Genomic DNA, 144,179 nt, shown 5'->3' on the forward strand with positions numbered 1-144,179 from the left:
ATCTTTCACAATCTTGCTTTGCCTTTTTGCCTTCACTCACATATCCATATTTTTCATATTCACCATGCTTCATTTTGTCCTCTCAAGTTGACCTTTCTTATATATGATAAGCTAAGAAATGTTGGCTTGAATACCCTTTCAAAGCATTACTAAATATCCAAATAGTCAGCATTAAATTTTTCTTTTTTTGACAATTTCATTCTATTGTCACTTGGTCAATACTAGGATTCATCACTTAGTTAACACTATGACTTTTCAAATTTTCTTGACCACTCAGTCAATACTATTCTATTTTGATCCCTGACCACTTGGTCAATACTGCAAGCAGTAATCCATTCATTAATCAAATGCTCAGTTAACACTGGAAAGCCTTCTTTACCTGACTGCTTGGTTAATACTGAGATATACAGGGTTAACACTACAAAATCTACATTTCTCAATTAATACTAATGTTGCTGTAAACATCAATGAAACTATACAATTGAATAATTGTTTCCAATAAAGGGAAACAAAAAAAGATAAGTGAAAATTATAAAGGTGGAGGATGAGCTTCTAGTTTAATATCACCAACTTCTTGCTCTTCTTTTCCCTACTCCTAACATCCATCGTGGTAGCCCCAAGATCATGTCGTAGGAAGAAAGGGATGGATGTTTCATCATAGTTCCTAAAATAATTTAGTAAATGGAAGTGGTAGTAATGAAAAACACCAAACTTACCCTCAAGTGCTAGGTACTTCTTAATCAAAAGACAGACTTCCATCCATGGTTCTTGTAGGTCCTCATAACTAAACCCACCTTTGTGCTTGACCAAAGATAATTTATCCTTCTTAAAAAGTGTGTTAAGGCAAGTGTCATCTAAATCCTTTGTAACTTTTTTCCTATTTTCTACCTTTCATGGGTAAGTCAATTGTCATCACAATGATTTCTTCATAAATTATGAATGTAATTCTATTAATTGTAGCTCTCATATAATTACAAAGATTAAAAAATGTGAGAAGAAATTTTTATCATGTCATTTGATCGCCTCCATGAATGAAATTGCACCACCTTCATTAATTACCCATATAGATTTTTTACATAGAGTCCTTAATCTTAGGCAATGTAGTCCTCACCATATCACCTCCTATTCTTGATCTATTTCTTAGGACCCTTTGACAACTCAAGATTGACATTATTAATAGGTCTAGTACTCTAAAAATATTGATTCAATAGATAGTTACTCATAGGAAAATCACAAAAGAAAACCTTATTTATAAATAGATATTTTGAGTTTCTATAATTGTTACTAGGAATGGTAATAAATTTTTCATATAGATTCCAACAAAGAGACACATGTGGTAGCTATTCTCACTACAAATTATCATTATAGTTTCTCTTAGAGAGATGTGATCACTAATTCATGCCAAGAGCTCAATAGGACATAAACATATTTTTAAGTTGGATCCTCATCCAACACAATCTCTAGAAATTCTTTCCATAATCCATACAAATTGGATCATTATAGTTGCATACATTTTAAAAAGTCACTTTGAAATGACACCTTCTTTTCATTATGGTTTTAAATTAAATTTGAATTCATAAAGGAATGCCAATTTGAAATTAGCACCACCCTTAAAAATAAATATTTTTGCACCAAACCCATAAGGTAAGTGTTAGAGTGGGGTTGATATTGTACCAAAAGAATGATATCTTAATGTCTGATATAGTCACTCAACCTATAGTACATAGGAGGTGATTAAGCCCTAGTCAAAAATCCTAGGGTAGTGTTGAATTCTTTTCCAACAATCTCCCCCTCAAGGTTACACAAGTGTCTAAGGATTTATACCTATGACCAAGCTTTGATACAACTTGTTAGAGTAAGGTTTATGTTGCACCAATAGATTGATCTCTTTCTCGGCAATTTTCTCTCTTAGAACATTAAACTTAATCAATATATGCATGGACTTAGAATATAACATAGGATTCTTAGACATACTCATTGTACTTGTGTTATCAAAATGTATGATAACAAGTTCTATAAACTCTATCGTATTATCCTTTAGCTTCAGTGTCATCCACATGATATAATTAAAATTATTTGCCGCTAGTACATACTCTTCTTCTGGTGTACTCAGTGAAATAGAATATTCTTTCTTTCTCATCCAAGAAACCAATCTTCCTCCAAGGAAAAATAATCCACCACTTGTACTCTTTCAATAATCCATACTACCTTCCCAATCTGTATTAGAATAAGTACATAGAGTAAAGTTTTTTGATATGTCATACAAAAAGCTAAAATCAGGTGGACCCTTAAAATATCTGAATTTTCTCTTTACTAGTTTGTAGTGTGATTTCCTAGGGCGTTCTTGAAATATTGCTACTATACCAACTACATTTTCTATATCTTGTCTAGTGTGAGTCAAATATTGCAAGCCTCCAGCAATGGATCTGTACTTCTTCTACTCAACTTTAGGAGTATCATCTTTGCTACCTATGACAAGATATGCTTAGTGTACAAGCAGGTTTACAACTTTCCAAGAAAAATATTTTCAATAAGCCTTTCAAATACTTAGTCTATGATAGGAAGATACCATCATTGTTTTTCATAATGTGTAAACATAAGAAATATTTCATCTCACCAATCATACTCATCTCAAATTCATTCTTCATTTCATTAGAAAATTTGCCACTTGCTTCATAATTACGTCCAAATATTATGTCATGTACAAATATCATGACAACCAGAAAGCCATCTTCAATATCTTTCAAATATAAATTAATAGCTACAATACCTTTAGCAAATCACTACATTGTCAAATATTTGTCCAACCTTGCATACCAGGTTCTAGGTGCTTTCTTTAGTCCATAGAATGCTTTCTTCAAGTTTTAGACCTCGACTCTTTCTATTGTCCAAGGAAAGGAAATATTTCACATTTCTCAATTTGAGGAATCAAACACAATTTTTCATGTACTCTATTTCTTTTCATAACTCCTTTCTCTTTGCTTCTAATAATCTATTTATCATGGTGATTCTTTGTGAAATTCTTGTTACGTATAGGTGCCACTAACTTAATTCTTAATTCTTCTCTAGGTTCAAATCTTGGTTCTTCTCTCTATTTCACAACTTGAATATCATTCTACAAATCAATGTTAGTCTCAAAGAAAGTTTAAATATTTTCTATGATAGGCTTAGGATTAGCTTCTTTATCATCATAATTATAATCCAACATTCTCTCTTTGACTCCAAACTATTCATCCACTTTCACATTTGCACACTCAACAATAGTCTTAGTTCTCTTATAAAAAGATCTATAAGATTTTATTTTCAATCAATAAAAAAGGAACATTTCTTCATCTCTTCTTGCATCAATCTTACCAAATCATCATCCCTCTTGATATAATATTTACTTCCAAAAATTCTAAAAATACATTACTAATGGTGCATGTCCAAACCATAGTTCATAAGGTTTCTTGTTTATTCCTTTTTTGATCTACACTCTGTTCATTGTATATACCACTATATTAAATACTTCACACCAAAATGTCTTTGATACATCATTCTCAAACATCATAGCTCTAGAGCTGCTTCTATATAGGCTAATTTCTTCTCTCTTCAACTCCATTCTGCTCAAGAGTCTTAGGTGTTGAAACATGTCTCTTAATGTCATCCACTTTACAAAAGGAGTTAAATTCATTCAAAGTAAACTCTCTACCTCTATTTGACCTTAAAAATTTAATATTTGATCTAGAGTCATTCTCAAGTATATTCTTAAATAACTCAAATTTCTCAAGTTCTCTAGACTTTTCTTTAAGGAACACTACCCACATCATTCTAATAAAGTCATCAAAAATAAGCATGAAGTACTTTTCATCATAGAATCCTCTTATCTTAGTGAGACCACTCAAATATGTATGAACAATCTCTAATTTTATTGATGTAGTAATTTTCCTACTAGGAAACGAGTGTTTCTTCTATTTAGCCATAAAATATTATTTACACACAACATTAGTAGGCTTCACAATTTTTAGTAAATCTTTAACACAAAATTTACTACTAGCCTTCACAATATTATCAAATTTTGTATGAAAAAACCTTCTATGCCACAACCAATTGTTATAAACTTTTACAACCAAATATGTCATCTCTGTCGGGTTCATGTAAAAAACATTACATTTGGATCTTGTACTACTGCCAATCAACTTAAAATCTTTATCCTTGATAATAGATGTCATTGCTATGAATTGTAACTAATATCCCTTATCAACCAAATGTCCAAAACTCAATAGTCTATTATTTAATCCATAAAAAATTAAGGATCATTTGTGTTAGATTTTCCATGAAGATTAATAGATCCTATCCCCTTGATATGACAAGCTATATTGTTACCAAATCTAATAATCCCTCCATCATGACCATGAACTTAAAAAATTTATTCATGTAAATAGTCATATAATGTGCACAACAACTATCTTGTTGGAAAAAATTATTCAATTGTCCGTTGTCTTTGATGTTACACAAAATGTCAAGCCTTTACAAAGTAGTTATTGCCAGTGGAGCTCACTCGAGCATCAAAGGAAATTTTCTATTCATGCTGAGTGTTTAGCTTTAACCAAGTTTAGATTCTATAATGAACAAGGGGTAAACGCACAGATCTGTGTCACCGTTTGTGATATCAAAATCTGTTTTGGTCAAATTTCATTTCTCTATCAAAACTCAATTTTTAAAAAAAACTAAAAATACCCTTTTTATAGATCTTAGATTCAATATCATCATTATATAATTTTTTGAGTGTTTTGATTAGTTATAATATGTTAGAATTTCAAAATATTATAAGTCGATATTTCAACATTTCAGAAGATGCTCACTTAAAAAAGGGGGAAAAATAGTAAATCATACCAAAAAAACAAAAAAATAATATTTATCTCTAGAGGAGAGAGTCCTCTTCATGAATATGTAATTTTTTCTCAAGAAGGTGTAGATTTGATTGGGAAGTTTAGACGGGAGGAAAAAATTGTTGGCTTTTGAGAAGGTCGAGCTTGAGTACTTATAACAAAGAAAATATAGATAAACAATAATTATTTCTTTTTTTGTGCACTAGATATACATGTCATCTATAAGATATTTTCAAATCAAAACAAAAAAAGATGATTTGCATTTTTTTTTTTATGGGAACTACACTGTATATTTTTTATAGTTAAAAAAGGGACTTCAAAATAAAAGAAATGAATAAATTCTTACTCAAATTTTTTTTTAAAAATGATAGGCATAAAGTTCATCCAATTCTACACATTTCATCAGTTTACATCATTTTCAAATTCTAAACACAAATACCATTTTTTTTGTCATTAATGTTGAACTGTTGCATTCTGATATCATGTTTCTTCATAAAAGGTGACATAGGTTTGTGCTTTTACCCCAAGTTCATTGGGTTACCAAAGAAAATTTGAGAAAAACATAGTATTGATCGAGTTGGGTTGGTTAACGAAGGTTTTCTCTGACCAGACCAAGTACTCAATTTATTATAAGCCAACTATCAACATATTGAATCTTATAATTTTATTATTTAATTCAAGCCGACTTAAGGGATGATAATTGTCAAGGTGAATCTAATTAAAAGTATTCAATCTTACCTGACAAGGTGAATCATATAAATGAAAAGTCAAGTTGGGAACCAAAGTAAGGACATGTGGAATTGAATAAGATGAATAGAGGAAGAGAATTTGAAGAATATTTGTAAGAAGGTAGAGAATCTGAGTTAATCGAGCTGCAAAGAACATTCTGATCAAGGAGGATCAAGTAATCAAGTCAGAATAGATATCTAAATAAAAAAAATTAGTTGCATTAGAAATTAGGTCAAGTAATTGCTACTCTCTAATAGTTGTAGCATTGAATTGGATCTCCTAACAAAGTTAGCCTAACAGCTATTCAACAAATCCCCTAACAAGGTGGCATTTCTAGATTGAAGTGTTTGAAGACCTTTAACAAGGCTACTCCTAATAGGCTGAATTAAATCTTGTAATAGGGACACACCTAATAGTATTTTTTGTAACCTATAATAGGGTTGGTTCCTAATAGGGCTCACATCAGAAGCATGAAAAATAGTAACTAGCTACATTTGATGGTTTTACCAAATTGGGTTTCCATGTTAAATCTTGGTGTCTCTTGTGTTCATGTTATTTCCTTTAAGTTTCTATAACTAAGTTAATAAATGCTAAACACATAGAATATCTTATGATCTAATTATTTTAGTGTTACCAAAGTTACAAAAGAATATTTAGCGTTGACCAAGTTTCGACAAGTTTTTCGTTTTATATTTTGTTATCTTAAAGGGACTTGGATTTTTTTTAACGATAAATAATTCATCCCTCCCCTCTAAGTTACTCCTTTCCCTTTCCAAAAATTGGTATCAGAGATAGTGGTGCTTTCAGATAAGGTTTCAAGGACCTAAGTTAAAGCTTAAGATGTCTTATACACGAGAGATTCTTAAGTTAACAAAGATAACTTCCAAGCACAATAGGAACTCATGAAGTTGCATTTGGAAGCCATTGGAGAAACATGCCTAAAATGCCTAGAGCATAAGTATATGGCACCTTCTAGACCTGTTTCTATGCACCAAACTATGGAAAAGAAGAATTAAAATACAATGATGATTAACATTGCTTCTACTCTCAATTATTTTGAATTTAATGAAGTCAAAGATTTTCCTACTACTCATGAAATGTGGATCAAGATGAAAGATATCTATGGTAGAGATGACAATGTGAGGAGAGCTAAGGTAAAACATCGAAGAGGTTATTTTGATCAAATGAAGATGGGAGAAGATGAAAACATTTCAAAATATATTGAAATAATCAAAGCAAGTGTGAGTACAATCAAAGCCTCAGGAGGCAAAATAAATGATGTGATAGTGATTAGCAAGGTACTCATAACCCTTCTTCCTATTTATATAACTAGAGTTTTAGCTATTCAAGTAATGAGATGTGATTCCAAAAATTATATAACTTTAGATGCACAAGTAGGAAGGTTGACAACCTTTGAGTTAGACAACTTTGATAACTATGTTCCTAACTATGGTAGCATTGAGTCTACATTTCAAGATAAATTATCACTTAGAAAAGGGAGGAAAATCTAAAGGAAAACTGTATGAAAATGAAGATGAAGATGATTCTGGTGATGACCTTGAAAACATTAAATCCCTACTTGCAGGAAGATTACTTAACTGCAAAGGAAAGGACAAAGGTCAAATGCCCCTAATCTATTTTTAATGTGAAGAAGTTGGTCACATTGTTGCAAGGTGGCCAAACAAAGAAGGCAAAGAAGGAAATAAGTATATCAACTAAAAAGGCAAGAAAGATTCAAAACCTACAAAGACTACAGGATAAAGGTAAGAAATCTTGTTACATGGCTAAAGACTTTGATAGTAGTGATGATGATGAAATGGTTTACAATGTTGTTATAGATGAATCGAATGATCAAAATGATAAGATGACCCTCATTTCTCATATTAGCAATAATGATACATGGATTGTAGATAGTTCTTGTTCTCACCACATGACTTGTGATAAAACAAAAATTGAGCACTTGAAATACTATGATGGTGGGACGGTCAAATTTTGAAATGATGAAACTTATTATTGTTATAAGATTGTTGGAAGCATGAATGTTGATGATATTCCTATGTAGGAGTATTATAGATATGTTACTATGATGATATGTTAGATTCATGATTGAGTTTTTCATTGATGCCAACATAGCAATTTTCTATGGTATCTGATAGTTGAACAATGGAATGGTCAAGTTGGTACAGATGACTAGTTGAGTATTCTAACTATCTGATGTCATGGGAGATATTTTTGAGTATCTAGTATATGAAATTAATGTTAGAGGAAGAAATGATAAGTTTGGAAGAAATTATGTGAGTTTTGGTGATGTATGTTTTGAGATAGAGTTTATAGAGGCATGTTCTGGTAAACTTGTTTTATCTCTTAACATACTTTAAATTTTGAGAATCAAGGTTGAGGATTTAAATAAGACATGTTGGTGATGATGTGGCTAAGATCGCTATCATAATATTGCATGTACAGAAAGATATTCAAGTTACAAGGTGGAACATTAATGTTATCACTAAGTGTGATGTGTTCTTAATGTGGTCCTATAATGATTAATTAAGAAGGTCTAATAGCTCACTCAAGGAATTGTTTTATGGACTTGTCATAAAGGAAGGACATTTTCCTTTATCATGGTATGGATATGTATGTATGAGGATGATATTTGTAAGCATTAAGATCAAAATGCAAAGTTGAGCAGAGAAGTACAAACGTGAAGGAAACTTCATTGCCAAGGTCTTTGCTAAGTGATCTGAGGTTTGATTTTTGGATTCAAGGTTTGTGAATTGGTCTACAAGGTCTGATAGTGATTGGTTTGGTTGACAAAAAAAAGAAAAAAAGAACATAACTGTAAACTGCATGTTTGAGCAGTGAGCTCTTCTTGCAGTTGAAATTGCATGTTTGGGCAATGGGCTCTTGTTGCATACATTACAAGTATTACAACTCCTAACAGGGTTGGAATCACCTAACAAGGATTCGAAGTCTCCTAATAGGGACTCTATGTACTAAATTTTGTAATAGACTCGTAATAGGGTCCATCCTGTAACAAGGAATATTTATATTAGTACATCATCTTGTGCGCATCATTCCCATCAAGGTTTTCCTAGTCAACATATTTGGTGTAAATTGTCTATATGAAACTTATTATGGTTGATGTTAACTTTCATTGAATGGTTAAGTTTGTTTAAAGAAGATAAATGCATTAATTGTTGGATAAGTGATTCACACCACCCTCCCCTCCCCTTATTAGTTATATTGGTGGACTATTGTTTCTAACAATTATATAAAGGGAAAAGGTTGCATTGCATTAGCTAATGAACTTAGATGTGACAATGCTTACTAGGTTGAAGGATTGAAACTCAATCTACATAGTGCGGCACAGTTGAACAACATTAGATTCAAGGTAGAATTTATGGATGGAAAAGCCAAGATGTTGGATGGTTCTTAAAGTAAATCTTGTTGGGCCTGGCAATCAAAAAAGAGGTAATCTATTTTATGTAGATCTAAATGAAAATTCATGTTTCATGGCACAAGTAGAGGAAATTTGGTTATGGCATAAAAGGTTGTGTCATGTAAATTTTGATAAGTTGGTCAATATAAGCAAGAATAAAAGAGTGAGAGGTATTTTGAGTCTAAGGAAACTTGATATTGGCATGTGCAAAAATTTTCAAATTGGAAAGATGGGAAAGACAATCTTTAAAAGTAAGAATTATCATTCTAAAGAAGTTATGGAGTTGGTTCATACATATCTTTGTGGACCAATTGGCATAGAAGCTACTACAAAGATACGTATTTCATTTTACTTTTTGATGCCTATTCTAGGATGATGACAGTAATGTACTTGAAAGATAAATCTGTAGTCTTTCAAAAATTCAAGTGGTATTTGGCTAGAGTTGAGAAAGAAACATGAGAGAAACATGATAGAGGAGGAGAATTTATCTTAAATGAATTCAATGAATTCTATAATGAAAAGGGAATCAAGAAACATGTATCTGCACCTGGAACACCTTAGTAGAAAGACATAGTAGAAAGAAGAAATAGATCTATAATGTATTTTGTAAGAGCACTGATGATACAGAAAAATGTTGCAATCAAATATATCAGGAGAATTTTGGGTTACAATCCCAAGCTCTCTTAGAATATCTTGGACTCGTGGGATGGAGGAAAGGTGATCGTGGGTTTGTTTCTTTTGTGGTGATGCCAGAGTTGATTTTGACCATTTCTTGGTGAAGTATTATAGGTGTGAAGATTTTGAATACTACAAAGATGTCTTTCAAGGAGGTTCTTAAGCATTTTTGATAGTTGACAAGATTGCTTAGCTCCACTCTAGGTTTAATAGGGAAGCACTTAAAGGGGTTTAGCATAACGAGGTGGATGTGCTCATCCAATTTATCATCTGTTAGGAAATTTACAAATAGTTCCATTTTCATTTCAAGACTTTTCCCTTTCTTTCTAGTTATATGGAAAAATAAAAGAGTGGGGGTTCTCTTGCTAACAACAAGGGCTCCTGTATATCTTAGCATATATGAGTATCATAGGGGTTTGATTCCTCATACATCCACTCACCTTGTGGTTGAGGTTAATAAACAAGTTTTCCTAGCCATCTCTTCCTCAATAAAGAAAGCTCGTACTTGTGGTACTCCTAAGATTGCACCTCTAAGAGTGATTTGGTGAATAAAACCTACATATGGGGTCAAATAGGTCCCCAAGATATTAAAAAAATTGGGCCCAAAATCCCAGGCTAATTGCCCATTAGTTTACATATATTTGGTCCCAAATCTCAGTCCAATCACTAGTTTAATCTACATTTATGACATAGTAATTTTTAAACATTCACCAGCCTTTACCTAATTTCCTCTTGTTAGACAATGTCATTTCACCCTTAGAATAAAATAATATTTTTCCTACGGCCAAGCTATTGGATATAGGCTAGCATACCTCACAGGGTTTGTGACATGGCTTGACTACCTCCTATGGTTCTATAATACTATTGGTTGTATCGGGCATCGACAGGTCAATCTTTTGATACAATGGCAACCCTGGCCTTTCTACTAATTAGTGTTAGAGCTTGCTCATAGGTTCGAATCCTACAAGGCATGACGAGTGATTGGAGGGGGATTGCTAATAGTGGGCCAACATCCCTTGCAAGGTTCGTGACATGGCTTAACCGCCTGCTTTGGTTCTATAAGACTATTGGTTGTATTGACCATTGACAGGTCGATCCTTTGGTGCAATGATAACCGTAGCCTTTCTAACAGAAGGATGGCCTACAATTTTACTGACGCATGTCTCCAACTACCCTGTTTAGCCAACTATTTTATATTTTGGACTTTGGGATACCTGTCTTGATTTTGAGAAGAATTATAATTCATGTTATAACGTTGTAAATTAGGTCTGAAGTAGAGTTAATGCCATTGATATATCTTACATGGACAGTCTACATCAATTCCTTATATGGTCCATGGCTCACTGGTGAATCTATAAATTAAATAAATAAATAAATAATCTCTCTGTAGCAACTCATAAATTAGGAAGCTATATTAATATTTTGTGCTATATAAAACAATTAAATTGCCCCTTACATTACAAAAATGTTTACGACCAACAAAGAAATCGCCTACATTTATTTGAATGCCAATTTTTTTTCTATTCGTTACAATTATTATTAAATTTTGATATGGAAAGGAAAATTTTGCCTATAGAAAAGAATTTTATCCCTTGTCCCAATCAAAAAACTCTCCCTCAATTAGAAAATTTTCCCTGAGATTAAATGTCGAAATTGCCATCATTTTACATATGTTTCTCGAAAGGGGTTTCTAAAAGTTAACCTTGACCTCTAGGTCAACTATTAGTATTCTTCCCCTTGAAAAGATCAAAATGAGAAAAGTGACCCCCTACCCCCGACATTCCAAAAGAAACTATGGAGGTCTCTGAGGATTCTGGAAGGGGCTCTTCCTTGGCCATGGAGACTGAATGCACCCTATAGAATTCAACCCAATTTTTGACTCTCCTCTCCCTGGGCTGTACTATTTACCCTCCCTCCCTAGTGATGATTTGAGTCACCCTGGTGACCCTCCGGTGTCTCAAGAACACTCTCTGAGCCCTATTGCTGAAAACGAATGGCTCCGTGGATATGGAAACCCTATACCACTGTACGTACCAGAAACTGCTTCGAGAGGTTCAAGGACATTAGTCTCTCAAAGCAAAGAAGAAAGATAAAATAAAAATAAGCTAAAACATAGAGTACAAGCCATTTATTAATACTAGTTATACCCTGCTAAGCAAGAGTAATAAGTACATACAGTATTTACAGTGGAATAAGATGAGAGAGGGAGAGAGAGAGAGAGAGAGCTGCAGCTCCTCCTCACACCAGAAAACTACATAAGCACGCATGTCCTGCTGCTCCCCACTTCTAGGCAGGACATTATTTAGTTAGTTATGTGGGGATTAAAGGAAGCAGCATGGCGTGGGTCTCAGTTGGCTGCGAACCACGCGAGGTGGTTTTGGGGAATGAAATGGCAGATGGAAGCACCGCCAGGCTTCAGATTGAACTTCTGCAGTGCCTCGTGTTGGGGACTCCAAGCGCTGGTGTCGGTGTGACAGAGGCTCACAGCCTCCACCGTGCTCCTGTCTTCTCCTTCCATCCAGACTCTCGCAACCTTGGTGCCTTCCAACACGTGGCAATAGTACACCGCGTACGCGTACCTCAAAAGGTGGCAGACAACCGCTGGCTTCTCCGCTTCGGTCTCAAATTTCACACCCAACACGGCGTATTCCTGCTCCACAGATTTTGACGTCTTGGGAACACTCGTCATCAGAACAGTTAAGCGGTTGCTCCCTAGATTTGACGTGGTGAAGTCGATCATGGACTCTAGTGACGTTGCGCAGCGCTTGGTTTCGCCTGCCGTAGCAGCCCTTTCGCATGTTCGTTGTGTCTGGTTCATGGCATTGGCCGCGGGGGAATGAGGGGCCACGTTGAGCTCCTTCAACGCCAGAGAGAGTTTGTCGGAGGAGAATGGGATCTCCTCTGCCGCGGAGCGTGGAAGGAAGTGAGCCTTGCGCTTCCTGGAAAAGTTCACTGAGTACACCTTGGTTCCCCTCGTCAAATTCTGCTCTAGCAGGTACAAGCTGGCGGATGAGGACTTTCCCTTCTGCTGTGATGGAGTGTAATGATCGTAAGAGGAGAACGTATCATCTTCCTCGACCTTTGAAGGTACACCACGGCCATCATCGTGAGCTGAGATGAGCTCCCACAGACTCTCTGGAATGGGCGTCGCAGGCAGCTTCTCCCGCCAGTACGCTATTATCCTTTCCCTGTCGCCTCCCAAACGGGCCCTTCCGCTAGCCACTACTGACTGTCAATTACAAAAACAATGTGTTCAACATATAGCTTCAAAGAGATACAAAATTACAGTAAAAATAAATCGCTTTACTGATTTAAAAGATTTAAAATATCTGTAAAACTTATTCTTTACATTTTTAAACAATTTATTCAAATATAATAAATTATTATAGATGTAATTTTTGTTATTCGATTGGATTGTGTCTATTTTCTTATCATTAACGTCTCAGATCACACTCTCTGATCTCTTACTTGTCTGTGATCCATCATCGTTTCTTACTTATTCATTCTTGCATTCTCTTATTCTGATGATGGATCACAGAGTGTGGTGGTTGATGCAAGAAAAACACACACAACCAAATCTAGAAACAAAAATTACAAGTTAATAAAATTAATTTTAGATTATTTATATGATCCTTTATGAAATAAACACGAACAAAGTTAGTTAATATTTATAGATTCACTTGCCATAGATAAATTTTAATTATGATTATTTAAAAATCTTATGTTATTATTACTTCAAATCTAATTTAAAATTATTTAAATGTAAAAATTAATAAATATTTTTATAAAATTTAGCTGATCATAAATGAATTAGTTTTCTATGAAATAAACATATACTCAGAGGAGCTAAACTAGTTGATCTTCTTAGAATAATTGATTAAGAATGAATTTTAGTTATTGACATCTTAAAAATTAGTATTAGTACTACTTTATATCTAATATAAGATTATTTAAATAAAAGAAATTATTGAATGGTTTATAAACTAATGAGCAACAATGAAACTAATTACAAACTTTACAAATTAGTTGATCATAAATGAATTGATCTTTTATAAAATACGTATATACTAAGAAGAACTAACCATGTTATTCTTCATAGATTAATTGATTATGAACTTATTCTAATGATGAACATCTTAAAAACCTTCAGTTTTACAACTAATTAAATGACATATATTATATTATTTAAATACAAGAAATTATTATATATGTCTATAAACTAATGAAAAAATGAAACTAATCAAGACTGATCATAAAAGAATTGATCTTTTATGAAATAAACATATATCAAGAAGAACGAAACTAGTTTATTACCTTCCTATATTAACTGATCCTGAATGGACTCTAATTATGAACATCTAAAATCTTTAGATTATTACTTCTACAAACCAGCATAGAACTAATTAAATGCATGAAATCACTAAGAATGTCTATAAACTAATGAACATCTAAAAACCTTAGATTATTACTTCTACAAACCAGCATAGAACTAATTAAATGCATGAAATCACTAAGAATTTCTATAAACTAATGAACAAGATCAATTATGAAATTTGGAAAAAAACATACAACGAGAAGAATGAAACTAATAAAAGCCCTCATCTTGTTCGAAGACACCAACCAAGCAAGCTGAATTGTTTGAAGAGATACCGAGTGAAGGAGGCTCTCCTCCATTTAAATAGGTGTTGAGCTTCCTCAACCTTCATGGTGAATGAAGCCGTGGCAGACAAGTAATCACAAATCACATGACCTAATTTGAAATGTCGATTTAAGAATCTTAATAATAATGTGCCTACTTTATGTACTATCTGTTTTACAAATTTTAAATTTATAATAAGACGAATCAACAGTAATGTGCATAATTTACGTACTATCTATTTTACACATTTTCAATTTATAATAAGACAGATAAGTATGTCGAAATGGACCAATTTTTAGCAACTTTATACTGTATTCAACATCTTTGACATGACTTAAAGTGGAAGACATTACATAAACAAGGCCTAATCAGATTCTCAAAGATTTTTCTACATTTAAATACGTCATTAAAATACATTTAATTTTTTTTCAATCAAATTAAGGATCGATCTTAGCGTACAAATTTTCGTGAGCCATTTATATATTGTTAGAGACAATTAAACATAATCTATGTAATGTACAATCTATTGGATGCATTCTAAATTTATCGCAGGACAAAATTATTCCTTGATAATTTATTACGCATGAGGTAAAGTTTCATCCAAGGACCATCAAAACGTTTCCACACAGCAATATTGTTATCTCTGTACACGACCATTTCACATGATAGAGGACGCTGGAATTGTAGCCTTAAAAACACTGTTGTAATGTGGGATCAATACCGCAATGACGGTCACCATTCAGAACATGAGTCAATTTAGTCAAATCGGTGAGGGAATTTTTATATGGTGGAAGTCATTGTCACAAATTTAGCATTTACCGCTGCCAGCCACAAAAACTTTGCATTGGAGTTTGGGTGATCTGACTTTGTATCATTAATTAAGATCATTTGGGAAGATTGGTATTTTATTGACTGTAGATTGCACAGTCATTTTAAAAATCATCGCAGACAATGATTCTGGCCTCATTCTTTATGATGTTGGAGTCTTGCACTCAACAAGACTTAATGGACCATTTTTTAATGTGGATTATTTATCATTTTATTCACTATAATTTCATAATTGAATTGTGAAAGCAATATAACCAAAAGAAAATGGTAATATTTTTCATTCCGCAAAATGTGTGAAGAGAGATGAAGTGCCTAGTCTCTCAAATGTTCAATTTTATTTATTTCTTTGATTTTCATATTAAATTAGTGGAAATAAGGGAGTTGTCTCTTAGGAATGAAATAATAGAAAATGTGTTAAGAGTAGACTATAAACAACATGATAACCAACAAATTTACTGGACAGCTTAAAGATCACATGGTAAGTCTTGATTCCTAGGCTAGAAGTGTTAAATAGTCAAAGTTGACTTATTTTTTCAAGCTTAATTCTTCCTTAGTGTGTGATGTTTAAGAGTGGCCCAAATTTATAACCCTAGCATATAATATCCAAAACGTATCTCTACAAAACCAAATGCCTTAAACATCATAGAATAAGCTTGATTCCTAGGTTTAAAGTGTTAAATAGTCAAAGTTGACCTTTTTCCAAGTTTAATTTCTTCCTTAGTGTGTGATGTTTAAGGGTGGCCCCACAAAATCTGCATAACTAGATCGAGTACTTACCTAACTGTATACCAATTATGTCCATAGGAGTTTCGATAAAAAAATAGCCATACAAAGACAAGTCCTAAAACTACTATCAATGTTTTTAAAACCAATTAAGGCCACACATGGTTGGGCTTCAGTTTTCACAGGTATGTCTTGCCAGAAGATCTACAACATAGGAAACAATACACATAAAATAGAAGGCCTAAGTTTTTGTCTTTTCCTTTATGGCCAGGAACTCACAAAGTTTCTTGGAGTCACCACCTCCGTATGTCTAATCCTCATTGTCCCATTGGAGCAATTCTAACATAGTTGATGTCGCATGCATAACCTTCACAACGAACCTTGGCAGGCTATCAAAGCTCTCGTTGAGGATAGTAAATTTGGTCTTAAGTGTCTCAATATCACCACTAGCCCTCTCCATGGTAACCTCTAAAACTTGACAACCTGCACTTTTTCCCTTAGGCATCATAGTATCATTGAATTGTAACAAATGGGGCTAGATTACACCTTTTCTTTATCTTTGTTGATAAGATATCATTTGTGGTTTGAGTAGTGGGGGAGGTGAGGGAGGTGAAATCATTCTTGTTGATAGTGAAATTAATCAATGAATGAGAGGAATCAAGGTTGGCTTCCTTCATCTTCTTAACTTTTCCCTTTTTTGAATCTAAAGTCTTGTATTTTTCTTTGTCTTCGTCTTCCTCCTTCTCCTACTTAATAAATTTTCATGTCAATTCCTTTTTTTCCTTCTTGATTTGTTCTCCTTTTCCCTCACCCCCAACCATCACTTCTCCTCTTCATGCCTCATCTTTTTATTTGCCATTTTATTTGACCATGTCATACCCAAAGCCAATCTATCAAAGCCGCCTTTAGCCACAATAACTATCTTATTTAGATACTACCAAATTAACCTCTATAAGGTATTCAATTTTGGATTTTTTAAACATTTATTGATCATGCAATGCTGAATAACTCAGTTAACACTAGAATGCTATTGATTCTTGGTTAACAAAGTAATTTTAAGATTATTAATCTATTTTAACCTTTAGTAACTTAGTTACAGAAGCATAAGAAAATAACATGAACACAAATGACACCACGATTTGATGTGGAAATGTAATTTGGAAAGAACCACCTTGCAACTAGTAACAACTATTTTCACTCTTCTGAAGTGAGTGGTATCAGGAGCTAGCCTTGTTAAAGTTCACAAAACATACTGTTAAGTATGACCTTGGTATAGGATTTAGATAACCTTGTTAGGAGTGACTTTGTTAGAGGTCTTCAAACACTTCAATCTTGAAAAGTCACCTTGTTATAGGATTTATATATGTTAGTTAAGTCAACTCTATTAAGATATTTCTTTACTGTTACAATGGTTAGAAAGCAACATCAGTTTGAATTGATTTGTGAAGAAACTACCTTTGCAAATCATGATCAATACTATGGCTTGAGCTTTGGATACTTCTTAATTAGATATTTCTTTGCAGCTTATTTTCACACTATCCTACTTAGCCTTTTTGCCTTCGCTCACATATCCATCTTTTTCATGTTCACCTTGTTACATGTTTTCGTCTCAAGTTGACATTTCTTATAGATCATAAGCTAGGAAAAGTTTTCTTGAATACCCTTTCAAAACATTAATAAATATCCAAATAGTCATCCTTAATTAATTAAATATTTGACAATTCCATTCTATTGTCACTTGTTCAATACTAGGACTAATCACTCGGTTGACATTGTGACTTCTGAAATTCGCCCGACCACTCAGTGAATATTGATCTCTTTTGATCCCTAACCACTCGGTCAATTACTACAAGAAATAATCCATTCATTAACCAACTGCCCAATTAATATTAGAAAGCCTTCTTTACCTAATTGCTTGGTTAATACTAAGCTATACATGGTTAACACTGCAAACTTTACATTTCTCAATTAATGTTGACGTTGGTGTAAACATCAATGAAAATTTACAATTGAATAATTGTTTCCAATAAACAGGAGGGAAAATAGGTAAGCAAAAATTATAAAGGTGGAGGATGAGAATCTAGCATAATATTAGCAACTTCTTATCCTTCTTTTGCCTATTCCTAACATCCATCACTGTCACCTCAAGATCATGTCATTGGAAGAAAAGGATGGATATTTCATCATATTTCCTAAGATAATTTATTAAATGCAAGTGGTAGTAATGAAAAACACTAAACTTACCCTCAATTCCTAAGTACTTCTTAATCAAAAGACATACGTCAATCAATGGGTTTGATACGTCCTCATGACTAAATCCACATTTGTGTTTGACCAAAGATTTATCCTTCTCAAACAGGTTGTTCAGGCTAGTTTCATTTGAAACCTTGGTAACCTTTTTCTATTTTCTAATTTCTATGGGTAATTCAATTGTCACTATAATGATTTCTTCATTAATTTGAAATGTAATGCTACTTATTTTAACTCTTGTATCATTCCAAGGATTAAAAAATGTGAGGAGAAATTTTTATCATGTCCTTTCATCACCCTCATGAAGGAAATTGTACCACCTTTGTTAATTACCCACATGCATTTTATACATATAGTCTTCAATGTTAGGAAATGTAGTCCTCACCATATCACCTTCTATTCTTGATCTCTTTCTTAGGATCCTTTGATAACTCAAGATTGACATTATTAATAGGTCCCTTAATCCAAAAGCCTTGATTCAATAGATAGCTACTCATAGGAAATAACAAAAGAAAACATTATTTGTAAACATATATTTTGAGTTGCTATAATTTTTGGTAGGAATGGTAATAAATTGCTCATATAAATGCCAACAAAGAGACACATATGGATACCTATTTCACTACCAATTATCATTATAGTTTATCTTAGAGAGATGCAATCACTAACTCGTGCTAAGAGCTTGATAGGGTAGAAATAGATTTTTATGTTGGATCCTCCACCAAGACACTTTCTAGAAATTATTTGCATAATCTTTATAGATTGGATCATTACAGCTACATATGTTTTAAAAAGTCACTTTGAAATGATGCATTCTTTTCATTATGGTGTTTAAATTAAATTTCAATTCATAAAGGAATCTCACTTAAAAATTGGCACCACTCTTAAAAATAAATATGTTTCCAAACCCATTAGCTAAGTGTTAGAGTGAGGTTGTTGTTGCACCTAAAGAATGATGTATTAGTGTCAGATGCAATCACACAACCTATAGTACATAGGAGGTGATTAAGCCCTTGTCACAAATCTTTGGTGGAGTGCTGAATATTTTTCCAACATTCTCCCCCTCAGTGTTACATGGGGGTCTAAGGATTTGAACCTATGACTAAGCTCTGATACTACTTGTTAGAGTGTGGTTTCCATTGCACCAATAGACTAATCTCTTTCTCTCCAACTTGCTCTATTATAACATGACACTTAGTCAATATATGCTTAGACTTAGAGTATGACATAGGATTCACAGACATACTTGTTGTATGTTATAACAATGTATAATAACAAGTTATACCAATTGCTAGAGTGGGGTTTCCATGCACCAATAGACTAATATCTTTCTCTACAACTTGCTCTCTTATAACATGAGACTTAATCGATATATTCTTAGACTTAGAATATGACATTGGATTCATAGACATACTTGTTGTATGTTGTAACAATGTATGATAACAAGTTCTATAATCCCTACCCCAATATGCTTCATCTTTTGTGTCACCCACATGATATAATTAAAATTGTGTGTTGCTAGTATATACTCTATGAAATAGAATCTTGCTTGTTGCTCATACAAGAAACCAATTTTCCTCCAAGGAAAAATACTCCACCACTTGTACTCTTTCTACTATTCATACTACTTTCCCAATCTATATCAAAATAAGCACATAGAGTAAAGTTATTTGATTTGTCATAGAATAAGCTAAAATTAGGTGCACTGTTCAAATATATGAATTCTCTCTTTACTACTACGTAGTGTGATTCCTTAGGGCCTTCTTGAAATCTTTCTTCCATAAGAACTACATTTTCAGTATCTTTTCTAGTGCGAGTCAAATATTGCAAGCCTCCAATCATGTATCTATACTTCTTCTACTCAATTGTAAGTGCCTCATCTTTGCTACTTGTGACAAGATATCATAAGTGGATGAGTAGGGTTACAACTTTCCAAGCCAATATTTTTTTAACAAGCCTTTCAAATACTTAATATATGATAGGAAGATACCATTACTATTCTTTACAATGTGTAAACATAAGAAATATTTTACCTCAGCAATCATACTCATCTCAAATTCATTCTTCAAATCATTAGTAAATTTTTCACTTGCTTCATCATTACCTCAAAATTTTATGTCATCTACAAATATCATGGTAACCAACAAGTCATCTTTAATATTTTTCAAATATAAATTACTATCTACAGTATCTTTAGCAAATCCCAACTTTGTCAAATATTTGTCCAACCTTGCATACCAAGTTCTAGGTGCTTTCTTTATTCTATAAAAGGAAAAGAAGAAAACAAGTGTCACAAATGAATGAAAGATTTTGAAAGCTACAAAGACTATAAGGATAAAGGTAAGGAATCTTGTTATATGTCTAAACACTCTAATAGTAGTGATGATGATGAAATGGTTTATATTGCTATTACAAATGAATCAGATGATGAAAATGGTAAGATGACCCTCATTTCTCATAGTAGCAAGAATGACACATGGATCATAGATGGTGGTTGTTCTCACCACATGACTGGTGATAAAAAAAAATTGAGCACTTGGACACTATGAAGGTGGGCATGTAAGATTTGGAAATGGTGAATCTTGTTATATAAAGGGAAAAGTTTGCATTGCATTAGCTGATGAATTCAAATGTGACAATTCTTAGTGGCTTGAAGGATTGAAACTCAATCTACTTAGTGTGGTATAGTTGAACAACATTAGATTCAAGGTAGAATTTATGAATGGAAGCTGTTGGATGGAAAAGTAAATCTAGTTGGGACTGACAAAGAAAAGAGGTAATCTATTCTATCTAGATCTAAATAAAAATTCATGTTTCATAGCACAAATAGAAGAAATTTGGTTATGGAATAAAAGATTGTGTCATGTAAATTTTGATAACTTGGTCAATATAAGAAAGAATAAAAGAGTGAGAGGTATTCCAAGTGTGAGGAAACTTGATATTGGCATGTGCAAAAATTGTCAAATTGGAAAGATGGGAAAGACAATCTTAAAATGAAAGAATTATCATTCTAAAGAAGTTTTGGAGTTGGTTCATACAGATCTTTGTGCACCTTTTGGCATAGAAGGTATTATTGAGATACATATTTTATTTTATTTTTGATGACTAATCTAGGATAATGATAGTTATGTACTTGGAAGATAAATCTGAAACCATTCGTAAATTCAAGTGGTATCTGGCTAGAGATGAGAAAGAAATAGGAAAGAAATTAAAATGTTTAAGGTCAAAAATATGGTTATGTGCAATATCTTGGTGTGCCAAAAAGTGGTGATGTGAAAAAAGTATTATTTGAAAATGTCTAAAAGCATTTCAAAATCCTTTCTAACTTTTTTCCACCCATCTTGATACCAAAGCTAAAAAGTTAGGACAAAGCCTTATCAGATATCTGAGTTCATATTAGATATCCAATATGAAATCATATATCCAATATAAAATTAGATACCTGATACCTGTGACTATGATTTAAAAAAAAAATCTTGAGCAGTATTTCACACTATATTTTTTTGGCTTGAAGCTCTAGTATCCAATCAGTGATCCAGTATACATTATTGGTAAGTTTTTTTTTGTTTTTCTTAATGTTTTCAATGAATTCTATTATAAGTTTGTTAAATTTTATTATAAATTTGTTAAAAATTAGGTTTTTTTTTAATACAAATTATTGAAATTTAGGTTGTTTTTAATATAAATTATGTTTTACGAATTAATAGGTATGGTTGACCAAATGATGATACTGAGGCAAGAAATACTATTCCTCGTAACCCCCCACAAAATTATCTAGTGCTTCATCAAAATTGTCCACCAAATGATGCCTTACCCCCTCAAAACCCTCCTCAAATAAAAGATTTGATATTGGAAAATCTCCCTAGATTAAGGGTTTTGCAAACCACATATAATACTATAACCGCATTGGCTCCTATGTTATCCATGTTAAACAACATAGTGGATAATATGGAAACACTTACCTATGAACAAAATGCTACTCTTCTTTGGTATTACAAAATGCATGCCATGTTTGATGATGGGTTGGACTATGATGAGGTTGCAACCCTCAATATATAAGTAAAGATGACTTGGTTGCCCTTTTTGGGAAACCAAAAACTAGTTTACAAGTTGACCACAAAAGCCCAAACTATCGATTAAATGGTGCACAAATGATGCTATACATGCAAACTTTTGAGATCATTCGTGGATGGTTTCTAACATCCCTCCACATAGAAATTTAGAGGTTCCATTTTATTTCCTTATAAAATTGTATGTAGAATTTGTGTTGGGCCTCAAGGTGAACTATTGGAGTATGAAGCCCAACATGGGTGTAGAAGGAGAAGCTCCTTAGGATAGACCCTTTTCCCAGTGGAAGAAACCTGACACTTTTTTCCTCCCTACTGATGTCTCCCCCCTCCTTGAATGTAGCATCCTAATATCATTGTGCAGGCTAGCTCTTAGACTATTAGAGCCTTCCATAGATTGAGTAGCCTATTGATATCTCAAGCTAGGTCAGTGTTGCCTCCTCATGTTGATGATGCTGGTGTGAGTTCATCATGAATGAGCTCATCATATGTTTGTGTGCCCCATACTTGCATAATGTGCAAGAATATTTTTCTGTGTCCCATAAGTGATCTTTCTGGGTATTACTTGTATTTGATGAGGATACAACAGACATGCATATAGAGGCTACAGACCCTAATGCAAGAGAGGAGGCGCATGTAGAGGCATGGACTCCTTCTATGTCAATATATGTATACATTTTTTTTGTTACAAGATATGTGATTTAAAGTTAATCTTTGTAATAGAGTATTTTTAATTTTTAAGCCATACTAACTTATACATGTATGTGATCTTCATTCATGTTTAGTTGATGACAAGGAGGAGCTCAAACAGGTTGATGATGCCATGCTCTTGGCTATTTCATTTGGCCTTGAGATGTCTACGATACATTATGTTGTGTTCTCATTATTTTTTTTAGTTGATGTTGTAGCATATATGGTTTCTAATCTTTCTTTGTTCTTACAGCTATCACCTGTCCCTAGGGGACAAAATGTAGGGGATGAGATAGGACCCATTGATAAGGGAAAGGTAATTAGCTACTTTCTATTTGATTAAATATTGATGCATTCTTGTAAAATGTGTGTGGTAATCAAATTTAATTACATTATTTATTGTATAAGGCATGGCTACTAGTGACGAGCCCATGCAAATTTCACATCGTAGGCACTCTGGCATGTCCATTCGCACTGAGAGCCCCATTGTATGCATAAGTATGACTTAGTTTTTATTTTACTTATTTTTATAAATAAATTCAAAACTGATTTCCATGATATTAACGAATTTAGTATTTTGTATCTCATAGGAAACACCTAATGCACATGAGGTTGGACAACAGAGTTTTGTATCTTTTCTTATATGGCCATTATATCCTAAGGAGGAGTCAACATAGGTAAATTTTAGTTTGAATTCTTGATTATATGTTATACATTTAGCATGCTATGAATTATAATGTTATATTTTAAGTTATAGATTCATCTGAAAAACATATTTAAACATACATAGGCCACAATCAACAAGGTACAAGCATTGTCAAGGACATATGAGAGGACTCCTAACCGACATAGGAGGTCGATGAGAGAGGTATTTATGATTAAATTTTAATACTATAAATATTCATTAAAAAATAGTCATTATGTATTTGAGTAACTCAATGTTAGATACAAAGAATCATATAAATTTAGTAGTCTAACTTTGGGTTTTCCTACTTTTGTTTATGTAGGAGGCATCTGATCCACCTAGTGCAATGAAGAGGTTGCATTTTGATCATTCATCAACAACGTAGGATAGTATATTTGTCATAGGATGCATCATGAGAAATTTTGAGATGGAATATACCACATTGTTTACAGAAGATTGATATTATACACATTTTGATGGCATGATCAACCACATTTAGTATATAGATCTATGTATTTTGATATATATTTGTGTAGTTTGTCTCTGGATACATGAACTTTGATATATATTTGTGTAATTTATCTATGGATACATGTATTTTGATATATATTTTTGTCATTTCTATGCACAATGATATACATATTAATTCAATATAATATTGTCAATTTATCGTGGATCATGTGTATTGTTCATGTTTATGGAATATCATTCATTTTGATCATGTTTGTTATATTCAAGTCAAAAGCAATAATTTGTGAATAACATTTTAACAACCTTTATTATCAAATTTTGATGTAATATTTAATTTGAAATTCTATCATATATGTTTAATTTGAAATAATCTCTGCAATCCACCTCCTTCACCTTGGTACATCAACTTTACAAAGAAAAATGAGAACAAGTGCTATTATGAGACTTTGCTACACATTTGGCTTACTAAGCCCACATGACATTTTAGCAATATTAGAAAGATTCAAGGCTTCCATCAACATCATGACATCGATATGTATGATTTTGCATCAACCACTTACTCTAAAATAACTAAAAATCAATATCTCAAACAGATTTCAACTAGATGTTGTTGTTAGCATATTAAAATCACAGTCATAGCAAGGTCATTTCACACCATATATAGGTGTTTCCAGCCTTATATGGTCATGCATAGACCCCTAACAAACTCTTTGCACTCATTTTCAATTTGCAAGAAAAAGTTTCAAAAGCTGCAAAAGTTGTGAAATTGCAATTTTGCAACTTTTGTAATTTTGCAACTTTTGCAATTTTGTAACTTTTGCAATTTTGAGAAATTTTTGCTATAACTTAAAATTATTTATTATATGACTTCATCAAACTTGCTAAGGGGTTATTTTATACCTTAGGATGACCATCTTGTAGCATTCAACATCTCATAGATAGGCCTCACTAGCTTTGAGTTATGACCCTCAGAAGATCGACCTCGATACGCACTTAGAGCACCTTGGAGACTCTTCAGTACAAGGTGGTCGTAGATGATGAAGGTTGTTTGTAGCTAGAACAAGGGTGTCACTAGGGTCCACTTTCCCATCTAGAGAAAATGACACTAATGATTTGATGCCAAGATCAATAGTGTCAAAGTTATGTTGTAGTGCACCTATGAACTGAGGCACATTGCAAGTTTTGGCATCGAGTGAAATCACTGTGCCAAATCCAAACATAATGTGATCTCTAAAAAACGAGATAGGTTATTTTAGGACTCAAAATTACTATCCTATAGCATGCAACATTTCATCAATAGCCCCCATGAGCTCTTAGTTACGACCCTCAAAAGATTGACCTCATTATGCACTTAGAGAACCTTGGAGACTCTTCGATATGGGCTAGCCACTAGTGATGGAGGCTCTCTATGGTTAAAATAAGGGTGTCACTATGGTTAAACCACCCATCTAGAGTTAATAGCACTGATGATTCAATGCCAAGATCAACAGTTTCAAAGTTACATTGTGGTGCACCTATGAGTTGAGGCACACTATGAGTTTTGGCATCCAGTGAGATCGATGTGCCAAATCCAAACAAAATGTGATCTCTCAAAAATGAGATAGGTTATTTTAGACCTCGGCATGACCATATTGTTGCATTAGATGTTTCATTGATAACCATCATGAGCTTTGAGTTATGACCCCCAAAAGATTGACCTAGACATGCACATAGAGCACCTTGGAGACTCTTCGGTACGGGCTGGCTATGGATGATAGAAGCTCTCTATAGCTAGAAAAAGGATGTTACTACGGTTCACCAGCCCATTCAAAGCTAATGGAACTAACGATTCAATGCCAAGATCAGCACTTTCAAAGTTACATTGTGATCACTAATACATTTGGCATCAATTTGCGACAGCTATGTGTCGCAATTACGATGGCAATGTGTCGCCACTATGAAAGTAATAGACGTCGTTGTTTTTTAGTCACAAATTATGACATTTATCCCATGCCATCACAATTATGACACCTATCCATGGCTATACAACCACTTTATTGTGACATCAACCCCATCACAATGCTTGCAATGGCCAATGTTGCAATTACAATGGAAGTTGGTGTCACTACCATAGCAACCCCATTGCAATGCTTGTGGTGGACATCACAATTGCAATGTGTGCCACTAGCATTGTAGTGATAATGGCATCTTCGGCACAACAATTCCATCGCTAAGCTAGTGACGATTGTCACAATTGTGATGGCTACATCGTAAAAAAAAAAATTTGCAGTAGAAGTTTGCGTTGCCGCCAAGTCAACCTTGTCGCAATGCTTGTGGCGGACGTCGCAATTGCGACATTTGCCACTAGCATTGTGATGGCCGTTGGCGTCACAGCCATAGCAATTTCATCGCTAAGCTAGTGGCGAACATCATAATTGCAATAGCTATGCCATAAAATGAAGAAAAAAATTTGCTTACATTTTTAGCATCCATGCTTTCTTAATTCTCTGCAACTATACCTAAGATGTTCTAGCCTCATGGAAATTTTTAGGATGTACCTTACGTTTTTAATTTGAGGGATGGCTTGATATGCTTCTATTTATAGGCAACATCTAAAGTATCCAATTGTTTCCAGATTGACAAAGAAAAATATTAATTCTCAAGCATAGAAATACTAGTGAAGGAATTAGTTCGTATTAAAGCCAAATTTGGTGAAGAAATCAAATCATTAATTGAGATTAATAGCTTCACACATAGGAACTTAGACATGGGTCTATAATGAAGCATTTGTAGGCATCTATAGCCTCTGTTCACAGATAATCTCTCAAAATTGTCACAAAACTTTACAGTTTGACAAATAATCTACAATATATTATTCTTTGAAAACATTAGCAAAAGGATTTTATTCAGATTGAGCTCAAATTTTGAGACGATATCAAAGAATATCAAACTTGCATACCTCTATAGAAACTTTGACACCCTTGAGCTGAATGGAATCTTGAGCACTGCTAAAACTCACCACAAATTGGCATTTTGAAATTAGAATGAAAAAAATGACTTACTGTACAATTGTCGATCTGCAAGCTTGAAAAGTTGTTGAGCCGATTGAAAGGGGACTTAAAGCAGCTTCTTTTCAGCTTTCAAAGATCTTAACGACTGCTCATAGAAAAGAAGTGACCAAAATTCAAGCTACAGGTCGTCAGCTTACCGAGTGAAGTTGGAGTGAAATCTTTTTTCATTTATCAATGCCCCCAAACTTGGCATGCCTGCAAAAAAATTTAGCTTAGAATTGCCATTCGCAGGATGACTCTCTCTTATACTCCTAAACGATTCTAACATGTAATAACCTCCAATTACAGCCAGTTGAGTCCAATATGTCATTCAATGTCAATAGAATTTTTAAACACTGCATTAAAGTTTAACACTTACCACTGCACAACATAGAAAAAAATCTCCTGTCAAGGCCAATAAACACAAAATAACTTGAATTCTAATAAAATAGAGGAGGAAAAAGCATTCTATGCTTTTAGGGGAGCATGACTTGAATTTCTAAAATTAATGATAGGACTGTAGTTAATACTTATCCCTTGATCGAACACTCAACACTCAAGATGGTTGATGACTCGTGCTAGCTTTATTTGTTGAAATGTTACTAATGTCTATAGAATTCACTCCTATAATAATAGATTATTGATAGTCCTTCAAAAATGATATATGTGATATTTAGCTTCAGTCTAATTTTTTATATTAAGTTAGAAATTATAGAGAATCAGATATTAAATTTCTACTATTTATTATAATCATAGTGATTGGTGTCTGGATTCAATTCAATTAAGATTTTTATCATCACATAAAACTAATCTCCTAATATTTGAGAGATACAATCGACAATTCTAGAAGATGAGATAGGTAAACATTCTGCCTTATGAATACATTATTTCCAAAGCTATATAATTAGATTGGAAATTTTAAAAAATAGTATACTTTTCTACTTGGATAAGAAAAATTGAGCATGAAGATAATACTTACCTTACCCATAATACTATGTTGTCGGCTTACTCCCACCCATTCATAAGTTTTCCCATCAAAATAGTGCACAGTTTTCATACCTACCCATATACCTTCACAAGAAAAAACAATAATGACATTAGGACTAGATTTTTATACTGCTTAAACAATCCATGATACAAAAAAGTGGAAATCAAAGTAAGGTTTATGATTTTTTCTGAAGATTGAACTCTCCGATTTAGGCTTAGTTACAATGAGGTGAGACACTGAGTATGTATAATTTCTTTGCCAATTTTCTTTAGCACCTTATGATAATTATGATAATCGCATCATTGGTGATAACACAGTCCCAAGACAGTGCTGAGATCCAAGGATAAAATGTGTTAGTGAATGGGAAAAGTTGACTAATGAATTCCTCCTCCTAACACACATGCTCTGTGATTGTATACACCATCCTCTAACACGAATTGTTGGGAGGGCGATGTTGGGGAATTGTCGGCCAGATTCATTGAGAAATTCTCTAGTCTCATAATGTTGTTATTCCCATATGGGCTCCCTCCTTTTTCCAAAAGCAATACTATGAAGTTCTGTGAAAGTGTTGCTGCCAATGGACATCCTGCTCTTCCTTCTCCCATAATTATGTAGTCATATGTCGCTACTATGGGAGATTTCGTTGCCTCCCTTATGAATCTACCATGGTGTGGAACTGTCACTAGTTATATTACACACACAAATTAGTGCTTAGGGCCAATGGGTGTGTATAAAAAGATATAATACCCATTAATTTGTTAACTAGGAAGAAAGAAATCATTGAATATATGTGATAGTTTTTAATCTAGAATGAAGATTGTGAGAAATGCTCCCATAAGCTGTGGTGTAAATTGGTTGTCAAGCACGATATAGAAGCAACACGAAACACTAGGTGGAGTAATAGAAAACATTTCTGAGCAACGAAGGATGGAAGAAAGTAGGTTGATCATGCACTCAGAGCCAAGTTGATGAGTAGGTTTGAAGTAGTGGTTTTTAACATTAGGAAATTAAAACTAATAACATGAATATAAAAACATCAAAGCATCAAGAGCAGGTATTGAGCACACCAACATTGCCTCAAGAAAAAAGAAATTAGTTTTCAAACTGGTAGATCATGAAAAGACTATTCCCGTACATACCACTAAAAATAATTCTATTGATAGGTAATATCAGTTCAAATCCTTCCACATTAAGGATTCTTAGTATGCATGCAACTCTAGAAAAACGTGGATGTCCACATTGAGATCATGCTCACAACAAGCATAACCAAGTTAGATAGAGATATTCCTCTTTAGGAAACTTTAGAACATCATATAACACTAGTAAGAGGAAATTAGAAGAAAACTATTCACACACATTGAAAAAAAGTTTTTTGATTAAAATTTTGGATCCTTTTTCTTTCTATAATACATTATTGAGTGTGATTAGAAATGTCCATAAAATCAGTTTAACCTACAATAGGTCATTAAGATCCATTAAATCAGTTTAACCTACAAGATTGCTTTCAATTATAACAGACTGCAGAGAACTCATATCTTAATAATATATGGTATTTGATTTTCAGACACGAACTTCCTAAAATCTCTTATAATTTTTGAACATTGATTATATCAAAAGAAATTCAATATAAGCATTGTTCATATATAAAACACAATTATAACTTCCAAGCATTAAGTCTATGTTGTGCAATTCATTATCCAAATTACTTTGGCACTCACTGATACTGATTAACAATTTAACCAAGACTAATACAAGAAAATCGTGACCGATCAACAATTCAACCAAGAATAATACAAGAAAATGATGACCTCATTTTGTGGAGCCACAAATGCAAAAGCTGCACAACACTACAAACAAAATTAGAAACTTCTTCTTAATCTCCATATTCTTTTCCTTGCAACGAACACTCTCGTTTAGCTGCAAATCAAAACATTAAGATTTTCTCTATATCATATGCATATCATCCAGACTGAACATAACAATAGACAAAATGTGTATTCTACATTGACAAAATGACTAATATTAATAGTGATTTAATAGACATAGAAAGTTCATGAAATTTTGCATGCTTTCATTGTGAACCTAGTACCTACAAGCCTACCACATCCTAGTCAATGAAAAAACAATAGTTAAACAAAGAAATAACAAGAATGGTCCTTTTCATGCCGAGGTGCAAGAGAAAAGACCTACTTGAAGAAGAGGGAAATGCAGCCAACGTGAGCATAAATTTAGCAGATTTTGCCTAGCTACATTTACTAGATCACCTTTTACATATGCTTAATTCACTTTGCACGGTTCTAATGTTTGGAGATTTTTAAGCTTTTCTTGAATGAATTTGTCTATGATTTTGTCAAGGCCTAATTAGAAGTTTATATTATTGAGCAATTCATTAGTCAAATTTTCCCATTCACTAATACATTTGGCATCAATAATACATTAGACCCTAGTTAATTATAATAATCGTATCATTGGTGATAACATAGTCCCAAGATAGTGTTGAGATCCAAGGATGCAATAAAAAAGCTACAAGTTTAGAACTTCATGATAGTTCAAAGCATGAAGCCTTAGATGCATAGGACAACAGTCTAAACATAGGAAAAAATAGAGAACCATTTACTATCTTATTGAGCTTCAATTTGTTTAGAGAATAGTGTAATATTCTCTACTAAACAGGGCCAACCATGTGAAGGTGGAGGCTCATTTGGCCCCACCCCCCTCCCCCTAACATCACTCTACATTCCCTGTTAACATCTAACATTCATTCATTCTTTCAACCATTAATAAAATCTAACATTCAATCAATATCACATCATAACATTCATTAACACATTAGATTCATAAACATGCAACATTCATCAATATTTTGCATTAACACATAATTCATGAACATTCATTAGCACATAATTAAATTCATTGAGACATAAAATTCAGTCATTATCAATTAAGGTATGTAGATGACAATCATTTTCTTTTTTCTTTCTATTTATTTTTTCTATGTAAGCTCTAAGAGGAGCATCAGTGTCATCATCAATTCCCCCCTCATCAGTTGTTCTTTTCTCTATTCTTGATGATCTCAAATTTCTATGCTGCTGCAAAGGGGGGTCCTCTGCAATAACAAATAAAAGAGTTAAATTAAAAATAATTTATTATAATTGTTACAAGTATTTAATTATTTTAAATAACATAACCGTGGCACTCTTTACCTGATCTGACCACATTATTTTGTCTGGACTCAACATCAACATGCTCATGAACATCGACCCCTCGATCCTCTATAGCTGCTATACAAAATGTTACATTAATCCAAACACCAATTGCAATTACATATAAAAATTTTAATAGCAAATGTATACCTCCACCACTGGGATGCACATCATGCGAACCTTCAGCATTCACAGATTGTGTAGAAGGATTGTCAGGCTGCATTCCAACATCCTACACATTGTTATCATTGCTTGCTTAAAATAGATATACTCACTTTATATTGGAACTTAACATCAAATAGACTAATTGGTAAAGTATTCAATTTGAAACAAATTTCATTTAGCTTATTTACCTATGGCTCAAATGCATCATTATTAGAACCTTCCACACTGATTTCAGCTCGTAGCCATTCAACCACGACTCTATAGCCTTGTTGGAAGCCAATTCTCTTATCCTCTTCTATGAGGCATCTCTTGAACTCTGAGCCCTGCATATTTGTGTGATATGGTGAATTTTACTTGCATTGTTTCATCAACCAATGGAGGGTAGTTAAAATATCAAAAGGAAATACAAAAGTTGCAAAAGTTGAGGATTAGGAGCATAGACAAGCTAGTCTATCCTAGCATTTCCCATCATAATATATAAAAAATTTGATACAATTTTTCATTTACTAATACTTACAACTCGTGCTTGAAGTTTCAAAAAACCACTAGAGCCAAGCTTGTGTGTCCCGTGCTTTTCTAGTCTTGCCTTTTTTGCCTTTGATGTGTTAGGCAATCTATGAAAAGTTTGAAATATGTTAGATAGTATAAATATAGAGGTTAACTAGTACATAATTACATTCTCAACAATATCACATACCTTGGTGTACTCTCTACTGGTGTAATTGCATTTTTCTTGTCAGCTTTATACTTTCCATCCAAAATTAGAGCCTGTCACTCAGCCTTAGGAACATAGGGCAGACGCTCATACCTAGGATTATCCTGTAAATATTTTTTGTACTGGTCCCTAATATACTTCAAACATGAACCAGCTTTTTCAAGGAGCTTGTTTCTCTCGAATGCACGAGGTCAAAAGAGTTGGGTCATGCTCTCTATAAGATCATCCTTTGACTTTTTGTCTTAGTTATTCCACCTTTTAAGTAAAAAAAGACATGTTAGACTCATAAATGAAGTGAAGCTACCTTTAATATAGTTCAAGAAATAGATGAAAAGGAAAACTATTGTAGCAATGATATGAAATCAAAATAGTGGTTTGGGGTTTTAGTTAGGATATGATGTTCCACCAGGTACGCACAGTGGGCCTGAATATTTGCAAACACTCATCACCAAGTTTTTTCCAAAAAACATCATTCCCTACAAAACAATCATGGGATCATTAGTTGATGAAGAGTGATCAAAAACTAAATTACTATTATATCACTGTAGAATAATAACTCTAAAGTACATGGAACTTTGGCTGCTTTTAATGGAATGCCTTCATCTTCGCTAACGATCAATATGACATCATTCACCATTCCCATACTAGGAACATAGGAACATCCAGGAAATGATGCTATAGCTCCTATTGAAAAAAGTTTCATAAGTTTCATAAGTCTTTTTCGTGAAGTATAAAAGAACAAATGATAATTGATGTTAAAAAGTTCTAAAAAAAGAACTATTGAACTTTGATAGTGCATACAACTGCAAGAATTATCTTTAACCTCTAGCTATTATGCTATTCTAGTTGTGGTTTGCTCCAAGAATGTCATAAAGTAGCCTTGCAGAAAATCATCTATTAGTTTTGATGATGATTCTCATAAATTTTACATAGAGAACATTGATTTTCAGTGGATTTGAATATCAGAAGTTGAATTGCAGCATCAGCTTAGGCATGAGTTGTTTGGCATAATGCCAAAAGAAGATGAAGTTGGGGAGAATGCATACAAACTGTTTGCTAAAATGTTAAAAGAGATTTTTTTTAAAAACATCAAGTGCATGCTGTTTGAGTGAGGTTTATCTAGGAAGAGAAAGCCTTCAGTTTCAAAGTCCAACAATCACATTCTTTTCTTGAACAAGAACAACAAGAGCCTTATATACAAAAAATTGAGAGCCATCTTGTGGAATCTAATTGTCATGCTGAAGTATCATTTCAGCCTTCAACTAAGCCTATGGCAAAAAATGTTTTTAATGTGAAGATGGTTTAAAGGCTAGTCATGATACATTTTTGACATCTGGGCAATAAGATACTACTCAAGGATGTATGCAATCTCATGACTTGTCTGTCAGGTCACTTGCCATCAAGTAGAAGGGGTAAGTTGAAGTTGCCAGTATGGAAGTATATCAAGCTTTTGCTGCAAGATAATTGGCAAAGCTTCAGCTAAGAAGGGAATTTCTTGGAAATCAAATTTCACTGGATATGGTTGAACATCTAATCAATGATCCTAAATCTTAACATTTATTTCCTCTCCAACTAGCTATAATTCTGTGTAGTCCCAGGTGCATTAGTGCAATGTTCCCTGGTTAATCATTCATGTGAATTATAAAAACCAAAGGCATATCAAATAAATAGTTGTAAAATAATTGTGAAAAATTTTAAACGTTGAGTGACTACCAAAGGGGGGTCATTACAATCTACATGATAGACACATAACACTTAAATACATAACAAAAGAGACAAAAAGAGGGATTTGTGTACCAGTAGATGGTGCAATAGTTGATGTCTGTAAGCTGTGTATTGTCAACTCAACAGTCAAAACGAGATTCGTGGTTGTCCTGGATGGAGGCAGTGTCATCATAGGATCTGAAGCTAAAGAATAAAATTGTTAGAGCATGCATAAATATAGAACACATGGACTAGCATAAACATGATTGTTAGAGCATTAAAAAAAAGGATTGTTCGAGCATGTATTGTCAATGATTATGATAATTCCTATATATATATATATATATATATATATATATATATTCAGTGGAAAACACAAGTGGGGAATGGAACATGTGATCTACCTAAACCACCTGCAAGACCCTCATCATGTGAATGGGGCTCGAAATCACGCAAAAAACTCTGTAAAGACAATGCATCCATATTTTAATTAATGCCATAAAAGAACATAACATAAAAACCATAATTGAACTCTTGTTATAATTAAAAATTTCATTAATACTTACTTTTAAGGTTACAGAGGTGTGCAACAATCAAGATGCCCTATCTTTTGTTTCCTAAGTAGTAGGCTTAATGGTTGCCAAACGTACAATTTCTTTACCAATTTTCTTTAGCAACTTTTTAATCAAATCGATGGAGTCATTGGTCGAGCTACTAAATCAATATAAAAAGGGTCCTCCTCAGGGGCAGGCTGCTGAGGGACTGTAAGTTCCTTTCCCTCCCTCTGACCACTAGCCCTCTGTGACAACAATAGTATTAATATTATCAAAATTACTCCAAAAAAATGAAGAAAACAACATTAAAGAAACAACATTTTTCTTCTATCTAGTTTGCACAATTACAATGAGTTTTACCTGCTCATGTGTAGATGAGCCAGTAACATCGCCAGCATCCCCTCCGGGTGGTTGCTCCATATTGTGCCCCTGTGTCAAAGATCAAGTATAAAAATGTTAGCTAAAAATTTATTGACTAAATGGTATGTTGGAGTCATTGATTAGAAGTTGGTTTAATAGTATGTACCACCCCCATGATAGTAGCCTCATTTGTATCTATGCAGTTCAAATTGTAATCAATAAGAAGCTCTTCTCCTGCACGTATTGATTTTATCGCACAGATGAATACATGATTTCCCTCACACACCTCAAATATGCAATTGGGTTGCTTTATAGTTGACCCAAGTCATGTACTATTTATAAAACTTGATAGCCACACTTTTACTTTGATTTTTGTCTTGCTATTGCATATAATTTTCTGAGAGGGCATACCTATGCATACTTTTTTTATATTGAACAATATGCATCCAAATTTTGTAATCATAACATGGTCCAACATACTCCATCAATTCAAAAACTTTGTTGTAAGACACCTTTATGCCATTCATAGAAAATAGGCCCACACCATGTAATGATGATGGTGCTATGCGATATATCCTCTCGTTAACACAAAAATCAATGTTTATTGGAGGAAGTTCCTTGGGTACCCAATGTTTCTATAGATGTTGGTACCTCAAGGGCACCTCGATGTTGCCTTCTGTCTCATCATCATAAGAACATGACCCCCCTTGAGCAAGGAAAAATTTCATGCATTTATTGAATTTCCTTCTAGTCCTTTGACCTCTAGTTAATCTCCCTGTTCTAGATAAATTGCATGTCTCACTTTCCTCTTCTATTCCTATATTTCCCTCACTTGAGGAAGACACTTCTAAAAAATACCTATTCACTGGTACTTGCAAATGGGAGAGATCTTAGAAGACATCAATCTTACTATTGATAAGTGTATTAAATAGATTGCCTATAAGGAGTATTGACTTATACCTATTGCTCCATGAGACTATGCGGGATGCTCCTGAAAGGGCTTCAATTTCTTGCAAATGTAATTCAATTATCGTGAGCATAATCACATCATAATCATAATCAAATCCATCATAAGCATCACATAAAAATTAAAAACATTAAAAAGTACATAATATAACACTTAAATTAGGCTCACATTATAAGCCTACTAGGAAAGTAGGCGTAGTGAAGGGCTAAGCACTTATATTATGTTTTCCTTATGAACTTTATTCTAGGTACAACTCTCTTTTATAGATATTTAATGAATTCCCTTTTCTAAACTAAACACTTACAAATGCTTTTGACCTGAAAGAAAATAAAGCTCAATACATTCATGCATCAATATGTGTTTTAAATAGTTTTATTTAATTAATTTAGATTAGTAGTATTCTATTTCTAGTTGAAACTTGTAGCTTTTAAATAGATATTGAATAAACTATGTAACCATATAAGACAAATATATTTCTATCAAGAAATGAATATTAAATAGATTAAGGATTGATGGCATACCTCTAAATTTCATCATCATCATCCTTGTCATCATCATCATCATCATCATCATCATCATCATCATCATCCTCTCCATCATCATCATTATCATCGTCATCGTTGTCATTGTCATCATCAACATCATCATCATCAACATCAACATCATCTTCATCATCATCATCAGTAGCATCATCTATATCATCTTCTACTTCTTCGGTATCTTCTTCTTCCATCGCATCATACTTTTATTGGCCTTACTCTAGGTTCATGTCTAACAACAAATGACCAACCCAGTTTATGTGGAACCTTTGAGTAAAATACCTACGCACATTGGCTTGGAAGAACATAGGGCTCATCCCCAGCTGGCTCAAACAACCTTGTATTAACCATTGTAAATCCATTATCATGTTCAATAACAGTTCGATCAGGATCATTTGGATTAAGTTGTAGCCTATACCATTTGGCAATGAAGAGTACTAATTTGAAGGAACTAAAGTCACAGTCAAGTATATCATTCAAAATGCCATAGTATCAATTTTTAGACTCTCAAGGATGTAAGTCATTTCTAGATGAAATATTAGTCACTTGAAAGATTGTAGTTATTCTTGAATCACAAGTTTTCTTCATGTGATCCAACACTTTGATGCAAAATTTTTGACCATTACAGAACATAGCCTTGTGGTGTTTAACCTGCAATAATATGTTAAACATTAAAATTATTGTATCATGAGTTGATAAACATATGGGTGATTAATAAATTTGTACATACCTTAAAATCTCTTAAATCACGTGCTAAATCTATTTCCCTTTGCTTAACATTGGAATCTCCGTTACGATGAGCTTATTTAACCAATGAAGATACACCTTCCCATGTTAATGTCTAACTAGAATGTTGACATCATTCAATCCATACTGTCATCCAATCAAGATTGTTTGCAATATACAAATGTAGTACATCCCACTCTCGAGCACTTGTACAAAAAACAAATAGACAACTTACAACCAATTTATTTTGAAGATTAAGAAATAATTTATTATAATAACATATTATAATTTATTACCTCTCTCTTTCCTCAATGTACCTTTCCCCATCAAGTACTCCCCTTCTAATTTTTTAAAAGGCTCGAGATCCCAAATGTGATCTACATGGATATTTGATGCAAACTTAGGAAGATATTTAGTAATGTACACCATAGTCTGGTATACCATATATCCCTCTACCATAGAACCCTCAGGATGTGCTCTTATTCGAACCAAAGCCTTCAAAGATTTCAAGTGCCTCTCAACCATCCACATTGACCTAGTGTGTATAGGTCCACACAATTCAATCTCCTCAACTAGGTGTATGAGGTAGTGTTCCTCTGCATTGAAAAAATTTGGAGGTAGACAGTTTTGCATTTCACATAGTAAATGAGGAATTCTTCTCTTCCAATAGTTTATATCTTCTTTATGGATTTCTTTAGATGACAACCACCTACATTAAGATATTCAAGTCACAAAAAATATATAGATATGAGACTTTAAAAAATAATATACAATAGATTACATAGTAAGAAAAAAAAATCACGAATATAATAAATATATACAACAAATTGAATAGATATTATTGATTATCTCATGTATTTTCTAAGATCATATATCACTTGTTTGATGTTATTGTTGAAGGGCTTTGGGAGAGATAGAGGAAGCACATACTGCAGTAACTATAAAGAAATCATTTTATTGTTTTCTAACATAACATAACGAACAATACACGTAGTTTATGAATATATTGTAAATATAGAAGAACATAACTTACCTTGATGAAAGTATGCCAATCATGCCTTTAGAGCCCTAGCCCAAATTTTCTTTTTTTTGATATGAGATTGTTTATGTTCGCAACAAATCCTATGGGAAATCAAATTTTTTGTATGACTTCTTTTATGGCATCACTTTGCTGCTTCGTTAATAACCAAGGATGGGCACTTATATTAATCTGATCTCTGTTGCTATTTGAGTGAATGAAATTCTTCAATGCATGATTGGCTTCATGAATGTCATTACAAATTTTGACAATTTTTTCTTTTTCATGCCTTCCATCCAATATTTTCCAGAATGTCTCTGTTATATTCTTTCTAATATGCATAGTATCAAACAAATGCACAATTTGTAAGTGCTCATAGTAGGGCAACCTGCTAAATTGTCTAGGATAGCTTTTTAGTCCCTTTAGAACGTTGTCAGTATTTCCTTGACGACCTTCATGATCATCATTTACAAAATTAGTAAAAAAAAATCACAATAGAAATGTATAAATTAAAAACATAAACCATTAGGCAGAATGACATTACCTCGATGATTAATTCTATTATATTCCAACTTCCATAGGCGAGGTGTCATTCTTCATGGCTTTGATTTAGTCTCTTCTTTCCCATTGAAAATATGTTTTTCTGTACTTTGATACTTATGATTCCTATGGAGGAAGTGTCTACACTCATCAAACACCTGCTTTCCTAAACTTTTTGAATGATGAGATTTCATCTTTGGACCAAAAACTAGACATGCAAATTTTCCCTTTGTTTGAAGACCTACAAGATAATGATATAATTGGATTATTAAATATGTTGATTTTTATAATTAGAATTATCGTGCATAACTTGAATTCACTATAACATACCACAAAAATGTGTTAGCCCTCAGACATCATGTTTTGTCCATGCAAGTATTGCATGGAATTGAAATTGTCTTTGTCCTATTGGTCTGGACACATCATACATAGTGACACCATTCCATAACTCCACCAACTTATCGATAAGAGGCTCAATATATACATTCATATCTTTAACTTGATATTTACCTACTTGAATGAACAGTAACATTACATAATTATTGTGACCATTTTACTGTAAGATTTATAAGTACATGTAAATTAATAACTATCAAATGATAAGATACCTGGAATAATCATTGCCAAACATAATGTGCTCCCCCTTTATTAACATCCATGGAGGAATGTTATTGGTGATAACAAAAATAGGCCACACCAAGTAAACAGATCTCATCTCTCCAAATGGATTGACACCGTCCGCTGCCAATGAAAGCCTAAGATTACGAGGTTCTTCTTTGAAGTGTTGCCACTTTTCCTCTATGTGCATAAATTTTGAATCATCTGCAAGGATTCAAATAATGTCATCTCGACTTCTATTGCGTGCATGATAATCCATAAATTGAGCCAAGCTACTACACCTAAATAATTGTCACATCTGTAGAATAATAGGGATGTAACGAAGAACCTTTTGAGGCACCTTTTTTGTTAGTCAATCTGTTCGATATCTACTCGTATGACATATAGGGAATTGTGTTGCAAATTCATGTTCCTTATAATATATAATATGATCATTGGGACAAGCATGTATTGCTTGATACTCCATTCCAATATCTTTCATAACAATAGATAATTCTAGATATGAGTGAGGTAGAATATTTGATGGTGGTAATAGAAACTCGCCTATCAATCTACATCAAAAAATATAAGTTGTTAATATAAACAATATTAGTGGTACATTATTCACCCTTTGTTAACTATAAAGACATATATGACATACCTTAACATACATGACATTGTTATGTTGGATAAACCATTCATAACATTCAAGTTCAACAACGACAATATAGCAGAGAGAAGAGTTGTTTGGGAGTCTTTGTATACGGGCTCGTATGCCTTCTCAAGTAGAGGTACATCAAGGCTATCATCATCATCATGATTAGATACGCTTGGACTAAATGTGTCATGGATCAATGTATTTATACCATCATCTTCAATTGTGTTTTCTAGTGCATGATCGTCATCTTCCATGGGTTCATTATCTTCACCTTGGATATTCGCACCTCTATGTTCCTCCACTTCAAAAACCATATTCTTCAGATTGTTGTGGTTCATATCATGTACTTCCCTGGGGAGATCAACCTATATAAAATTGATTAACATAAATAAACCATGATCATCAACTAATCATCAAGTGATTTCATATTATATAAATTGTTAAAATGATATAATGAACAACTTACTAGTGGATGATAGTCACACCACCCTTCAATGTGACCATTCTCCCTACAATGTCTCTTAACTATTTTGATTAGAAATCTTCTATGGTTTAAGCCCTTACAAATTTTGTAAGGACAATAACATTTTCCATCACCTTTTCTTTTCAAGTTAGACCACAATCTATTGGTTGTCTCCCTATTTTGTTCTTCACTTATATTATCTGACATGATCGTTCTTCGTAGGAAGCAAAAATTAGGCTAAGAAAACTTTGGTCTACAACTTTCACAAACTAAGTAAAACTGTCAAAAGTACACAAATATTCTTAGACCTAGCTAAATACTTTAATATTTTAAAAATGCTTTCTTTGACTTTATTCCTAAGATATTTAACCCAATTACCTTTTATAACATTCAGTCAATTGCTCTAGGCAAATTTGTGGATAAGATTATTTGTAAAACTTTGACCAATCGCCTAAAGGACTTATTTCAAGAGACCTTACAACATTAAGCCACTAAAATAAATTTTAAAATATATAAGCTAAAAGTCTAGTTAAAATATACATTAGATTAAAAAATATACAATTTTCATACCTGAGCACACGACTATAACTTGTGCAATGGCCTTCTTGCTTAGCTGTAGAAGATCTCTAACAATCAAATTATACAAGCTACAAAGCCTAACAAAAATTTCAAAACATATAAGCTACAAGGCAAGACATATTACATGACATGGAAAAAGGAACAAAATTTACAAGATTTAGCAAGACATTAAATGACATCATAGTGCTAGAGAGATCACAATTATATGAGTCAAACATAGTCATGAAAAAGCACATAAATTAGTTATTATATGCAATTAAAAGATTTATAGTTAGATAGGGACATCCATAGGGCATATTGAAGAAATGAAATGGTCATTTAGATTTCATATAGGATTTTGAAGATGATAGTGTTCTAAGGCAAAGAATTAGGAATCTACCTCCAGTCAAACAAATTAGAGGTTCGGTAGTTTCTTTAAATCCTGCACATGATATGGCCTTCAATATAGCACTTCTCTTTAGCTTGCCTGTCACAATAGAAGAAAAGATGAAATTAAAATGATAGCCAAAAATGTTACAAAGAGAATGAGCTTTTTTATATTGATTTTTTTTAATGATAATATAGAACTTTGTATCTATAAATGCTAGTAGGGTATTGAAGTGGGTGGCCTTCAAACCAACCTTGGCCAGTACATGAAACACCATTACATAACAATATTTTTATAACAATAAAATTAAGCTTATCTATGTAGTTACTAAACCAACTATTACAAATGAGACACTAGATACAAAGTATAGTGTGACCAAATCGAGCACCATATCCATAAATAAAAGGTTAGAATGTTCTAATACAAAAGAGAGCATAATATATACCAACATCAGTGTAATATGTACAAGAGATATTAATTACTATGCAACATATGACATTAGATAGAAGAACATGGATATATATGATTTTTTCTTAAATCCAAGAAACTATGAAGTTGTTCATTAGGTGGCTCAAAATCTTCATTGTCATCTGGCTTCAGAAACTGTGAAGCTGTTCATTAGGTTTATTGCAAAGCTGCAATGTTTTTTATTGGTGGAACTAGGGATGTAGTCCAGGCTTTCTATGATAGACTAGGGTTTCATGGTTGGAGATTCATGGCATAGAGCTAACCATACACAACAAATAGATAAAATAGTACATAAAAAGATGGCTGGGATTGTTAAAAACTCGAGCCAAAAATTAATAAAGAAACACTACAACCAATATACGCTGGGAATATCTATTTGGAGTTGAAGAAGGAGTTCACTCTTTATGTAGTCCTAAATATGTGAAGAAGATGAAAGAAAGAAAGAAAAGATTTATTAAAACAAAAATATATTAGCACATGTAAGGTACAAGGTACAACTACCATTATATTCAAGTTTTTAGTTTTTTTTTTGGCATTTTTTTCAAAGGGAGAGAAGATCTAAACATGAAATATGTAGGTATGGAAGGAAGGAAGATCATGGTATAAGAGAACATCTGAACACGAGCTAAGGAAGAGTTAAAGTATACATATGCATTGTTGACAAGGGATAGAAATGAATGAATATATAACAAGGAGAAAATAATCAGTAAAGGAAAGGAAGTGAAGATATGATACTAAAAATTTGATGTGATCAGTCATAGATGATTTTTCTCTTAATAGGGTTTTCATGTTAAAAATTGTTGTGTTTAAATGTGTGGATTATTGTGTTACATGTTATTTTATTCTTATTTTTTGTATACTTCTTGTTGATGTAACTCGGTACATGAAGTATATAGTTAAAAGTTTATTACTCTGATACTTGGTGAAAGCTAACAATTTACTAGTGAAGGATGAATTAGATATTATTATGAAGTTTTAATATAGTTACCAGGTTGATATAGGAAAAGTTTGAGTTTGTAAGATGCTACGAGTTTTTTAAGGCCCTATTTGATAGCTGAGGAAAATTGAGCCCCCTCCCTCCTTAGTATTTAACAAAATCATGTCAAGGTGTCCAACAAAGGATCATGGGAAATAATGGGATGCATTAATACCATAGGAATAATATGCCTATAGTGAATGGACAAATATGAGAAATGGTATTAGTCCTTTTAAGACAGTATATCAAAAAAGATAGAGGATATTTTAAATCGAGGGATATGAAGAGTATGGATAAGAGGAGTTCTCATGCTAAAGATATAGTAGAAGCAATGAGAGAGGTTCATGAAAAGGTGAGAGCTAATTTATGGAATTGTTTACAACCAACCAAAATGTTAGGAGAAAAAATATACAACAATGATACACTTGAATAGGGAGAGAATTTCCAAAGATAGTTAGGGTAAGATTATAATGGGAAATACTACTCACTACAGGATCCTAGGAAAGTATGGAGAATTTTTTTACAAGTTGTTGTAACCACCTTATATAGGTATTTGTCTATAGGATATGACCAGGGAGCCTAGATATATCTATTTTTGTGCCACGGGGTAGCTTGTAATCATTTTTAAATTAAGAAGTGAATTTGCACTCAAATTATGTATTATATTAGGATATAAAACTCAATCGAATATGCAACACAGGAAAATGAATCATGAAAGATCAAAGAACACAAGCTCTAAAACCTAGTAGATCGAGCTCAAACATCGATAGGGGTTAAGAAAGCTGAAATAATATATGACTTCTCATAAGACTTGTCTACAATTCTTATGAAATAAGAAATAAAATGAGATATATCTGGAGTGGATGCTTCATCCAGATTAAACAAGCAATGAATGTGTGAATCTTTGAAGAAAGCATATTACAATCTCTACATGTCAAAAAGTTGCTTTTGTTTTGGACCCATTCACCTGCACCCTCAAATCAACACTCATATAGACATTAATCCACAAGAAAAATTGATACATTTCCCTTTGGTGTGGAGAGATTGGACCATTTATACACAAGCTGAGAAAGTTTAATTTTACCTATAGTAATATTGGGTTATTTTTTAGGAAGGAATAGGCAGTGTGGCATAAAACTTTTCTCACATAATATGTGCACCAATAAGCTGTGTGGCAAGAAATTCTTCATACATTTCTGTACTCAGATAAGCTACGTGGATTTAGCATAATATGCCTCAATGGAATGTAGTTTCTTGGAATTCTATGATTACAGGTATAAAAAATTTCAAATCATTCATTTCAATTTTTTAAGATATTTTTCCAACAATCAGTATCCTAGGAATCAAAAAGATGTTTATCTTTCTTAGCAAGAATGCAGAATGCATGCCATGTGCTTGGCAGCATGCCTAGATGAAATATTGTTTATTGAAAATTCAATGGTTGCAAGCATGGAAAACTTTACTAGAATTTTTGAGACAGTAAAAAGTAAAAACTAGATCCAAATCAATAAGTTTTCAAGAATCATTGAGGAATCTAAAGATTTGGACAATTTTCTAGTGAGACTCAGGATGCATGAAATATGTTTGAAAAAAATACCTCAATGGAATGAGTTTTTTCATAGAACTAGACACAGGCAATTTTTTATGGGTTAATTTTTAACATCTGAAAAAAATGGCATATAATTGGTTGGCGATTTATTGAAAAAATCATGCAAGCTCTTTTTCTAAAACCTTTCTTACCAAGAAGAATAGCTCTACTGATGTTCAGGATTAGAGCAATATCTATCTGTACCACTTCCTTTAAAGCAATGCCATATATGTTGATAAAAAAGTACAAATAAAAAAATACTAGAATTAGATCTAAAAGCACAAACAAGATCAAGACACAAAACATGAGATTTATGGTGGTTCACTGAGATGGCTACATCCAATTTTACAGAAGGGGAAATCTCTTATTAATATCTCTTCTTTAATTACAGCAGCAAGCTTTAGCATTACAATGATCAATGAATCAAACATTATCCACATGCACACATATATTAAGCTTTCAAACAAAGAATGTGAAGTCTCTAACAATTGGAGGAAATTGGTGACTCTTGGGTTTCATTATCCAACAATCTACCACTTCAAACATAACAATTGCTGCAAACTTTTGGAGATATTCCCCTGCTGAAGGCCTATTGTTAGAGTTTGACATTGCCAAGATAAGTCCTACAAAATTTCAACTTCTCCCTTGGTAATATATTTGTCAATGCATCAGCTGGAGTCACCTTGGCATTAGTTATTAACTTGCAACTTCCCCTCCTCAAGAACACTCTTTATCAAATGATATTGCAGCTCAATGGTGATTTGGAGGAAGAAGTATTCATGACCCAACCTCAAGATTTCAAAGTTGTATGCAAAGAGCACCGGTTATGCAAAGAGAACCAATTATGCATACTAGTGAAGACTATTTATGGCCTTAAGTAGGCTGTCAAAGCATGGTACACCACAACTGACAGTTACTTGGATGCCCATGGCTTTCAAAGGAGTCTTTCAGATCTTGACTTGTATGTCAAGAGTGCCAGTAGTTCTATCATTCTTGTTGTTATCATATGATATTTTCATTACTAATAGAGGGGCACATTTGCTTGAGCAGATCAAACTAAAATTGTGTCAGTCAGTTTATATAATTGATTTTGGTTTTCTGCATTATTATTATTTTGGTACGGGGGTTTCGAAGATAGCCAAAGATCTTACCCTTTACATTTGAAGCATAGGAGCTGAAAGTGGGTCCATATACACTTGTTCAATGGCTCAAGATATCCTTAGTTCATTTTTGCTTCATTTGTACCACTTTGATCTAACCCACCACCCATCCTTCACCCTTGCATTCAATGAAAAAGTACCATATATAAACATCACTTCTGTATGGTATTAGTTGTATATTCAGAATCCCTATCTTAAACAGGCAATGGCATTATGAATATGCACCAGAAAATAGACCAAGTTCATACCCTCTTCTAACATTTCCTTTTCTATATTGAGATCAGGGTCTATGTTAGTAGTGACAACACCTTATATAAGGGCATTTCCTATACTTGCAGTGGAATACAATAAATGTTGCTTGTAGTGGACTAACATAATTATAACTGATTATTGTGTACTGTTGAACCGCATGTTTTCTGCCATGGCCTTTTTGTGGTAGCATGGTATTATTAATTTCTTCATATGACAAAATATCACCACCAAGTTATAAGGCCACTTAGAATTGTACATTGTTATTTGTTGACATTCAGGGGTGAAATACATTTTAGCATTCAGAATTAACACTAGTATAGATAAGGACTACCAGTCATTAGTTGTTATGCATAATATGAGTGGTAATTAGTATAACAATGGTTTAACCCTTTTCCTTTACAATATTAAATACCTCTTGAGTTATTCAATGCATTTGTATGAGTGAGGAGCCCGAGATGGTTCCCTCATAATTCATGATATGAATAATCTATTTTATCACAAGACTATACTACACAAATGCTTCAGGAACGAAGAATGGCTGTGCAAAAGTTTTCGTATTTCTATAGGCACATCTTGAACAATAATAAGTAAGTAGCGCTACCTTAGAATAGTACACTCCGACTAGCTATTGAGCATGTAGAATAATCTTTCTACACTAGCTCAGAATTAATAAATCCATTTCAACTGACCGGTACTCTCCTTTGGTGGCAATTCTCTACTACCGGCCCAGAGAGGAGAGGGATGAAACAATGCTTGTTAGGGCCTAGATTTGGGTCTAGGAAGTGGAGTGGGTAATGTCATAGATTATTTCTATCACATTTGCTTGAGCAGATCAAACTAAAATTGTGTCAGTCATTTTATATAATTGATTTTGGTTTTTTGCATTATTATTATTTTGGTGTGGGGGTTTTGAAGACAGCCAAAGATCTTTCTTAAAAACAAAGATTCTATTTGATTCATAGAAGCCCTTAAAAAAAAAAAAAAAACTATAATGGCAAGAGTCCTCCAAATGTTACCTTGGCCCTTTCACTGTGCACAAAACTGTGTCGATTCTGAACATGACAAATTTCAAATGAGCAACATTTTCTTTCTTTTTTGTTCTTATATCTCATTAGCATCGCAATTGCGATGTTTTCACCCATTAGCATTGCAATTGTGATGTCATCAGGTTATAATTGAAGAAAAAAAGCCAAAAACACATAAAAATTTCCTACCATCGCAAATTTCCATCACAATTTCACTCCAAATGTATTAGTGGATGCTGCTATGAATTGAGGCACATTGCAAGCTTTGGCATCAAGCGAGATCATTGTGTTGAATCTGAATGGAATGTGATCTCTTAAAAACGAGATATGTGATTTTAGGCCTCTTCATGACCATCTTGTAGCATTTGACGTTTCATCAATAGTCGTCATGAGCTTCGAGTTATGACCCTAGGAAGATCAACCTTGACAAGTATTTAGAGCACCTTGGAGACTCTTCGGTATGGGGTTGTTGTGGATGATGGAGGCTCTCCATATCTAGAAAAAGAGTATCAATAGGGTTCACCCACCCATCTAGAGCTAATGACACTGACAATTTGATGCCAAAATTAGTGGTTTCAAAGTTACACTATGGTGCACCTATGAATTGAGGCACATTGCGAGTTTTGGCATCAAGCGAGATCACTGTGCCAAATCCAAAAAAAATGCAATCTATCAAAAATGAAATAGGTTACTTTAGGCCTTGGCATGACCATTCTATAGCATTTGATGTTTCACCCACCCATCTGGAGCTAATGGCACTAACAATTCAATGCCAAGATCAGTGATTTCAAAGTTACGTTGTGGTGTAGCTATAAATTGAGACACATTACGAGTTTTAGCATTGATCAAGATTGGTGTGCTAAATTCAAATGGAATGTTATCTCTTAAAAATGAGATAGGTTATTTTATGCCTTGTCATGACCATCTTGTAGCATTCAACATTTTATCAATAGCCCGAGTCATGAGCTCTGAGTTAAGACCCTTAGAAGATTGATCTTGACAAGTACTTAGAGCACCTTCGAGACTTTTTAGTATAGGGTGGCTACAGATGATGGAGGCTCTCCACAACTAGAACAAGGGTGTCACTAGGGTTAGTATTAAGAAAAAACATTATTTGTTACTTCATTTAAGTTTTTGGCATTGGGCACAACACAAGTTTGGTGTTAGTATGTATTAAAATCAACATTTTTTTAGGTCCCTCCACATAAATTGCATTATGTAAAATCATCTTTGTTTCTTACATTAAATCAAAAACTTTAAATTTATACTATCTCAAGTGTTTCATCATTATTACATCAATACACAACTACCAAAAATTGTAGTGTCAATAAAAGTATTGTAAAAAATAGAGTAGATTTTTCTTCATTCTGGTCCTTATTTAGTTTTTTATCTTCATCCATGGCTAGTCTTCATGATGTACCTACATTCCAATATCACAAAAAAATTAGTAACCTATTGTATTAAACAAGATAATCATCAGTTCGCTAAAACATTACCTAAACAAAATAACTGACGAAGTAAATATACCTAGTTGAGTGTTCCAATAGGGTCCTCTCTCTATTGTAGGGTCTCTAATAGGGCTTCATGATCAGCATTAGTAATAGTAAAAAGTTCTTTTACTTTTGATCCTTCTTTATGTTTCAAAAAATTTACATTTTTTGGTATAATAAGATGCGAATATATGAGAATTATTTTGTGCTTCTGATAGTCTTCAAATGTAGGATTCCATTCTTTCTAAGCATGTACATTTGCATCCATGTTCTAGTGACAACCATTAAACCAATAGGATATGTGAATTCATCATCATATATGATTGGTTTTTCAAGCTTTTGTTTACTTCTTACATAATGTGCTAACCAATAATCTAATTTCTCATCATTCCCCTGTGGTGCAACTAATGCAAAGACATGTCCTAGTTGAAGAAGATTTGATAAATGGTTATGCTCAAGTGAACTTTTTATGTCATTATTTTTGATAGAGGGTACGATAGATAATGGAGTAAGATAATGCAAAGCCCATATGTTCACCCACTCAGTTGAATCACAGTGATCCCAATCACATTGAAAACAACCAGGATAAAAGTAAGCTAGTTTTCATGTCCAAATGGTCCATGTACTAGAATCAGAGCTCTAGAAAGAATGCATTTTTGATGATTCTCTCACTGTAGTACAATATGATCTATCACCTATGGACCCTTCCTCAACAAACCAAAAGAACCTATATACTATTGAATCAAGAGTCCCCCCCTATGATAATGTTGAACTATACCAATCAACAATGCTACGAGCATCAAGAAGATCTGTTCCTAAAATATTCAATTGCGCCTTAATTAGGGTTGTCTTCACACATTTCCCTGCTCCATCATGTTCCCCTTGCCCATGGCTAAACTCAAAAAAACACCTAATATGAGGCACCCCCCTCTCTACATGCATCCTACACAAACAATAAAACATGTGAGAATTCTTGAATTGACCTGTACAATTATATGACAAAATGATATGTCTATCCATAGCAATTGCATGCTCCTGTATGAAATCAAAATAATTCTTGAAAGAATGTTGTACAAACTCGAGAGAGTGAGATCTATCATCACTCATATAAAAATGGTACTCTCTAATAATCTTTCAATTATCTTCCTTACTATCAAGGGCATGTCTATATGTTATGTGGATGAAAATAGCAATTTAAATAGAGTTTTAATACTAAGTTTGTCTCTCATTTGAGGTTACAATGTATATTTCTCAGAAAATTCAACAACTAATATAATAGTGCCAATGGGAAAAGTCTCCTTACACATTCTAAATTGTTGATCCAACCACTAAGACCTGTGACCATTTCTTGCATACTTCTAGAAAAGATTTGTCTTGAAATCTGAAATAAAACTAGCCACACTAATTTCTTTTGCAACCAATTGATATCTAGATCCCTCGCCCCCACTCTTCAATGCGTATTTCAACATTTCATATACCTTTTTATTTACTATTGTCTTCTCGAGATCTTATTCACATCCCTCATGGAAACATGTGTCAAACTTGGGTAAGCCACCACATTCTAAATACATCTCATTTAAGAAACCATTTCTATAGAAAAAAAAACCATCAACTCTATGACATAAAAATTGATCTATCAAATATTTTGATGATTTTGGAAGACCACTAGCATAATAATTCTCCAACCTTTCTTTAGTATGAAAAGTAGAATGGATGAAGTGCAATAGTTCATGGTGCATAGAAAACTCAACATGATATTTGCAACATGTATTTTAAATTTTAAGTGGCACACAATAAAATGGCTGCAAATATTCAAAAGCCCTTTGTGATATATGAAGATTTGGATGACTCTCTAAATTGTTTGAACAACATTCTTTGAATTACCTCCAAATAATGTTTAGGATGTGGCATGGAGTCTTTGATGTCAATTCTTAACTTTAACACATCTTTAACATTGGGTGATACTCTTGAGCTAAAGTGCCAAAATTGTGTAATTTCTTCCTTCACATCACCAGGCTTCTTATCAAAATGTGGAAGTCTCCCACCAAAATATCATATTTCATTTTGAAGGGGATCATCAATTCTCTCTTATCTACTAAGTGCTCTTCTCAAAGTAGTACGATTTAGGTTCATGTCAATACAAGTTTGTCTCATATATCTAACCTTTCTCAAATGATGACTTACAAAAGAGGTTATAATAACCCTTCAATCAAGTCTCCAATCCTTCTCCCTCCTATTTTCCCTAATGCTATTGAGTGAACTAAAAGGATTCTTCACAATAATGACATTTATTTCTAATTTTTTATTGACACAAATCTTCAATTTGGAAATCATAGATCTAATCTTTTGCAACTTTAATAATTACATAAAATGTTGACATTGCTCATCCACTGTCTTGTTGCCAAAAAACATGTTATATAGTCTTGGAGCCCATAAATGAATGGTTCTTTCCAATTTTTTCCCTTCCAAATTGGTAGTAATCATTTCATCAATTTCAATTATCCATTTTGGTGTTCTAGAACCTTCATATCAATTATAATTAGGAGATATGTAAGGTTCTTATACATTGTCATTTTTGACATGGTCAATCATGCAATTTACATTATGATTTGGTAGCATTTCATTCTCCAAACTTTCATTCTCTAAATTTTCAGTCATGACATTATCATTATGAATTGGTACACTTTCATTCCCTAACTTAATGTATTCATTGTCTGACTCTATGATTTCACCTTTCACCAATACATCATCAACTTGACTCACATTTAACATACCTTGTCTCCTCCTTTGGTGATTTAGCTTGTCTGTTTCCCGATATGCTATAATGTCTTCATTTCATAACTTTTGTATTTAGGCTTTTGACAACTATTGCTCCACATTTAGATGACAACATCGAACACTTAATCATATGTTATCAAAGCTTTTTCAATTGTATGGGCCCCAAAAAGTCAATTTCTCTAAATCCATGAAAATGGTCCACAAAAAGTGATATTGTTGGGTCTGTAGTGACATGGAATATGTTGGGAAAATCATGCCAGTATTATTATGTATCCGATCTCATATCAGGTATTCGATATCAGATTGGATATCTGATATTAGATTGGGTACCCAAAATTGATTCCCAAATTTTGGAGGGAATTATGGGCAATGTAAACATATTTCATTATTATGTAGGATATATATATATATATATATATATGATTATTATTTAAATATATGATTTATATATGACTATTATATTATATTATTATGAGTATTATTATTATTAAACATAATAATGTAATATATGTTATTATTGTTATTATAATTATTATGACCTATAAATATAATATATTAATATATATATATATATATTATTATGTTTTTATAATAATTATTAAATATAGTATAGACAACATATATTATTATTGTTATTATTATTATTATTATGACCTATGATCCATTTGGTAGGTTTGAATGCATCCAAAGGGGTAATTGGTTAACTTGTGAACCCTCTCAACATATTTCATGACAACATATGTCCGTCGGGGCCCTAGGGCCCCTAGGGGACACATTTCGTTGGTTTGAATACATCGAGAGGGGTCATAGAGTAACCTATGACCCCTCTCAATGCATTCCATGACAATGTATGTCCTTAGGGGCCCTAGGAACCCTAGGCATGCATTTGATTAGTTTGAATGCATCAAGAGCGGTCATAGGTTAACCTATGACCCCTCTATCACATTTCATGACAACGTATGTCCCTCGGGGTCCTAGGACCCTTAGGGATGCTTATGATTGATTTGAATGTAATGAGAGGGGTCACAAGTTAACCTATGACCCCTCTCAACGTATTTCACAACAAATTATGTCCCTAGGGGCCCTAGGGCCCCTAGGGACACATTTGGTTGGTTTGAATGCATCGAGAGGGCTCATAGGTTAACCTATGACCCCTCTTGATGCATTTCATAACAACTTATGTCCCAAAAGGCCCTAGGGAGCATAGGCACACATTTGGTTTGTAAGAATGCATCAAGAGGGGTCATAGGTTAACCTATGATCCCTATTGATGCATTCCATATAACCTATGATGCCTCTGAATGCATTTTATGACAACATTTGGCCCTAGGAATCCTAGGGCCCGTAGGGATGCATTTGGTTAGTTTGAATGCATTGAGAGGGCTCATAGGATAACTTGTGACCACTCTCGATGCATATCATAACAATGTATGTTATTAATGTTATTATTATTATTATTAATATGACCTATGATCTATTTGGTTGGTTTCAATGCATAGAAAAGGGTCATAGGTTAGCCTATGACCCCTCTCAATGCATTTCATGACAACGTATGTCCCTAAGGGCCCTAGGACCCAAAGGGACACATTTGGTTGGTTTAATTGCGTTGAGATGGGTCATAGGTTAACCTTTGACACTTCTTAATGCATTTCATGACAACTTATATCCCTAGGTTTCTTACGGCCCCTAGGGACACATTTGGTTGGTTAGAATGTGTCGAGAAGGGTCATAAGTTAACCCATGACCACTCTCTATGAATTTCATGACAACGTATATTCCTAGCAGCCCTAGGACATCGAGTGACACATTTTGCTTGTTCAAATGCATCTTAATGTATTTCATCAAAATCTATGTCCCTAGGGGCCCTAGGGACCCTAAGGATGCATTTGGTTGGTTCAAATGAATCAAGAGGGGTCATAATTTAATATATGACCCCTCTCGACACATTTCATGAAAAATTATGTCCCTAGGAGCCCTAGGGCCTACGTATGGTTGGTTTAAATGGGTTCCCTCTCAATGCATTTCATGATAATGTATGTCCCTAGGGCCCCTAGGGCCCCTAGGGATGCATTTGGTTGGTTTGAATGTGCTGAGAGGTGTCATAGGTTAACCTATAACCCCTCTTGACATACTTTATGATTACATATGTTGCTATTATTATTAATATTATTATTATGACCTATGATCCATTTGGTTTGTTAAAATAAATTGAAATGGGTCATAGGTTAATCTATGTCCCCTCTTAACACATTTCATGAAAACATATGTCTCTAGGAGACCTAGGGCACCTAAGGATGCATTTGGTTGGTTTGAATGCATCAAGAGGGGTCATAAGTTAATCTATGATCCCTCTCAATGAATTTCATGAAAATGTATATCACTACATGCCCTAGGGCCCCTAGGGATGCATTTGGTTGGTTAGAATGGATCAAGAGGTATCATATGTTAACCTACGACCCTTCTCGACATGTTTCATGACAACTTATGTGCCTAGGGGCCCTAGGGCCACTTGGGATGCATTTGGTTGGTTCAAATGCATTGAGAGGGCTCATAGGTTAACCTATGACCCCTCTCAATGCATTTCATTATGCGTTTGGTTGGTTTGAATGTGTCGAAAGGGGTCATAGGCTAACCTATGACCCCTCTTGACATATTTAATGACAATGTATGTCCCTATGGGCCATAGGTCCCCTAGGGACATATCTGGTTGGTTCAAATGTATTTAGAGGGGGGGTCATAGGTTAACCTATGACCTTAGGGACGCATTTGGTTCATTTGAATATGTTGAGAGGGTTCATATGTTAACCTATGACCTCTCTCATTGTATTTCATTAAAACGTATGTCCCTAGGGGACCTAGGGCCCCTAGGCATGCATTTAGATGGTTTGTATGCATTGAAAGGGGTCATAGGTTAACCTATGATGCCTCTCAATGTATTTCATGGAAATGTATGTCCCTAGGGGCCCTTGGGCCCCTAGGGACACATTTGGTTGGCTCAAATGCATCTAGAGTGGTCATATGTTAACCTATGACCCCACTTGATTCAATTCATGAAAACGTATGTCCCTACAGCCCATATGGATGCATTTGGATTGTTCAAATGTATCTATAGGGGTCATAAATTATCATATGACCCCTCTTGATGCATTTCATGACAATGTATGTCCCTAAGGGCCCTAGGGCCCTATAGATAGATTTGGTTTGTTCAAATTCTTTGAAAGGATGATAAGCTAACCTATGACCCATCTTGATACATTTCATGACAATGTATAATGCATTTGATTGGTTTAAATGTGGAAAAATACATCATAGGTTGACCTATGACCCTTCTCAAGATATTTCATGACAACATATAACATATGACCACTCTTAATGTATTTCATGACACTGTATGTCTCTAGGGCCCCTAGTAACCCTAGGGACATATTTGGTTGGTTTAACTATGTTGAGAAGGGTATTAGGCTAACCTATGAACTCTTTTGATACTTTTCATGATAACATATGTCCCTAGGAGCCCTAGGGCCCCTAGGGACATACTTGGTTGGTTCAAATGTGTCGAGAGGGGTCATAGGTATGTCCCTAGTGGCCATAGAGCTCCTATGGATGTATTTGTTTTGTTATAATGTATTGAGAGGGGACATAATTTAATCTATGACCTATCTCGATGCATTTCACGAAGAAATATGTCCCTAGGGGCCCTAGGGCCCCTACAGATGCATTTGGTTGGTTCATATGCATCAAGAGTGGTCATAGGTTAACCTATGATCCTTTTTGATGTATTTCATGAAAACCTATGTCCCTAGGGGTCTTAGTGCCCCTAGGGACACATTGGGTTCATTTGAAGGCATCAAGAGGGGTCATAGGTTAACTTATGACCCCTCTTGACACATGTCATGACAACATATGTCCCTAGGGTCCCAATTGCCCCTAAGGACACATTTGGTTGGTTTGAATGCATTGAGAAGGGTCACAGGTTCATTTCATCACAATGTATGTTGGTACAAGCCTTAGGGCCCCTAGGGACAGATTTGGTTGGTTCAAATGCATCGAGAGTGGTCATAGGTTAACCTATGACTACTCTCGATGTATTTTATGACAACATATGTCCCTATGGTCCATAGGGCCCCTAGAGATGCATTTTTTGGTTTGAATGTGTCAAAGGCATCATAAGTTAGCCTATGACCCCTCTCAATACATTTTATCACAACGTATGTCCTCTAGGGCCCTAAGGGACACATTGGGAATACATCGAAAGTGGTCACTATAGGCCCTAGGCACATATGTTGTCATGAAATACATTGAGAGGGGTCATAGGTTAACCTATGACCTATTTTGATACATTTTATGACAATATTGTATTTTAATAATAAATTAATACTATATATTTTAATATAGTAATAATATATTCCTAGGTTATATAACAATAATAATCATATATATTACTATATATTATATTTAATAATAATAACCATATACATAATTATATATAATAATAGTCATATAATATTACTATATATATTTAATAATAATAATATTTATCATATATATTACTATATTATATTAACTTATAATATTAATTATATTTATAACTATATTATATTTAATCCTAATAATCCTAATAGTCATACATATTACTACATATAATAATATTTATAATCATATATAGTAAAAATAATCATAATCATATTTAATGACAATAAAAATGCCCACACTTCCATAATTTTTGTTTCCCTCTAATATGGGTCATTTCCCTCCAAAATTTCGAATGTGGGTGGTTTCCCTCCTAATTGGAAAATATGAACTTTTTGGGTACTCGATTTGAGATGTAGTATCTGATCTATAATCGGATATCCAATTTGAAATCGGTTATCCAATTAGGCTTGTTATTTATCAAACCTATTTGTTCAACCCAAAAAACGTATTTGAGAAGGGTTTCACTGACACTTAGACTTCGAATAGCCATTTGACAATATTATTTTCATTAAAATTGAATGAAATGAAAAGAGTTTTTTTATAACATTCTCAAGATTCCATCGATATAATTGCTATCAAATTTTAAGTTTGATAAGTATTTATTAGTTAATTTTCAATGAAGATTATTGTAAAGTGTTGACTAACATATTGATTGAAAAATAGTTATAACTTTCAAATCATATAACATTTTTGAAATCCAAAAGTTGTGTTGCATTCTATGCTTCGCCTAATATAAGGAAAAGTTTTCAATTAGTTAAGGTGGTCAGACATAGGAATTTTTTTATCCTAAAAAAATTTTACTAGAAAATTCATATTTACTTATTTATTAGGAATAAAAATACTCAAAAATATGTGCCACATCTAGGCATGAGTCTACATTTTATATCTATAATTATATTAAAAAATATTATCATGTGATTTAGATTAAGGTGGTCAGACATACACCTACTTTTTATTTTTTTCTTAAAAATTTTATAGTACTACATTAAAATCCAAACTTTTGACCAATCATATTTTTTTCTCCACATAAGGCCTTGTACTTTAGAAACTAGATTTAATTTCCTATAGATTATTTTGTTTCAATATTTTGATATAAAGTCTAGAACCACTTTAAAAATTATATGTCAAGTTGATATATATAATGGATTATGCAAGAACACTGATGATAGAAAAAATGTTGCAATCAAATATCAGAAAGAAGTAACCAGTACAATAGTTCATACCTTAAATAGAGTTCAATTAAAGAAAGATATAGATCAAACTCCTTATGAACTATAGTATAGCTATAAACTTAATGTCTATTATTTCAAATTATTTAGAAGTAAGTGTTATATCTTAAGATACAAGGAAATAAATATTTGATGTGAAAAGTGATGAAGGAATATTCTTATGATACTCCAACAAAATAAAAACATATAAATGTCTTAATCTTACTTTCCAAAAGATTATACAAAGTAGATGTGTAAAAATTGATTAGTTCATATAAAGGAGTGAAGAAAAAAGTAGAAAAAAACCTAAAACAATGGAAACTTTTTCTACTTTGAACCCAATACCTTACCTAAAGTTCAAACAAATACAATTGGTAATCAACAGTCTTCACCATCCAAGACCCCTAAATCTCTAGTTCAACCTAAGATACATCTAGTGCAACAAGAGTCATAGTCTAAAGGACCTGAGTCATAGTCTAAAGGACCCAAGTCATAGTTAGAAGGACCTAAGTTTCAACTAGTAAAAATTGAGTCATTGACTTAAGGACCTGAGTTATAGATAGTAGGACCCATGCATGATTTACAAGATAATTTTGTGAATGGTGAATTGAGTGAAACAAGTTCTAAATCCAAAGAGAAGGCACCTGTACTTGCTAGATATGTCAAAAGGCATCATTCACTTTAGAAAATAATTGGAGATCACTCAAAAGGCACAATGACAAGGAACAAATTAAAATGTTCATGTTTTCTTACTATGTTTGAACCTAGAAAAGTTAAAGATGCATTAGACAATGAAACTTGGATTGAGGCAATGAATGAAGAGATTGAACAAATTGAAAGGAAAAAAACTTGGAATCTTTCTCTTAGACCCAAGGAAAAAAATGTAATTGGTACAAAATGGGTATTCAAAAATAAGTTGAATGAAAATGGATAAGTTTCAAGGAACAAGGAAAGATTAGTATGCAAATTTTATGCTCAAGAAGAAGGTATTGATTATGGAGAAACTGTTTCTCCTATTGCAAGATTAGAAGGTGTTACAACACTACTTGCTTCTACTATACATAAGGGATTCAAAGTGTATTAGATAGATTGAAGTCAACTTCTTGAATATAATCCTAGAAGAAGAAGTCTACATTGAGAAACCTAAAGGTTTCATAGATCCTAATAAAAAGGGTTATGGTTTGTAGGTTACAAAAGGCTTTATATGCTCTCAAACAAATGCCGAAGCCTAGTATGAAAGGTTACATAGTTATCTGGTAATAATTGGTTTTCAAAGGGTAAATGATGACAACAACCTATACATCAAGGAAGGAACATAAAAGAAGATATTACTAGTAAAAAATTTTTGTAGATGATATATTATTTGCTGGACATGATGATTTATGAAAATCATTTTATGAGGAAATGAGTAAAGAATTTGAAATGTCAATGTTTGGAGAAATTATTATTTTTTGGCTTGGAAATTTAATAGAAGAAGGATGAAATCTACATTACTCAATAAAAGTATATCAAAGAGATATTGAAGAATTTAGAATGGATGCTTCTAGACCAATTAGAACATCTATTTCTACTAGACATAAGCTTTCCAAAAAGGATGATTCCAAAGAGGTAGATCATACTACTTATGGATCAATGATTGGTAAACTTCAGTATGTAGTACACAGTCCTAATATTGCATTGGCAGTTGGTATGGTGGACAATTTTTCTAGTAATAAAAAAGAAAATCATACGATGACAATAAAAAGAATTATGAGGTATCTAAAAGGTACTGAATATTATGGATTGTGGTATAAGAAAGGAGGCAACTTTAAATTGGAAACCTTCACTAATGCTGAATGGGAAGGAATTAGTGATGATAGAAAGAGCACTAGTAGTGGAGAATTCATTTTTGGGAAGAGGCTACTATCTTGGAAAATTTTAAAAACATAATTGCATCTCTTAGTCTACAATAGAAGAAGAATATGTTGTAGCAATAGTCAATTGTTCCAACATTGTTTGGTTCAAACAACTACTGTCAGGTATGAAGGAAGAAATCAAGGATCTAGTAGTTATCTTCTGTGATAACACTAGTATGATTGGCATATCAAAAAATCTAGTGATGCACATGAAGACAAAGCATATTGCTATCAAATATCATTTTCTAAGAAAATTAGTGGAAGACAAAGAGGTGAGATTGGAATATGTGAATACAAAAGAACAAATTATAGACATCACCAAGCCATTACCTAAGGATACATTTTTGCATCTAAGAGGTAAGATAAGGTTCATTCCATTAATTGAATCTCACTAAACAAAGATGAGTGATGCATTAACTGAGCTTTTGAAGATTAGTCAAGTTGATGCAGTATTGTTAGAGTAGATTGCATATGAATCAGTACTTAGGTACATGAGAAATCCACTAAATGTGTCTTTGGCATGAGATGTCAAAAAGGGAGATTTTTATGTCATATCAAAAAAAATTGCATACAAATCATGGAGATTTTGTTGTCATATCAAGGAAATTTCATTTCAATAAGTTAGAGGGAGAAATTGTAGTCAAAGAAATTAGAGATTGATGTTAGAGGGAGTTCTCACTAATAGAGGGAGTTTTCAAGGATGAGAATCAGAATGAAACTAAGGATATTATAATTACTTCTATTTTTATTCAAAATTTCTTTGTATTATGACATGTTGTGTTGCCATTAATTCCAAAGAAGGAGATTGTTAGAAACAACTAATCAACTATATGTTGTCTTTGATGTTACATAATGTCAAGCCTTTACGAAGAAGTCAGTGCTAGCTAATCTTACTCAGGCATCAAAGGTAGTTTTCTATGTATGTCAAGCATCTAGTTTTAACCAAGTTCAGATCCTGTATTTATTGATTTTACTTAATTACCAAAGGAAAGTCTACACAAAGTCAGTATTGACTGAGTTGGGTATGTTAAATAAAGGGTTTCTTTGAGTTGATCGAGCACTCAATTCTATATTATTCAACTATCAACATATTGAGTCTGATAATTTTATTGGTTAATTATAGATGACTTAAGGGATGATAATTATCTAATTAGTAGAGTATTCAAGTCAACTTCAAAAGGTGAATCATATGAACGAAAGATCAAGTTGAGGATTGAAGTAAGGGCATGTGGAATTGAAGAAGATGAATTAAGGAAGTGAATGTAAAGGATATATATAAAAAGGCAGAGTATCTATGTTGACCAAGCTATAAAGAACATTCTAATCAAGGAGGATCAAGTAATCAAGATATAATATAGATCTAAATCAGAAAAGTTAGTTGCATTAGCAATTAGGTCAAGTCATTGTTACTCTCTAATAATTGTTGAAGTGAATCATATCTCCTAAAAAAGTTAGCCTAATAGCTATTCAAAATCTCCTCTAAAAAGGAGGAATTTCTAGATCGAATTGTTTGAATACCTCTAACAAGGCCACTCCTAATAGGGTGAATTAAATCCTTTAAAAGAGTCACACCTAACTGTGTGTTTTGTATCCTTTACCTAGGTTGGCTCCTAATAGGGTGCACTTCTAAAGAGTGAAAAATAGTAACTAGTTGCAATTGGTGGTTTTCTCAAATTGAGTTTCCACATTAAATCTTGGTGTCTCTTATGTTCATGTTAATTCTTTCATGAATCTATAACTAAGTTATCAAAGGCTAAACACACTAAATATCTTAAGATCTAATTATTTCAATGTTAACTAAGTTATAGTAGAATATGTAGTGCTAACTAAGTTTCAACAAGGTTTTGGTTTTATATTGCTATGACATCTTAAAGGGACTTGGATTTTCTTTATTGGTAACTGATTCACCCCTCCCCTCTCAAATACTCCTTTCCATTTCTAGCATATCTATGATCTAATCAGCTTTCCTTTCAAAATGCAAAACTAGGGCTTTATCTTCTCTAACTTCTATTTTAGGTTTTCTTCTTTTATAACTACAAATCCTAACTCATTATCACTTTCACTCTGAGTTCTCTCATCAAAATCACCATCTTCATTTGCATAAAAATAATCTCTAGTCCTTGTAGGCATGAAATTCTTCTTATACTTTTTTTTTCTCTTTTAGGACACTTAGAAGCATTATGACCAAATTTATTACAAGTCCAACTTTTAAAGATTTTGTTACCATTTGGTTCTCTCTTTACAAGCAAGGAAATTCTTTCTTCAATCATTACATCCTCCTTAGACTTGGATATGTCACTACTAGCATAATCTCTACTACATCTTTCACTTCTTGACAAGGAAGGATGGATACTTAAAGCACTAAAAGATATTTCCACTCTAGAAAAATCTCCAATTTGATTCAAGCTCACTTTTACTATTTCCAATCTTCCAAGAAGAGTCTAATTGGTAAAATTCTTAGTACAAGGTATCATTTGTGATGTCTATTTTAACTGTGGTGTCAAAGTTTTCAAGATCTTCCATATAATCTCATCTTCATCTTTAGATCCATTAGAAGACTTAATTCCTACAATAATTTATGATATTCTTTGAATATAACTTCTTTCAAATTCATTTTCCATCATCTTAGAATCTTGACACAAATATATCCACCTTTATAACCTAATTCCTATAGCATTCTTATCATCTTGAAAAGTAGATTTCAAAGATGTCAAAATTTTATGAGATCATTCTAAGGATTTTACCTATTTGTATTTATTTTTAGGAATATTTGACAATAATGCTTCTCTGGAAAGCATATTACACATAAATCAATCTCTTCCAACTTTACTACATTCTTCAAGTTTTCTTTCTTCCACAATCTTCTTCTCATTCTTTTCCATTGGAAAATATCATGTACCCATACATCGAAGATGTGGCTTCATCTTCTCTTTCTAGCTATCATAGTTAACTCCATCAAACTTAGGACTTTCTTTTTTGAAATGACTAGCCATTGAGCTCCTTAAGTTGTTAAGGTTTTCCTTCAAGGTCTTGATTCTCTAATACTAATTACTAGAAAGTAAAGTCCACCAAGACAACTAGGAGTGGGGGGTGATTAGTTATCAGATCAATACAACTTTTATCAACCTTATTAAATGTTAAGCATTTGAAAAATATAATCAATAACCATATAAAGATACACATACACAATAATACTAGGTATGTTAACTAGCGAAACCCTTGATCAAATGGAAAACCCTATTGGGAATGGTACACACAAATTGATGTACTAATATAAAATTTCATTCTAAGAGGATGGGATCTCTTAGGAGCCAATGAAATACATTAAGTACACGTTAGTCCCTATTAGTAGATTTTGAATATTTGTTAGGAGATTCTAACCCTATTAAGGGTTGTAAATGATACTCAAATGCATCCTTAGAGAGGGTTTTCATTGCACCAAAAGACTAATCTATTAATTTTCAATATAACCACTCAACCTATTGTACATAGGAGGTGGTTAAGCCCTTGTCATGAATCTCAAGGGGAGCACTAAATGAATTTTCAATAATCTCCTCCTCAACGTTACCTAAGGGTTTTTGGATTCAAACTTGTGACTAAGATCTGATACCAAATGTTACAGTTAGTTTTTCATTGTACCAAAATATTGATCTATTGATGCTCAATAAAACCACTCATCCTATAGTATATAGGAGGTGGTTAAGCCCTTGTCATGAATCCTGAGTGTAGTGCTGAATAAATTTCCAACAATCTCTCCCTCAATGGTACCCAAGGCTCTAATGATTCAAACATGTGACAAAGCTTAGGTGCCAATTGTTAGAAAGTGTAGTCCACCAAGATAACTATAGGGGTTGGAGGTGAATCAATTATAAGATCAATATAAATTCTATCAACCGTAGTAAACCTTAAGCATGTGAATAATATAATTAGAAACTATAAGAAGATACACATACACAATAACACCATATATGTTAACTAGGGAATCCCTTGACCAAAGGGAAAATCCTAGTGGGGATGGTACCCACAAAATGATTTACTAATATAAGAGTTCCTTGTAAGAGGATGAACTTTTTTAGGAGCTTGTAAAATAAATTAAATACATATTAGTCCCTATTAGGAGACCTTGAATCCCTATTAAAAGATTCCAACATTTTTAGGAGTTGTGCCAACCCTTTTAGGAGTTATAGAAGGCAGATGGACCCATTGTCCAAATAGCTTTAGGGATAAGACCACCGAACTCACTTACCAACTAGTTTGTATTATTCCTCGAAAAATAATAGAAATGAAGCTGATCTTTGCAACTTGAAATCTTTCTCTTTTCTCTTACTATGCCAATATTGCACAAAAAACTTTCTCATATCTCAGTACTAGATCTTCAAATTCACATCACACTGATCCCTTTGATTTCTTACTCACATTTATAAACTTTGCATATGACTTACATAATTTTCACTTGCACATTCACTCACATCTTTACCACAAGGAAAATAACCTTCCTCTATACCATATACTTAAAATAATTCTTTAAGTCAATCTTGAGGCTACTAATTAATTATAACATGACCTCATTAAGATATCACAATTCATTACATCCATTGTCATTTACAAAACATATTTTTCTCACAGTAAATACAACTTCTCACACATGTGACCTTGAATCTCACACATTTATTGACATCATAATCACTCTTTGTACTATCACTATCTAATTTTTCTCATCATGATTCTATGCCTATTAAGAGATACAATCCAAACATTAGAAACCACTTCTCAAGTACTCTATTTGCACACTATGTTCTAGAAATATTGAATAACTCTTTCTGTAACTCTTAGAACATGCACTTATCCATGTCATCAAGACATGCTATAAAATATATGTTCACTTGTACTTGACCTCATCACCAATACATAGTCCATACAACATGGTTCTCTATATGCCACTCTACTAATATTTACAAAAGTAATACTATGTTGACATCAATGAAAAGAAAATTCATGAATGCAATATATCAATCGTGCTAGTGATCTCCTTAATTATTTTAGAAATACTTAGGATACTCCTCCAAAGGAAAAACAGTTAACATTCAAGCTAAAAATATCCCCCTTTGGTATTGATGGAAACATGGATGAAAAAAATTTAGGTTTCAAAAATACCAAATCCAACTCTATTGTTCTTGCTACTCTCATCTTTCCAAATCCTCTTCACCAATTAAACCTAAAACTTACAAGAATAATTATCCACACATTTTTCCTTATTCTTACATGGATGGCATCAATCATTCACACTTCTCCCCCATTGATATACTTTCCCATCAACATCAATATTTGATGAACAATTCTCCCCCATACATTATATCCCTCATATACATTTCCCAAATACTATCAATAGATTTTTTCATGCAATCTCTCGCCATTGCCATCAATGAAAAAGACATAATTATTTTAATGATCTTCTCAAAGTCTTAAATCATCTCAACTATTCAAAGATACTATTCAAAACTTGCTACCAATAGTCCTTAGTGACTATGCTCAATCACAGATACTCCCCCATACAGGAACCAACAACATTCAGTCTAGATAAACAATAGTGCTCTAATACCACTTGCTAAATTGGGTTCACCATTACACAAAAAAAATGATCTATTAATGCCCAATACAACCACTCAACCTATAGTACACAGGAGGTGGTTAAGCCCTTGTCACAAATCCCAAAGGGAGCACTAAACAAATTTCCAACAATAACCATCATTCCCAATGTATGAAAGTTCAGTCCCTTTTGAAGAGGGATTGAATATTTATTGGTAGAGTACCCATTTTCCTCTAGCATGTAACTCCCTTGACCTACAAGCCAAGCCTAGTCAACTATCTTCCATAGTATTACATGCATTATAAATGTGTTGTTAAGTGTATCTCTCCATGTTAGGGAGTAGCACTCATATTTCATCAAGAATATTAGATATATACTAGAATTGATCCATATATCCTTTGACAATTTCTACAATATTTTTTTAGACCCCTTCAATACATAGATGGTTCCATTCTAGATTGACAACTAAGCTCATGCCCTAGTACAAAGAAAGGAATTTAGACATGTTATTAGAAGTTTGGTCAAAGTACCCTTGGATAGAATATTAGCAAATAACCAAAGAAAATTTGTCTTTCTTCACACTTACAACACACATCTCTTGTAGTACCATCAAAATTCACTGATTGCATGGGAGGGGAGTGGGATCCCTTTTAGTGAGCCTTTGAATTAAGGATTTTCTACCACACACCTTAAAAGCCTTTGGGAGATTACAAGATAAAAAAACTTTTGGTCACCAGTAAATGGGGGTTTGGGGGTTTTCAATTTACAACAGTCCAAGTTTTCCTTTGATAGTTTTATTATGATCGTAGTCACTATATTAGTTGGATACCCATCCTCCCTAAAGAACTAGTTATTCACTTCCTTCTAGATTCCATAGTAGTTGTGCGGTGGGGCCATGTTCTAAAGTAATTTGATTAGTGGGAGGTAGAAAGAGTGATCCAAATTTTGTATGAATTGTTGCAAGTCATTCAAAAGATGCATGGATGAGATAATTTTTGGAAGACAGCAGACTAAATATCTCTATCAAATAGGTAAAGGTGAAAATTTTGGTGAATATGATTTATCTCATTTTCCTTATTGAACTAGCACCTATTTGGGATGTGAAAACCACTTCTCCTCAAGTTTAAAATAGTAAGAAAGACCACTAGATAAAAGGGTAAAAGCACAAAACTATGTCACCTTTTATAAAGAAACATGATATTAGAATGCGAAAATTCAACATTAATGATGAAACAAATGGTATTTATGTTTAGAATTTGAGGATGGTGTAAAGTGATGAAATGTGCAGAATTCAATGAATTTTATACCTATAATTTTTATAATTTTTATGAGTAAGAATTTATTCATTTTCTTTTATTTTGAATTCCATTTTTTAACTACAAAATATATAGGGTATAGTTCCCATCAAACAAGTATATGAAAATCATCTTTTTTTTTGTTCTGATTTGAAAATATCTTATAGATGACATGTATAGCTAGGGAACAAAAGAATAAATAATTATTTTTTATCTTTGTTTTCTTTCTTATAAGTACTCAAGCTTGACCTTATTAGAATCCAATAGTTTTTTCCTCCCATCAAAACTTCCCTATCATATCTATGCCTTCTTGAAAAAAATTACATATTCATGAAGAGGACTCTCTCTTCTAGAAATAAATATAAACTTTTATTTTTTTTGATATGATTTACTATTTTTTTTCTTTTTCGAGGGAGCATCTTCTGAAATATTGAAATATTGATTTATAATACAAAACACTCAAAAATTTGTATAATGACTGTACTGAATCTAAGACCTATAAAAGGGTATTTTTATTTTTTGAAAAAAATTGTGTTTTGATAGAGAAATGAGATTTGACAAAAATAAGTTTTGGTATCCTAAATGGTGACACAAATCTATGCGTTTGCCAAAATTTGATTTTATGGATTATCTAGCCATTCCAAATATTCTTCCTATACTGAGGGGTTAAATCATTCTTAAAGAGGAGGATGTAGATAGATTCAACAATGAATTTCTCTAAAGGACTTATATGTCCCAAAAAACATTTTTCTCTTCTTGGAATTACATTATCCTAGTATGTAGAAAGATGTTATATAGTTCTATAGCATGTGGATTAGGGTTATTGGGTAACCTACCTTTTGTTTTCTTCCTCCACTTTCTATCTGAGGTAACAATGTTGTTATCCTTATCACCATAATTTAACTTTATATAATTCGTAAGCTTGAAAAATCTACTCATTATTAATGGCTAACCTTCAAGCTAGTTATCTTCCTAGAATCTTACTCTATTCCTTCTTCCCACCATCCACCTAAGACCCTCTTGAAGGAGATTTTTTATTTTTAGTTATATTGTTCTAGATTTTAGAGCCTAAGGGTCAAACAACGTCATTCTAATAGTAGACAAATGAAAAGTTGTTAAGGTACATTGATTTCATAATATGTTCCCACCCAGTATGATTTGCAGCTAAGTATCAAGCAATTTTAGCAATCAAAGTTTGATTCAAGTTAGTGATCTTTGTAATTCCTAGAACTTCTAATTTCTAGACTAAAGAAAATTCCTTTGAATTTGATCTCAAGTTTCTCATCTATATCGCTAGATATTTGAAGTAAAGAAAGGAAGTAAATAGGGCTACCTTGAAAGGACATCAAGAAAAATTGAAGTTTCTCTACACTACTTAAGACCTTCTCCTTCACCCTGCAATTTTTTTTTGCATTCTTTCAATGATAGTATTCCAAAATTGAGTAGAATCTTTTTTCACAATAAGAGGGAGACCGAGGTATTTATTTGAGAGACCAAAAGATTAACACAACATGAAAGAAGTTAAACACCTTTTTAATATATATGTAAGTGATGTGGAGTACAAGTACACCTGTATATTTTATGTTTTCCAAATTGACAATGCTTATTGAGATTTTTCCTATGTGAACATATATAAATAAATTTGAAAAAATAGATTTTATAATTTTAGTTTCAATTTTGTTTGCTAAATCTTAAAGTATGTAGAGTTTTTATTTAGTTTTTAAAATTTTGAAATAACTTGTTATTAGCATGAATTATTTAATTTTGATAAAATAATGTTATCTAATTTTATTATATATATTTATATATTGCACTAAAAATTTAGGTACATTAATTGTTACTATTTTCATTAAGGAATAATAATCCATTTGATATATAGAAAATAGCCTACAAAGAAATATTAATTTGTGAACCTTTCATTTCCCATTTCAGCTTAATACAAAACACTAATTAATTTAGTTTTAAAATGTCAATGTGTATTAGTTTTAAATTATGACCTTAAAAATTTAAAGTATGAAGCATTTTCTTATAAAAGGAACCTTTTTAAATTTTTTTTTTTTCTTTTATTAGTTGCAATGAAAAATATAACACATTTATGAATCGTGTTTTTACTTTGTGTATAGGTGTGAGAGAATTTAAACTCTCTTTTTTATGAATCAACTATCTAGGTCTTATTAAAGGAAAGTAATATAATGTGATTTAATAAAAAATATGAATAATAAATATATTAGTATTAGTGGAATTATAAAAAATAATATGTATATTAAATAAAGAATTTGATAAAGCATATTCTTTTAATCAATAGTTTAGATTTATCTTTATGAAAGAGAATATGACTTACTATTTTCTTTCTTATTATTGGATTTTTTTAAGTTAATAACAAATTAAGATATGTCAATTTGTATTCTTTTTAAAATATTAGTAACTCTATCACATTAAACTATTTGATTGGATATGTGTGATTGGTATGGCTTAGTTAGTCTTATTAAATGTTTATATTTCAATTTTATTTGGTTAGAATTTGGTTTATTGAACTTTAGTATAAGTATTGTAAATTTAATTATATTTTCTTATGCATTCATTCTATTAATTTGAGTTTGATTATTTTTTATAATATCTATGAAATAAATATTATATCTTCTATAATGATGCAGGAGCACTGATGATGGGCCACACCACCCGTACCAACTCACAACCAAAAATGCAATAATATGGAGACAAGAGAGATGAAAAAATGCTTCATAAAACTTCCATTAATACTTGAAATTCATTAGAATATTATCCAAATGGAAAAACTCCAAATTCTTACAATATAAGAGAGATTGCTCGCTAAGAGCTTCTATAAGAAATTACATCCGAAGAGCTTCTACTTGAAGAGCTTGTCTTGAAGAGCTTCTATTTCTCCAACTTCCTTTAGAAGAGCTTCCATTTCTTGAACTTGATTACAAATGATAATAAGCCTTGCTTAAATAGGCACTTCTAACCCAAGACATTACAAACACAACCAATGTGGGATAAAAGGTAAATACAACTACCTTTAAATAAATATTAAATTCCCACCCAAATACATCTAAGCACCCAACAAATATTAAATGCATGATTTAAGGAACTTTCCACAAACTTTTAAGATGCCACCTACACACCTCGATTAATGGAATGACAACTATTTTTATTATTTTCTATTTATGCCACCTATGCACCTTGAAAATAGAGATTCCTCTTTTCTCCACTTTTCCTATTTTCTATTTTAAATTATTTTCCTTCCATTTTCGTCACTTTCTCTCTCCTCCACAATTTTTTTTTTTCTCTCTTTTTTTTTTTTCTAATAATTTAATTTTCCCATGCAAGATGCTCCTGCATCAGACTCCCTTGGTAGATAGAAAAGTGTGTCCCACACTTTGATGCCAAAAGAAAGATATACATCCATCTTCATCTTCACTAAAGGCTTCCACATTTTTTTTTTCCTGATGCATGATGCTCCTGTATCCAACTCCCATGGTAGGAAAAATTTTGTGAATATGGATTCACAAAATGAAGTAGGCACTGTTGACATTTTTTTTTTTTTCTCTTCCTCCAACACATAGCTGGAACAAGTATCCAATGCCAATATATTTCCTTCTTTCTTCTTTTCCAACACCTGGCTGGAACAAGTATTTGCTACTGAAAATACTCCTTCGCAATAAACTCTATCCAAGTATAACTCTCATCCTCATCTAATCTTATTGAATTAATCACACCTGTAATAAACCCAACAACACCATACCAATCTTCCTTTGCATACCACACATCACTAACAAGATCCTCATGCAAACCATCATCAATATCTTTTAAACTCATCTCAAATTCAGCATCATATAATGCATAAGAATTTACCTCTTTAACATATTCATCTTTGCTTGCTTCTTTCATGTTGTCAACAATGCATGTAACTACTCCACTTGCTTGATCTCCAACGAAGGCACTATATGTTTCCTCCATTGCTGCCATCTTCAAATCATCATGATCTATTTCAGGTTCATAAGTCTTGTCATCTTTATGCTCTTCCTCTTCTCGTTCATCTTCTTCAACTTTAGGTTTGCAAATAATATCCTCTACATCCTCTTGCTCTTCTTTTGTACCACATGTCTCATACTCCATTGGATCCTCTTTCTTTTCCGCATCCAAGGAATTATCAACATCTCTTTTCTGGTGACATGCTCTTCGTTTTCGCAACTCATCTTCTAATTCATTCACTTGCTTCTGCAAATCAACTAGCAATGATTTTTGATTTCTTGCTCTAAATTTCTCAAGTCGAGGAATCCTTAGAATCCATCTAATCACAAAATTCATCTTCTTCTTTCTCTTCTCCATAATCAAGTCTTCAGAAGACAAATCTCGTCCAAAACAAGAACCTCGTGCAAACTGTCTCACAGTCGGCATTCTATCTACACAATCAAGAACTTCTTCACAAACTTCACCCAACTCAAGGTCCTGGTGCAAACTGCCTCACGTTCGGCGATCTGTCTACACACTCAAGAACTCCTGCTCTGATACCACTGATGATGGGCCACACCACCCGTACCAACTCACAACCAAAAATGCAATAATATGGAGACAAGAGAGATGACAAAATGCTTCATAAAACTTCCATTAATACTTGAAATTCATTAGAATATTCTCCAAATGGAAAAACTCCAAATTCTTACAATATAAGAGAGATTGCTCGCTAAGAGCTTCTACAAGAAATTACATCCGAAGAGCTTCTACTTGAAGAGCTTATCTTGAAGAGCTTCTATTTCTCCAACTTCCTTTAGAAGAGCTTCCATTTCTTGAACTTGATTACAAATGATAATAAGCCTTGCTTAAATAGGCACTTCTAACCCAAGACATTACAAACACAACCAATGTGGGATAAAAGGTAAATACAACTACCTTTAAATAAATATTAAATTCCCACCCAAATACAACTAAGCACCCAACAAATATTAAATGCATGATTTAAGGAACTTTCCACAAACTTTTAATATGCCACCTACACACCTCGATTAATGGAATGACAACTATTTTTATTATTTTCTATTTATGCCACCTATGCACCTTGAAAATAGAGATTCCTCTTTTCTCCACTTTTCCTATTTTCTATTTTTAATTATTTTCCTTCCATTTTCGTCACTTTCTCCCTCCTCCACAATTTTTTTTTTTTTTTTTCTCTTTTTTTTTTTTTTTTTTCTAATAATTTAATTTTCCCATGCAAGATGCTCCTGCATCATATAATTGATGATATGTATGTTGAAACAACTTATTTGTTAAAATAATTAACTTTAATGGAACATACACACCACTATATGAAACTTGTTATCTTTATTTATGATTTGTGCATTCAAAAATTTGATTCAAATATATTTGAAAAGGAAATAACTTATTATCAAATTAAAAATGAATCTTAATTTACAAATTTTGGTGGCCAATTTATTTATTGTTTGAGATAATTAACTAATCTATTGGAAATACTTATAGAATAATTTTAAGAGTGTCTTTTGAAAAGAACAACTACATAGAATTTATTTTGTTGATTAAAAGGAAGTAAATGATGGGGATAGAAGAAGGTCTAAGAGACATGCAAAAATCAATGCTAGGATGAAAGAAAAACCTATAGGAACTAGGATATTGATGAGGAAATGGAGTCTGAAACTAGTGATAGGGAAGAGGAAAAATTGAAGAGGAAGGGAGATGAGTTAGAACGAATGGCAACTATAGAGACTAGTTTGGCCTTGGAGGGTATTAAGATTAGAAAAAAAGAAGAATAAAGGTAACAAGGATACAAACCATGTGTTAGCTAGCTTCACTGTAAATATAGAGGATTTTACCTCTAGAGCGGTCTCTTCACCAATAAAGAAAAAATATGACTCATCAATGATGGAGAATTCCCCTATGCACATGGACAAGAACATTAGCAAGATTATATCTACTAACCCCATGTGTTTGTAGGTTAAAGCTTCAAAGGCTGAGAAGGTCAACTTTGATGGTTTCCAGGAGTTGGTTTACAGTGTCAAAGACATTAAGCACATAATTGTGGCCCTTAAGGAGCACTTTGATTCCTTGGATGAGAGATTCACCACTCTATCCACGTTATCCCACAAGGTCACTCATGTTGTTGCTTACACTTTAGCCATTACAATAGGAGAACAAGGAGAACAACCTTGAGTTGGAGGACTCTACCAAGCTCTATGGCTTCTTGGTGGATGACTAGGCCAAGATCCTATTGGGAAAGAAAGGAAAAGAGAAGGCCAATTTTTAGGCGTTGTGTTTTTTATTTTTTCTACTCATGAAATGTCACTATTGGTTATGTCCATCATACACTTTTATATTTTGGTCATTTGGCCTTAGAGAATCTTTAATTTTTAGGTTTAATTACTATAGTAGATCTTTTAGTAGATGCATAGTTTTTTATTGCAAAAAAATTGTATACATATTGATACATACTTTTCAAATTATAGGTGGTTTATGTTGTCCACTGGTGGTTTTAGTCATGTCATTAATTGTTATGTGTATATGTATGTTTATATCTAGACTGGGATTACTATTTGGGATACTATGTTTTTAATGTTTTTGGTAAAGTAGATTACTCATAATGTTCTATTTTTATTCTTTTTTTAATGGTCTCACCATGGTAATGTAATGAGGATGAGCCCCATAGTTTTTGGTTGCTATCAATATTACAAAAATAAATAGTGTAAAATTTATTCAACTTAGACAAATACCTCTTATTATTTGATCATATGTTATAAAATACATACCATAGTTGAGATTTTTATTTAAACATGTAGATAAATAAATTTCAAAATTATTATAATTTTGGATCTCATTAGATTTTGACAATCAATGATTTTTATTGCCATTAAATTGGATTCAAATGTGTATATTATTAGAACCAATATCCATAAAGTATATTCTTTTTCACTTAATAATATCACTATAACAAAATGATACTCTTGAAGAGGGACAAATGAATGGGAGCAAGTACAAAGGAGAATGAAATAATGAGTACATGTTCAATAATAATGCCACTTATTTTTAATATATTTATTTCATTAAGATGATTTTATTTTATTGTGATAGAAAATGAAATAAAAAATGAATTAGACACTAAACACTAACTAGCATATAAATTAAATTATAGATAGAAAGAAGTTCAAGAGATATTTATACACGCACATATAGGAGGCTAAGGATTTCTTTTTTTCTATTTATCATCATATTCATCTTGCTTTCCTTGCTCTCCATCTTGTGTGACTTATGCTTGAGGAATATTTTTGACCTCGATTATGGATTATTTATCTCCTCATTATTTAAGGTGATAGGATTCTAGAGAGCATCTCCTCCTCAAAATTTACAACTCCATGAATAACTATATTCTTGAGGGAAGGAATTTAAACTAGATAAGGCTTGGTAGTTACATCATATGAAACAAGAACACCCTTCCTTGTAATTGTTTCTAACTTTGTTCTTTTCTCCATAGGAGTGTTACAATTTACAAGGCATCCAAATATTTAATTGTGCCCCATATCTAGTTTCTTACCACTAAATAGGTCTCTTTAAGAGTCATTTTTTCAAAAACTTCATAGGGGCTTGTATTATACAAATGAACAAAATTTTTCATTCCAAGATTCTCCCCATAGGAACCAAGGAAATTTTGGATCATGAAGAATGTCCTTGGATACTCCAACTATAGCGCCATTTTTCTACTTATAAACCCCAATTTTTTAAAGATTACATGTACATATCACTTTTTCTTGATATATTCTAAGTAGAATAATTTTTTAATGCATTGGAAGTATACTTTCCTGCATTATTAGACCTCAATATCTTGATATTTCTACTTGGGTGTGTGTTAGATCATGGTGTGCCAAAATGTGGTGATGTTAAAAAGTTGGAGTTTCAAAATGTCTAAAAGCATTTCAAAATATGTTCTAACTTTTTTCCCACCCATCCTGATACCAAAGATAAAAGGTGATACCATACCTTTTTGGGTATTCCATCCTATACCGAGTACCCAATGCAATATTAGGTATCTGATCCTATATCAGGTACCCAATCCAATATTGGGTATCAGATATTATCAAGTATCCACTATTAGATAGGACACTTGAAACTTGCAACCACAAAATTGAATTAAATAACTTAAGTGTTATTTTCCCACTGTTCTTTCTTGTTGTTGGAGCAAACTAAGCCCCTATTTTAGATACATGATCAAAAATTGGGTATAGGATCAAGGAAACCTCAAGTAAGTCCATTTTTTTGTTTATTTGATTATTTTCATTGAATTATATTTTAAAATAATATTTTTAAATAGAAACCACTGGTTTTTAATTTTAATTAAAAACAATTAATACAAATAGTATTTTTTGGATTCTTTGTAATTTAATATTCATGGCTGGTTGACCCGAATGATGTTGATAACATTGATCCATGAAACAATGTTCCTCAAAACCCTCAACAAAACATTCCACAACCCCATAAAAATCCTTAACCTCCATCAAAGGATCTGCTACCCACTCAAAACCCTCCTGAAATTGAAGATTTGATACAAGAAAATATTACCAAAATGAGGGGTTTTCAAGCCACATATAATAATATACCTACATTAGATACAATGTTATCCACATCAAACACTTTAGTGGATAATATTTAGACAATTACCAATTAAAATAATACTTCTCTACACTACCATGAGAAAATGCATGTCATGTTTGATGATGGGTTGGAGTATGATGAGGTTGCAGCCCTAAACATAACCAAAGATGATGTAATTAACCTTTCTATAGACCAAAAAATTGGTAAAATAGTAAAATACACAAATCCAAAATTATCAATTAAATTATTCACAAATGAGGCTATGCATAGAAACTTTTGGGATCATTTGTAGATGGTTTTTGGAAAGCCTCCACACATAAATCTAGAGTTCCTATTCTATTTCACTAAAAAATCGTATGTCTAATTTGTGTTGGGCCTCAAGGTGAACTACTGGAGCATGAGGCCCAAAATGGGTGTAGGAGGAGGACCTCCTCAAGATAGACCTTTTTCCCTATTGAAGAAAGTTTCCACTTTTGTCCCTCTACTAATGCCTCCCCCCTCTTTTAGTGCAACATCCTAATATCATTATAGAGGCTAGCTCTCAGACTATTAGAGCCATTCATAGATTGAGTAGCATATTGATATCCCATACTAGGTTAGTATTTCCTCCCCCTATTGATGATGCTAGCATGAGTTCATCATTGGAAAGATCATCACATATTTGTGTACTTCATACTTGCATAACGTGCAAGATTTATTTTTTGGGTCCCATAGGTTAACATTATTGAGTATAAAATTCTATTTGGGGAGGAAGATACAATACATCCTCTTATAGAAAATGGGAAATGTAATGTGAGAGAGGAAGGCATCTGGATAATGAGATCATTTCATCTCAGTACATGTATATATTCTTTTGTTACTAAATAGTTGATTGAAAGTTAGTATTTATAGTAGAATAACTTTAATCCATACACTTATAGATGTATACGATCTTCATTTATGTTTAAATTAATGACTAAGAAAGATCTCATATAGGTTGATGATGTCATGATCTTGGCTATTTTATTTGGTCCAGAGATATTTATGATACATTATGTTGTGTTCCCATTTCTTTTCTATTTGATATTGGAACATATATGGTTTTTAATATTTTTGTTCTCTTGTAGGTGTCACATGTCAATGGGGGGTTGAGTGTACAGGTTGAGGAACAACCTATTGACCAAGAAATGTAATTAGGTATTTTTAAAGTAATTAAATATTGATACATTCTTGGAGCTTGTGTGTGCCAATGAAATTTAATTTCATCCTTTATTGTGCAAGGTGTGGCTGCTAGTGATGAGTCCATGCAAATTTGGCATCACAAGTTGTGTGGCATTTCCATTCACACCAAGAGCCCTATTGTATGTATATATGCCATTTATTATTTATTTTCCTTAATTTCATTAAAAAAATTGTAAAACTAACTTATTTGAATGATATTAAAAACTAGGCTTTTGTATGTTGTAGGAAACACCTAGTACACATGAGGTTGGACATTATAGTTTTATATCTTTGCTCACATAGCCATTGTTTCAAGAGGATGGGTCAACTAAGGTAAGTTTTAGTTTAAATTCTTGATTATATGTTATAAATTTAGTATTCTATCAATTATAGTATTATATTTTAAGTTTGGTATCAAATTAACAACCATACTTGAACATGTATAGGATATAATCAGCAAGGTTCAAGCATTGTCGAGGACATATGAGAGGACTCTTGATCAATGTAGGAGGTCAATGAGAGAGGTAGTTATGATGAAAGTTTGAAACTATAGAAATTAATTAAAAAGGATCATTATGAATTTGAGTAATTTAATGTTAGATATGTATAATCATATAATTTTAGTAGACCAACTTTGGGTTTTCATTTTTTTGTTTATGTGGGAGGCATCTGATCCACCTAGTATAGTGAAGAGGTTGCATTTTGATGATCCACTAGTAACATAGGATAGTAAATTTGTCATAGGATACATCATGAGACATTTTGAGATGGAATATGCCACATTGTATACAAAAACTTTGATATTATACACATTTTGATGGCATGATCAACCACATTTTGTATATGGATCTATGTATTTTCATATATATTTGCATAATATATCTATGGATACATGTATCTTAATATATATTTTTATCATTTATGTGCACAAGGATATATATTTTAACTAACTATAGTACAATTTTTTAATTTTTGTGCATCATTTGTATTGTTCATGTTTATAGAATATCATTCATTTTGATTATGTTTTTTATATTTGATTCAAATTTACTAATTTGTTAAGAATATTTTATCATTCTTTAGCATCACATTTTAATGCACTGTTTAATTTCAAACTATATCATATATGTTTTATTTGAAATTATGTCTATAGCCCTCAATATGTCTTTAATTAGCCAAATCCGTGGCTAATTTGGTCTTAGGAGCCCATCTTCCGTCTTAGGACCTAGTTCAATATTGTCATGCCCAAACTATGAGGGCAAAAACACACAATTTTTTTTAAAAATTATAATTATTAATTAAAGTGCTCTAAGTTTGAAATGATAGATAACAGTTTAAGTAAAGGTTCTCTACATTACGTCTTAAGCTATAAACTCTTGTGGAGGAAATACATTGTTAGGATTTTGAAACTTTTGTTATTAGATTGATATCAATCATTTGTTATGTTATTACATTAACTTCACAATAACATACTAAAGTTATATAAATAACAATTTAAATAAATTTGGGTTAAAATTAATTGAAATATCTAATCAAGAACTAATTACAAGAAATATCATGTCTACCCATTCATATAAATATACTAAAATTATCTTTTCTCAAATCTCAATTTTATTTAACTCATAACGCTATTTAAGAATTAAACATTTCTAAAGACATTAACAATATAAATTACACTTAAATTTGACTGGATGATAAAGAAAAAACAATTCAACATTTTCTATTTGTCTAACATATACTAGCGTAATGAAACAAGATCATAGTTCACAATAAGTTTGCTAAAACCTTAAATGTCTAAAAATTACTACTAAATATATTAATTTTTTTTTTTAAAATAACAATTAAACAAACATAATTAACAACTAACTTAACAACTAAATTCAATAAAAATCTAACTACATAGAACATAAACTAATATAAACTATATAACAAAACAAAATAAAATGAAAATCTAAAACAAATATTAAATTAACTACTTACTAACTAAATGAATGTAAATTAACTTTAACATATACTAACTTAAAACTTTAAAATAACAACACATACTAAACTGAATAATAAATAACATTTTTAATAAACTAAACTAATTACAACTACTAAATTTAAACTAGCTACTAACACTAACACCTATACTAACTACCCTATCTAACTCTATTACTAACTTAACACCTAACTAACCCCTCCTTACCTCCCTACACTCCCTAGGCCTATGTGTTGTTCCTTCATGTTGACCCTGCATCAGCATTGTCCCCCCCCCCCCAACCTATCTTGTGATGGGTGAGGACCAAGGGCCGCCCAAACAGAATGCAAGCCCAAAAAACTTTTAAAACAAAACTAACAACTATGCCCACTTGCTGAGATCAACATGAATAAAAAAAAAAAAGTGAGCGCTCCAAAGTGAAGGAGAAATGGGTGGATGGGACATGGTGGCAGGGTGACATCACCCCCCCATGTTCATCTTGACTTTGCCAAAAGAAAACTCTTTTAAAAACTGATGTGTAGGGGGGTAATTAAGAGGAAAAGTTTCTTTGGTGATAAAGTAGATATTTAGGATATTTGTTAGGTTAGAATTTCTTTTTTTTTAAAGAATTTATAATTGTTTCTTTATTTATTTTAAATATTCAAAAAGGTAAAAAGAATAATTAGGGAATCTTTTGATTCTCTGTTACTAAAGACATTTAAATGCTTCACCCATAAAAAAGGCAAAGAGTGTTTTTACTTTCTTGAAACACTTTTTTCCAAATTTTCTAAGTAAAGATATATATAAGGCAATGTATTTTTTTTTTTAAGGTGTATATATATATATATATATATATATATATATATATATATATATATATATATTTGAATTGATTTAAACACATTGATACAATAGTTTGTGTCACATAATTACATGATTAATTTTATCTCCTAAACATCCTGAATTGAACTATTAACCATAATCATTTTATTTTTCTTTCCTTAACATAAATTTTCATTTTGAACATATAAGGAAACTTGAAAATTTTGCTCAATTAAACCATCATCATTTCATCCTATTTTATTGATGTGCATCCATCTAAATTTAAACCATGATTAAATCACATGATAGACAATTATACTCAAACACCAATTTTATTTGCAAACTTGATTCAAAGGCTCAGCCGGGAAAGAATCAGGAAGAAAACTCGACGTCATTGCCATTTCAACTTATTTTTGAGAAAAAGTTATATAGGATATCAATCCCAAATTACAACAATTTAATTGAATTTTCTTCATGACCCTCATCAAGGGATTCATAACAATTTCTGCAACACATTTCTAGAACCATGGAGGGAACATAATTCTAATCAGGTGACAACAAGCATGACCAAGAATAATTCAACCATTCATATTCGCACAAGGTTATCACTATATGATTCACAATGAATCAACACTAGGGAAAGGTGGATTCTTCCAACTAGAAGAAGTCAAGCACAACATTGAATAGATGCCCAATCGACGTTATAAACCAAGAACTTCTGTTCTTCATTTCAACATACCATAATCATACAAGGTTTGTGCTGACAGGTAGGGGCCCATAACACCCTACCCTTTCTCCCTCTTCTCATCCTAAGAAGAGACTCTACACTGGTTGGAGTCCAACTAAATAGACCTTTCTCAAAATTGGTCACTTCTGCCCTATGCAAGGGTGAGTAATACCAAAATACCCATGCAAGAAAATCTAAAAATTTCAAACATAGACATGAAAAGAAATCATCCAAAATAACATGGTTTTCAAATCTTCCCAACATACCCACAAACATACAAACATTCACACAACAACAAGGTAGCATAAGCATGAAACAAGAATGAAATCTGAACAAGGGAGATGACAATTCCTACCTTCACAAAGAGGTAATGGAAATGAACAAGTTTGAGTAGAGCTTTCCCCTTCCTTGCTCCAATCTTCCAAGACTCCTCTCTAAATGTAGAGATTGGGTAACAACCCCCACTAGACCAAGAAGGGCCTCTAAATAAGCTTCAAACTCAACCACCAAAAGGATCAATAACTTCTCCCACCCACTTACAATTCTAGAAACTCCTAACTCAACCCATACTATGGTTAAACACTTAGTGGAGGTGGGGTAAGGCAACTCATGGTAACCACTAGCAATTTTCCAACAAAGGTAAAATGAGACTTTTTGAGTGATCTCAAAAGTCAACAAAAGGGGCTTAGGGGTTGGAAAATACCCCCAACCCATACCCATACCCCTTGGGTATAAATATTCCATGTTTTAAAGCCTTAGGAAATTGGTTTAGAGCCAAACAAAAGCTAGGAATAAAATAGGACCATCTAACAACTCTAACAATGCATATTAAGCACTAATCTATATTAGGGGTGACTAAACTCTATTAAGAACCAAATTATCAAACTAACATAGACTAAATCTGACCTAGGTCCAAAGGTTACACAGCTAACCCTAATCAGCATAGTAAAGAGCACAAACAATTCACGAGTGTCAAGCGACACTAAAAGAACATAGTTATGAACATTAACATTTACTGATCACATAAGGATACATACATACATCTCAATTTAAAATATACTTGAATTACGAACAACAAGGTTTCCAAAATTAGCACATAGAGATCAATTATGTTCCTCTGTCAGTTTTCTCGGCTAAAATATCTGCACACTCATTGCAAACATCAGTAGTCCCATAAAATCACATGTACATATATACATACGTATCAGAAATTCACATAAATTGAAACATACATCAATCAGGGTTTCTTTCATCCTACTTAATTCTTAACCATTTAAAATCTCTTAAATCAAAGTATCAATCCTAGATTTACTGATTTCATCAACATACATATACATAAAACATTAAATGATAAACATCAAATATCTGAAAATAACATCACACAACATAAAAATAATATAATATGTTCAAGTATCTAATAAGGTCTCGACATCCTGAGTCGTGAGTATCAAAATGATAAAGTAACAACTAAGGCTATGAAGGGTGGGGGCAGGGCCTCACATCCTCCCCCACTAGGCATGAACTTCCTCTTGGAGTTCATTAAAAGATAAGGGTATTGAGATTGCATCTGTGCTGTAGCCTCCCAAGAAATCATGACCTCATTGTAACATACCTACTAGACCCTAACTTCGTCTAGCTCTTGACCTCGAGGAGCTAGGGTCTGTCGAGCAATAATAAGGATAGTCTCTAGCACTAACTGGCTAACCAAATCTACCTATAGCCTCAATAACTATACCTTGATGCTCAATCTGGAAGTTTTCAACCACTGTGAAAACTCTGTGGGACCTGCCCATGTCTCCAACTGTCGGCTCTGAAAAAACCCCTCTTTGACCACTAGATGACTATCCCTGCAGACACTCTCTACCTAAATGACCCATGCCACCACAAGTATAGCATAGCCCTTAGGTATAAGATCATGTATCCTGTGATCCAGACTGCTGTGGGCCCCTTGACTTGCTAGACCCACTGTATCCACCCCTGGAAGACTGCTAAGTCTGCACTAACTGTGACTGTGGGGTATGTACTTTTGGATCCTGCTATAACTGCCATTGCTTGGGCTTGAAGCCCTAGTAACCCTGTGAGAGTTCCTACTACTACTGAGACTGTTGGCCCTTAGAGGACCCTGGTGTATAGTTCTGATTCCCTTTCCAAGGGGGTCTCTGCCGAGTAGATTTTTGGTTCTGAGATCGATCTCATGATTCTTGTCTACCCCGAGTATCCTCTACCACTAGTGCTATCTCCACCACCTGTCTAAAGGTGGTAGGAAAGGCCATCTGAACTGGACCTTGAAGTGAGAAATTCAAACCCATGATAAAGCAATGTACCCGTAGTTTCTCGTCCTTCATGTATTCCACATAAGGAAGGAGCTCAAGGAACCTGCTCTCGTACTAAGCCACTGTAAGACCTCTCTGATAAAGAGAATGAAACTCCTCTATCTATTTTTTTCGAAAAATGCTCTGACAAGTACCTCTCTTAGAATCTTTCTAGGAAAGACTCCCATGTGAGGGTGTCCATCTGCACTCCACCTATGATCTCCTCCTGATGCCACCAATTAGAGGCATCCCCTCTCAATTGATGAACTGCTAGGCATGCCTTTAGATTACTTCCATAGGGTCGTAATCCAAAGCACTGTTGTAGGCTCTACAACCATGCCTCTGCTACTATCCCCTTAGTGGAACTTGTAAATAATGGTGGCCCAAGTCAAATCTATTTCCTGATATCATCTCCTACATGTCTAGGAGGTCTATCAAGTGGGGCTCTTCTCTGGTGTATTGACTCACCTTCATGCTCATCTTGCCCCTCCAACTATCTCGGTGGGGGACTCCTAGTTCTCTCTCTGCCTCTGGGCCCACCTCCTCTGGGTCCCTTTGCTTCCACTACAGGAATCTGCTGAACTGGTTGAACCACAAGTACTACTCTCTACTGAACTACACTGATCAAATTCTAAAGTGCATCTATAATGTCCTAGTTCAGGTTCGATGGTGGTGGAGGTGGAGGTGGTGGTGGTTGAGGTGGTCTATCCCCTTGTCCTGCTCTACCACCTCTTGCCCTACGACCTCTGCCTCATGGGTTGCTTCGAGTAACAGGAGGCATCCTACACAATTTAATGTTTAGTTTAAGTTTAGGAAGCACAATGGTTTAAGGTTCCTAGTGTTGAAACACTGGCTTTGATACCAAAATGTCATGTCCAAACTACGAGGGAAAAAACACACAATTTTTTTTTAAAATTATAATTATTAACTAGAGTGCTCTAAGTTTGAAATGATAGATAATAGTTTAAGTAAAGGTTCTCTACATTACATCTTAAGTTATAAACTCTTGTGGAGGAAATACATTGTTAGGATTTTGAAACTTTCTTTATTAGATTGATATCAATCATAAGTTACGTTATTACATTAACTTCATAATAACATACTAAAGTTATATAAATAACAATTTAAATAAATTTGGGTTAAAATTAATTGAAATATCTAATCAAGAACTAATTAAAAGAAATATCATGTCTACCCATTTATATAAATATACTAAAATTAACTTTACTCAAATATCAATTTTATTTAACTCATAATGCTATTTAAGAATTAAACATTTCTAAAGATATTAACAATATAAATTACACTTAAATTTGATTGGATGATAAAGAAAAAACAATTCAACATTTTCTATTTGTCTAACATATACTAGCGTAATGAAACAAGATCATAATTCACGATAAGTTTGCTAAAACCTTAAATGTCTAAAAATTACTACTAAATATATTAAAATTTTTAAAACAAATCACAATTAAACAAACATAATTAACAACTAAATTCAATAAAAATCTAACTACATAAAACATAAACTAATATAAACTATATAACAAAACAAAACAAAACGAAAATCTAAAACAAATCTTAAATTAACTACTTACTAACTGAATGAATATAAATTAACTTTGACATATACTAACTTAAAACTTTAAAATAACAACACATACTAAACTAAATAATAAATAACATTTTTAATAAACTAAACTAATTACAACTACTAAATTTAAACTAGCTACTAACACTAACACCTATACTAACTACCCTATCTAACTCTATTACTAACTTAACACCTAACTAACCCCTCCTTACCTCCCTACACTCCCTCGGCCTGCATGTTGTCCCTTAATGCTGACCCTACATCAGCATTGTCCCCCTCCCCCCCCAACCCATCTTGTCATGGGTGAGTACCAAGGGCTGCCCAAACAGAATGCAAGCCCCAAAAAATTTTAAAACAAAACTAACAACTATGCCCACTTGCTAAGATCAACATGAAAAAAAAAGAAAAAGTGAGCTCTCCAAAGTGAAGGAGAAATGGGTGGATGGGACATGGGGGTAGGGTGACATCACCCCCCCATGTTCATCTTGACTTTTCCAAAAGAAAACTCTTTTAAAAACTGATGTGCAGGGGGGTAATTAAGAGGAAAAGTTTCTTTGGTGATAAAGTAGATATTTAGGATATTTGTTAGGTTAGAATTTCTTTTTTTTTAAAGAATTTATAATTGTTTCTTTATTTATTTTAAATATTCAAAAAGGTAAAAAGAATAATTAGAGAATCTTTTGATTCTCTGTTACTAAAGACATTTAAATGCTTCACCCATACAAAAGGTAGAGAGTGTTTTTACTCTCTTGAAACACTTTTTTTTGAAAATTTTCTAAGTAAAGATATATATAAGGCAATGTATTTTTTTTTTTTTTAAAGGTGTATATATATATTTTTTGAATTGATTTAAACACATTGATACAATAGTTTGTGTCGCATAATTACATGATTAATTTTATCTCCTAAACATCCTGAATTGAACTATTAACCATAATAAAAAAAAATTCTTTCCTTAACATAAATTTTCATTTTGAACATAAAAGGAAACTTGAAAATTTTGCTCAATTAAACCATCATCATTTCATCCTATTTTTTTGATGTGCATCCATCTAAATTTAAATCATGATTAAATCACATGATAGACAATTATACTCAAACACCAATTTTATTGGTAAACCTGATTCAAAGGCTCAGTCGGGAAAGAATCAGGAAGAAAACTCAGCATCATTGCCATTTCAACTTAGTTTTGAGAAACAGTTACATAGGATATCAATCTCAAATTACAACAATTTAATTGAATTTTCTTCATGACCCTCATCAAGGGATTCATAACAATTTTTGCAACACATTTCTAGAACCATGGAGGGAACAGAATTTTGATCAGGTGACAACAAGCGTGACCAAGAATAATTCAACCATGCATATTCACACAAGGTTATCACTATATGATTCACAATGAATCAACACCAGAGAAAGGTGGATTCCTCCAACCAGGAGAAGTTAAGCACAACACCAAACAGATGCCCAATTGGGGCTATAAACCAAGAACTTTCGTTCTTCCATTTTGACATACCATAATCATACAAGGTTTGTGCTGACTGGTAGGGGCCCATAACACCCTACCCTTTCTCCCTCTTCTTATCCTAAGAAGAGACTCTACACTGGTAGGAGTCCAACTAAACAAAACTTTCCCAAAATTGGTCACTTCTGCCCTATGCAAGGGTGAGTAATACCAAAACACCCATGCAAGAAAATCTCAAAATTTCAAACATAGACATGAAAAGAAATCATCCAAAATAACATGGTTTTCAAATCTTCCCAACATACCCACAAACATACAAACATTCAAACAACAACAAGGTAGCATAAGCATGAAACAAGAATGAAATATGAACAAGGGAGATGAAAATTCCTACCCTCGCAAAGAGGTAATGGCAATGAACAAGTTTGAGTAGAGCTTTCCCCTTCCTTGCTCCAATCTTCCAAGACTCCTCTCTAAATGTAGATATTGGGTAACAACCCCCACTAGACCAAGAAGGGCCTCTAAATAAGCCTCAAACTCAACCACCAAAAGGATCAATAACTTCTCCCACCCACTTACAATTCTAGAAACTCCTAACTCAACCCATACTATGGTTAAACACTTAGTGGAGGTGGGGTAAGGCAACTCATGGTAACCACTAGCAATTTTCCAACAAAGGTAAAATGAGACTTTTTGAGTGATCTCAAAATTCAACAAAAGGGGCTTAGGGGTTGCAAAAGAACCCCAACCCATACCCATACCCCTTGGGTATAAATATTCCATGTTTTAAAGCCTTAGGAATAGGTTTAGAGCCAAACAAAAGCTAGGAATAAAATAGGACCATCTAACAACTCTAACAATGCAGATTAAGCACTAATCCGAATTAGGGGTGACTAAACTCGATTAAGAACCAAATCAGCAAACTGACATAGACTAAATTTGACCTAGGTCCAAAGGTTACACAGCTAACCCTAATCAGCAAACTAAAGAGTATAAACAATTCAAGAGTGTCAAGCGAAACTAAAAGAACATAGTTACGAAAATTAACATTTACTGATCACATAAGGATACATACGTACATCTCAATTTAAAAAATACTTGAATTACAAAAAATAAGGTTTCTAAAATTAGCACATAGAGATCAATTATGTTCCTCTGTCAGTTTTCTCAGCTAAAATATTTGCACACTCATTGCACACATTAGTAGTCCCATAAAATCACATGTACATATATACATATGTATCAAAAATTCACATAAATTGAAACATACATCAATCAGGGTTTCTTTCATCCTACTTAATTCTTAACCATTTAAAATCTCTTAAATCAAAGTATCAATCCTACATTTACTGATTTCATCAACATATATATACATAAATCATTAAATGATAAACATCAAATATCTGAAAATAACATCACACAACATAAAAATAATATAATATGTTCAAGTATCTAATAAGGTCTTGACATCCTGAGTCGTGAGTATCAAAATGATAAAGTAACAACTAAGGCTATGAAGGGTCGAGGCGGGGCCTCATAGGTATGTAGTAGTTATAAACATTATGGTGTCTCTATGTTTAAAATATAGGTGTCTATAGGATTCACTTGTCCATCTAGAAGCAATATCACTAATTATTTGATGCCAGAATCAATGGTTTGAAAGTAGGGTAGTGATGCACTAATGAGGTGATGTAAACTAATTTTTTTTGCATTGGGTGAGATTATTGTGCCAAATCCAAATGGAATGTGATTTATTTGAGATAAGTGAGGTTATTATAGACATTGGCATCACTATCCTGTTGCATTCAACATTTCACCAATATCCCTGGTGAGCTCAGAGTTACGACCCTTAGAAGAGCAATCTCCAAAAGCACTTAGAGAATCACTTTTGTACAAGGTGTTCATAAATGTTGTAGGCTCTTTGTGGTCATAAAAAAGGTGTCAATAGGAGTCACTTATCAAATAAAAGCTAATAAAAATAACAATAATTAGTGGTGTGAAAATCACGTAGTGATACGCCAATGAACTAGGGCATAATGCAAGTTTTGACATTGGGCAAGATCCTTGTGTCCAACCCAAATGGAATTTGATCTCTCTAAATTAAGAGAGGTTATTATAGATCTCAAAATCACCATCATGTATCATTTGACATTTCCTTAAGATCCCTTATGAACTTTGAGTTATGACCCTTGGAATATTGATCTACAAACACACATAACACATCTTAGAGACTCTTCAGAACAAGTTGGTTGTAAACATTGATGCTTCTTCATGCTTAGAACAAGGCTATCACCAACATTAACTTTCCCATCTAGATCTTATTCTATTAATTATTTGATGCTACAACCAATGGTTTGAGAGTTACATAGTGATACACCAATAAACTAAGGAACACTTCAATTTTTGGAACTAGGTAAGATCATTATGTCAAATCCAAATAAAATCTAATCTCTCTAAATTGAGAAAGACTATTTTAGACCTTGATATCACCATCTTGTAGCATTTGACATTTTTCCAATATCTCTTACAAGCTTTGAGTTATGAACCTCAGAAGATTGATCTAGAAATGCACTTAGATAAATTTAGAGACTCTTCAATACAGGGTGGCCAAAAATGTTATAAGCTCTCCATGGTTGGAAGAAGGGTGTCTCTAGGGTTTACCTATCCATATATATTTGATGATACTAACTATTGGATCTATAATTAGTAGTTTGAAAATTATGTAGCGATGTATGAACGAACATAAGCATGCTGCAAGTTTTGGCATCAGGCAAGATCCCTGCATCAAATCCAAATAGAATTATATCTCTCCAAATAGAGAGAGGCTATTCTAGACCTCAGTGTCACAATCTTGTAAAATTAAATGTTTCACTAGATAGATCTCATGAGCTCTAAATTAGAACCCTCATAATATCAATCTCCAAATAAACTTAAAGAATCTAAAGACTCTTTGGTATAGGGTGGCCTCAAATGTTGTAGGCTCTCCATAGTTGGAAAAAGTATGTCAATAGGGTTTAACCTCCCATCTAGAACTAATGGAGTTGAACATTCTACACCATGATCAATGGTTAGAAAGTTACACAGTGATGGACCAATGAATTGAGGGGAAAATCAAATTTTGGCATCAGGTATAGTGCCTTTCGTGTTTGCAGTCTGTACCTTGTTTTTATTGATCCTAGAGATACTTGTTACTCATGTTATGTTTTACATTTAAGATAACTTGAGAGTCTGATGTTATATTTTAATTTTAGTATTATAGATGGTAGATTATTATGTTGTTCAATTGATCATATTTTTGTGATGATGCCATTTTGAGATGACAATATGTTTTATGATGATATCTAGTGATTTGTTATTTGGACATATCTCTAGTTATGTTAGATGTGGATTTAATACAATGGTGATTTACTCCATTCTTGCTTGCTATGTCTTATGCAAGTGTGACTAATTTAAACGGATTATTTTAGTATATTTGAATAAATGGTTAAATTAGGTATTTAATGCATTTATTTCTTTAGCTATGTTATTATATGTTATTGTACTTGATCATGTATTTTATCCCTGGCAGTGTGTGTGGAGTTAGTGATTCATTTGTTTATATTTTACCAATGTCTTCCTTGTATGGTCAACATATCTCATTTTAATATTTTTATTAAACCTTCTAGTGATTTGATAAATCTAAACTCTTTTGCATTATGTGATTAGAACTATGAATGTGTCTATGCATTTAGAGGTTTGCATTGTCACAAAAGTTGTTAAGGAAATTCAATGATTTTGGATTTTTGGGATTTATTTTTGATTGATTTTAATTTTTGGAAGCTTTTCCATAGATGAATTAAAATTACTTTGAAAGGCCTATTTTCATTTGGATTGATTCAAGATTTAACTAGGTTTCCTAGTTAATTACCATAATTGATTATTTGCTTGAAAACTGAATAAGTATCGAAAGAGGAAACTAATGACTCACTTCTCATTTTTGGAAATTACGAATTTGCAAACCCTCTTATGGAGGATTGTGTTTATGTTCTTTGTGAGAGCTACAGGCATGGGATCTTTGCAGGATCAGTCTCGATGGATCCAGCTGAGGGAGACCTTGTTTTGTCATGAATTTTAACAACTTTTGTGGGTTAGTTATTTTATTGTGTTGATTCTTGTTTTTGCAGTTTTGGCTATTAGATAGGGCTCTCCCATTTTTGAATTTCAGCTCCATTTATACTTCCATTTCTAGTAACTATATGTTAGGAGGCTAAGAACTAGTGTTCCACTCCATTTTTGATTGCTAGTTCTCCTTGGTTGGTCTTGTATGAATGTTTTCCTATTTTTAGGATGAGGGTTTGGGGTTTTGCACTGTTATGCTGGCCATTTTTACGTACGATGTATGAACCTAAATATTATTGGATTTATGTGGCTTTTTCACACTAAGACTAAATTAGTTTTTATTTTGAAGTTTTTGAATTTTTGGGGTTTTTACCTTGATTTGTGTGTCACCCAATTTTCTCAAGTTTCATTGGCATGATATTAGTCATGGACCTAGATCATTTGTAGGATGTTAGTTAGAGTAGTGTTTCACTTTTATGTTGTATTGGGATGTGTGTTTCATCCATCCTCCAAAGCTTGTATTTGGTTGAATGGTATTTTTCTTGTGTTCTCCTTCAACCATTGTGTCATGATCTTCATGATTGTGGTACACCACACATGAGTACATATGTTTGCATTTGTCATTTGACATGCGAGGCATAATATCCTAGTTATATTTTATTAGAGTTATGTTCATTGGGGTTGGGTTGGAAATATACATTCCTATGGACACTCATTGTTGTGATGAGCATGGGTATGTAGGGTAGCATGGATCGGAATCTCTCGCAACCTTGGTGATTGTTTCCTAAAGGGTCAGGGGAAAGAAGTCCTAAATAAGTGATAACCAAATAAATTAATTGGGCAATAAATTAAGATAATAAAATATTGTGAGCACCTAATGTGCTCCTTCCATTGTGAAGTATGAGCTACAAACACTAGCTTGGGTTTTCGAATGCCATGCTATTTATCCTCTAGTGAACCCCTACATAGTGATCAATAGAGTCTCTAACTAGGACTTGATCCACTTGCATTGTCTCATGATCTTGGTTTCAATCATCATTATTTCTTGGAATGACTATTATCCATGGACTTTTGCTTTATGTGTATTTATAGTTGGATCATTATCTCCATCAACACAACAAGAGTGGACCTGTGGGTTTCACATGGTTGGGAGGCATAGCTACCTATACTACTACTAGGGACTAGTGTATAGAGATGGTCTATTATTCTAGTATGATCAGTGCTTGATGTTAGACATGATATATTTGAGCTTTTGAAGTATGCTTCCTCATTATTTATGCTTTCATTAGAATGTATAGATATCATGTTTAGATGATGTTAGTTTATTTGATGTATTCATGTATTATTATGTATAGCATATGATTAGATGATGTGATTTGATTGGTTGGAATATATATTTCTTTACTTGTTAGGATGTTAGATTTCCTTACTCTTATAATGTTATTACACTTTAGTAGTGATGCCCTCATAAGACAAATTTGATTATCTAGTTGGAAATTTTTGATGTTACACACGGGGAATGGTTAGGACGTTTGAGGTCTTATGATGCAATTATCGTTGAGAGGAACCATACATGAGTTTTTTATGTTCATTCATTGTGATGTTGCTTTCAATACTTTCCCTTTACTTCGATGTTTTAGATGGTTAGATGAAGTTTCTATTTTGCAATTTTTGTGTTTGAGTGTCTAAGCCTCAATTTATGGATCTGGTACTCACCAATGTGGAGGAATTATTTTACCTATCTTTTTGTCTTTTTTTCTTGCTTCTTGTTGTGAACCTTGAATGAGATTGTACTCTATCTTGTGCTAACTTCTATAGTCTCCTATGTGGGACTTGGCATTTTCTCACATAGCTTGTTGTATTTCTTCATGTGCTTCATGGTACTTTGTTGCTATAGCCTCTTTGTTAGTGCAGTGGGTTTTAACTACCAAGCTGGGCATTTCCTCGCATGAAAGTGTAGTTTCTTGCATGGCATGTTGTACTTCCTCATGCAAAACTATCTGTTATGATTTCTTGCATGGAAAATATGGGGCATCTCTGCTATATTTTAGAGAATGCAATTTGGTGTTCCAAGTACCTTTCAACATCTCTTAACTTTCTAGGTATCAACAGATTTAAGATTATTCATTTTGTTGTCATCTTTGTCTTTCATCTTTATGTTTGAACATGTCAGTTTGGTAGTGGTGTTTGGAGATTCATTGATTTTTGGGATTTTTGTTAAGTCTACCATTGTCATCTTTGTGATCCTTGTATTTTATTGTCATGTGCATCTGTACTTCTAAAAAAAATCTTGTCTTGTATTGAATCCTTGTTTCAAGGATCTTTGGGTGGGGTATTACATTTGGTATCAGATCTCATGTTATAATAATGGGATCTCTATGTTATGCTTCCATTATGTTTTTTTTCTATTTGTATGTTGTTATTTTGATATCTCATTGTGGTTCATGCTTTTGACTCTTGCTTGCGGCATATGATTTTGACCCTTATCTTTTGATTCCTTAGTGATTCCTTAGTGATGCCTCATATACATAGACTTGGTGGTTTGGGTAGTAACTAATGAAATAACCATGAAGAAGAACACCAAGAGGAAGAACATTAGGAAGGAGAGGGAAAATAAGGTAACAATGATTAGGGTTGCATTTGGGCATTGGTTCCTTTGATTCAAATTATCATAGCTTAGTTGGGGCCTCATGTAGAGAACTAACATGAAAGTGGTTGGGTAGAAGAATCTCATCATGGAGATTCCCACAAGTATGAGCATAGAGAAAAGGAACATTACTATGAGTGTGAATATTCTCATACACCACCTGGTGGTAGAAGGAACCAATGGAGGGGCCATGGTTTGGATGATGATGAATTCACATAGGTGGAGATGATGCAAGAACTTTAGAGGTCAAAACCATGATTGTTTGATAGAAAAGGGACAAGACTCAAGGCTAAGACTTGGTTACTAGATATGGGGTATTGCTTCTCTTTTACACCTTATAGAAGCAAAGTGAAAGCTCATTATGCTATCACACAATTCAGAGACCATGGATCTATATGGTGGGATATGGAGAGATAAAAGCTCCATATCAATGTGGTAGATCTCACTTGAGCAATCTTCGAGGAGAGGTTTAGAGAGAAATTCCCCTTCTCCATAGTACCATGAGGCCCATAATGATGAATTTCATGAGCTCAAGCAAGGAAATATGATAGTGGATCAGTATGAAAAGTTATTTCTTTGGTTGATGTAGTATTCAACTTACCATTATGATGAACCATTCCTCACTAAGCATTTTGTTAGGGGCCTTAGAGACTCTATCATTAGAGATTTCTTTGTTTACTAGGCAAGAAAGCTTGCACTTTCTATGGAGATGGAAATAATTCTTGAGAGAAATATGGCTAGGGATTTAGTGGAAAATCAAACTTTTAGAGAAATAGTGCATGAATTTCATGGCAGGATGTATAGGGTGCTTAGTCCTCAGGAAAATGCTAGACCCAGTTAGCACACTCTCAGGGTGGTTATCATCATAAGAATTAGAAAGGGTTTTAGTTGAAGGGTGGATAGAATTTAGGCACCTCAACAAAGAAAGGAGATGGCCAAAGCCATGGATAGAAGTCTCATAAGATCTCCCTTCTCACAGTGGTCAATAGAACTCTAGCAAGGGGAGTGCACCATATTCTAGTGCTACTCAGGGTGTCATGGAACTGCTTCCAACTTTGTGGGAAACAATTATTCTTATGGATAGCCTAGCTATAGGGCTTTGGGATGTCCTATTAAACCATCTATAGGACCTACCAAAGGTGCAGCTAGATTGGAGCCTAGAGTAGGAGATGTAGGTAGAAGCCATCGAGTCTTTATGGTTGTTGATAACCGTTGAGATGAGCACCAAAGTACCATAGTCAAGGCTATGAGTAAATTGCATGGTATTTCATTTTCACTATTATTTGACTAAGGTGGTTTAGATTCTTTTATTTCCCCATCTCTTTTTTAGCATTGTGGGCTAGTGGCAGCATGTTAGGTTGATAGGTGGTAAGTTGAGTTAGCCACAAGATCCAAAGTGGTTGTAGACTCCTTAGTTAGCTATTGTAGTTTTAACTTGGGTACCTTCACGACCATAGTGGATCTTCATATCCTATATCTAGGATCATATGACACTGTTTTGGGCATGGATTTGTAAGATGCCCATCTGGAAAATATAGATTACCATTATAAGTTGGTATAGTGTGTTGATGATAGATGAGTAGGTGGAGTTATTAGGAGTCTAGAGACCAGTGTCACTTTAGATGATCTAATGTGATCAACTAAAGTAGAGTGTCAAAAGTGATGTTAGATGTTCATTATTTTTGTCAGTGATCTTGAACAAGTCAAGAGTGATATGATGACACATGATGATCACCTACTCCTTTGTGAATATGCAAATGTATTTCTAGGAGCAAACCTAATTTCATGAGCTCCTTACCACACAACTACTCAGGAGTTGAGTGAGCGTAGATTGTAGTTGGTAAAATTGTTGGCCAAGGGCCATATTCATCCTAGTGTATTCCTATGGGGTGTACTAGTCATATCCATGAAGAAGAAAGATGGATCATTGCATTTATGCATTGACTACCAACATCTGAGTAAGGTGATGGTGAAGAACCGATATTTTTTGCCAAAGATAGATGGCATTTTTGACTAGATGAAGGAGGCGAGAGTGTTTTTGAAGATTAATCTTAAGTATGCATACCATCAACTTCATATTCAAGAGGAAAACATTCATTAGACAATGTTTCATACACAATATGGGCATTATGAGTTCACAATTATATGGGTTAACTAATGCACCATCAATTTTCATGATTTTTATGAATGAAGTATTTCACATGTACCTTGATCTGTGTCATAGTATTCTTGGGTGACACCTTGATCTATTTAAAGACTATTAAGGAGAATGAAGTCCATTTATGCTAGGTGTTGCAATTCTTGTGAGATCATTATTTGTATGGAAACTAGGGTAAATATGGTTTCTTCCAGTCAGAGGTGAAGAACTTGGAGCATATAATCATAGTGATGGTGTTGTAGTGGATTTGGAGAAAATTTGAGCTATCATGGATTGGCCAGTTCCCACTAATTTTTTAGATATTTGTAGTTTCATGGGATTGGCAGGTTATTACCATCACTTTATGAAGGATGTCTCACGTGCTTCTCATCCCATTAATTCCCTTCAGCAGAAAGTGAAAAAGTATGTTTGGTCAAAATAGTCTGAGGTAGAATTCAATGCTCTTAAGGAGTGTTTTACTATTGCACCAATCCTTGTAGTGACTAATCTTATAGGTAATTTTATGGTTTGCATAGATGCTTTGTTAGAAGGTGTGGGGTGTGGTGTTGATGTAGGATAGTCAAGACATTGTATATGAGTCTAGAAAACTAAAGGACCATGAGCTTAACTACCCCACTCATGATTTGGAACTTGTGGCTATAATGCATGCTCTTGTGTGTTGGAGGAATTTCCTTTTGGGACAAGGATTTGAGTTTCATAGTGATCATTAGAGCTTGTATTATATCATTCCTCAACCAAACCTGAATGCATGCTAGTGTTACTAGACATAGCTCTTATGTGAGTATGAGTTTTATGCTCATACATTAAAGGGAAATAGAATATTTTTGTGGATTCCTTGAGTAGGAGGTGAAATGAGGTATCAAGTTTTTCATTAGGAGTGGATTTGCGAGGTTTTATCTTGGAGGCCTAGCCTAGTGACACATGGTATCAAGAGATTAGAGTGGAGATTGAGTTTGCACACACCCTTGAGAGGAGATATTTAATTTTCTTACTTGAGTCCAATGGACTACTACAACACTTGGGATGGATCTATGTACCACTGTTGGGTGACCTTTGTACCTTGGTTTTGTTAGTGCACTATATTTTGTACATCCTAACATCAAGAAGATGCATCTTGATCTTAAATATTTGTACTTTTGAATAGGGATGAAGTGAGATGTTGCTAATTTTGCTGCACAATGTCTCAAGTGCCAAAGAGTGAAGGTAGAGCATCAGCATCTGATATGGGTCTTTTGTATCCACATACCATTCTAGAATAGAAATGGGATATGATATCTATTGATTTTATCACTAGGTTTCCTATGTCATCATGGTGAGATGATTGTATTATGGTGATAATTGACAAGTTTTCAAAGATAGAACATTTCTTACCCATAAGAACATCCTACATAGCTTCTTCTATACCACATGTTTTCTTGGATGATATTTTTCATTTGCATAGGATCCCTTGTTGGATTATTTTAGATAGAGATTAAGTGTTTACTTTAGCACTGTGGACATCTCTCCAACATGCTTTGGCATGCAACTTAATTTTAGTTTAGCTTATCACTTAGAGACTGATGGTCAATCTAATAGAGTGAACTAGGTTCTAGAAGATATGCTTTTCATGTATGTAATGGATAGGTAGGTGAAGTGGGAGGATTATTTATACCTTGTTGAGTCTTCTTATAAAAATGGGTATCATAGTTTTCTTGGCATGTCACCTTCTCAAGCCTTGTAAGGTAAACTATGTTGTGCCCCTTTGAGTTGGGATCATTTGGAGGACCAAGTAATTCTAAGTCTAGAGATGCTTCAAGATATGGAGCAGTAGGTTATTCATATTAGAGACCATTTGGTTAGTACTTAGGATAGGTAGAAGAAGTATGCAGATACCCATAGGTTGATCGTCTATTTTTTGTTGGTGATAGGGATTTTTGAGAGTGTGTCCAAGGAAGAGCCCCATTTGTTATGGAAAAGGCTCTAAGTTGGTGCTGCATTTTGTCAAACCATTTGAGAGCCTTGAGAGGATCAAATATGTTTTTATTGACTAGCATTGCTACATAGCCTATCATGCATCCATGATGTGTTCCATGTTTCTATTTTGAGATGGGATTTTCTCGATGTGACCCATGTTCTTGATTGGGATTATTTATAGGTGGAGGACATGTAAATTTCTTTGGATCCCATAGATATCCTTTAGCATTGAATAATAAATTTGAGAGATTATAACATAGAGCAAAGGTCTAGTGGGACCTGAGTGATGAGACCTCTACTACTTGAAAAGATGCTACATGATTAAGAGATTTGTACCCCTATCTTTTTGCAAGCTTCTAGGAGCATCTTATGCCTAGTGGAGGAGGATGTAGGGCCTCTCATGTTTGTAATCTATACCTTGTTTATTTTGATATGAGAGATACTTGTTACTCATGTTATGTTCTACATTTGAGATGACTTGAGGGTCAGATGTTATACTGTGATTTTAGCATTATATATGTTAGATCACTATGTTGTTTAGTTAATCATATTTGCATGTGATGATGCCATTTTGAGATGACATTATGATTTATGATGATATTTTTTTATTCAATATTTTTACATATCTTTGGTTATGTTAGATATGGATTTATTACTATGGTAATTTACTTCATTCTTTCTTCGTTATGCATTATGTGAGCATGACTGATGTAAATGGATTATTTCAATATATTTGAATAAATGGTTAAATTAGGTGTTTAATGCATCTATTTCTTTGACTATTTTATTATATGTGATTGTACTTGATCATGTGTTTTAGTGTGCATGATTTATATCCCTTACAGTGGCATGTGGAGTTACTAATTCTATTGTTTGTATTTTACCAATTTCATTCTTGTATGGTCTATGTATCTTATTTTAATGTATAAATTAAACCTTTCAATGACTTGATAAATCTAGACTCATTTTCATAATGTGATTAGACCTTTGAACATGTCTATGCACTTAGAGGTTCGCATTGTCATGAAAGCTATTAAGAAAATTCTATGATTTTGGGTTTCTAGGATTTATTTTTAATTGATTTTAATTTATGGCAGCTTTCTCGTAGATGAATTCCAATTACTTGGAATAGCCTATTTTCATTTGGGTTGATTCAAGATTTAACTAGGTTTCTTGGTTAAATATACTAATCGATTATTCACTTATAAAGTGAATAATTGTCCAAAGAGGAAATTAATTCTTCACTTCTCATTTTTGAAAATTAAGAATTTGAGAGCTTTCTCCAAATCCTCTTCTAGAGGATTTCATTTCTATTCATTGTTAGAGCTATGGGTGTGGGATCTTTGTGAGATGGGTCTCATTGGATCTAGCTCAAGGAGAACCTATTTTGTTGTGACTTTCTCAAGCTTCTATGTGTTATTTATTTTATTATGTTGTTTTATATTTCTACCCTTTTGGATATCATTTAGAGCTCTCCTATTTTTGTATTTCAGCTTCATTTCTACTTCCCTTTCTAGTAGTTGCATGTTAGGAGGCTAAGAACTAGTGTTCCCCTCCATTTCTAATTGCTAGTTCTACATCGTTGGTTGGGTATGAACATTTTTTTATTTTTTAAGATGAGGGTTTGGGGTTTGGTACTGTTATACTGGCCATTTTGGCATATGGTGTCCTAAACTAAATTTATTGAATTTTTGTATCTTTTGTGCATTAAGACCAAATTATTTTTTATTTTGAAATTTTTTAGTTTTGGCATTTTTACCTCGATTTATGTGTTGCCCAATTTTCTCGAGTTTCCTTAGCATGAGGTTGGTGATGTACCTAGATCATTTGTAGGATGTCAGTTAGACCATTATTTCACTTTTATGTTGCATTGGGATGAATTTTTCATCCATCCTCCTGAGCTTGTGTTTAGTTGAGTGTTATTTTTCTTGTGTTCTCATTCGTGTCTTGTGTTATGATCTTTGTAATGGTGGTATGCCACAAATGAGCACATGCATGTGCATTTGTCAGGTGACTTGTGAGGCCTAATCTCCAGATTATATTTTAGTTGAGTTATGTTCATTGGGGTTGGGTTGGGAATATGCATGCCTATGGGCATTCATCATTGTGATGAGCATAAGTATGTAGCGTAGCATGGAGGGGCCTCTCTCACAACCTTGGTGACTATTTCCCAGAGGGTTGATGAAGAGAAGTTCTAAACAAGTGATAACTAAATAGATTAACTAGGTAATAAATTAAGATAATAAAATTTTGTAAATGCCTAGTTAAATCCAAAGACACAAGACTATGCTCCTTCTGTTAGGAAGTGTGAGCTGCCAAAACTAGCTTGGGCTTCCTAATGCTAAGCTATTTACCCTCCAATGAGCCCCTACATAGTGATCCATAGAGTGTCTAACTAGGACCTAATCCACTTGCATTGCCTTGTGATCTTTGTTTCATTCATTGTTACTCTATAGCGAGTGTTAGCCATTGACTTTTTCATTATGTGTGTTTGTGGTTAGATCATTATATCCATTAACACTAAATGATTGGATTTACAAATTTGACATGGTTGGGAGGCATAGCTACCTATACCACTATTGGGGACTACTGTATAGAGATGTTATATTATTCTAGCATGATCAGTGCTTGATATTTCACTTGGTATATTTAGGTTTCTCAAGTATGCTTCCTCATGATTTATGCTTTCATTGGGATGTATGGATATCATGTTTAAATGATGTTAGTTTATTTCACACATTCATGTACTATGGTGTGTAGCATATGATTAGATTATGTGTTTTGATTGGTTGGAATATATGTTGCTTTACTTGTTAGCATGTAAGATTTCCTTTTTCTTATGATGTTATTACTCTTTAGTAGTGATGCCCTCATAAGACAACTCTGACTATCTAGTTGGTTGTTTGGGATGTTACAGATAGGGGATGGCTAGGACCTTCAAGGTCTCATGATGATATTATGGTTGGAATGAGCCACTCATGAGTTTTGTTATGTTTGTTCATTGTGATGTTTTTTTTAGTACTTTCCTATACTACTATGTTTTAGATGGTTAGATGTAGTTTCTATTTTGTAGTTGTTTTGTTCGAGTGTCTAAGCCTGAATGTGTGGATTTGGTACTCCCCAATGTGGATGAATTATTTTCCTTAACTTTTTGTCTTGTGTTTTTCTTTCTTTTTGTTGCAAATCCTTGCACAAGATTATACTCTATTTTGTGTGAGACTTGGTTTTTTCTCATGTGGCTTGTTACATTTCTTTGTATGCTTTCTAGTACTTCCTTGTACAAGCCTTGGCATTAGTGCAGTGGGTTTTGGCTATTGCGCTAGTCAGTTCTTCATGTGAAAGGGTAATTTATCATGTGGCATGTTGTTATTCCTTTCATGAAACTATCTATTCTGATTTCTCGTGTGGAAAGTAGGTGGCATCTACATTATTGTTCTAAGAATGGAATTTGGTGTTTTGAGTTATGTTTAGGATTGCTTAATTTTCCTTGCTTTGATAGATGTAAGATTATTCATTATGTTGTCAACTTGTCTTTTTTTTTTTTTTATTTGAGCATGTCAATATGGTAGTGGTGTTTAGAGATTCATTGGTTGTCAAGATTGTGCTTAAGTCTTTTGTTGTGATATTTTTAATTCTTGTATGTTGATTTTTGTGAGCATTCATACTTGTTTTTTTTTTTAAATAGCTTGGCTTGTATTAAATCCTTGTTCCAAGGATCTATGGGTGGGGCATTATATAGGACAATATTATTAAGGAAAATCTAAACATTGTTTAATCTCTCCAACTTGAGAAAGGTTATTGTATACCTCGATGTCATGATCCTCTAACATTGAATTTTTCACCAACATCCCTTACAAGATCTATGTTATTGACCTTAGAAGATTGATTTCCAAATAGAGTTAAAGCATCTTAGAGAATATTGCACATGGTGGCCATGAAGGTTGTAGGTTCTCTATGGTTAGAAACAAGTGTCACTAAGGTTCACATACCCATTAAGAGCTAATGAAGTTGACAATTCAATGCCATGATTAGGGGTTTGAAAGTTACGTAGTAATGCACTAATGAACTAAGGCATACTACAAGTTTTGGCATTGGGAGAGATCATTGTGCCAAATTCAAATGAAGTGTGATGTCTCTAAACTAAGAGAGATTTTTGTATACCTATTCATCATCATCATATATCATTCAATTTTTTACTGACAACCCTCACAATGTCCAAGTTATGACTTAGTGAAGATCAATCTCCAAATGCCCCTACAACATCTTATAGACTCTTTGGTATAGGGTGGTAAAAATTGTGTAAACTCTTTATGGTTAGAAAAAGGGTATGAATATGATTCAATCACCAATTTATATCTAAAGGAGCTAACAATTTGATGTGACAATCAATAGTTTCAAAGTTGCACAATGATGCACCAATGTATCAACTAAGTTATATTGCATGTTTTTTCATAAGAAGAAATCACTGTTCCAAATCCAAAAAGAATTTAATCTCTTTGAATAGAGAGACATTATTATATACCTTAGCATCACCATACTATACCATTTGACATTTCACTAATATCCCTCAAAATATTTGAGTTACAACCCTCAGAAGATTGATCTCCAAATATACTTAGTGCATCTCAGAGACTCTTTTGTATGGGTTGGCCATAAAAATTGTAGACTCTCTATGGTAAAAATGAGGGTTTCAGTAGTGTCACCCACACATCCAAAGCTAATAGAGCTAATGATTTGATGCCATGATTGATGGTTTTAAATTAACATAGTGATGCACCAAGGAACTGTGGCACACTGCAAGTTTTGGCATTGAACAAGATTGTTTTGCAAAATCTAAATATAATTTGATATCTCTAAATTAAGAGAGCTTATTGTATACCTAAACATCATTTTACTTTATAATTTAATATTTCACTGATATCCCTCATGATCTATGAGTTATGATCCTCAAAAGATTAATCTTCAAGGTACTTAGATAATCTTTGAGACTCTTTAGTACAAGGTGGATGCAAATGTTGTATGATCTGTATGGTCAGAACAAGGGTTTACCTAGTGATCACCTACAAATCCAAAGCTAACAAAGATGATGATTCAATGCCACACTTAGCCATTTCAAATTTTCATAGTGATAGCCCTCACAGGCATCAAGTTATGACTCTCAATTGACAATTTTTACAATAATTGTAATTTTTGTTGGTATTTAGTTAAAAAATCATTTTTTAGCTCCCTCCTTATTGATTATATTTTATTACATTAAATCAAAAAAATTATTTTTACAATATCACAAGTGTTTCATCATTATTACATCAATACACAACCAATAGAAATTGTAGTGTGAAAAATAGAATAGATTTTTCTTCATTTCACTTCTTATTGGGTTTTACTATTCATGCACATCTACTCTTGATGATGTACTTGCATTCCAATATCATAAAAAATATTAGTATTATGACTAAATAATAGTAAGAGAATTGATGTCATTGGTTTACTAAATTATCACATGAAAAAAGAACATAAGAATTAAAGATACCTAGTCGAGTGTTCTTGCAGAGTCCTTTGTATGCTTTATGATCTCCAATAGGGAATTTTTATGATCATTACTAATTGTAGAAATTTATTTTACTTTTAGTATTTCTTGATGCTTCCACAAATTCACATTTTCTACTATAATAAATTTTGATTCTATGAAAAATGTTTTGTGTTTATGATAGTCTTCAAATGTAAGAATCCATTCCTTCTAGGTATGTATGTTCGTAGCCATGTTCCAAAAACAACAACTGAACCGCTACGATATGTGAATCCACCAGCATCTCCAATTGGTTGTACAAGCTTTGTTTACCTCTTGCACAACATGCTAATTAATAGTATGATTTCTCATCATTCCCCTATGGTTCAACTAATTCAAAGACTTGTTCTAGATAAATAAGATTTGATAAATTGCTATGATCAACTAAAGTTTCCATGTCATCATTTTTTATAGAGGATATGAGTGACAATAGAGTAAGATAATATGTAGCCTAGTTATCCATGCACTTTCTCAACTCACAATGATCCCAATCTTACTAAAAATAACTAGGACAAAACTAAGCTAGTCATTGTGTGCAAATAGTTCATGTACTAGAATTAGAGCTCTAAAATGAATTCATCTTTTCAAAATCTCTAACAAAAGCACAATTTGATCCATCACCTATGGACCCCTCCTCAACCAACCAAAAGAACCTGCGTAATACTAAATCATGAGTCCCCCCTATGATAATACATGAATTAATAATGCTATGAGCATCAAGAAGAATTTCTCTTGAAATATTAAATTGATCCTTAACGAGAGGTCTCTTCACACATGCCCATGCTCCATCATGTTTACATTTCCCATGGCTTGACTAAAAGAACTCAAAATATGAGGCACCCACTCTCTGTGTGTATCCTATAGAACCAATAAAATATGCAAGCATTCTCGAATTGACCTGTGTAATTATCTGAGAAAATGATATGTCTACCCATAGAAATTTTTGAAGTTGATGAAATATCAATGCTAGAGTTCCTAAAAATTACCTACATGAAAAAATCTATCAAGTAAAAGAGAAGCAAAAATCTATGGATGCTTAAATTCCTAGATCCAAAAATGAGTCATTCTTTATGAGAAAAAAGAGAAATTTATATTATCAAAAGTTAATGAATTACAAAGAGAGATCAATAATTATGAGGGAGATAAAAAACCTAATAGGTAACTAAACTAGGTTGCATGATAATAATTAATAAAAGAATTAATTATTATATGCCCAAAGTTTAACTTAGTAAACTAGAGATAATAACCAACTTAATAATTAAATAAATATGATTTAATTAATAAGAAAAATCTTAATTACTCTAACAACCCACTTAAGATAAACATACTAAGTAGCTACAAACCTAGAACTACCATTAAAAGTAAATTTGGGTCTCAGGGACAAGGCTTGATGAGGTATCTAAGTACAACCAAATCTTTGGAAAGAGGAAAAATAGAGAAAACCACATGGGAAAAACCCTACTCCAAAAAGAAATGGAAAGAATACTGAAAGAGCTAGTGAAGGATTAAGGAAGCCTTAGAACTAGGGAATTTCCTAGAAGATAGGAATAAAAGAAGATCATGAAGAACACCATTGAAGTATGTAGAATCTTCAAAGACATGTCAAAAGTAACTACTGATCTAAAGACCCTCCATTGAAGTAGAACCTAACTAGGTAGAGAAGACTGTACTCTACATAGAATTAGGAGGCATAAAAAGGAAAAAAATTGACCTCAAAGATATAGATGGCATAAAACAACAACACCTAAAAAGATGATCAATCGAACATGGAAGTTTGTAACCAAAGTAGGGGTTAAAAGAAGAGTGTCTATATGGCACATGATCTATCTACCCAAAATGCATAGGTAACCAGCCACTACATCCACCTAGTACATAGGAATAAATATATAATACATAGCTCACCCCATCAAACCAAGGAACCATGAGAAACAATAGAAGAACCCCCTTATTTAGAGAAGGATGAGATGATAGGCAACTAGAAAAGTAAACTAATAGAACTACATGTCATGGAACCATGCTCAAGATGAACAAAAGAGTACATATTTGTATACTGAGGTGATCAATCTTAGAAATGTCATGTGGCTAATGTCATCGAAGGGAAACTCACTGGACAAAGGAAGATGACAAACAAAGGAAAATATCAACCCCTCATGGCATTTTAATTAGAGTAGTGCATGTAAAATAAGGCATGAGATATGGTGAATTCAAAGAATATAATAATCTACATGAGTGTCCTTTCATGAACTACTTGAATTAGAAGGAAAATTAAGGGAAAATTGACTAAAATAAAAATATAAATTGAATATGACACTATATCTCACCGTATTTGCAAGAATGCATATAAATGATGTCCAACTAGACTAAAAGAGATAGAAGGCTGATACAATAGATAGTACAACCCATGATGAATCATCTGAAGCAACAAAACTGATCCCGAGATGTAAAACAATCATGATATCCACCAAAATGCAAAAATGAAAAAAAATGAATAAAATTTTCCTAGAATAAAATTAAGAAAAGTAAACATCATTTCTTGAAAGGTCTTTGAAAATCTCTCCAACTATTTAAAAAATTCCCAAGATAAAGATCAAATGCTCAAGATATATCTCTTGAAGTGTAAAATAGAACTCCTAACTTTGATACAAAAACAACCATAAAAAAACACCAAAACTAAAAATAACCTACACCACTAGAATGGGCTTGGAACCAACTTTCCAATGATATCTTATTTGTAAAAGGTGGAGTCTAGACAACCAAAAAAAAACATGTAGGTAAAAAAAGAGCTTAAATGGAAAAAGAGAAAAAAAAAATTAACACCTTGGGATTTGTGCCAAAATGTCTAGGGAAGTGTTCCCACTAGTACAATATTACCTCAAGAAATACACTAGATTCATTCCAAAATTGTTTTAGGAAGTTTGTAGGTTTCATACAAACAATTGTTCAATTTTTGTTCCAAAATATCTTAATTTCTACACCAAAAAATTACAAAATTTCTATCTCAGGAAACATACCCAGATTGGGATCAATATTTTTTTGTCTTAGATTAAAACTATGTCCAAATTTGACTAATTTGTTTATAAAAATAAGGGTTTTTCAATGGTGATTTTTGTTTGGGCTCAAAGTGCACCAAAAAAGGTGAACCCCAAATCCAAAACAAAAAAGTTCTTAAAAATGAAACCCTCTAAAAGAAAAAACACATATCTAAAAGCTAAGACAAACCTCTCATAAATAGAACATGGGCATGAAGATTTGGAGCTCTAATACCATGTTGAAGTTGATGAAAGATCAACTCCAAAACTCCCAAGAATCACCTCCATGCAAACACCTATCACATAAATAGAGAAAGAAAAAGCTATGGAGGATGAAATTCCTAGATCCATTGATGAGACATTTTTGATGAGAAAAAAGATAAATTTCTATTATCAAAAGTGAATTAATTACAAAAGAGAGATCAATCCTTGTGAAGGAGATCAAAATCCAAATAGGTAACTAACCTAGGTTGTATGATAATAATTAATAAAAGAATTAATTATTATATGCCCAACATTTAGCTTAAGTAAAATAGATATAATAAATGACTTAGTAATTATATCAATATGATTTAATTAATAAGAGAAAAAACTTTATTACTCTAACAACAATATCATGCTCTTGCAAGAAATCAAAACAATTGTTTAAATAGTGTTATACAAACTCATGAGTGAGATCTATCATCACTCATGTAAAAATAATACTCTCAAATAATCTTCCAGTTATCTTATGCACTATCAAGGTCATGTGTATATGTTATGTGGACTAAAATAGCAATAGCAATAGAGTTGTAATATTGAGATTGCGTATCATTTTCAGGCTGCAATGTGTAGTTCTTTGCAAAGTCAACAACTAAAATAATAGTGGAAATAGAAAAATTCTCCTTACACACTCTAAATTATTGATCCAACCATTGAGATCTATGATTATTTATCTAAAATTAAATTAGGCACATTGATTTTTTTTGCAACCAATTCATATCTAGAGCCCTCACCTACACTCTTCAACGTGTATTCCACCATTTCAGATACCTTTTTTTTAAAACTATTTTCCTCCCAAGATCTTCTTCACAGCCCCTATAGAAAGATGTTATCAACTTGGATAACCAACAAAATTTTGAAAACTTCTCATTTAAGAAGGCATTTCTATAAAAGAAACAACCATCAACTCTAGGATAGAAAAATTCATCTAGAAAGCACCTTGATGATTTTTGAAGCTCACTAACACCACAATTATCCAACATGAAACATTACTATGTAAAGTAGACTAGATGGAGAAAAATAGTTCATAGTGCATAGAAAAATCTACATGATTTTTACAATAACATGTATTTCAAATCATAAGTGGCATACAATAAAATGACTTCAAGGTTTCAAAAGCCCTTTGTGATATATGCAATCTTTTATGACTCTCTCTAAATTGTTTGAACAACATAGTGTGACTTACCTCCAAATAATGTTTAAGATGTGGTGTGCAATCTCTAATGCCAATTCTCAATGTTAACACATCTTTAGCATTTGGTGAGACTCTTGAGCTAGAGTGCCAAAACTATGTAATTTCTTTCTTTACATCACCAATTAGATTCTTATCAAAACTTGGAAGTCTCCTAACAAAACTCAGTGTATCATTTTGAATAGGATCATTAATTCCCTCTCATCTATAAAGTACTCTTCTCAAATTAGTATGATTTACGTTAAAGTTAATGCAATTTTGTCTCATATATGTACCCTTTCTCAAAAGATGACTTACCAAAGAGGTTGTAATAACCCTTCGAACAAATCTCTTGTCCTTCTCCTTGTTATTTTTTCCAATGGTATTGAGAGTACTAAAATGATTCATCTCACTAATGGTATTTATTTGCATTTTCTTATTGACATGAATCCTCAAATTGGAAAGTATAGCTCTCTTATTTTACATCTTTAATCAGTGCACAAAAAGTTGGCATTGCTTCACCACTATCTTGTTCCCAAAAAACATCTAATATAGTTTTAAATCCCATAACTAAATAGTTCTTTGTGATTTTTTCCTTTGCAAATTACTATTAATGGGTTTATTAATTTCATTTAACCTTTTGGTATTCTAGGACTATCATTTTGGTTATAATTAGGAGATATATAAGGTTCCTGTGTATTTTCATTTTCAACTCTATCAATCTCGACATTCATATTATGAATTGGTACAACTTCATTATCCACATTTTCAATCCCAACATTGTCATTATCAATTGGTACATTTTCATTCGCAAATGAACATATTCATTTTTTGACTATAATTTCACCTTCACTCAATACCTTGTCAACTTGATTGACATTTAACTTACCTTGTCCCTTCCTTCGATTATTTTACCTATCTCTTTCCCTATATGCTGCAATGTCTTCATTTGATACCCTTCTTTTGTGTTTAGCCTTTCAGCATTACTTTTTCCCATTTAGATGATAATCCAAGACACCTTATCAAGTTTTGTGGCCACATTTTCAAAAAATGAGCCCTAAAAAGTGTTTTCTCTACAAAAACACTATTGAAACCCATAAAAAAAGTGATTCTTAGGTCTATAGTAATAGAGAATATTTTTGTAAAATTTTACCAATAAAAAGGATTAGGTACCTTATCCCATATTGGGTGCATGAAAGCTACACCCAAATATTTGGGGGAAATCAAGTATGGACATATTTTTAAAACTATGAACAATTATTTAATGGGACTTAAATAAGTATAAATAATTTATTTATTATATATTATAATATAATGTAGCTATTATATATTATTATATGAATTTATTATATATTACTATGTATATATTATATTAAATAGTATTTATTAAATCATATTTATGTATTTATGAGGTCACTATTGATGGATTTTTTATAGTAATATATTTTTTATTTATTAGTATTAATTATAACTATAAGTATTGATCATATGCCACCATGCATCCCAGGATCCAATGGGACATGTTATAATCTATGGTTTGGGTCCAAGGGGATTGTAGGTTACAATATCATCAATTACATTATCTACCTAGGGATGTTATTATGAAATAGGTTGAACGAGGTCTTAGGTTACCCTATAACCCCCTTTGACCCATATAATTGATCATATGGTTTGAGGGGTGTTGTAGGGTAGCCTACAACTCCATTCGACTCATTTGATGAACCCTTTTGACTCATTTGATTGATTACAATAGAGGACCCCTACGTACATATTTTAATGAATCAAATGAGTCAAAGGGGGTTGTAGGCTAACTTATGACCCCTTTTGACCCATTTTATCATGACAAATATCCCTAGGATTCCTAGGATACTTAAGGACATATTGTAATTGATTAAATGGGCTGAAGGTGGTGGTAGGTTAACCTACGACCCCCTTTGCCCCTTTTCATATCAACTTATGTCCCTGGGGCCCTAGAACTCCTAGGAACATACTATAATTGATTATATGGGTTGAAGGGAAACATAGGCTAATTTGTGACCCCTTTCATCCCATTTCATCAAAATATGTGTCAAAATATATTGTAATCAATCATATGTGTCAAAGGGAGTCATAAGATAACCTACAACCCCCTTCGACCCATTTCATCACAATATATGTTTGTAGGGGTCCTAGGACCCCTAGGGACATATTGTAATCAATCAAATGGGTTGCTGTTGATTGTAGGCTAACCTATGACCATCTTCACCCAATTTCATCACAACAAATGTCCCTAGGGGTCCTAGGACACCTATGGACATATTATAATCAATCATATGGGTTGAAGGGGGGTTATAGGCTAACCTACAACCCACCTTGACCTTTTCATGAAAAAATATTTCCTAGAGGACCTAGGAAAATCTTGTGATCAATCATATGGGTTAAAGGGAGTTATAGGCTAACCTATGACCCCTTCAACCTATTTCATCATGACATATGTCCCTATGAATGCTAGGACTCCTAGGGACACATTATAATCAATCATATGTGTTCAAGAGGGTTGTAGGTTCAACTCATTTTATGACAACATATACTAGGACCGTCAAGGACATATTGTAATCAATAATATGTCTCGAATAGGGTTGTAAGCTAACCTATGACTTGCTTCTACCTATTACATCACAACATATGTCCCTGGGGGTTCTAATACTACTAAAGATATATGGTAATTAATCAAATGGATCGAAAGGGTTCATAGATTAAGCTATGAATCCCTTCAACCCATTTCATCACAACATATGATCCTGACAAATTGTAATCCATCGTTTATTGAAAGGAGGTTGTAGACTAACATATGACACCCTTTGACCCATCTTATCATAATAAATGTCCTTAGGGGTCCTAGGAGACCTAAGGAAATATTTTAATCAATCATATGAGTCAATGGGGGTCAAAGGCTAACCTACAACCACCTTCAACTAATTTCATCACAACATATGTCCCTAGGGCTCCTAGTGCCACTAGGGACATATTTTAATTGATCATATGGGTCAAAGGTGATTGTAAGCTAACATATGACCCCCTTTGACCCATTTCATCACACCATATGTTCCTACAAGTTCTAAGGCCCCTAGGGAGATATTGTAGTTGATCGTAACAATTGAAGGGTGTCATAGGATAACCTACAAACCCCTTTGACCCATTTAATGATAACATATGTCTATAGGGGTCTTAGAACCCCTAGGTACGTACTGTAATCAATCTTATCAATCAAAGAGGGTTGTAGGCTAACCTATGACCCTCTTTGATCCATTTTATCATAACATATGTCTTAGGTGTCCTAGGACCCATAGGGACATATTAATTAATTATTTGTGTTGAAGAGGATTGCAAGCTAATCTACAACCCCCTTTGACCCATTTCATCACAACATGTGTCCCTAGGAGTCCTAACACCCCTAGGCACATATTGTAATCAGTCATATGGATTGAAAGGTGTCATAGCCTAACCTACGACCCCCTTTGGCCTATTTCATTATAACATGTCCCTAGGAGTCTTACGAACCTTAGGAAAATTTTATAATCAATCATTTAGGTCAAAGGGGGTTTGAGGCTAACCTACGACCCTCTTCAAAAAAATTCATCACAACATATGTTCTTTATGGGTCCTAGGACCCCTAGGGACTTATTGTAATCAATCATATAGGTCAAAGGGCTTGTAGGCCAACCTACTATCACATTTGACCATTTCATCATAATATATGGTCCTAGGTGTTTTAGGAATGCTAAGGACATATTGTAATAGATTATATGGGTAAAAGGGGATACCTATGACACACTTTGGTACATTTCATCACAAAATATTTTTGTAGGGGTCCTAGGACCCCTATGGACACATTGTAGTTTATCATATGGGTCAAAGGAGGTCTTAAGGTAACCTCCAACTACTTTCATACCTTTCAAGACAATATATGTTTGTAGGGTTCCTAGAACCCCTAGGGATATTTTGTAACTCATCATATGGGTTGAAGGAGTTCATAGGCAAACCTATAACCATCTTTTATCCAGTTTATCACAACATATGTCCCTAGCTATCCTAGGACATCTATTGACATATTGTTATTGATCACATATGTCAAATGGGGTCATAGGCTAACCTTTGACCCCCTTCAATCTATTTCATCACAAAATATACTAAGACCCCTGAGGACATATATTGTGATGAAATGGGTCAAAGAGGTTCATACATTATCCTATGATGCCCTTGGACTCATATCATCAATTATAATATTTCCCTTAGGCTATTGTGATGAAATGGGTTGAAGGTGGTCGTAGGTTACCTTATGAACCCCTTGGACCCATATAATTGATCATATCGGTCCAAGTGGGTTGTAGACTAACTAGTGACCCCATTTGACACATTTCATCACAATATATGTCCTTGGGATTCTTAGGACACCTAGAGACATATTGCAATTGATCAAGTGGCCTAAAGAGGGCATCAGCTAATCTCTGACCCCCTTCCATTTTATCATAAAATACATCCCTAGGGTTCCTAGGACCCCTAGGGACATATTGTATTATAACAACTACATCAAAGGAGGTTGTAGCTTAACCTATGAATCCCTTTGACCTATTTCATCATAACATATATCCCAAGAAAAATATTGTAATTGATCATGTGTAAAAGGGGTAGGCTAGCCTAGGACTCCATTCGATGCATTTCATTACAATATATGTCCCTAAGGCTAATGGAAACCCTAGGGACATTTTGTAATTGATCATATGTGTTCAAGGGGTTCATAGCCTAACCTATGATCCTCTTCAAATGATTTCATAACATATGTCCCTAGGGGACCTAGGATCCCTAGGGTCATATTATGATCAATCAAATGGGTTGAAGGGGGTTGTAGGCTAACCTATGACCTCCTTCAACTCATTTAATCATGACATGTGTCCCTTGGGGTCTAAGGACCCCTCTAGACATACTCTAATTAATCATATGGGTGTTAGGGGGTCATAGTTTAACCTACAATTACTTTCAACCCTTTCGTGATAAAATATGTCTCTAAGGTCCTAGAACCCCTAGGGACATATTGTAATCAACCATATGGGTCAAAGGAAGTTATTGACTAAGCTATGACTGCCTTTGACCCATTTTTCAATAATACATGTCCGTAAGAATTGTAGGACACCTAAGTACATATTTTAATTGATCATATGTGTCAAAGAGAGTTGCAAGTTGACCTTTAACCTCTTTAGATATATTTCATCACAACATATACTAGGACCCCTATGGACATATTGTAATTGAGGATATGGATCAAAGGGGGTTATAGGATAACCTATGAACCCCTTTGATGTATTTTATCACAAAATATGTTCCTAGGGGTCCTCCCTAGGGACATATTTTAATTGGTCATATGTGTCCAAGGGGGTTGTAGGTTACCCTACAACCCCCCTTTAAATTATTTCATCACATTATATGTCTCTGGGGGGCCTTGTACCCCTAAGGACATATTATAATCAATCAAATGGGTTGAAGGGAGTTGTAAGCTAACCTATTCCTCCTTTGACCCATTTCATCAGAATATATGTTCCTAGGGGTCATAACACCCTTGTGGACACACAAGAATTGATCATATGGGTCAAAGGAGGTCATAGGTCAATCTAAAATCCCTTTTGACCCCTTCTTGACAACATATGTCATTAGGTGTTCTAGGACCCCTAGGGACATATTGTAATCAATCATAAGGGTTGAAGGGAGTTGTGAGCTAATCTATGACCCCCTTTGACCCATTTCAATATATCCCTAAAGGTCCTAGGACCCTAGGGATATATTGTAATAGATCATATGTATTGAAGGGGGTCATGGGCTCACCAATAACCCCCTACAACCTATATAATCACAACATATGTCCGTGAGGATTCCAAGACCCCTATGGAGTTATTGTAATTGATCATATGGGTCAAAGGGGGTCGTAGATTTGACCTATTTTATTATAACATATGTACCTAAGGGTCTTAAGATCCCTAGGAACATATTATAATCAACCATATCGATTGTAAGCTAGGGGTCATAGGTTAGCCTATGAACACCTTCAACACATTTTATCATAACATATGTCCCGAGGGGTCCTAGGACCCCATTCAACCCATTTAATCACAACATATGTTCCTAGGGGTCTTAGGACCTCTAGGGATGTATTATAATCAATCATATGAATTGAAGGGCTTTTTCTGCTAACATACAACCCCTTTGAACCCATTTTAGCACAATATATGTCCCTAAGGGTGTTAGGATCCCTAAAGACATATTATAATCAATCATATTGTTGAAGGGGGTTGTAGACTAAGCTATGATCCCCTTTGAACCATTTCATCACATCATATGTTCCCAAAGGTCTTAAGACCCTCAAACACATAATGTAATTGATCATATGTGTTGAAGGGGCTCGTAGGATAATATACAACCCTCTCTGACCCATTTCATCACAAAGTATGTCCCTAGTAGTCGTAGGAACCCTTTAGACATATTGTAATCAATCATATGGGTTGAAGGGGGTCATTGGCTAACCTATGGCCCCCTTTAACCAATTCCATAAAAAAATATGTTGCTAGGGGTACTAGGACCTCTATGCACATATTTAATCGATCATATGGGTTGAAGAGGATTGTAGGTTAAGCTACAACCCTTTTCAACCATTTCATTATAACATATGTCTGTAGGGGTCCTCAAAAGCCTATAGACATGTAGTAATTGATCATATGGGTTGAAGATAGTCGTACATTAACCTATGAACTCCACATATTGTAATGGATCATATGTGTTGAGGGGGGTCGTACGATAACTTATGGCCCTCTTTGACACATTTCATCACAATGGATGTCCCTAGGACCCCTAGGGACATATTGTAATAGGGGGTCATATGTTAACCTAGGATCCCCTTTGAACCATTTCATCACAACATATGTCCCTAGTGGTACTAGTTGTCCTACAAGCCCTAGGGACATATTTCAATTGGTTGTATCTATCAAAGGGGGTCATAGGTTAACCTATGACCCCATTTGACCCATTTCATCAAAACATATGTTTTTGAGGGTCCTAGATATCCTATGACCCATAGAAAAATATTGTAATTGATCATATATGTCAAAGGGGGTTGTAGATTAACCTTTGACCCCCTTCAACGAATAAGAAATTATATTTAAACTATATAATCTTAAAAAAAAATATTTGATTAATAAAATTTATATACAATAAAATAATTCCTTATATTATGTTAAAATATAAATTCTAATAGATATATTTCATGACATATTTATGATTTTCTATTTATATCAATTTATTGTTATATAAATAATGTTTATAATATTATAGATAATATAGAACACTATATAATAATATATTGTACTATCATCTTAATATATACTATGTAATTATATTTAATACTTTCTATAATATTGTAATAATAAAATTGTTTATATAATATAATAGTAAAATAAGAAATAATAATATTTATTTATATTTATATCTTAATTGTAAAACATATTTAAATATGCTTGTATATGGAAAACATATATTTAAATATAAAAGCTTTTTAAATGTAAACATGTGGTCCCCAATATTTCAAATTTGTTCAAATTTGAAATTTGCTGCAAATTTTCAAGTATCTAAATCTATATTGGGTACCCAATCTGGATTCGGCTACCTAGACCACTTTTGGATACCCGATTAGGCTTGGTATTTACCAAGCCTAGTTGGTCAACTCAAAAACCATGATTTGGCCATGTTTTCATGGCACTTAGACTTTGGGTGACCACTAAATTCAATGAAACAAAAAGGGTTTCTTGAGGACACTCTCAAGATACCATCAACATAATTTCTATCAAATTTTGAGTTCGGTAAGTATTTATTAGTTAATTCCAATGAAGATGCTTGTAAAGTGGTGATTGGCATAGTAATTGAAAAATAACTATAACTTTCAAATTATATAAAAAAATTTAAATACAAAAGTTGTGTCACATTTTATGCTTCACCTACTATAAGGGAAAAATAAAATAAATAATCTTGTAAAAGTTTGAATCAGTTAAGGTGGTCAAACACAGGCATTTTTTTATTCTAAAAATTTTATAGTTGAAAACTCATTATGAATTATTTATTTGGAATAAGAATACCCAAAAATATGTATCACATCCAGGCATGAGTATACTTTTTAGATCTAGAATTACATTTAAAATTATTATCATTTAATTTTTATTAAGGTGGTTAGACATACACCTACTTTTTATTTTCACTTTGTAATTTTTGTAATATTGAAATAAAATCGACAATTTTGACCAATGAAATGATTTTTTTTTTAAATAATGCCTTATTTTTTTACAAACTAGATTCATTTTTCTATAGATTATTTTCTCATAATCTTTTGATTTAAAATTCATAACTAATTTTAAATAATGTGTCAAGTTGACATAACCCTAATTTGCTAATTTTTCATTGCCACTAAAGGCCACAATTTGTTTGACCATGATCCTACACATATCCACCTATAAACTTTTCCATGGGATATTTAAAATCTTTAAACCTATGAAATACTACATCTTTGATCTTCAAAAATTGTATCCACATCTTTTTGGAGATATCATCAATAGTACTCACACCCATTTAAGTACCATGTTATAGGCCCACAAACATCTGAGTGTATGAGATCCAAAATCTCTTTATATCTATAAATGATACTTCATAAATTTATCTTTGAATAGCTACCAAGAGCATGACTCTTGAAGACCTCATGTTTATTTATCTTCATCTTAGGCAGGCCCATCACAATTATAATTTCCATGTATAAATGCTTGCCAATGCAAGTAGTGGCTCAAATTATAAATAAATAAATAAAATTCCTAAATCCATTATTTCACAACTTTTTAATTCTTAGGATGACTTTTGACTTTTCCCCTTCCAAAGGTTACGATGTAACCCTTGTATTGTAATGTAAGAAAAAATAATAAATTATTTGTCATGCTAGGGACTTAAACCACATCATTTTTGATGGATACACAACCAAAGACTAGAATGAACACACAAGAAAAGGAAAATATTATTATCAATGAAAAATGCCCTGTGGGTTTACAATAGTATGATTATGGAGAAAGAAATCCTCTGCAGAGCACCTTCTCTCTAACTCCATTGAGAACTACCTTTACAATGCCAAAAGTGTTCTTAAATAATCCCCAAATGGTTTAGGGTTAGGAATACATTCTAGAATATGCTAGTTGGCATCCACCACCAAAATAGAAGGTTCTAGAAGTCATGTTAGAAGTCGATGTAAAATTAGAAGAATCCATAAATGGTAGTCCAACTTCTAGGAGGTATAACTTTTGAACCGGGACTACAATTAATGAACCATTTACATTTATAGAAAGCTCTCAAAGTGCTCTATAGCCCTATGGACTAGCTTTCCTCATCCCCCATTTTTCAGCCCCATATGAGACCATTTAGTACCTCAAATCTAACTTTGAAGCACACTTAGGAGGTCTCTAAGAGATATAAAACTATGGTAACTTTCTAACCGTAAAGCCTTTTGACCTGATTCTTTTTTTGGAGCACTTTAAATTACAAAAATATTCATCCCTCCAACTTACACCCTCTAACTTATCATAATTTTGTCTCAATTACAAAATAATTGATTTTCTACATTTGTGTGTATCCTAAGGTGCTTAAAAACTCTAATGCAGAAAACTAATAGTGAAATTGTGAGAGTTAGAACCTTTATTTGACCCAAATGGGTATCTAAAATTGAAAACACATTAAATAAAAATTATCTCTAAATATATTTTTGGGTGATAAAAGATTGCCCTTACACCATTGGATGCTCCTGCATCAGACACCTAGGGTAGATTGAAAAGTGACCTTGTCACTTTATGGCTGGTAGAGGAAAATCAAAATGGGAAACCTTCGCTGTTGATATCCAAGTTGAGTCTTTTATTGGTCGTCCTTTCCACTTTACCAGGAACTCCTCATACTACCCACGTGACTATCCAGAATCTCTTCTATCTCCTCCTTGTTAAAAGTAGGAATTGGACATGGCTCTAGCATCAACGCCTCATCTACACCATCATCATGATATTCTATTAAGTCTGCAATGTTGAAGATAGGAGAAATGTGAACCCCATCTAGAAACTCCACATCATATGCATTTCACTTGTCATGTTTCTTCAAAATTTTGCAGGGGCCAAATTTATTCATCTATAGCTTGTTGTAAGTTCCCACTAGAAATTGTTCCTTTTGTAAGTGTACCATAACTAGATCCCCTACTTAGAATTCCTTTTCTCCTCTTTTGATCTTCCCTAGCTTTATACTATTGATTCATCTTGGTAATGTGTGCATGGACCTCCTCATGTAGGCTCTTGACATGTTCAAAAAATTCTTCTACCTCGACACTTGTCCTCTCCCCCTGGTCCATCTTCCTTAATTATGGTGCAGTCCTTGGGCTACTGCCATACATAGTTTGGAATGGTTACCTACTAGTACTCCTATTTATAGAATTATTGTAAGAAAATTCTAATTGTGATAGAATAAAATCCCATCCCTTTTTTCTTATCTCCCACTAAACACCTTAGCAAATTGCCCAAATTTCTTACCACTTTTGTCTGTCCATTAGTCTATAGATGATGTGTAGAACTGAACTTCAACTCCATCCTCAACTTCTTCAACAAAGTTCTCTAGAAATACAACACGAATTTAGTATCTCTATCAGAAACAATACTTTTTGGGAGACCATGTAGTCTCACCACCTCTCTAAAAAACAAATTTGCAATATGTGCAGCATCATGAGTCTTGTGGCATGGAATGAAATGTTCCATCTTGGAGAACCTATCAACCACCACAAATATTGAGTCATTACCCCTTTGTTTCATCAACAATCCAAGAACAAAATTCATATTATGTCCTCCCATGGCTTCAATGGAATAGGTAATGGTTGATAGAGTCTAGTATTGTGACTAAATCCTTTGGTTGTTTGACACACTTGATAACTTTGCACAAAATTATTCACATCTTGTGACATTTGAGGCCAAAAATAATGTTATTTAAGAATGGCAATGGTCTTATCTCAACCAAACTATCCTTCCATACCCCCACTATGCTTCTCTTTGATCAAGTTTTCCCTTAAGTAACTCCTTGGAATGCATAATTGACTGCACTTGAACAATATACCATCTTGAATCAAATAATCTAGCCACTTGATTCTATCTATAGTAACAAGTTCTTTACAAGCCTTCCATGTTTTAGCAAAATTAAGATCCTCAGGGTACAGATTCTTGAGTTCATCAAACCCAACCACTTTGACCTACATTACTTCCAACAACAATTGTCTCATACTCAATGCATCTGCAACCCTATTAGACCTTCCACTTCTATGTTTCAACACAAATGTATAGCTCTGCATGAACTCTACCCACTTCGAATGTCTCTAGTTCAATGTACTTTGGCTATTTAGGTATTGCAATGCCTGGTGATCAGTATACAAGACAAATTCTTTTGGAAATAAATAATGCCTCCACTTCTTTAAGGCCTAAATGATTACATAGAACTCCTGATCATAAACGAAATAAATCTTCTTTGCATCATTCAAATATTCACTAAAATATGTAATAGGCTTACCTTCTTGGCTCAATATAGCCCCAATAGTAGTACCACTAGCATCACAATCTACCTAGAAGACTTTACTAAAATCAAGAAGTGCCAGCATAGGTTGTTTTGTCACTTTCTTCTTCAAAAAATTAAAACTCCTTGTGGCTGCTATAGTCCACTTCAACTCTTTCCTATCCCCCCTTATTGTTTTAGTCAACGGTGCACATATGCCACTAAAATTCTTAATGAACTTCTTGTAAAAACTAACTAGACCATGAAATGATCTCAACTCAATATTAGACCTTGGACTAGGCCATTCCAAGATGGCTTTCACCTTCTTTGGATCCATTTTGAGACCCTCTAATGATACAACAAACCCCAAGTAGAATAACTCATTTTTTACAAAGCTACACTTCTTAAAATTAATCAACATTTTCTCTTCCCTCAACCTTTCAAGGACTCTACAAATGTGCAGTAAATGTTCATCCAAAGTCTTTCTAAAAAGTAAAATATCATTCAAATAGACAATAAAAAATTTTCCCAACAATTTCTTTAGTACCTCATTCATAAGCTGCATGAAGGTGTTTGGTGCATTGGTCAGTCCAAAGGGCATGACTAACCACTCATATAGACCCACCTTGGTATTTAATGTAGTCCTCCACTCATCTTCCTCTTGTATCCATATTTTTTGATAGCCACTCTTGAGATCTATCTTTCTGAAGTAGTAAGCTCCACTCAAGAAATCCATAAGATCATCCATTCTTGGAAAACGGAATTGATACTTGATGGTTATTCTATTTATAGCTTGATAGTTTGTGCACATTCTCCACTCTCCATCCTTCTTTGGTACTAGTTTTGTAGGTACTGCACATGAACTCAGGCTCTCTCGAATCAACCCCTTCCTTAATAGCTCTTGAACTTGTCTATTTAGCTCCTCAATTTTGGTAGGAGTCATCCTATGAGCAGCCTTGTTAGGAAAACTAGCTCTAGGGATTAAATCTATTTGATGATTGATTTTCCTTACTAGTTGCAACCCTTCTAGAACATTATTAGAGATGACATCTCCAAACTCACTTAATAGGTCTAAAAATTTAGGTGAAATTTCACTACTACCTTATCTTTTCTAGGAATCAAAGCATAACACATGTGTTGATGTTTCATACCATCCAAAAAATTTCTTCCATCAACAAGATATATCCTAGCATTACTACATACCTTTTCACCTTCCTTTATCAAGGGCTTCAGTTTGTGGCAAACTCCATCCTTTTCAGAGAGTATGTATTTGCATGACCATCATGTACAACATGCCTATCAAATTTCCATGATCTTTCCAACAATAAATGGTAGACATTCATTGGGATAATGTCATAGAGAACTTCATCATGGTAACTCCCAATCTTGAACTTCACTAAACATTGTTCACTAACTAAGACCTTATGATCATCCTTCACCCAAGTAATCTTATAGGGTTGGGTGTGTTTCTCCCTCTTAAGCTTTAGCTTAGAGACCATCTCCTTAGACACCAAGTTGTCAGTGCTTCCACCATCAATAATCACATCACAACACTTATCATAACACTTGCACCTGGTACAAAACAAACTCCTCCTTTGTCCAAGTTTAGTTCTCTGCTTAATAGGACACTTTCATTTACTAGAACCTTTCCTCTTTTTGCATCCTCTAAATGCAATGAGTGTGTATTCTCATCCACATGAGCAACCCTTTCTTGGCCATCAACTCTGCTATCTGTCCTTCCTTGTCATTGAGGGCATTCAAAGGCACGATGACCTTCTTCATTGCAATGAAAAAAAGTACCATGGAAGCCTCCTCTTCTTGATCCTTGTCCATGTCCTCTACCTCTTCCTCTTTGATCTCTGAAGTTTTGATCATGGCAGCAGTTGAAACCCTCATTTCTCTAGTTTCTGCTAGTACCCACTGTAGAACCAGAATCAGTATGCAAAGAACATTAACAAATGAAGTAAACATTCACAAACCAAAAACTAAATTCACATATATGCTTAGACTAAGAAAGAAAATAAGAAGTGCAAACCTCACAAGAGAAAACACTCCATGCTTTCTTGATTCTGTAGATGTGTCCTTTTGCTGTGGATGTATGCTCAAGATGCTCAAAAGCTGCTTCAATGGAGATGGGTAATGGCAAATTGGTAGCTTTGTGAGCTCTCAATTTGGCATTATAAGGGTATGGTTGATGGCTTTGGTTCTCAAAATAGCATGGTAACTTTAGCTCAAAGATTGTTGATGAAATGGCTTGGGAGGGGATTCAATTTATAGGCTAAGGGCTTGAGAGATGGAGGGCTTAGATGCAAGGATGGATGAAGGCTTAAGGAGGGCTAAGATGCACTCAAAGGGGAGCACATGGATTGTGCTTGTTTAGCACCAATGGGAAGGTGACACTTGTCACAAGGAGGAGGAGTGTGAGAGGGTAGGGTTAAGGGTTGGTTAAAGTCATGATGAGTGGGGTTGAGTATGTAAGAGGGATGTAAGAGGAATGAGTGTGGAAGAAGGAAGAGTGTGTAAGATGGGTGTAAGAGTCATGAGTGGGCTTGTAAGAGTCTTTATGTTTTGTAAGAGCACTCATGACTTAGTGGTTGGGTTTTTTTGAGGGGAGACTTTGGTTTGGATTAGGAAAGTCTTAAACTTGTTTAAGGAATGTGACAACATTAGGGGGTGGATTAGGCTTGGGTTTAGGATTAGATTAGGGATGTTAGAGATGTGCAAGTGGATGGCATTAATGAGGGTGGGTGAGTTAGTGGCTAAGCTTGGTTAGTATGGGTGGATGGGGTGGATTAGGCTAAATGGAGGATTAGAGATAGGTTAGGGGTTTTTGAATTTGAGGATTTCATTTATCAAATAGATTTATTTAATAAATGGGGATTTTTGGAATTAGATAGAAGAATAGGATTTAATTGATAAATAATAGATTATTTGATTTATCAATTAGGACTATAGATGATTAATTAAATTAATCAACTAGGGGATGACAAAGGATTAATTAAATAGAAATTTAATTAATAATGCCTTTTTAGATAACTAAATAGGATTACTAAAATAGTGTAATCAAATTTAGGTGTCTACACCCACAACTTCATTTTTATTTTGGGTCTCATTTCAGCCTCCAAATGACCTATTGCTGCCCCTTCCTCCTTGAGCCCACCCTCTTTTCCCTCCTTCAAACCTTTTATTTAGCTTCTCTTCAACTCATAGGGAAAATTGGTATGCCTCTTTAATGCTAGTCATTCAAACAAGAATTAACTCCTCCTAAATGTTAGGTCGTAACCCACTAAGGTAATGGGCAACCTTCTCCTTATTTGTTTCTACATGCCTTGCCTTAATAAGAAGTTGATAAAATTCCTCCATATATTCCTAGGAAAACTTTAATCCTTGCATTTTCTTGAACAAATCAATCTTGTAATCAATAGGAATGAACTACTTCTTTAGTTTGTCCACCATGCAATCCCATCTTGTGATTTTCTCCTTTCATCTTCTATTTCTTTCTAGATGAATCTCTTGCCACTAGATTTTGGCATGGCCTTTCATTTTGGTCTTTGCATGCTTAAACCTATATGGGTCCATAATATCCTTGTACTCAAAATACTCCTCTAGTTCATTGATCTAGTTGATCAACTCATCTAGGTTTAAATTTTCTAAAAACATCTCTACATTAATTTTAGATATTTTTCCAAGCTTATAAATGGCCCTAGAAATCCTCTTCTCTACATGATTTAGGACTTCTCCATCACCTTCCCCTTCCTATCCAATATTTTCTTCTTCTTCATTTTCTTCCTCACTTTTGTCACCTATGGCAACATTCATTCCTTTGCGGATCTCCTCCTGCAATGCTTGAACTTGCCTCTGGAGGGCGTTAACCTCAGGAGTAACAACTCTAGCCCTTCAACCACATTCCCTTCATGGAGGCATCTTCTTTTCTCAAACCCATAACCATACAATCCTGGTGCAAACTACCTTACAATCGACGCTCTATCTACACACTCAGTAAAACCTTCTCTGATACCACTTGATGGAGAGACAACCAAAGAATAGAATGAACACATAGAAAAAGGAAAATATTATTATCAATGAAAAATTCCCTGTGGGCTTACAATAGTATGATTCTGGAGAAAGAAATTCTTTGCACAGTACCTTCTTTCTAACTCCACTAAGAACTACCTTTACAATGCTAGAAGTGTTCTTAAATAAACCTCAGATGGTTTAGGGTTAGGAATAAATTCTAGAATATGCTAGTTGGCATCCACCACCAAAATAGAAGGTTCCAAAAGACACATTAGAAGTTAGTGTAAAATTAGAAGAATCTAGAAATGGTAATCCAACTTCTAGGAGGCATAACTTTTGAATCGGGACTCTGATTGACAAACCATTTACATTTATAGAAAGCTCTTGAAGCACTCTATAGCCCTATAGAATAGCTTCACTTGTCCCCCATTTTTCTATCTGTACAATTCCATTTAGTGCCTCAAATCTAACTTTGATGCACTCTTAAGAGGTCTTCAGGAAATTTAGAACTACAATAACTTTCCAATCGTAAAGCCATTTGACCTAATTATTTTTCTAGAGTACTTTAAATTACCATTGTAATCATCACTCCAACTTACACCCTCTAACTCATCATAATTTTGGCTCAATTACAAAATAACTCATTTTTTGCATTTACACATATCGCAAGGTGCTTATAAACTCCAACCCAAAAAATTGATAGTGGAACTATGAGAGTTGGAACCTTTATTTGACCCAAATGGGTATCCAAAATTGAATACACATTAAACAAAAACTATATCTAAGCATATTTTTTGGTGATACAGGATTACCCTTACATCACTAGATGCTTTTGCATCAATTTTTTAATAAGGGTTTCCAAGACTTCCTCTAAAACTTGATAGTGTCACCACAAATTGCATGCTATTAGGTATTTTCACCAAGCTCATTATAGAAATCCAAATTCTCCTCCTCTAACTTTGTGAAACAATCTCTTGTCTTCAATTGTTTTCACTCATTACTTCTCTCTTAAGATCACTTGCCAATAGGGTTTGGCACATAGATAGTGGGGCATATGTAATGGAAACTCATGCAACTTGTTTATAGTGTCAATTTATTCTTCTTATTGTCTTCTTTTCTCTAATTTTTATTTAAATATGGACTAGAATAGTGGCCAATCTAATGGAAGTAAAATTTTTTTATCTTTGTCAAATCTTTCTTCTTCGCAATCTTGTGAGGAGAACATTTTATTTTCCCTTTATTCGATTTTAGTCTTCTTACCCTTTTTTCAAGAGAGATATTTTCTTCATATTACCCTTCTTTATTTTATCTCATTGACAAGAACCTTAATAAATTTACTCCAAAATTAAATAATATCAAACTCTTTGCCAATTAGGTGGTCAATGTCTACACAAAATGCACTTGAAAAATACTTATCAATACTCCAAATGTTTGATCAATTTTATATGTATGAATTCAACTTAAATTATGATCTCCCTTATAAAAAATAACTCATCTCCGACTTCTGTCACCCTGGAAAAATAAGAGTTCGCACTCTAACCTTTGAATATCTTGGTAATATGGAAGTTTAAGTTGAGCATCATCTTAAAACTCTAATAGTTTCTATAATGAATTCTATTAAGTATATCTCATATATCTTTGGTAGTATCTATTAATAGTAGGCTAGTGTCTCTCATACAAATTTGTAGCATAGCTTAATAGATTTACATGTCTTTTATAAGTCTAGTGGTTGTGTCAAGCATCTTGACATCAATCTTAGGTTAATCTTTTTGGTGCAACATAAACCCTACCTTCTTATAATGTATTTCCCAAATAGAAATGGAATTGAGTAATATCTTACTCCACCAAGAGTGATTCCTTCAAATTTGACCTCCTTAACATAATGTGAATCCAAAGAAATAAGATCATTTAAAGGTGGTGTTACTCATATACTATAAAATATTCACAACCTATTCTCCTTAATAATAGATGTAACTTGAACCTTCTATTGTAAAAATATTAATGTATCCTCAAGCCTATCCTCATATCAAAACATGGTTTCCAAAGCCACAAAAGAACCTAAAGAAAAAAGACTAGCTTTCTTAGAAGTAGTTAAATGAGATTTGTAAATATTGTTAAAAATAGGAAATACTAAGAGGGCTTGGTGAATCAGTGGTCCAAAAACTTTTTCCCAACAATGGATAACATTAAAAATCTTTAAACATTCATAGGTGATAATAATAAAAACTAAACATATGAAGAACATAATGCAACTCATAACACCAATTGTTTTCTAGCTTTGGAGACCCTTGCTGAGGGAAAACCCTAATGGGGATGGTACTCACAAAATGATCCACTAATCAAAGTATCTTGTAATAGATATAATTTTTTTTAGGAGTGTGTTACATCTCCATAATGTATCTATCCTTGTTATATGACTAGGCCATGTTAGAAATATCAATCCTATTAGGAGTTGTTATTACAATAGAAAGAGAAAGATGATTTTATCACTCTAATATACATGTATACAACTATACAATGCTATATATCAGATTTTTAAAGAAACCTTCAACTTGTTCTAATACGTTTTAACTTATCTTCCCTTTTTTTGACATCAAATTCTCATCTTTATCAATCATGTAGGGTGTAAAAATAAACATTATACCATTACCATATAACATCATGCTTTCTCAATCAAAACTTCTTTTCTTTATACCAAAACTCCTTTTTAGTTGGTCTTGTGCTTCCTTGCACATTGTCAAATCTTAAAATAAGGTTTTTCCACATGTGGGTTAAAATATAGGATGTAATCCCAACCTTGTTAAGGAATTATTTTGGCAAACCAAAATAATCTCTTAGCCAAAAACTCATTATACTATTGTCTACTATGTTATGCCCTATTAACCCATTACTGATAAATTTTTCATAGCTCATACTTGAAAATTATATTACTTTTAGTTATCTTTCACTCATGTCATACACTATCTATTCTACCTTCCCTTAAGTGTGTAATTCTTCATATAACTATAATGAAATGTACCAAAAAAAGTTTCTTCCTATTCACAATTTCCTTTAATCAAGATATTTTTGTACTTCAAACTTCATATTAGCTTCTTCCATCTCAAAGAAATCTATATGTTTCAATAATGACAACCTTAATACTTTGCATTAATAAAATGTCCAAAATTGTCCCCCTTTGGCATTGATGGAAATATATGGGAAAAATTAGCTAAGTAACAAAATTACAAAAAAATTAAAATTTGTCAAGTTTTCACATGACCAAACAAAATGTCAAAAGGTGGATCATTTTTAATTAATATATGATCTTCTATATGAATGATGTACTCCCCCTTTGGTTATGATGTTAAATTATATCTCCCTTTACAATCTTTATAATATGCATAGTACTTAGAATTATAATTACAATTTTCCATACCATTATTCCCCCTTCGATGTTAATGAGAAAGGTATCTTTAAATTTAGATACAACACCAAATTGTGGGTCTAACTCTAAATTTTTATGTTGGATGAGTGTCTATTAATGTAATGCAATCATAAAATTTCTTACATATTTTGTAAAACTTTTTTTCCTAGGAGTCCCTAACTATGTCTATGATACTCGTAAGTGCACAAAATCCATAGGTTGTAACCTCTGTTGCATTCAAATCTAGAATATTGGAAAATTCAGCATAAGATTCTTATATGTGAAAGCATGCGTACAATTTCTTTGAATCTAAATCAATGTTGAAAGTTAAATATTATCTTTGCAAGGATAATCTCTTCAATATTCTTTCTTTTTCAAGCTTGAGTTACCTTAGTTCATCATGGGCATTGCTAATTTTATGCTCTATCTTTTTTATTTTAGTACTTGGGTTCTTTAGCTCAACTATAATCTTCTCTAGCTCAACTTTCCTATTATTGATTTATTTTGAGAAGCCTTGGAAGAATTTATGTGCTAAAGCATATTTCCCATACAAATATTTACCCTCAGTAACAGATCTTCCCAATTCCTTAACAAAACCATCTCTAACAATCAAGTCATTTTTAATATTTCCATAGATTGAGCTAGATATTTTAGCATCATGTTATGCCTAAACTCTTACATTGTTGTCTTTGTAAGTTTAGAAAAATTATTATTGAAGGCTTTAATCAACTTTTTAGTTCTATTCTCCACATCTTTCTAGATTAATTGTATTGGAATAGTACATTGAAGTTTGTTTGTCAATTTTTCTAGTGGGCTCTATGCTCTCTTTCTTAATTTTACCTTCTATATAATTCTGTTAATGGACTGGGATACAAATTCAAATATATTTTCTATCTCCATCCTTTATCTTAAACATACCTATACATTTCTAGCCATACTTTCCAATAATTTATAAAATGGTGACTGAGAGGTAATAGGAGTGATCTTACCATTTTTCATTATAGGAGTTTTCTCTAACTGAATATGTGTGTTGACTTTCGGGTATGTGCAAGATCATGGTGTGCCAAAAAGTGGCAATTTGGAAAATATGTATTTCCAAAATGTTTTAAAGCATTTCAAAATCTATTCCAACTTTTTTCCCTCCCATTCTAATACCAAACCAAAAACTAAGTACCTTTATAAGGCCTAATATATCTTTCGATACCAACCCTACATGATCAATTTTAAAAACATCCCAAAAATGTGTTTCTAGACTGTTCTTGTGTTTTCTTACTTCAAACATGTACCTGACAACTTTTTCTCACCCAAATTTGATGAAATTAAAAAGGTTTCTTAAGAATGTTCTTAGCTTTCCATAAATTTAACTTTTTTCAAATTATTGGTTCAGTAAATAATTATTACTTATTTTCTAATGGAGTTACGTATAAAGTGTTGATTGACACACTGATTGAAAAACAACTATAACTTTCAACTAGTACAAAAGTTTTGAAATTCAAAAGATGCATCACATTCTATGATTCTTCTACTATAAGGGAAAAATAGATTTTTATTTATTTTTTACATAATTTTGAATTAGTTAAGGTGCTCAAACATGAGTTTTTTGCCAAAAATACAATAGTAAAAAATTGATAATTAATTATTTATTTAGAATTAAAATACCCAAAAATATGCATCAAATCTGGGCATGAGTGTACTTCTTATATATAATATATTATTAAAATTTATTATCATTTGATTTTGATTAAGGTGGCTAGACATTCATCTACTTCTTTTTTTGTCCTGAAATTTCTGTACTATTGCATTAAATTTCAAAATTTTGACCAATCAATTTTTATTTTATTTTTAGATAAGGCCTAGTAGTTTAGAAAGCAAATTTAGTTTTTTAGAGATTCCTTTCTCTCAATTTTTTTATAGAACATTCATAACAAGTTGAAAATTGTACGTCAAGTTGGCATAACCCTAATTTGCTATTTTTTCATTGCCACTTAAGGGTATAGTTTGGTTGACCATGATCCTGCACATACACTTGCCTCCATTCCCTATAATCATTATCATCCTTGTCATTTGTATTTTTATCTATCTTATCCTCCCCAATATCATTTTTCACTAATGAATCAATTTTTGGTGTAGTGCAGTGTGTACATTTTGACTTTTCCTTGCAAACTAGAGTTTTTCCTCTCATAACTTATTGTTAATATTGTTAGAAATAGATAATATTGAGAGGGGGGTGTGAATTACTATTCTAAAAAAAGATGTCCACACATAAATAATGTTAATTACTTTATAACTTTCACATGAAAGTAAACAAATAATGCTAAACAATAAATATGACCATACACAAAGAGAACTCATAAAACAATTATATATTAACTAGGGAAACCCTAGCCAAGGGAAAACCTCAGTAGTGATGATACCCACAAGATGATCCACTAAACAAATTAATAATGTTAAGGATATTGACCCTATTAGGAGTCTATCAAATACATATAGTGTCTTGAGTCCTTGTTAGAGGACTAGGCCCTATTAAGAGCCTCAACCCCAGTAGAAGTTTCTTCAGCCCTATTAGGAGTTGGTAGATCAAATACAATGTATGCAAGAAGAGTGCACTACCCTATCATGCAATATGTAGATAAGTTTCTTTACAAGAATAGATATACATATAATACTTGATTCATTGTTGTATCTTCCACTTGCTTTGATCATACATCAGATTTTACATTGCATCAGGCTCACACATCATATATAATTCCTTCACAATAGTTTGCATCATATTATATACTAGTCCTTATTTGCATAAAATATGATCTTTACTTATACCTTGCAAATCAACAATAATTTGTTTAGTCAGCCTTGATGCTTCCAAACTTTTAACTAGTTATAACTTAGGATTTTGATTTATTGTGATTTAGTAATTTTTATTTTACCAAAATAATTCGTTAAGATATACAATACAATTTATTGATATGCTTTGTTTTCCTCTATTAACTACCTAAACTAGTAATTCTATTGTAACTTGTATTATCCACTATTAGTACATGTTTGTGCATTAACATATTTCATCATGACAATATCAACTAATGATCATGAACTGCACATGAGCTAACTCAAAGTATGACATCCATACATATTGTATCTATCTTAGTGCTATTGCAAACTATCCAACACTTCGACAATTTTCTAACTTTGATTACATAATGAAATACCCAAACTATATGTTGCCATAAATGAAAAAAATCATACATCTACCAAGCCATATTGCCAAAAATCTCCCCCTTTGGCATTAATGGAAATATTTGGGAAAATTGGCTTAGTTCTAGAATGATGTCATACAAAACAATAATAAATACAAAAAGTAGCTGCTCAAAATTGCCTTCAAAACATGAAAATTCTATTCATGTCTTGGTGGATCATTACATTCTTTACCACTCCTTTACAATTATTTCTTAAATACATAGCTAATATCCCCCTTACATATACATATTCAATTTTCCTTGGATACTTTTCTCCCTTTGAAATCAATGACACTGTATACAAAAATTATGTTAATTTCCTTTGATCAACTTGACATTGTAGATATAAACTCTGAAAAATCAAGTTTCATCTTATCAAAATCATTCTTCTAGATCTCTTTGGCTATATTAGATATACTGATAAGTGCACATGGTGCATAGGATGCTACTTTAACTATGCTCAAATCTATATAGCCAAATTTGTCATAGCATACCTTAGCTGTAAGGAACTCCTCCAATTGCCTCTACAAAAAGATGACTTTAGGAGATAACTATTCTTAGAGGACAAAGAATCTATTTATTACCTTCTCTTTATCAGATTCAATCACTCTTATAGCATTGTGAATTTTCTTCATTTCCATTACAATATCTTCAATATTTGTCTCTAGTTGTTGTAATCTATTAGTGAGTGTTTAAAGCTCACTCATTTTCCCTTTTATCAAGTTATCAAATTCTGATAGGTAATTGTATGAGATTGTGTATTATCTATAGAATTTATTGCATTCATTAATTCTCTTTCTCATCTCTTTAATGTAAACATTCAATGTTTGTAAGTCATTTCTAACATTAGTACATATTGTGTAAAATAGTGATGCATCATGCTTTGTCTGTGCTTTTACTAAAGCAATATCATAAAAGGTGGTGAACTCTACAACAAAATACTATACCATTTCTTTTTCCTTTTTCTACAAGTCTAGTTCTATAATAGTTGTTTTCATTGTCCTTTTCATTCTTTCCAGAACTTTTGTTGATGTTCTCTCTAATGTTTTTACTAACTTATTCTTTTTAAGTAGCTTTCTAAAGGAATGAATTAAATCTTTTTGATCATCATCCTTATCAGATATTGTAGGAAATATAGTAACTATTATTGCTTCTAGTGGTGGCATTCCTACTTGAATGAGTCTGACTACTTTTAATGCTTTCCTTTTCTTTTCTTCCTCTTGTCTCTTCTTCTCCTTCTCTTCTTGTCATATTTTTTTTCCTTCATATTTCTTTCTTTCTTCTTCTATTCTTTCTTTCTCCTTCTCGTCTTCTTTCCTTCTATCTTTTTTTTTTCTTATTTCTTCCTCATTATTCTTTTCTTCTCTCTTTATCCCTTCTTCATTTTTCTCTTGTTCATTCTTTCTTTCCTCTTCTTTCCTTCCTTCTTTTGCTTTCCTTTTTTCATCTTCAATTCATTTTATTTCTTTCTCTTTTCTTTTGTCTTCTTCTTTTCTCTTTCCTTCTTTCTCTCTTTTGTCTTCCTCTAAACATTTCTTCTTCGTACTTCTCTTTCCTTCTTCATCATCATCTTCATCTAAGATGGAATATGTAGTAATATTCCAAACAATGTTGGTCCCATATTCTACAAATGGGTTCTTTTTAGCATGAATAGTTATGTGTACTATCCACATGCATGGATTCAAAACCAATAACTACATGAAGAAGTGAGTAAGTTATATGAGTTTCTTGAACCTCTTCTTCATCATCACTAGGAGTACTAGCCTCTACATATATAGGACTTGTTGTTTTAGGCTATGAAGTCTCCTTGATGACTTTAGGTATGGAAGTCATTTACTTCAATATGGATTCTTTGATTCATTCTTTATCTCTTCATATTTTCCTCCCATAAGAAGAATTTCACTTCTTTTATCACTCAACAAAGGCCTAATGCCTTTCAAAATCTTTTTAGTATCCTCATTAGTGCTGACTTCACACAATTTTTGAATCATATTCTCTCTTAGTTTTGTATCTTCCTCCACTACTCTTCTCTTTCTATTTATCAATCTATTATACAAATATTTTGGTATCTTATTTTGAATACTATCAAACCTCTTACTCCTCAAAATCATGTTCCTCACTATAGCATTTTCTAGTTGTCTCCTATCTATGTCACTATACAAGTTTTTTAACTAAACAAAATTGTCATTAAATATAATCCACATATTTAGATTTTCAAATTTATGCTTCTACAATTTCTTACTAGTTGGTGTCCTTCCTTCTCCAACTACCTATTCCACTACATTTTATTCAATCTCTTCATCATATTCCTCAAACTCACTAATCTACAGTGTCTTCCTTCTCTTTTTAGGTCCATTGGTGATTTTCTTGACCCTTTTCTTAGGGGGATGGTCTTAGTTCTTGCTTAACCTTTACCAATCTCTCATATTTTATCTATCCAACTATTGCCACATCATCTTTAGGTTTCCTCGTCTACTAACCAAGTTTTATCTTGACTAGTTGCACTTGTGTATTTATTGCATAAGGTGTAGTAGGCATTTGCAATAGATCCTACTACTGTCTCTTCTTCATAGGGTTTTGTAATGGAAATAGGTGTGGTTTCCAACACCTCATATTGCTGACTAGCCTTCATCACTAAGGCTATACCTTTAGTTTCATTAAAATGCTCACTTGCCATGCCTAATTATTTAAGAATGGATTCTATCTTTTTCTCCACAGTCTTTTTGTTTTCCTTGTTGTGCAGTTCAAAATGAACTTTCTTTATTTTTTCTTCATTAGTACCACATCTTTGACATTTAGTGTCCCTTTTAGATTGCAATATAATCTTCACCTAGCCTTCAATGAGTTATTCACTCATTTCATATCCCATAGATTTGGTAAACTTTATTCTAGGTTATATTACCTCCATACATGTTTTGTTGGTCTCTACCATAAAATATATTTCATCTTTGTATTTCTCTACCATAGAAGGAGGGATTCTATATCTTTGCTTCATTTATAATTGGAAGCTTTTCATCATCCTATCAATGTCTTTGGAGCACATTCTATCTTTGACATCTTCAAGTCTTTCCTTGTAGCACTAGGTGACCATCTTCATAGAATACTCATTACTATCACAATTTTTGTTATAGGAAATTGCTTTCTTGCATGGAAAAAAATGTGTCAATAGAGATTTGAATCTAAAAATTGCATTCTTAAATTTCTTCAATTTTACAATGTTATCCAATACTTACACTCTAATAATGTTAGACATGTTTACCTTCTTCTTTTCAACTATCATTACATAAGCTACATGTAAAAATCCTACTAGCACTGAGTTTACTCCAAAGCTGTGATTCAACTTGTATCCTATAATATTTCTCAACACACTTATTCCAATGTCATAAATCAATTCAACTCTCATATTTCTTCCATCAAACTTAGTCTTCAATTTTTTTTCAACTATCTTTCTTACATTTGAGTCAATTAATGGATTACAATCCTCATTTTCTAAACTTGTGACCTTATGAATTAGGCCATTATCAATTGTAACTAGTAGATCACCTAACCAAAACATTTCTTCATGAAATCTACTTGAATAATCCCACTCCACTCATTATTATCAAATTCTATGTAGAACATATATTTAATCAGGTTAAGTTCATTCAGATATGTGTACTCAAATTTTAGTTTTAGGTCTCCATTGCACATAATTCCTAAATCCTTTTGAATATATTCATCTCCCCTACTCTCCAATTTAGAATGAATATAGATTCTAATGCCTTCTATGTGAAGTACATTTGGTGGGATTTGAGAAAATGCTCCTATCAAATGATCAATGAGAGAAACAAATGGGTGCTTCATGAATTTGTACCTAGGTCTCTCACTAACATCACATACTAACTAGCTTGCCATACTGCTAATTGTTTATCCTAAAAATTCCAACTAAAGCTTTTTAAAATACATTTAATATCAGGTTTAGGGATTTTGCAACTTTACACTTCAAATGCTTGAATTTGCACTTGAATTCCTTGTCGAATTGCTCACAAATCCGTTCAAACCTTACACAATTAAATTGTACTAAATATGTTACTCAAAATCCTTAAATTATTGAAGTTTAACATTATAATAAATGTGCATCTACTTCATCTTCAAAAAATTTCACTAATTAATAGTAAACATTTTCTCTTCTGTATGACTTCCTGTGATCATAAAAAGGCTTGCACACTTGACCATAGCTTCCTCTCTATGTCCTCTACCTTCTGCTAACTATGCAACTTCTAATTCACTTTCTAACATCAGTTCTATTTATGCTCCTACTAAAAATGCTTAATTCAAATAGGATGAGTCACAAATAATTACTAACTTCCAGATTTCATCATGTGCATCAAAATACTTATCTTCAAAGACTATATGAGAACTTCCTAGATTACTAGATTTTACAAATACTTTTTTGAATTTATCAACATGCTCTTTAATTTCTTCCTTTTGACTGCTATCTTTATTTTTTCATTCCTATTATTGTTCCTTCTATAATTAGGATTTATGTTTAAGTTCCTTCTATCTATTCTACAAAATCTTGTGATGTGTCCAAAGTTATTACATAACTAACATATAAGTGTATTCCTTCTCTAATTGGTTCTATTTTGCCTTTCAGGTGCTCTGCAATTTCTTGAAATATATCTTGTATTATTACATTTGCAACATATAAACTAGTTGATTCCTCCATTAGATCTTTGTCCATCACTGAATTTACTTTGAAATCTTCCTATTTCACTACCTGCAAGGTTAGTATTCCTAAACATTCTACTATCTCCATTAATACTATCAAACTTAGGCTTCTTACAATCTACTTCTCTATGTCCCTAACCATGAAAATTATAACAATAGAAATTAGTAATAGGTCTAAAAGAATTATCTGTTCAATATCTCTTCATATTACCAACTTCATTTCATATGAAACATCTACCTTTGAATTCATTTCTAACATCCTTAGATATTAAACTTTCTTAGGTTCATTAGTTTTCTCTGTTTTCTTTGGTTCATCATGTTTCTCAAACAAATCAACTAGTTCAAATTTTTTAGATTCTTATATAGATAAGCTTTAATTAATTTTACTATGATCATTTTTTTAGGCCTAGAGATTTCAACAATTTAATCTAGTTCTTTTCTAACTTTAGTTTTCTTGATTTATTTCTCAATAAGATATACAAGGCCTAACTTATCATAAGAGGGTATTTGGTAAAATAGTTGTTCATCAATTTTCTCACTGGCAAAATAAATATTCTTTAACAATTATTGTACTTTTCTAGTTCTACATACTCTATTTTGATAGAAGCTAATTCACATGTCACTTGAGTCAACTAGGATCTAAGGTTTGCATTCTTAGTTTTTAGATCAGGTTTGTTCTTACTATCATCTTTCTTAGGAGTAAACTTAAGTTCAAAAAGTTTCAACTCATGTTTCAAGATCTCATTTTATTTCTTGAGGATTCCTACATCGTTGCCACTAATCTTTTCATTTGATTCCTTCCTAGATTTGAAGTCATCAATCATCTTCATACCTATATTTTAGTTTATCTCTATCTTATGTAAGAAGATCAATTTTTAAAGAGCTTCTTCAAGATTTATCTTCCTCTATTCCATGAGCCTCTTTTGAGTAATTAGGCTTTGATACCAATTGTCAAAAATAGATAATATTGAAGAGGGGGTGTGGGGGGGGAGGGGGTGAACCAGTGTTCTAAAAAACTTTTCCCACAACTGAATATTGTTAATTACTTTATAACTTGCATACGAAAGTAGACCAATAATATTGAATAGCCAATATAACCATACATAGAGGGAACTCATAACACCATTATTTGTTAACTAGGGAAACTCTAGAAAAGGGAAAACCCCAGTGGGTATTATAATGATCTAGTAAACAAAAGGATCTTGTTAAGGATATTAACTTTGTTAGGAGTCTATTAGATACATATAGTGTGTTGATTCCTTGTTAGAGGACTAGGCTCTATTAAAATCCTAAACCCTATTAGGAGTATCTTCAAACTTATTAAGGGTTGGTAGATTAAATACAATGTATGAAAGAAGAGCTCACTACCCTAACATGAAATATACAAATAAGTTTCTTTATAGGAATAGGTATACACAATACTTGTCTCACTATTGTATGTCATGCTTTCTCTAATCATACATTAGTTTTTGCATCACATAAGGCTCACACATTATACATACTTCCTTCACAATAGTTCACATCACATTACTAATGCAAGAGCATCCTAGGTGTAAGAGAAATCTTGCATCACCTGAAAATATTTTATTTTCAGTATTTTCTATTTTAATAAGGACTAGTAGACAAGTTGGTTACTATTTATGGGAACTTTCTATTTTTAGTAAGTTGCTCATACAAGCTTCGAATTTTATCATTCTCTAAATGAAGGTTCATTTTGGAATTATAACCCTACCATAAAATTCTCATTGCTCTAGCGTTTGTATTAGAGAAGTTATTGTGGATATTTGGTGAATTTATTTTAGATAAATCTCCAGGCTTACCACTGGAGGCCATAGAGTGACCAAATGAGTGTCTTAGGCCTATAGATCAAGAGCTAGCATTTTCAAAAAGTTTTTGTAATAGCTAATCATATCAACAATTTGAGAGTTATGGCCTTCTGAAGTTGGGCTACCAAAATATCTAAAATAATTTGTCAAAAATGTATTTAGTTGACTCTATATGCATTGTTAGGTTCTTTCAGCCCTAGGTATTAAGTTTGAGCACCTACAACCTTCTTAGGTAGCATAAAATTTCCTATTTAAGAAAGGATCAAACATTATCTAGGACATCTCTAGGTGTAGTTCATAGCTTAGTCTTGCAAGTTATTGTAATGAAGGCACCCATGTGGGTGGGTTAGCATATTGTACTTATGAATTATGTAATTTTGTATTTGTGGCACATATAAGAAGTCCATATTTTGTTATTGCATTTTTTGTTATTTCTTTATTTCTATTATGAGTTTTTGGTTTTAAGGGGAGCATGCTTCATCAATTACATACTACTCCTTATCTACACAAGATCTAATCTTTACATATACATTGCAAATTAATAAATATTTGCTCAGTCGGCCTTCATGCTTCCACATGCTTGAATAATTATAACTTAGGATGTTGGATCAACATGATTAACTAATTATTATGCTACCAAAATAATTCCTTAAGCCATACAATTCAATTTTATTGACATGCTCTATTTTACTCTCTTAACTACCTGAACTAGTAGTTCTAATATAACTTGTGTCATACTATTTGTATAGGTATGTGCATTGACATACATCATAATGATGCTATCAACTAATGATCATCAACTGCACATGATCTAAATCAAATTCTATCATCTATGCATATTGTATCTATCTCTGTGCTACTACAAACTATCCAACACTTAAACATTTTTCTAACTCTGATTACATAATGAAATACCAAATATACATGTTTCCATAAACAACAACACACACACATCTAACTAGTCATATTTCCAACAAATGCTTCAATACTTGTGTGTGAAAAAGTCAATAGTGTGGGATTTGGTGTCTCTTTTTGTAGAAAATACTTTGATAAGAACTTGAATGTATTTGATATTTAGATTCACCACTAGAATAATTTTGATCATCATCACTTACTAACTCTTCAACATTGATATCTAATTGTTTCCCAAATGGATCTTTACTATCATCAACTATGATTTTAACTCCTTCAATTATTCTACTATCATCTTTTTTCTCAAGTGCATTGAAGGTAGTTTTTTGCAACTGATGTGCAAGAGTAGCGTTATCCTTTGTATCCATCACAATTTCATCTTGTGGTTGTTCTTCTTCTACTATTACTGGTTGCTATAAGATACTAGGCTCACTCAACACTTGAATATAATACTTTTTGAGTCACCTCTCTCATTTCTTAAGAAATTCCTCTCGTTAACCTTATTTCTATTATCTTATCTATTGGAAGTGGATTCAATTTATACCTAATTCTCTCCAACGAGTCATCACTTTTAATCACACAATATTTATAAATATAAAGCTCTCTAAGTTTGTTTTCTTTTTCCACACTTATAAGCCTTCAATTGTTTAATCTTTCATAAATTTCATCTAGGAATGTACCATGAAGAATGGTAAAGGTGTTCTAAAATTTATCATGTACTTAATAATAGGTATGTCCAAAAAAATTCTTTGATTAGGATCATAACTATCAGAAATTTTTTTAAACTTTTCTAAGTTACCATCATTCATTATCATCTCATTCATCTTTCCAATTTTAGGTTTATATTTCTTCTTCTTGGTTCCACTACTATTCTCTAATTAATCTGGGTTTTGTTAATTTTAAGGCAATGATATTAACCCTCTCATATTTTGAATAGGTTCTTCTTATTGAATCATTTTCTTACCTTTGTAAGGAATTACCATCTTTGGATTTTTCTTTTGTTCTAGCCCAGTTGCCATTTCCTTTACTCTTCACACATTTTGGGTTCCTCTTTTTCTTTTTTGATCTACGTTTCCAAGGATACTTAAGGTTTGGTATTTGTCACTATTATCTGAACAACTAATGGTTAAGTCCTTTTAAACCTTTGTGTGGGGGCTACAAGTGTAGATCAGATATGAATAATGTTTTCATCATCCTATGATGGTGTCTAAAGTGTTGTTGCTAAAGGTGTAGTAGGTGATGTTACAACTTGTGATGTTCTTGTATCTTTATGGATTAGGGGTGAAGCATCTATACTAATGGTTTAACCAACATAATATTTTATTATCCGCTTACCTTAATCTCCAAGGTTTTCCACTTAAGCTCTTCCCATTCTTGATTTCTCACATTAGAGTCCTTCATAATATTAGTCATCACACTATCCACCTTTTTCCTTGCTTCTCTACTAGTCAATTTCTTCTTGACTTCACTCATTATTTTCTTCATATGTGCCCTTGGATTTGAGATTTTATTTGGCATATTCCTATATCATTTCTCAAGTCACTTCATATCCAATCTATTCAATTTACATAACTCTAGGCTTGATGGACTCTACACATGTCTTGTCAATTTCAACCATAAACAAAATGTCATTCTTATAATTTTTTATCTGAAATTTTGAAATCTTTTTTCTCTTCTACATATTTGTTCAGAATGATTTTATCATTAAAGTAATTTTTCCAATTATCTTTTTGCTTAGATAATTTTTGAACTAGTGTGTTATTAACTTCATTGTACAATTTCCTGAATTCCATTCATAATAAGACATATCTCAAAATATCTTTACCACATGAAATAAAATATATATAATCAAAGATTAAAATCTAAAGCTTGTATACTTATCCCTATTTATCCTTCCAATGTTTTCAAATAGTTTTTGTTTCACAATTTCATATAGATTCACTTTCACCTTGTCAACACATATTTTATATGCTATCATGCCCAAACTATGAGGCAAAAACACACAATTTTTTTTTAAATTAAGAATTAGAAAGCTATAAGTTTGATAAATTTGTGATCACAGTTTAAATAAGGTTCTCTACAATGTTAAATTAATAATCTTGTTATTTAGTTGATATTGACAAAAGTTATGATATTACATTAACTTATAATGATATGCGAAAATTACTTAAATAACAATGTACATGAATTCGGGTTTAAAATTAATTAGGAAATATCTAATCAAGATCAACTATAAATCTCTTAGACAATTATCGATTGACAATCTAATCGATGTTGAAAAGTCACTTTAAGAAAAAAATGATTAACTAACTTTAAAACTAAATATATATATATCTAAAAATTATTAACTTTAAACATTTCAACTATCTTAACATAATAATTAACTATCTAAATATTACTAATTTTAAGATTAATTAACTAACAACTAACTAAATTTTAACTAATCATTAAATTGAACCTTTCTAAATCAATTAAACAACTAATTAATTTAAAACTAAACTAACTAAATCAAACACCTACTAACTAAAAGAAAACTTTATTAATTTTAAACTAACATTACATAAATTAACATAAATCTAAACTTAACTAAATTTAAGCTAATTAACTTTAAACAATTAACAAAATTTATAACAAAATTTTAATTAACCACTTACTAACTAATACTAACTTATTCTAAAATTAATACTAACCACAACTAACTAAATGTAACATAAACTAACTTAACATATACTAATCTTTACTAAACTAACCTAACTAACCTATACTAACCTCCCCTAACCCTCTAACAAAATCCTAACCTACCCGACAAACTATTCCCCATCCCTAATGCCACATGGCACTACACTCACCCCAACTTGGGGCACATTCCCAAGTGCACACCCAAGTGGGGTGTGTTGTATGTGGCCCTAGGGTCATGTTTGACGGCTGACCATTCACATGGGGAGAGTGCATGGGGAGAGATGATGAAGGGTTAATACCCTTGCATGCTGCCCTAAAAAAATAACAGACCTGTATCAATCTTGTTCCTCAGTCAGGATGGTGCACAGAGGAAGGAAGGTAAGGTTTAAATTTTGAATGCCTTACTTGTAAAGTAAACCACTCTATTAAACTCCCATCCAAGAAAAAGGTGAGCGCCTATTTTGAAAAGGAGGAAGGGGATGGGATGTGGGGAAAAAGTGATGTCACCCTCCCATAATGACAATTTGACTTCCAAAATAAACAACTTTATTAAAAACATGACTCAAAAACTAACACCCAGTTGGAGGTTAAATGCAAAAGTTTATTAGGTAAGAAAATATATTGTTTCATTTTAATTTTATATATTTTTTGTTCCTTATTCTTCTTTAATTTAAATAGAAACATATATTAGGTATTAGAGATATTTTAAGGAATATTTTAAAGATTCTCTGTTGCTAAGAGGGGATTTAAATTGTTTCCCCATACAAAAACCAGAGAGTTTTTACTCTCTTGAAACTTTTTTTTTTGGTCAAAAATTTTCTAAGTATAAATTTTGAAGTGGATATATTAAAGAAGAGGGGATTAAATTTTTTTTTTAAAGTAAATCTAATAGGACTATTTGCAAACTAAATAAGCCAAGAAATCTAATTATCCATTTTAGCCATAATGCAAGAATTGTTTTGTTTCCAATAATCACAAAAACTGAACATTCATGCATACTCATAATTTTTGTTTTCAACATATAAGTAAACTTGAAATTTTCCAACTTGAACATCATCATTTTCATCTCTCTTTTTTTATGGGCATCTATATAACCAAAAATTACAATTAAATCTCATGAGAAACAATATTACTCAACCATTATTTTATTGGCAAACTTGATTCAAAGGCTCAGCAAGGAAAGAACCAGGAAGAAAACTCGGTGTCGTTGCCATTACAACAAAGTGATAAATATAATTTTCATAGGATTTCAATCCTGAATTTCCTTCATGACCCTTATTAAGGGATCCACATCATTTTCTGCAATATAATGTTAAGATCATAGAGGGAACAAAATCTGATCGGGTGACAACCAAGCATAACCAAGAGACAAAATCAAACATGCATATTCATACTAAGTTTTCACAATAGGATTCACAATGAATCAAAACTAGGGAAAGGTGGATTTTTCCAATAGGAGATGTCAGACACAACACCAAACTAGGTGCCCAATCGAGGCTATAAATCAAGAACTTTCGTTCTTCCATTCTTACATGCCAAAACTCATACGTGGTTTGTGCTGACAAGTAGGGGCCGATAACACCCTACCCTCTCTCCCTCTTCTCGTCCTGAGAAGAGACTCTACACTATTGGAGTCCAACTAAAATGACATTTTCCAAAATTGGTCACTTCTGCCCTATCCAAGGGTGAGTAATACCAAAACACCCATACAAGAAAACATCAAAATTCAACCATAAACATGAAAAGAAAACATTCAAAAAATATGATTTTTAAATCTTCCCAACATACCCACAATCATACAAGCATTCAAACATCAACAAGGTAGCATAATCATGAAGCAAGCATGAAAATCTGAACAAGGGAGATGAGAATTCCTACCTTCATAAGAGGTAATGGCAAATGAACAAGTTTGAGTAGAGCTTTTCCCCTCCTTCCTTCAATCTTCTAAGTCTCCTCACTAAAAGTAGAGATTGGGTAACAACCTAAACTACTTCAAGAAAGGCTTCTAAATAAGCCTCAAACTCACCCACCAAAAGGAGTCATAACTTCTACCACCCACCTACAAATCTAGAAGCTCCCAACTCAACCCACACTATGGTTAATCACTAGGTGGAGGTGAGGTGATGCAACTCATGGTAGCCATAGTCAATTTTTGCGCAAAGGCAAAAAGAGACTTTTTGAGTGATCTCAAAAGTCAATAAAAGGGGCTTAGGGGTTGGAAAAGACCCCCAACCCATACCCATACCCTTTGGGTATAATTATATCATGTTTTAAAGCCTTAGGAATAGGTTTGGGACCAAACAAAGCTAGGAATTAATTAGGACCATCTAACAACTCTAAAAATGCAGATTAAGCACTAATTTGGATTAAGGGTGACTAAACTTGATTAAGAACCAACTTAGCGAAAAGACACTGACTTAATTCGACTTAGGTCCAAAGGTTACCCAGCTAACCCTAATTAGCACATTGAAGAACATAAACAATTCACGAGTGTCAAGCGACACTAAAAGAACATAGTTATGAACATTAACATTTACTGATCACATAACGATACATACATACATCTCACAATAAATTTGATTACGAACAACAAGGGTTCCACAATTAGCACATAGGAATCAATTATGTTCCTTCATCAGGTTTCTTGGCTAAATATCCTGCACACTCATTGCACACATAACTAGCCCCGTAAAATCACATGTACATATGTATATACGAATCAAAAATTCACATAAATTGAAACATACATCAATTAGGGTTTCTTTCATCCTACTTATATCCTTAATCATAAAGATTCCAAAATCAATGTGTTAATCCTACATTCTACTTAATTCATTAACATACATATACATAAAACATTAAATGACGAACATCAAATATCTAGAAGTAACATCGCATAGCATGAAATAATACAATATGTTCAAACCATCAGATAATGTCTTGACATCTCGAGTCGTGACTATCAAGATGATAGTAATGTAACAACTAAGGCTACGAAGGGTCGGGGCGAGGCCTCACATATGCAACATGGATGAATCTATCTAATACCTCATCTTCCATTCTTCAATTCATCTTGTATCCCATGATTTTTGTTGATAAATCTTACATTGGTTTGCTTAACCTTACCTAACACCATAGCCCTACTATTCTAGCTTCTCTCGATGTTCTCGTGAACTAAAATTTTAACATTATTTTCATTAATAGGAATCTTTCCTTCATTAAACAATACTTTTACCTCATGAATTAGGTCATTTCAAATTCTAACCAATATATCTCTGACTAAAAGCATGTTAACATGAATTCTTCTTAAGATTATCCTTGATCGCTCTTCAATGAAAGGTCCTCATACAAGGTATATTATTGCAAAATACTTTTATGTCCTAGGTACTCAAAAACCTCTTTAAAAGAATTCTCATTGCTTAGTACATCATCAAAACCCTTCAGTATGTCCATATCCCCTATATTCTCAAATTTAGAGTGTATGTATGTCCTTGCATCCTCCATCTATAAAACTCTATTAGGAATTTGTGAAAGTGCCCTAATAGAACCATCTTTTGACAGTAGAACTATGTTTTTTGTAAACTTATTTCTAGGATTCTCAATAATGTCATCAATAATAGGAGAATTCATTTTTGTAATTTAACTTCAAACTCAATTCAAGAGATAACCAAGCAAACTAGATAAATACCTTTAAATTTACAAATTAGGGCTTTGATAAGAACTTCCTCAAATCACCTCATAAATCTCCCAAATCACCTTTGAGTCACATTGTTACATTATTTGACCCTTATACTTATTAAATGGTGATCAATTATTAGGAATTAAACCCTTAAATCCCTGCCAAATTGGATTTGCATTAATTGTACAAATGTATACAATAAAAAAGCTTGTTCCTTAATCTACTAGGATTGAATTCTTTCATGACCTTGTATATGATCATTGTATGCACCCTAAAATGGCTACCTAGACTATGGGCCCCTATTATTCAATTTATCAATTTATCAAATCTCTTGAATCAATGGTTTGCAATATTTTATTAAATCAATTTGAATCAATTTTCTTGATGAAATTTGATTATTTCATTTCTAAGGTTGACCAGTTTATCCTAAGTCTTATTTAATTAAAATAAAATCTCCATTTTAATTAAATGAAATAAGTCCCCATTTAATTAAAAGAAAACTTTTCTTTTAATTAAATTCATCCACATTTAATTAATTAAGAGAAAAACCTTCTTTTAATTTAATTAAATATTTCCTATTTAATTAAAAGAACTTGCTCCCTTTTAATTAAATAAATCTCATGTGAAAAAGGAAATAAATTAAATAAAAATTAAATAAATTCCTTTTTCATTCCCTCATTTAATTCTCCTTGTCTTTTCTCATTGGTGAAATTTTGTCTCATATGGATCAAACTCTATTATCCCATATAGTTTGTGAGAAGCTTCCCACCTCCACGTTTTTTTTTTATAAGGGAGAGCCCTCTCCTCATTTTTGACATCCATTATTATGCTATTATTATGCTATAGGTTTGGAGAGAAATTTTTGGAGAAGTTTGGATATTAAAGCTTTTTGTGGAGAACTTCTATCTTCTTGTCTTATTCTCTCTTGCATCCATGGCTTCCATCATGATGTTTCATCCTTGCATTTTCATATGATCTTAGAGTCATATTTGTTTTCATAGATTAATATTGAATTTCTATTTTCTTACATAGATTAGATTTATTTTTCTTGCATTGCTTTGCATTGTCATCATTTAGATTGGTTTGCATCTTCATTTGCATTTATATTTGTATCCTTCAATCTCTTATTTCATGGTGTACTTGCATGGGCACAAACAAGGTTAAACTGAGGGGCCCCATTATGAACCCTTGCACTCCATGAATTCAGAGATATGAGCCACTATTTGAGGCCTCATTTTTGAGAATTCTTGGATATAATAACTCATAGAAGTGTGCTTACATTTTAGTCATACAACCATAACATTTTCTATTTCCTTAACCATAGCATTAGATTGCCCATTACAAGCTACAAGTAATTGCATGGAAATTAATTCTTCCATTAGGGGGTCTAATGAGTATTTGGTGTAATATCTCCTATTTGAAGCTTGCAAAATAATTTTATGCTTGCAAATTAATTCTTCAAGTTGATGCAGGGAGTTATGTACTCTGTACTATTCCTATCTTATATTAAGATGCATCTTTTGTCTTTTCAACCAATACTTTAGTATTTGTAAGTGTTTCTTCTCTAAAAAATATATTATAAAAATTTTCTACTTACTTTCCTTTCAAAAATATTTCCCCTCTTGTAGTATTCTTTATATTTCTTTAAGGATTAGGTGTCCCTATGATCTATGATCTCATGTTAGGTGTTCTCATGTTTTTAAAATTATTCAATCTATAGAGTCTTTCTATATGTCTTAAATTGTTGCAAAACTTGATATGTCATAACTATGTTTCTGTATCTAGCTCCAAAGTGGTTTTTCTTATCTATATGTCCAAAATTATTGCACTTAAAATACAAAACTCCATTTTTTTAATAATATTTGTCCTTCCTAGCAATTTAGTACTTTCAAGGTTAGTCTTTTCTTGAATACCATTATCAAATCTAGGTTTCTTACATTCATTAAATCTATCACGATAGATAACTAATTGTAATGGTGGTGGTAAAGTGAAATTTGCACTTCTCATGCATGAAGAACACCAAAATTGTTGTTATAGGTTATCAAACGATTTTTTTCTCCATCAACAAACCACTTGATAGTATTTAGAATGACATTAAGTCAGCTATGTCATCGAGTCAACTGATTTCAATAGTCAATCTTTCCATGTGACCTTATATCATTGAAGTATTTTGTCAAATTGTCCTTATTTTTCCTAACTACCATGTCAAGCCTATGATGATGTGTTTTCTCTTGTTTTCTTCTTCACAACCTATTAATGTTATAATTCTATCAAATAAATTATATTATATATATGAGATATATAATATATGAAAAATATTATATATGGAATAAGTAAGTTATGGAATATCTTATTATATATATCTCATTATAATATATTGAGGGTATATTAATTGTGTTATAACTATAACTAATGCAAGTCAATATATTTAAGAGACATGTCTCTTCAAGAGGCATGCCTCTTTATATCAAATATATATTTATTCTGTTAGTAACTTGAAAAATACATAAAATATGCAAAAGTGCTATTACAAGTTACAAAATATATTAATTGATCCTATTTCACTAACATGGTATTAGAGCACATTCCCTACCTGCATGTGAAGTATAGAAGGATAATATTGTAAAGTGCAAGAATAGCATTTGAGAGTGTGTTTGATTCACATATCTGGAATTTTAAAATTTTAAATTTAGATTGCCAAGAATATAAATAAAATATTGGTTTTCAATATTTCTGAATGCATTTAAAATGAGGCAATATTATCCTTAATATTATCTTCATTAAAGATACATACAAGACCCTATCAACATTCATTTGATTTACGTAGGTTATTTTGTGTGCTAACAAATAATACATACCTCTCATAGTAAATGTTGGATTCTAATAATGCTAAGACATTCAGAGATTAGCCCCATGTTGGGCAATGCATAGGGCACCAACATAGTTAGAGGTTGATAAATCTAACCTTCCTTATTATCAAAGGAAATTTCATTTGTTGGAGATGTTATAAGTATTGCATATCATGTGAAAGACTTGAAGTTACAATTTTACATTCTATCACTAAGAAGTTTATATCATAGTGCAGATGATACATATC

General features: G+C 32.8%; 1 protein-coding gene across 1 annotated transcript; it reads right to left on the reverse strand.

Annotated features, from left to right (window-relative positions):
* Nucleotides 1-11,812: 11,812 nt before the first annotated feature.
* On the reverse strand, nucleotides 11,813-14,423 carry LOC149566783 (BURP domain-containing protein 6-like). Its single transcript, XM_089820098.1, has 2 exons — nucleotides 14,281-14,423; nucleotides 11,813-12,940 (listed from the first exon to the last, which is right to left on the reverse strand). The coding sequence occupies exons 1-2, from the start codon at nucleotides 14,383-14,385 to the stop codon at nucleotides 12,059-12,061; spliced, it is 987 nt and encodes a 328-aa protein (XP_089676224.1). The 5' UTR covers nucleotides 14,386-14,423; the 3' UTR covers nucleotides 11,813-12,058.
* Nucleotides 14,424-144,179: the final 129,756 nt, after the last annotated feature.

The sequence above is a fragment of the Cupressus sempervirens genome, chromosome 3 (genome assembly GCF_028749045.1).
Source record: "Cupressus sempervirens isolate cs-2001-9-10 chromosome 3, ASM2874904v1, whole genome shotgun sequence".
Classification (NCBI taxonomy): Eukaryota; Viridiplantae; Streptophyta; class Pinopsida; order Cupressales; family Cupressaceae; genus Cupressus; species Cupressus sempervirens.

Coding starts and splice junctions, on each gene's coding strand:
- LOC149566783 (XM_089820098.1), bottom strand. CDS start 14,385: ATGGAGGAGAGCCTCCTTCACTCGGTATCTCTTCAAACAATTCAGCTT. Junction 12,941..14,280: donor TTAGTTTCATTCTTCTCGTT/GTATGTTTTTTT, acceptor TGTAATTGACAG/TCAGTAGTGGCTAGCGGAAG.